The sequence below is a fragment of the Hypomesus nipponensis genome, chromosome 4 (assembly GCF_054491055.1).
Source record: "Hypomesus nipponensis isolate SF chromosome 4, ASM5449105v1, whole genome shotgun sequence".
Lineage (NCBI taxonomy): Eukaryota > Metazoa > Chordata > Actinopteri > Osmeriformes > Osmeridae > Hypomesus > Hypomesus nipponensis.
The window spans coordinates 14685754-14826834 of NC_140364.1; the positions used below are offsets into that span (position 1 = coordinate 14685754).

Below are 141081 nucleotides of genomic sequence, written 5' to 3' on the forward strand. Positions count from 1 at the left end.
GGTTGCCTTGTACTTCTCATCTTGCTAAATTTCTCCACAGTTTCACATTTCTCCAGTGTGTTTCTGTCTTATAACATAGCAAAGCTTTCCTGAAGCAGTTGTGCTGTGCTGTTTGGAACCAAGCCCTCTATAGCTCTGACCATACACATTGACAGAGAGATAACCACAAAACATCAACTAAACCTTGAGGTTTTTCGAAGGTAAAGCTACATATTACTCTAGGATAGTGACAATGTAGGGGTAGTATGCGTCTCTGAAAAATTAAACCAAAATTGTGGTGTTGTATTTTGCTGAACACTAGAGGGCGAAGTGGTTCCATTAGAACAGACCCTGAACACATCTGTAGTCGATGACATCAGAGGCTACTGCATCAATACAGTAGTCTTACCCTCGGTAAACGAGTTGTTTTATCCCCCAGATTACCATTTCCTGTCTCTACCATGCTTCATGTGCATGTCATTTCCTGTTAGGGTCCATTCTCTGGGCTGGTGGTATTGTACGAGTTGGGCTGCTGTAATGAGGTATATTTCCATGACTGAGAGGCGCACTCCCAGCCACTGGCTGCCCAAGCAAACACTGGAGCCATTCCGTGTCCTGGTGAGCCCTGATTGGGTTTTAATGGCACCCTTTGGCAAACTTAGCTTCAGAATGACACACTCAGACTCACACAAACACAAGCCAACGGTGAGAAAGTTGCCCTCTCTCCTCTCTTTCCTTCTTGCTCCAACTAGGTGTTCTCTCCCTCTTTCTCTCTTTACCTCTCTCCCCTCCTCTTTCCCTCCTGTTTCTCTTTCTCTTCTCTTTTTCTTTCCGCTTTTCTCTCTCCCTGTCTCCCTTGCTCTTTATAGCTTTCTAACTCTTTCTCACTCTCTCAAACAGACAAACACTTTTTCTAGCATTACATCACCGCGCAATTTCACCTCCTAACTTATTTTCTTCCAGCTTTCCAAAGTCTGAAGAAGGCCCTAGAAGTTGCTGAAAATATATGCTTGCAACCTTCTCTCACTTATAGTCATCCTCCCAATGAAGGATTCTGTGTCTAACCTGGCTAACTCAGAGAGAGGATTGTAGGCGTGGGCGGACAAAACGAGAGAAAAATATACATGATTGCTTCGGCGAGTTTGTAAATTCCTGCCGGCAACCACAGATTGATGGAGAGAGGACGACGATCTCTTGTCAACGCCGAGACAGGTTGTCACGGCGACGCGTCGTCTTTTGTCCCCTCCTCCACGAGCCACAAACAAAACAGTTTAGCTCGAGGTCTGTGTTGGGGGCAACATCAACAACACGCGCCATGACTGATGGGGCGGCTTTCCATCTCGGTCGATTGTGAGAGATATTCTATAGCACCGTCGCCCCCGTTTGACTGAGTGCCATAATTGATATCAACCAGCGTCTCTAAATGATCCACTTGAACACATGCAACTCTCTCTCTTTTTATGATGGCTTGATATGAGACAAACACCGTAGCATTATTACCAACGCGTGTGCTGGGGTCTGTGGGTGTAATGAGGACTACTGTCAATAAATTACATTATTAATGACTATTATTAGTAGTTATGTATACTATTATCGTAGGGCCTATTCATTTAGCAGACGCTATTATCCCAAGTAATGTACGTAAAGTGCGTGTACAGTAAGTGCAGCACATAATCACGGCCTCGAGGGGAAGGGTTTCTACAGTGCACGCGTGTTAGGGTGTGTGTGTGTGTACACCCTCCATAACCCAGCTGCCCTCCAGTCAGGCTCATGGTCAGCAATGACATCACCCTTAGAAAGCCAACAGGGCTTGGCATGCACCCAGTCACTCTTTCTCTCCTCCCTCCCTCCCCGATCCCTCTCTTCTCTATCCCTCTCTCCCTCCCTCCCCGATCCCTCTCTCCTCCCTCCCTCTATCCCTCTCTCCTCAATCCCTCTATCCCTCTCTCCTCCCTCCCCGATCCCTCTCTCCTCCCTCCCTCTATCCCTCTCTCCTCCCTCCCTCTATCCCTCTCTCCTCCCTCCCCGATCCCTCTTTCCTCCATCCCTATTTCTCTCCTCCATCTCTCCCTCTCCATCCTCCCTCTCTCCCTCTAACCCTCTCAGCTCCATCCATCTTTCTCTCCTTCTATCATCCCTCTCTCTTCCATCTCTCTCTCCTTCTTATCCCTCTCTCCTCCACTCCCTTCTTTCCACTGAGGCAAAATCAGTTCGACTTCGTTTTAGAGGTGTGAATAGTGCTCTACCAGACGAGAGAAGCCGACCCGAGGAGAATGGATTGGTCACGAGCAGAGCCCAGACACACAGTCCTGGCTCGGGGCTGGGGACTGTCCTCTCTCGTTTTATGCATGGTTTTAATATTTGGATACATATATAATTCAGCCAACCAATAGGTTATCTTACGTAATATATATCTGCAGTGGGATGTGACCAAAGGGGATAAAACCGTGCTTCTTTAAGTTATATTCACCTGTCATCTTTCTCATTGTACTGGTGTCATGTGAGAAAGCCCATGAGAGCATAGTAATCAGAAGGTTGCTGGTTTGATTTCCGGCCGTGCCAAATGATGTTGTGTCCTTGGGCAAGGCACTTTACCCTACTTGCCTTGGGGAGAATGTCCCTGTACTTACTGTAAGTCGCACTGGATAAGAGCGTCTGCTAAATCACTACATGTAATAGCTGTAAGCCCTGCGATAAATGGAACCGAGAGAGGGTATACCTGAATGGTTAATGCGTATAACTGCAGATGAAGAAAGCAACGGTTCAATCCCTTCGTCCGATACTGTGGCAATAAGGGTTGTTTCTTGTACGTGGTGCAGCGGTGACATGGAAAGAGCCCTTTTGGTGGCAATGGGCTTTTCCGTCAGTGAGCCAATCGAACGTAAACTTGCAATGCAAGTTTTGAGTTCGAATTCAACAGCGTTCCTTATTTACTACATTGCTGCCAGACATGTAGCTTTGTCTTTCTAGCATCACATAACTCTGTTGCTGCTGGAATGGGAGCCTGGGTCTGTGAGGCCACTCAACAACCTGTGAGGGGAGTCATTTGTCAACTGAGGCAGCTTGGATGCTGGGAGACACACTTTTCAACATCTGAATCCTGTTCCCCCCCCCCCCCCCCCCAAGGGATGACGTCAGGCAAAGTTCTGTTTTTTCTTTTCTTTTTTCTTTCAAATTTCCCATCCCTGAATGGCAGGCTGAAAGACTCAGGATTAAAAGGCTTTGTTGGAGCTTCTACATCTGTAAGACAAGAAAACTGTTGAGGATGCTGACAACTTCCGGAGCAGAGCCTTCTGGCTTTGACATAGGCTAATGCTTAATATTGACGTCTCAATTTCATGCCGTTTGACGTTCATGCTTGCAAGAGCGGTTGTACGTCTGGCGTGAGACTTTGAAAGGGAAGTTTTACTTTGCGCTTCACTGGATTAACGATAAACATTGGAGATGGGTGTCCTTGTGTAGACTACTGTTGCGGTTTGATCCAGTTAGAACCTAGCAATGTTGATTCCGTTGATTATTGAACGATTCTGTCAAACCGGCCTTGTTTTTCCCTCTATGAAAACTCCTGTGTCGTTAGATTAGGTTAGATATAGTTAGTTATTCACAGACATTTTGCTTTATGTACAAGTACATATAAAAAATAAAGAGGGGAAGGGAATGGTACAAATGCACAAATCCTAAGTAGCCTATTATGCACAAGCACAAATGTATTTATGCGACACCATTTATACAATTTTAATAAAACCTACGATTGTCAATAGGAAGAATACAAATAAATATAGAAACGCTAATCCAAAGCCCCATTGTAGAAGAGACTGCCTCGAGGAATCTGCTTCAACTCTTACTGTGTGTTGGGAGTGGAAGTAAACTATTTTCGTATCTTGTAGATTAATTACTACATTAAAGAGTGAGTGTTAGACTGCTGTTTTGAAAGGAAATATTACCAAGGACACAGTATTTATGAAGAATGTTAAAACGTTCACTTCACCTACATTTCCAGTATTTTATTCATGTATTCGCCGGTAATTTGTCAGTACGCAAGGATACAAGCTAATCAGACATCTCATTACAGCAAATCGGGGGTGCAGCAGCCCACAGAGGGTATCTGGAGAAGTTCTACTCCTTGCATGGCAGAAAACAGGAAAATCCTGTCAAACAAACTTATGTTTTAACTGCAAACATGGGGTCAGATGAGCGGTTAGGGAATCGGGCTAATCAGAAGGTTGTCAGTTTGATTCCCGGCTGTGCCAAAAAAATAAAAATAATGACGTTGTGTCCTTGGGCAAGGCACTTCACCTTACTTGCCTCGGGAGGAATGTCCCTTACTGTAAGTCGCTTTGGATACGAGCGTCTGCTAAATGACTAATGTAAATGTGATGTAAACATGGTCCGGAATGTAGGCTACACCATAAACTCAAAATATCGCATCATCGTTTGTATGTAGCCTATATTTTTTTTACTGAAATCTAACTGCGCGGGAGTCAGACAAGCAGGGGACAGACTAACATCCCCAGCCCCCAGGTGTGCGAGGCAGCAGGCAAGGTGTCCCTCACACACCTGGACATGTTCGGTTCGCTGGCCAACAGCAAGGTGAAGTAATGAGGCGTGTTCAAGGTGAAATGGCGCGTCACTGATCAGAGGAAGCAGGTGACCTGCTCTCTGACGGAAGAACCTCGTTGTCATGGGACCCGATATGACTGACAGCTCGATTAGCCTGAAGACAAAACATCTGAAGTTGACAGTGTTATTCATCAAGTTCCCCTTTTTCAGCCTTGACAACCAACTCGGCAGTTCCTACTGGGAGAGCAGGATTGTATAACTGACTAGTTTTCATTCAACTTTTAAATCTATCAACAACAGCAAAAAACCTTTCCTCTAAGAAAGCAGTCTTAGAAAAGCCGTCGACCTTAAAGGTCCCATGACATGCTGTTTTTGGATGCTTTTATATAGGCCTAAGTCTTATAGCCAAAACCCTATCCCTAAGTTTAACCCTAATACAAAAAATGAGGGTTAGGGTTAGACTTAGGGATTGGGTTGTAGCTATAACTATTCCTGATCCTGACTCTGCTACCACACCGGACTGTAACCCTGCTGTTGGTTTAGGGCCCAAGGTCAGCCCTTTCCCTAACCCTAATTCTTTAATTTAGGCTAGGGGAACTCATTAGTGTTAAATAACTTCCTAAAGTGAAATGTCATGGGACCTTTTAATAGTTCTGATCATGTTCAAATAAAGCCTCTCTTGCTTTTCTACTTCCTGGTTCTTCGTGGTTATTCAAATATGCAGGACAAGGCAGGCGTGCCGCTATGAATACAGACACCCACTGTGCCAGCTTTTAACAGCGTCGTTATTGAAAACCCAACCTGAAGCAGATTGTGCCACCAGAGCACTCTCTTCTCTTCAATTCACACACCATCTGCAGAGAAAGGAGGGCGTAGCTCAGAAGCAGTCTGCGTGAAGGGGGAAAGAAAGAAGAGGAACCCAGGATGTTTCCAGAGAGTGTCTGTATGCTAGCTTGGAAAGCTTGCATTGCAAGGAACACAATAGTAGGTGATATCAGTGCAACTCGCTACACATTGCTCAGGTGATTTCAGTGCAACTCAGGGAAATTGTTGAAGCCAATCGATTGTGTTAGACGAGACATCTTTTCAGACCGTATCTTTCAGACCTCTCTGCCTGCACCCTTCACACAGTGTCCTGTTTAAGACTGCTGCAATGGCAACATCAGCTGCCCCTGATTGTGCAAGGACATGACTATGTTTAACAACCCTTTCAATATGTCGAGGTAGAGAACAAGAGCTAGCTGATTTCCCCCCAAACGCACATCCTCCCCTCCTAATTTGTGTTGTTTTCATGACAAACGTTGGTGAAGACACCTGCACACTCCTTAAAATATTCTTTGCCAGCATGCCTCCCTAATAGTTCTCATGAAAGCTGGCAAACAAGCAGTCACAAAAGATAGCAAAGCAAACAAACACTCAGGGCTTTGTCTCTGGAGGAAAGGAGGAAGGCAGAGAGTCTTTGCCCAGCAAGCAGGGAGTCTCTGCCCAGCAACTGGTCTTCTCTCTGTTGGTACTCATGGAGGCCTTGACAATGGAAACAACATTTGGAGCTTGCATTTCCATTTCATTCAAAAGGTCACACTTGCTCACTTTGGGTATGTGTGGCATGCAAGTTTTTGTGTGAGTGTGTTTTTGCCTGGGTATTTGATTGCGTACGTGTGTGTGTGCACCCATTGATGCAAGAGACAATCTTGGTGAATGGAAAGCATTGTTTGTGTGTGACTGGCTGAATCTCTCTCCTTGAAACAGGGATGCAGCACAGCCACGCTTCTGCAGTGCTTTGTCTGGATTACCGGACTAATGTGATTCTGGACCCGCCAGGCAGGCATCTTCACTTCACACACTTTCCTCATATCCTCTCTCTCTCCATGTCTCTCTCTCTCTCTCTCCATGTCTCTCTCCATGTCTCTCTCTCTCTCTCCCTCTCTCTCCATGTCTCTCTCTCTCCATGTCTCTCTCTCTCTCCTGTCTGCATGTCTCTCTCTCCTGTCTGCATGTGTCTCTCTCTCTCTCTCTCCTCTCTGCATGTCTCTCTCTCCTGTCTGCATGTCTCTCTCTCTCCTCTCTGCATGTCTCTCTCTCCTGTCTGCATGTCTCTCTCTCTCCTCTCTGCATGTCTCTCTCTCCTGTCTGCATGTCTCTCTCTCCTGTCTGCATGTCTCTCTCTCCTGTCTGCATGTCTCTCTCTCTCCTCTCTGTATGTCTCTCTCTCCTGTCTGCATGTCTCTCTCTCCTGTCTGCATGTCTCTCTCTCCTGTCTGCATGTCTCTCTCTCTCCTCTCTGCATGTCTCTCTCTCCTGTCTGCATGTCTCTCTCTCCTGTCTGCATGTCTCTCTCTCCTGTCTGCATGTCTCTCTCTCTCCTCTCTGCATGTCTCTCTCTCCTGTCTGCATGTCTCTCTCTCCTGTCTGCATGTCTCTCTCTCCTGTCTGCATGTCTCTCTCTCCTCTCTGCATGTCTCTCTCTCCTGTCTGCATGTCTCTCTCTCCTGTCTGCATGTCTCTCTCTCCTGTCTGCATGTCTCTCTCTCTCCTGTCTGCATGTCTCTCTCTCCTGTCTGCACGTCTCTCTCTGTCCTCTCTATCTCTCTTCCTCTCTCCTATCTATTTCTCTCTTGTTCTTCCACCTGCTCACATCCAAACAATCTGTCTGACAATCACACCTCTCTTTTCCTTCCTACTTTCTCTAATCTGTTTTCTAGTTTAATCCTGTCCTTTTTCTCTTCACCTCCTGCATTCTGATCCCCCTCTTCTCTGTTCTCCATCATCCCTGTCATGCCCGCTGCACTTGCTACGCCGGCCAAAGCTTCCATTACCTACACCTCGTTCCACCATGAATATTCACCCCCTCATCCACTTGCTTCACCTGTCTGTGTAAAGCAGCCTTTCTCAACCCTGGTCCTCGTTCCCCCTTGTCCTGCATGTTTTAGATGTTTCCCTGCTCCAACACACCAGATTGGAATGAATGGATCACTATCAGGCTACTGCTGAGCTGGATAATGACCTGTTCATTTGATTCTGGTGTGTTGGAGCAGGGAAACATCTAAAACATGCAGGGCAGGGGACCCCCAGGACCAGGGGTGAGAACCACTGATGTAAACAGTACTTCCTCCGCAACGCTGGGGCTCACTTTGAGCTTGCAAGTCATGTGTTATTGTTAACACTTCCTTTTCTGTGTACAGATTATTGAACAAAACATGATACATCCTTTTCCTCGTTGATCAAGGACGTGTTGCATGAGTAAATGTTAAAAAGAAGCACTTTGAAAACAAACAAGGATCTGCAGGAGCAGTGTGATACCAGTGCAGTGGTGACATGTTTAACATTTCTATCATCCAAAGTGATGCACAGATAGGGATTTGAACCTTCAAACTCTAGATCTGCAATAAAACGCTCTTATCATTGAGCTATAGCCTACCCATTCCAGTACAAGTTTGTGCAGTGTTGACGATGACACAGCATTCTGATTTCACTCCCCTCACGTCCAAGAACACAGAGGGGCAAAAAAAAACATCACCTTTCACAGCATTTGCAATTCAACACTTTCTAATTGTACTATGATTTTTATACCATCTCTTTGATGCGCCAGTGTGTGCGTTATCCGGTTTACCATCCAGGTGGCTCTCGTTTGTGAAACGTCTTGTTTGAGGGAGACGGCCTGTAAAACCGTTTCGTGTTCCAACAGTAAATATTTTTCAATGAAAAAACGTTAAATAAAAAAAATGTAAAAAAAAGGTTTTTGATGTCCCTTTTTTATTCTCTCTTTCTCGCTCTCGCTCTTTTTTCCTCTGATTCCATTGACTAGAAAATATGTCCATCATTTCGGTTTCACCCAACACCAGCACCAACCAACGGTTCAGCAGTCTTTGCTCCGCCCACTTTATACCTGTCGTTCTGTGAGAGGCTGTCAGAGATGCCTGTCCCGCCTACTCGTTCCCTCCCTACCGGCATTCAATCCGATTGAGTTTTGCAGAGCGTGAGTTTGCATTGAGGATGTAATGGTGGTTATCTACGCAAGCAACTGCAAATAAAGGCCATTAATCGATAGAAAAGGGGGGAGAGAAAAAAGTACTAAAACCAAAGAACTTGTACGCGACGACGAACAAGGCAGAAAGGGGAGCGTGGCAGGAGGGCGCTCGATTAGACCCGCTGATTCCGCAAACCACGCAGAATATGGCGGAGCACCACTCAGCTACCGACGGAAAGCACAAAGCGTCCCCCAATGCCGGGGGCTCGGTGCAGGGCAACAGCCGACCCATCGCCGCGGGTGGAGGAGGGGGGAAAGTAGGCCTGTCTGGCGGTCTCACGCAGCCGGCAGGATGGCAGTCTTTACTCTCGTTCACCATTCTTTTTCTGGCCTGGTTAGCAGGATTCAGCTCTAGACTTTTTGCAGTGATCCGGTTTGAGAGCATCATCCACGAGTTCGATCCATGGTGAGTAACCAGCTAGCTAGCTGTTTTAGCGTGCCGTCTGTGTGTATATGTGTTGTGGATGGTTGGTACAAGTAGTAAGGCGAGCAAGTTGACAGCTCGTCAGAGGATAGTGTCAAGTTTTTCTAAAGTTGCGCAGCCACGATCCAGTCATGCTGCTGTCAAGGGTTGAAATCTTGGCCTCACGTTACCCTGCCAGCTAGCTAGTTGCTCAAGTGTCCTGACCCTCTCCTTAATAATGCCGTTTCATCGTAGTTCGTGCCAACGTCAGCGAGCTAGACATCCAAGCCCTTAAACTTTATATATACTTCTGTGTCGTTCGATTTTCCAAGTAAGTTTTCTTGGGGCTAGACTTAACAGAGCAGTGATAAAGTAGTTGGTTGGCTAGCGGACATAGATAGTTGGCTAGCTACTGTAGCTAGCTCTAGCTAGGCTAGCTAGTATGTGACGCTCCTCGTGGGCGTCCTACTCTGTTAACATTCATTCATTCATTATTCACGGTGAATCGCTAAAAGCTTTCCTGGCATGCCGCTTGCCGGGACGAAAATATAGGTGTTTTTGTCGTTTTGAGTTTGAAAGGTAAAGCTAAATAATTTGCATCCTGTCAATGAATGAAAACTCGATTTGAACGATGGTCACGTTAGCGGTGGTTGTCTCGGAAATTAGCTTGGTCCTGCAATAATTCCGTCCAGTTTTGCTTTTGACGATTTCCTTTCCCGTGAGGACGCCAATCTGGCTCTTTGACCGAGTAGTTGAATAAATGGGACGTCTGTAATGTAGTTTATTGGAGAGGTTAACGTGGCGCTCGGCTATATGAAAGCGTACCCGAAAGACGTCCCTGCGTACTTAGTAATGCCTGTGCGTACTGTGCACTGCAAGGTTTAATGGTCTCCGGAGGTAATCAGTCTCCTAACATTGCTGCGTCCTAATCCGCGGGAGAGTTTAGATCCGTCATCATCATTGTCGGTAACACTTTAATGAGAGGTGGAGGTCGAACAGGTCTTGGCTATCTCAGAGCTTGCTGCTTTTTGTTGAAGTTCATTTTCTTAGTTTGTGCACTTGGTACAGTCTGCTTGTCTAGTTAAATTAGGTTTCGTAGCTTTTAATTTTGTCATTGGCGACATCCCGATGTTTTAGAATCAATAAATCATCCAAGTTGATGTGCTTGACAGTGAAAACAAGTTCCGTTGCGACTAAACTAATTTCACACTGAAATTAGGGAATTGGATGGTTAGTCTGATTGCTCGGGGCCTAGAAAACTATTGATTTGCTCACAGCTGAGCATCGTACTACTTTATAATGCAATACTAAGCATTACGTTGAACAAACCAGAAATTGGGAGAAGCTAGATTGTGTTATCATCAGCAAATATCAAGGAGATTGCCAAACTGCAGATGCTGGTTGGAGTGAAGACTAATTAGTGCAATGGTGATAAATCAATTCAGTTATTTATTTTCTGTTTCACTGGAGTACCACATTATCCTTGTTTTGATTTGACCCAACCTGGAACTGATTGCAATTGGCAAAAATTGCAACCTATCAACCATTTAGTCAAAATCGTATCTTATCTTGAATCCTGCAACCAAAACCAAACAAATTTAAGTAGAGCTGAGTGGACTATTGTCCATCTAGGGGACTTAGGGGAAGAATCATTATATTTCAGCCTTTCTTGCAGCAATATATAACTTCCTTTGTTCAATATTTGAGATGCTCTCGCCTGTGTGTGCAGAGACTTTCAATAGTAGTCTCTTGGTTGATTCCCCCCCCCCCCCAAGTCTGTTGGAACGTTGGCCGTGGTTTATTGATTGGTGCATGTTGAGGAGGTGAGGTTGGGGTGTTCCACCGGTCAATTCCTCTCTGGCCCAGTGGGTCATGGGACACAGAGAGGGGCTGTGTGTCCATGGGGGGGAGAGGGAGGCTGTGTCTATCCAGGGAGGAGAGAGAGGCTGTGTCTATCCAGGGAGGAGAGAGAGGCTGTGTCTATCCAGGGAGGAGAGAGGGGGGCTGTGTCTATCCAGGGAGGAGAGAGAGGCTGTGTCTGTCCAGGGAGGAGAGAGGGGGGCTGTGTCTATCCAGGGAGGAGAGAGGGGGGCTGTGTCTATCCAGGGAGGAGAGAGGGGGGCTGTGTCTATCCAGGGAGGAGAGAGAGGCTGTGTCTGTCCAGGGAGGAGAGAGGGGGGCTGTGTCTGTCCAGGGAGGAGAGAGAGGCTGTGTCTGTCCAGGGAGGAGAGAGGGGGGCTGTGTCCTGGGAGGAGAGGCAGAGACACTGTGTATGAGAGGCTGAACTGGATGTTCATGTAGGGCCTTGCATTCACTCACTCGTTCTCGCACACACACTCTCTCAAGCTCGCTCTCGCAGACTCTCACTCACTTGCACACTATCTCACACACATCTCGCACACAAACTCTTTCTCTCCAGCTCTCTGAGACACACAGACCTGAGAGCTGGACTGAGGGTGGACGTCAGGTGAGCATCTGCTCCTCCAGCCCTCGTCTGCAATCTGAGGCAGGGCAGAGCTGTGGGGCCCAGGCTAGCAGGCTGTCCATCTGACACTCCCAAGCTGGAGTTTGTTAACCTTGGATCGACCAGGACAACCAGACGGCCGACTGCAGCCTGGCCAGTCCGGGAGGGAGCAATCCTTGTTGGGTTTTGGGTGTGGATGGGAAAGTAGAAGAAAAACCGGTGATAAATTCATGTGATGTAGCCCATTCATGTGATGTAGCCCATCCAGAAGCAAGATTTTCTTTTTCCTTAGAGAAACAGAGATGAAAGGGTCCTTTGCTGTAGAGAACTTGCCATGGAGGATACATTCAGCCCTCAAATCTAACAACGATTGTTAATCAAGGTGAATTAGTCAAATGGAAAACGCTTCTGTAAAAGAGGAGACCAAGGTATTGATTGATTTATCTAAGTTCCCAGATTTAATTCCCTGCAGAGACCACAGGATCTCCATCTAATGAAATATTCGGAATAATATCCTTTTTCGTACCTACATTTTAATTAAGGAAGTATTGAATTTGCTGTCCTTCTCACTCCACGATGTAGGAGTCCTGGAAGACAAAGACGCCATCGCTAACGTCTCCATTTGTTGTGATTCCATCCGCTCATCTAAGAAGACAACTTGAAACCCCCAAAACCACAGCGAAGGATCAAACTAACGTTTGATCTGAGCCCGCTTTGTTGATTTATTTTTGCAGAAGGTCTGGTGTAGTGTATAATGAATGACCCAAGGGTCCTAGTTGGCTGTAGATTAACCAATCTTTGAGGAGGTCTGTGAGACCAGATCACCAGCAGCCCAGGGTCTGGACCAGAGACCCTCTCACCTTCTGCCCTGTAACAGGGTAACAGTGTCATCTCTAATGGAGCGCTTGATACTAAGCTCAGGATTAACGTCCATTTTCCCCCCCAGTCCTCCTTGCAAAGAGGATGTATGTAGGGACATGGATATCCAGAGAGAGAGGGATGGATGAAAGGAGAGAGGTGTGAAAGGAGAGAGAAGGATTGTGGATAAGAAGAGAGAAACTCCGGTCGTGGGTAATCCTAAAAACAAAATGCAATTCTAATGTAAATGAAGCTTGTGCATATACAAGTCAATATTAAAAAGGGAGAGAATGATGGAGGAAGAGTAATAGAGTGAGAGAAAGAAGGATGGGAGAGAGGGATGGAAGAAGAATGGATTGGAAGAGGGAGAGAGAGACGGATTCGAGAGAGAGAGAGAGAGAGGGAAGGAGGGAGAGACCGACCGGCAGACGCTGTGGCTGGCGAGGCGGGTGGTGGTGACAGAGCTGTCCCTGGGCGCCAGGCGTTGGAGCTGAGCTGCCCCCCACCCTCTCCCCCCGCCCCCTGGGGAGCCTCCAGGAGAGCCTCCAGGAGAGCCTCCAGGAGAGCCTCCAGGAGAGCCTCCAGGAGAGCCTCCAGGAGAGCCTCCAGGAGAGCCTCCAGGAGAGCCTCCAGGAGAGCCTCCAGGAGAGCCTCCAGGAGAGCCTCCAGGAGAGCACGATAACCAGCCCTGCCTGCACATAAACAGCCTTTTCTGTTTGTTTGTTTGTTTTCTTCAGGATTAGCTGCGCCCAAGTCCGTACACACATCAGAGCTCAGCTAGATACAAACGCACACACACGTCCTCCTGCCCTCTCTCCCCTCTCTCTCTCGCTTACACACACATTCACATCCTTATCCTACCTTGCTTCTCATCTTACTACTAATGCTTTCATTTCATTGATCGCACAGACTAGTGTTGCGTGGAGGGCTGTGTAATGGAAGCGCATGTTTCTATATGAGGTAACCAAGGCTGGTTCCTCTTGTCCAGACGACTCTCACCGTAGCGGGATACGAGTGCTCCCCTGGTGGGGAGGGGTAGAGGGAGCTGGGATGTGGGATCCCAGCACCATTAGCATATTTGCTGATGCCCCTTCACGAATGAATGAATTATGCATGTGCCAGGCCTGTCTGTGTTCACTAGCCCGTCGGAATGCAGCCCTGCTGTCCGCCTGACAGGAAGTAAGACTGCCAAAGCAGGAAGTGATACCGCCCAGCAGGAAGTAAGACTGCAGCTCTGCAGGCAGTGACTCTGCTGCTGCACCTGTACAACTCATACATAAGAGGTGTGTGTCCTCTCTAACAAGGTCAGAGATTGCTCTGTGTCTGTAGCATGAGTGCACACCTGGAAGGCAAGTGTTGGACTCCCTCCCTCCCTCTCTCCCTCCCTCCCTCTCTCCCTCTCTCCCTCTCTCCCTCTCTCCCTCCCTCCTCTCCTCCCCCCCTCCCTCCCTCCCTCCGACCATGCTCCCTCCCTCCCTCCCTCCCTCCCTCCCTCCCTCCCTCCCTCCCTCCCTCCCTCCCTCCCTCCCTCCCTCCCTCCCTCCCTCCCTCCCTCCCTCCCTCCCTCCCTCCCTCCCTCCCTCCCTCCCTCCCTCCCTCCCTCCCTCCAACCATGCTCTCTCCACTCCCGTCCCAGAGAACAGACCTGGAATCTAGGGCATGAATGTTGCTCAGAGTCTAGGGGAGCTGATCTCATGTCAGCCAGCCACAGGGAGGAGAGTAGCCTATCCTTGTTGCCAGGTGATAAGAGCCCTTCCTTACACACACACACACACACACACACACACACACACACCTCAGACAGACAAGGCTGGTATTAGTATTCGTTCACACAGAGATGAATAACGGTGTCGTCTGGCAGCGGGGGGGCGATGGTGGAGAAAACACCAGACCCCCCACCCCCCCCTGCTGCTCTCCTTTCTCTCATCCTCCCAGCCTTTCATCCTGGGGATACAGTCTGTCTACCCTGGATGGAGGAGGAGGGCAGAGGAGAGGGGGAGAGGAGGGCAGAGGAGAGGGAGAGGGGGGAAGGGAGCTCTGAGGCTTTGACAGCCAGCGGTCAGGGTCGAAGGAGACCTTTTGGTTACCTCACATCCTGGCCCCTTCTTGACAGGAGTCGGTGAGCACGCGGTGGGAAAGTGCACCTGGAGGGAGGAGGGAGGGAGGGAGGGAGGGAAGGAAGGACGAGGGAGGAAGGGAGGATGGCGGGAGGGAGGGAAGGAAGGACGAGGGAGGGAGGAAGGGAGGATGGCGCGACGGAGGGAGGGGTAGAGAGGGAGAGATGAGGGTGATGGAGCGACAGAAGGAGGGATTGATGGAAGAAGAAGAGGAGGGGATAAAAGGAGCACACTGCCAAGCATAGGGGAAGCTTGTGTTGGAAGAGGTGGAGGAAAATCAATTGTCCAAAAAAACAACAACCTTGTATTATAAGTGAGTTTTTTTCTCCCTTGCGTAGGTGGGGGGTCATCAGTCTTCAGCCTCAAGTGAAATTGAATTTCTTGGGTGGCTTAAAGAGCACTTGGAGCCTAGTCTGTTTTAATACAATAAACTGCTTAATACATCTCAGCCCGAAAGTTGAAATAGCTTCACGCAACTCATGTGTCTCCCCCCTCCCCTTCCCCCCCATAAACCCACCCAAGCACAAATACAACTTCTTAGAAACTTCTCTCCTAATTCTAACTTTTTGTGTTGTCAGTTTAAGTGGGTTCTACAAACCGCGGCCTGTCTGTCTGCGGTGTCCCAGAGGAAGGCTTGGCTGGTGGATGGTTCCGTGGATTGCTAGCGAGCTGATTAGCTGGCATATTCAGTGCCTGGTGGGACGTTTGCGTGCTGATTGGCTGGCTTGGGCCTGCGCCGAGGTCTGTGATGGCCCAGCTGGCGAGGCAGCGTCCCTGGGGGAGGGGGGAGAGGGGAGCAGGTCTGCAGAGGGGTGGGGGGGTTGTGAGTGGCACTGTAAGAGGTCTCCAACCGTTTCTGGTGCTGTATGTTCAGTGAACATGCACACTGACACACACACACACACATTTGCATACACGCAGGCACATACATTCACACACAGTATTCAATTGGCTGATTTATAGAGGCTCCTTTGCCCATTTTAGCTGTGCCAAAGGGTGTCTGCCTGCACCCTGTGTGTGTGTGTGTGTGTTTCTCTGTGTGTGTGTCTTGAGGCAGTGTGTTTGTTTTCATCCTCAATCTACTTTCCAAAATGGATGACATAATCTCGATCCAGCGACATTGCAGAACACCTCTCTTCTCTCTGGCTCTCTCTTTCTCTGGCTCTCTCTTTCTCTCTCTGGCTCTCTCTCTCTCTCTCTCATTGGGCGGGGGGGGGGGGGACAGCGTCAGAGACAAGCAGACGCAGGGCAGACAAAGGGAGGGGTGAGGATAATGATTGATATGGTGGAGGGGGGGGGGGGGGGGGAGTGTCAAAGATATCCAGATGGATGGGTAAAGGATGAGGATGATTGAGGTGTGTGTGAAAGAGAGGGAGGGGTTGTTATTCAGGGACAGCCAGAGGAAGATGGACCAGTCACATTCCTGGGAGGGGAAGGAGGGAGGTCAGAAAGGTGTGTGTGTGTGTGTGAGAGAGAGAAACCCGTTAAACCATTGATGGAGAGCAAATATGTGTTTTCAGACACAGTGGAGAAACTCGTTCTCGGTTCCTCAGGCAGATTCATGCTTTGGAGGTTATTTCCCATTTTCTGGGTGCGGATACTTTTCTGTTGCAGGCCCTTTGAAGTCTCTTACAGGCATGGCGAGGAATCTTGATTGTAGAATTTGCCTGCGATTCATGGGATTTGTTTTAAAACCGGATTCTCGACATTGCATTTATCAGTGTTGGAATAGATTTGATGTATCCAAGTGGTGTGGTGCATCCACACGTGCAGTGGAGCGGTGTTAGGCTGACGGTCCACTGACAGCGAATCGAGAGGAAATACGCGAGCAATGTTCCGCCTCCCATTCTTTTTCAATTGACGTAATGTGACAGGCCCCGCAGGGCAGTGTGGGATAGCTAGCGACACGAGCCACGCGAATAGGCCGCCTAGCAACGGGAGCGAACCCTGTTCTATGCGTTTATTTTGGGACAAGCAACATCAATATGTGTCCGGTAAAGGCTAAACTTGGCTAGCTATCATAACACAGTTAGCACAACAAGGAAAGCTATTCAAGGACGTATATGCTAATCCCAGCTCTGCTGCTCGGCGCTGGTCATGAGCTCGAACCGGCTGTGTGGGCGTTGACAAAGTTGAAAGGTGGACTACGCGCAGCTCATTAGCTACGATTGTTAGCTAGCTTTAAGAGTCCGTGTTTGAATTCTGTGTTCTATTGTAAACAAATCTGCGTATGTTTAAATCTCGATCAATTATACAAAAATGTATTAAAAAACGAAACGGACAATCGGAGACGGCAAGAATATGAACCTCACCTGTTTAGTTTACATGAAGTCAGTTGATTTGTCAACGCCTCCCAGTGCCACTAAAAAGGGGATCATTTCAGAACTTTTTTTTAATGCTCCACAACGTTCGAATTCTTCGCTCCGCACTGCCCCTCCCCCAATGCGCAGTGGCTCCTCCCTCAAATGCAGAGTGGCTCCTCCTCCTCAGTGACGGTATAGCCTATTGGAACTCTCTGCTGTATGTTTGAAAAAGCCTATTTGCGTAAGATAACACAACCCAAGATAACCTAAGACATAACATAAGACAACAAAGTCTTCTGGCAGTTGAAAACATATTTGAGATGGCAAAAACATTTGTCATCAATTCAATTAAATCCAATTTGTTTTAACACTTAAGATGTGACCCTCAAATCCATAAGGGGCTTTTTATCATCCAGATTGAACGTTTGGTTTGAATTAAACCCCCTCAAGGATACAGCCTAATTTGAGCCTAGTCAGTTTAATCTCCTTTACAATAGGCTGGCTCATAGACCCTTGCTGACTCGTTATCCCTGCCTCACTTTCAACTGGCCTGTTGAGGAAATCCACCTGCTGGGGCTTAATCAGTAGCCTGCTATTTCACAAGCCGATGAGCTTTACTTCCACCTCAGGGTCCAGCTGGAAAAATTACACTAGAAGTTAATGTTTGCGTGGTGGTATGGGGTCACGTGATGGGGCGAGATGGGAGTCAAGCTAAAGGTCATTTTGGGGATGGGGGGGTGGGGGGAGGAGGGGGTAGAGAAAAGTCTGCCTTGTTTTGTTTGGTGCCTGTTTGGCTGCTTGAAAATAGCTTGAACCATGCCTGTTGCCAGTTCTTTCAGATGCTAGGGTGTGGTTTCTGGCTATCTGATGCTGGGCTTATGGGCTGGACTGAGCTAGGCTATTGGGCAGAGCTAGCCTGCTATTTACCTGGGCTAGGCTATCAGCCAGTGCCCTTGAAAGTGCTGTCGGCAAAACGCTTCGGGGTGGTCAATGCGGATTGGCATGGCTTGGATTGGTTGCTAGCTAAGGGGGTTATGACTGAACAGTAAAACAGGCGTTAGCTTGTCTGTTCGCTCGAGGCTTCAGGGCGTTGCTCAGACCATTATCTCAGCAGGTTGTTCCGGTCTAAGAGTAGGGCCTTTAGCCATCCCTCAGGTACAACTAGTGAGGCTCCGTGAGAGAAAACAGCTTACTACACTAATTTGCTGAAGACTGAACCTTACCCCAGAAGGCTCACCTTAGGCTTCTCCTGTAGAGAACTGCCTCTCAGTGTTTTCCTGCTGAATGCCAACAACGTTCTGCGAAACACCTTGGGTTTTTCTCTGCTCCCAGAGTCCAGATGTGATCCAACAAACCACTTCATCCCCATGCTCCCGTCTGTCGTCCAGACCAAATACATTTCCCCGAAATTAATAAATAAATCATTATTTATTTATTTTTTTCTTTTAGTCCAGCCAGCTCTTCAATTTAATTTGTCCTTGAGGCGTGGAGCTGGCCGAGCCAGGAAGTCATTTGCCTTACAAATGCTAATCAATGTCCTAAGTTTCATAATCCCCCCAGTCTGCTGATCCCCCTACTGTCTCAGCACCACGACACGGTCTGAACCCTGTGTGTTTGCGCGCGTGTGTCTGAGGGGTTGTGTTTTGAGGACAAGATGTTCGTGAGGGCTAGCTTTGTGTGTGTCGGAAGTCGGTTGTTCTCCCTGACCTTGAACATCCATCAGGTTCCTCATCAATGTTCTCTCCCGGTACACTGGCCTGAACAAGCGGGCCAGATCTAACATTTCAATCATTTAGCAGACGCATTGATCCACAGCAACACCCAAATGGTGTAAGTAGGAGGAAGATCAAGGATGAAAAGCTCGTAGTTCTAACAGTGTTTTGATGGTCAGAGCCGAGGAACGGGTCTGTTTTTGCAAACCCAAGTAGCAACATGGGTTGACTATTGTTTGCTTTGTCCTCCGCTTGAACATTGATAAGTCAATTACCGAGTTAGGATAAGAATAAAGGGATCTGACACCTGTTAAATTCACTATAGAAATACAAGGTAAAAACCCTGGTTTGGTATGTGTGAACCAAGTGAAAGACTGCGATCTGTTTGTTTAACGAGAAAGTTGGCGTAGATGTTACAGAACACTGCAGGCGATACGGAACCGTGCCAGCTAAACTACCAACCATCCTCCTTCTGCTGAAGTACACCAGATAACCGCAGAACAATTACCTTTTCTAGATTACTCGCCACTATCAACAATCTGCTTTCTTTTCTATTTTAGTTGTTGTCCTCAAACTATTTTCTTATTCAATCATCAGCAGCTGGAAATGAGAATGCATACTAGAAGCTGTGTAAGTTTGGTCGTTGTGAAGAACTGAAAATTAGTTGGCATCTGTTTGCCTGCAGCGACAGAGGTAGAAATATTATGTTGTAATTTACTGTTTATTTTTCTTCTCAGTGTCTGTATATCTGTTTCTCTTTCTCTGTCTCACTCTCACAAACACACCTTGCTCAGAATCACAACGTTAGCTTGGCCATAGCTAATGCTACACTTACCCCCCCCCCCCCCGCACCCTTCCCCCCCAAAAAAGCCACCATCTGAACAGTCTATGGATGGGCATTGCTCTGAGCCACACGACTGACTGGTTGACTGACTAACTGGCTGACTGTCTGACTGACTAACTGGCTGGCTGAGTGGCTGGGCACCCTGGAGACCAGGCCTGCGTCAGGCTTCAAATATCCAGACAGACTGTTCTTCGGTGGGCCTCCACTGCTTGGAGTGTGCTCTCTTTCAGCCGAGTCGATTATAAAACCTGCCACCGAGGTTCTCCAGAGAGCCAATTTCTCAACTGTCCTTTCGGTCAGGGCTTGTCCAGACGCCAGCTGGGAGACTTGGCTCTCCTTTAGTTGAGCTTTGTTACTTGAGAGGCCTGCGCTGTTGTGCAGCTGGGCGTGGGGTAAAAGGCATCGCAACGATGGCCTTTTCATCTGAGCAAGCCGTTAAGGCGACACTCGGAAAAACAATGTGTCCCGGAATGAGGAACCTGCTTGACCCGTACACCAGAGGACGATTGATTCCTCCTTTCTTGTATCAAGCGAATCACGCCTTTTTGTTTGCCAACATATTTCCTTGGCCCCGTTCTCTGGATTGTTCTTGTGTTCTCTGTTTTGTTTGTTCCCCACCCTCCTCTTCCTCCTCCTCTTCCTCCCACAGGTGCCGCTACAAGGCTGGGGGATTCAAAGGCGTAGAAGCCTTGGTTCTCGGAAGCTTTTAAATCATGTCCTTGTAGAGGGAGAACGAGAGTTCACATTCCGTTTTATTTCATCGGATGGTAGAAAAGCCCGTCCAGGCCTCGTTGTGACCCGTGCTCGGCACACGCACAGGCTACTGATGCAACAGAGCATGGCGCACGCAGAAACATCAAACCAAGACTTGCATCGAGCAACTCGACTCCTCTAGCTTAGACGTTCAACAGCCCGGGTCCCTATAGCATCCTCCAGCAGAAGCTGCAGCCTTCAGGCCTGGTTCCCTTGTGACTGGTGGGTTATCAGGATCAAGGGAGATGTTGCACACATTTCAGGCCAATCCCCCCCCCCCCCCAAAGCCCAACACCCTGCCACTAAACCCAACACACCACTCCACCCCCATATCCCATTAGGAGAGTCTGTAGAAGAAATAGATCATTAGACACTATATTCCTGTTCCCTGCCTGGATAAATGACTGAAGATTTGGACTCCTCCCTGTCGATCTGGAGGGGGCAGGCTGGTAATGACTACCGTCATTAGGCTGCCATTGACCATGACTGCTTATCTTGACCTTCAATGTGCTCTTGCAGCATGGTCATTGTTCTACAGTTCTCTCTCTCTCTCCCTCCCTTTCTCTCACTCCCCCCCCCCCCCACACCTGTCTTTCTTCCTTTCTGTCTCTGTACCTTCACATATGTAGATTTAGGGACCCCTTGCTCTCATTACCTACGTTCTTTCTCTTCTACCTTCCCTGGTTCCTTTTCTTTCTTCCTCCTTTCTCTTCCCCCCCCCTCTCTTTCTCCTTTCTCTTCCCCCCCCCCCTCTCTTTCTCCTCCTGTCTCAGTTGTGTCGGATGTTAAGTTGCAGACCTTTGAACAGAGTTGCCGAGAAACCCGGGAATGCAACATCCTGATTTCTCACATTTGTGAGAGCATGTTTTGTGTGGACGAGGCATTTTACTAAGCTAGTAAGTGGCGGGCATCTGTTCCCCTCTCTGATTAGAATTTGGTCACTGTGCAGGATGGGCTATTTGTTTCTATGTCCTTTTAACTCACTTTGGGTCCTATCCTAGTTTTTCCTTAGTCATTTCCCACCTCGTTACAGACATTTTCCATCCTCTTTCCCCTCTGAAACCAGGCTTGCGCTATTTCAGCATTTTTCCACAGATCTGTCTCCACAGGGTGGGCGTGTTCCAAATTGCGGTGCAGCCTACCGATAGGCTACTGTGCCGGAGTCGTGTAACATCTGTGCTCTGATTGGCCATATGCACTCAGAAGTTGGGCGGCCATTTTGAATATTTACGGAGTAAAACGCTCTTGTACATAAGGAATCGGATTGGTACGCAGGGCGCAGTCTGTAGCGATACACCAGAGAGGAGGCTGAGCTGGGACACACACACACTGGACAGTACACCCCACCCTCCCAGCACACACACACACACACACAGGGGATCACCAGAGTGAGACAGGGACGGCTCTCTCCATGGCTGCTTGCTGTCACTACCGGCTATTCTCCTTTTGTTGAGCTACAAAGACCCCCACCACATAATTCCAGTTCAACAGGCAGATTAGGATTGTTTCTCTGCCTCTCCTCCTGGCCTCACCGCCTCACCGGGGGCCGTGAGAGAGAAATAGATCCTTACCTCTCTGGTTTTAATCAGCCTTCCCTCTCCAGGGTTTAATCCCCTCACTTGCTCTCGGTTTCTTCTGGTGAAAGTTTGAAAGGATGTTATCCACAGGGATCCAGAATAAGGAGGTTTTTAACAGTCCGGTTAATATCCAGCCCTCGGTGGGAAAGGCGTTTCTGTTCAATGTCTCGTTGCTCGACCCCCTGAGGGAAATCTCAACCCGGTGAGAAAGTGGATGTAGCCCCTGCTAAGGAAGAGCATTATTTCAGGATTATACAGTTGAATTCCTGCCCTGATTCATGCAGGAGAGAGAGCCTGTGACCCGTGGAAAGCAAACCCTTGATGATTTCAGTATGTTTGAGGTTCCTTGCAGTTTTATATGAAGAGGGCTCATGGAGATGGCCGGCTAAATCAGTGTTGACATTTGCTGTCCACCGGCCAGGGAAATCAGAAAATAAATTCACCCCTTTGGTTTTTTAATGTTTTTGTTCAATGCAGAAAGTTTCCATTCCCTCTTGGATCTCTTCTCCAATTCCACCATCTCTCTCTCTCCCTCTCTCTCTGTCTCTCTCTCCCTCTCTCTCTGTCTCTCTGTCTCTCTGTCTCCCTGTCTCCCTGTCTCTCCCTCTCCCTGTCTCTCTCGCTGTCTCCCTCACTTTCTCTCTCAGCATTTGCCACAGCTTAGAGAGCTGGCAGAATGTCATGATGAAGCTGCCAGCCAATCATCCAGTAGCTAGACAACCACCCAGACAATCAGCCAGCAACTAGACAACCACCCAGCCAATCAGCCAGCAACTAGACAACCACCCAGCCAATCACCCAGATAACTAACCAATCACCTAACTAGCTGACAAGACAACAATCTAGCGAGCCAATAACCTAACCAGTTAACCATTCAGCCAGCCAATCAGATGTCTTGATGCGGGAGAGAGGGTAGTGTGGCTTGTGTACTGAACTTCATAGATCCTCACCTCCGAGTCCCACCTTCTCTGCCTGGGATTGACATCATTTCACCCATAGAGGCCGAGAAGACTGTTTACTCGTTTACCATCCCTGATCTGTTCCATGCGGGGGAGAGAGAAGGAGGGGGGAGGTAGAAAACAGAGTAAGAAAGGGAAAAAGAGTGAGGGAGGGAGACAGATGGATGAAGCGGCAGATTTTCAGTCTTCCAGGATGAAATTCTTGTAGCCTTTCATGTAGTCTCATTGCTCGCAGCGCTGTTCCTCTCTACGATGATATCTCTCCTTAACTGATCTCTTATCTGGGCTGCTCGCTAGCTCCGCTCGCTAGCTTCGCTCGCTAGCTCTGCTTGGTGCTAGACCCATTGCAGTAGCAGGGCCAAGTAAGGACAGGTTTGTATGTTTCGCTGTTAAGTGGCAACTGGCTGGGTTTACACAGTCTGAAACCACTGTGACAGTTGGGATGTTATGCAGTATTGATGAGTACACATTAAGCTTCGGCCTGGGATTCTATCCTATGGGTGTCGTTGATATGACATGTTCGGGTATTAGTTCTGCATACCAAATAGATGTGAGATGTGAATAGGGGTTTGGAATTCCCTCTTATTGGTCATCTGGCGTGTCAATCAAGCTGGGTGGTCCCGATTGGTCCGTTTTGCCCTCTGGTCTGGTGCCGGTGACAACACAAGGTCTTGTGTTGATGATGTCATGATACAGATAATAGGTGCGTTCGACATGGACTGTCTTCATGCAGCGCTGCAGGTGGCTGACTTGGAACAGTGAATTCTGGTTAGACTTTTTGTCTGACTTGAGACGGCGCTGAGGCTAGGTCACTGTGACGTAGCCATCAAAGTACCATGAGATCGATCCGAGAACTGCCGGCTGTGTAGCCGAGCGCATTTTCTCAAGAGCAACTGCACGGGTTCTGATGACGACACAACCGGTCGCGAGCAGATTTGCGTCCGTCACTTCCGCCAAGTGTTTAACGCAAGCATTTGAGACATCACTTATTAGCGACGGAGTGCACTGAATATGTAAGTGCACTGTGTTGCAGTGTACTTCGTAAAGTGCGCGGTAGTAGACACAGCCATGATAATACGGGTATGTCGGAAGAGGGGGGTGGGAGTTGTTTGAAGTCATGTTTACATAAGGGATGCACAATATAAAATAGAAGATCGATCATTGTCTTTACTCTCTCGGAAAACTAGAGCAGCAATTCCGCTCCACCAACCGTGTTCCGCCAGCTCTAATTACGCATGCAGAGACACATCCACTATTAAGACCGGCAGTTTTTTTTTCTGTTTTACAAAGTCTTCCGTCCCCTGCGGTTCCCTTGCTATCCTGCATGGTTACTCATTAAACTGCGTGCTTCATTAAGCGCCGCTACATCAAACAAGCGCCCCTACCCGCCACGGAGCAGGGGCACAAGCCGTGCCGTGACTGAGGCAAGCCGGTATCCAGCCCCTATCTCTCTCCTTCAGCTTGTACAGCGAGAGGGCCCTGCAAATGGCTGCCGTTAACACAGAGGTCTTTCTCAACATTAAAAAGAAAAGTTATTACCCCCCTCCCCCAAAGATGGAAACCGGAGGGTTTAAACTGCTAATGAAGAGGTGAAATCAAATGCGGGAATTAGCATGGCGAGTGCGCCTCGAATGATTAAACTCCCGGCCTATTATTTGAATACAGAGTTATGCCATATGTGGGCTTTTTGTTCCTAATGGCCCTTAAACGGCTTTTAATTGCGGTGAAATTGTTTACATTCAGTCATTTGTACAGATAAATTTGTGCGAGGAACTTTAAAGAGGTTTGTTTAAAGGAATTCAAATTCTATCGGGGAGCTCTCCGTTAGATTAAGTGAATGTAGTAGTTAATCGCTCAGTATTCGTAGTGCGTTGGGTTCAGTCTAACAGTTATATTACCTCAGTCTGTCAGGGCTTATTGTGTTAAGAACTGAATATTTACCCCAAGTATCTCTAACAAATTCCAAGGTCGGTTAGTTCTTAATGATGCACCGGCTGTTATTGAGATTGTTGAAGATGTTTTCCAAGTCTGCTTATCAGAAAGTCTCTGACACGGTATGTTTCATTCAAAAGGGAAACTTGTACCGCAACACACTGCCACCGTACTCGTAAAAACGTTTTATCAGGTACCACTGGAAAATGTCTGAGATGAACATGGCACAAACACGTAATCGCCTCTTGTGTGGTAGTAGTATTGAAATTGGGTGTCATGCCTCATAATTAATTCATCGCCCACACTTGATTAATTCAGCGTTAGCGTGATTTAATTGTACCCGTACATTTAATTGGCTGTGTTATTCCTAGCCCATTCCCGGCTAAATCTCAACGACATCGTTACGTGTAGCTTAAAGGGTCTGGTTTCCCCAACCTCGGTAGAGATATTCTAAGCCCCGAATCTCCCCCCTGTCCTCTCAAAGTTGAATCCAAGTGGTTAAGCTAAAAATGGATCCAACATTTGAAGTTCACTCCGGCTCCCCGTTGGTTTCCTGAGAAGAGTAGGCTCAGATTAGTTACATTACTGGATCCTCCTGGATCCCTCTAGACTTCATAGCCCTGGTACCTGGAGCCTCCTTGGCCTCCTTACTGCCAGGAACAGCAGAGGGGAGGGAGGGAAGGGGGAGTAAAGTAAAAAGAGGGTTGCAGGGGGAGGATGGGAGGGAAGGAATAGAGAGGTGTGGAAGGAAGGAGGGTGTTTGAAGACAGAGGGGGGGGGAGAGAGAGGTAAGGAAGGAAGGAGGGTGTTTGAGGACAGAGAGAAGGGGGAGAGAGGTAAGGAAGGAAGGAAGGAGGGTGTTTGAGGACAGAGATAGGGGGAGAGAGAGGTCAGGAAGGAGGGTGTTTGAGGAGAGAGAGGTATGGAAGGAAGGAGGGTGTTTGAGGACAGAGAGAGGGGGAGAGAGGTGAGGGAAGAGGAGGACTGAAACAGAATGAGGCTGAGCGGAGGCCTTCTCCCAGTCCCCCGTTGGAGTGGCCAGACTAGACCAAGCGAAGCATGGGATTTATGCCACCTAGTTCTCCCTGTGGGAAAATGATTCATTCCTCTATCTCTCGCCATCTATCTCCCTCCTTTCCTCTCCATCTCTCCCTCTCTCTCCATCCCTCTCTCTCCATCTCTCCCTCTCTCTCTCCATCTCTCCCTCTCACTCTCCATCTCTCTCTCCATCCCTCTCTGTCTATCCCTTCTCTCCCTCTCTCTCTCCATCTCTCTCCATCCCTCTCTCTCCATCTCTCCCTCTCTCCATCTCTCCCTCTCTCTCCATCTCTCTTTCTCTCTCTCCATCCCTCTCTGTCTATCCCTTCTCTCCCTCTCTCTCTCCCTCTCTCTCTCCTTCTCTCTCCATCCCTCTCTCTCCCTCTCTCTCTCCATCTCTCCCTCTCTCCCTCTCTCTCCATCCCTCCTTCTCTCTCCCTCTCTCTCTCCATCTCTCCCTCTCTCTCTCTCTCTCTCTCTCTCTCTCTCTCTCTCTCTCTCTCTCTCTCTCTCTCTCTCTCTCTCTCTCTCTCTCTCTCTCTCTCTCTCTCTCTCTCTCTCTCTCTCTCTCTCTCTCTCTCTCTCTCTCTCTCTCTCTCTCTCTCCCTCTCTCTCTCCATCCCTCCCTCTCTCTCTCCATCCCTCCCTCTCTCTCCATCCCTCCTTCTCTCTCCCTCTCTCTCTCCATCTCTCCCTCTCTCTCTCTCTCTCTCTATCTCTCCATCTCTCCCTCTCTCTCTCCCTCTCTCCATCCCTCCCTCTCTCTCCATCCCTCTCTGTCTATCCCTTCTCTCCATGTCTTCCTCTCTCCATCTACACCCTCTCAGCTGTAGAATGTGCGGTGGCGACCGTGTGCTAAGAGCTCATGATGAAGCGACGCCTGACTAGAGAGCAGACAGTGTCTAATTACTGCTGCTCTGCTGTAAGTCGTGTGACCCTGGGAACTGTGGGACTGGGGCTCCACATCTGGCCTCTTGCCTCCCCGATACGGACGCTCCCAGGCTGGGCTAGTGTGTGGGGATGTTGGGCACCTCCACTCTTTACTCTGTTTATTAGGGGAGAGAGAGAGGGGGGGGGGGGGTTGCTGTGTAGTCAGCCAGTATGCCAGGCTGCAGTCGACTGGAACGGCTGTATTGTACACCTAGATCGAGTGGAGCAATTAGGGTTGCATGTCTTAGTTTCTTTTTTTCTCCAGTTTGTCTGGGGTGTGTTGGGGTGGGAGTATTAACTATTAAATTAGTCTAGACCATTGTGCACAGCTGTGGTATTAAGACTCAATTTTATGCTTTCACCATTAGTAAAAAAAAAAAGAAGAAAAAAAAAGCATTTTATGGGTGGTGGTCTTTAGTGTCAGTATTTGGTATCCGTTTCTTTGGCATCTCTCCGGAGGGAGGGAGGAAGGTGAAAGATATATCTGATTTGATGCGTTATAAGAAGGCAGAGAGAGCACGTCGACTCACCCTCATTGCAGGAGGTTTAGCCTCCTGATGCTGCCGAGAAGGAGATTGCATGTTTGTGTGTTCCTGTGTGTGTGTTCCTGAGTTGTGTTAGAGACAGACGGTTGGAGTGTGTGTGCGTGTGTTGCGTAGAGATTGGTAGCTTTCAGATCTGCAGAGCTTTCAAAGCTCAGGGCCTTTTCAGCTCCTAGGCGCCATCAGACTCCAGATAGGTACAGCCTTCACACCCCAGTGGTCTTCACCCCCCCCCCCCCCAAGCCCGCTCCACTGCAGCAGGGCTGCCACGACAGGCCAGGAGGGCTTCCAGTCGTGTAATTGGGTTCAGGGGAACACTTCTTTGCAGTCCTGTGGACGTGCGTATCGTGGATTTATATAGTAGATTGTAGGACTTTGCATGTTTTGTATTTTGTTGCTGCCTCAGTGTTAACGCAAGAGCGCAATGTCTCCTTGGAGATTGTTAAGGGTGCTGTGCTCTGCTCTATGGAGTCATGGGGGCCAGAGTCATGGAGGCCAGAGTCATGGAGGCCAGAGTCATGGAGGCCAGAGTCATGGAGGCCAGAGTCATGGAGGCCAGAGTCATGGAGGCCAGAGTCATGGAGGCCAGAGTCATGGAGGCCAGAGTCATGGAGGCCAGAGTCATGGAGGCCAGAGTCATGGAGGCCAGAGTCATGGAGGCCAGAGTCATGGAGGCCAGAGTCATGGAGGCCAGAGTCATGGAGGCCAGAGTCATGGAGGCCAGAGTCATGGAGGCCAGAGTCATGGAGGCCAGAGTCATGGAGGCCAGAGTCATGGAGGCCAGAGTCATGGAGGCCAGAGTCATGGAGGCCAGAGTCATGGAGGCCAGAGTCATGGAGGCCAGAGTCATGGAGGCCAGAGTCATGGAGGCCAGAGTCATGGAGGCCAGAGTCATGGAGGCCAGAGTCATGGAGGCCAGAGTCATGGAGGCCAGAGTCATGGAGGCCAGAGTCATGGAGGCCAGAGTCATGGAGGCCAGAGTCATGGAGGCCAGAGTCATGGAGGCCAGAGTCATGGAGGCCAGAGTCATGGAGGCCAGAGTCATGGAGGCCAGAGTCATGGAGGCCAGAGTCATGGAGGCCAGAGTCATGGAGGCCAGAGTCATGGAGGCCAGAGTCATGGAGGCCAGAGTCATGGAGGCCAGAGTCATGGAGGCCAGAGTCATGGAGGCCAGAGTCATGGAGGCCAGAGTCATGGAGGCCAGAGTCATGGAGGCCAGAGTCATGGAGGCCAGAGTCATGGAGGCCAGAGTCATGGAGGCCAGAGTCATGGAGGCCAGAGTCATGGAGGCCAGAGTCATGGAGGCCAGAGTCATGGAGGCCAGAGTCATGGAGGCCAGAGTCATGGAGGCCAGAGTCATGGAGGCCAGAGTCATGGAGGCCAGAGTCATGGAGGCCAGAGTCATGGAGGCCAGAGTCATGGAGGCCAGAGTCATGGAGGCCAGAGCAAGACACACTATGCAACATAACATGCATTAGTTTTATCGATGAACAAATAATGTCATCGACGCAATTCTTAATGATCGATAATTGATCGTCAGTTAATTATGCCCATCCCTACTACGATTGGTTTGGTCCAGAACCAGAACGAGCCCTCATTCATCTCCTGGTCGCCCTCGATTAAGGTCTCGACGTGCAACTTAAGATGGTTGTTAATACGGAGCTACTGTCTGTGTGATACCACGTTCATTAGCGCTTCAATACTAGACGGGGCTTCTTGTCAGAAGGTAATTACAGAGTGTCTGTGTATTCGCTGGAGCCTGTTGGCCCCGGCTGCATGCGCGCTGGCCCTAATCACGGCCCACGGTCACGCAGGGCTCTGGCAGAGAAGCCTCGGGGCTCCTGGGCTCCATGTTGGATCAGCACGGCTTTTATCCTCCCGATTTGACTCACGCACGGCAGTTTGAACCGAGGTAGCGCACGGCCTTCTGGGAACTGTTGGGTAGTTTTTTGTTTTTTTTTTCTGAACTCCTCACCGTGATGCGAGCTTGTTTTGTGTGAACATGAATTGTTGTTTGGGGGTGGTTTGTGTGTCGAATGTGTACCGTCCAATTACAAAACATGTGATACATGTCCATGCTTTATCCCCTCAGTAGAAGGCAACAGCCACTAATAAAATGTAACAACAATTAATACATCCTCCTATAGATATATTAAACACATCCCCCTATAAGTATTAAATACCATCCTCCTATAGATATATTAAACACATCCCCCTATAAGTATTAAATACCATCCTCCTATAGATATATTAAACACATCCCCCTATAAGTATTAAATACCATCCTCCTATAGATATATTAAACACATCCCCCTATAAGTATTAAATACCATCCTCCTATAGATATATTAAACACATCCCCCTATAAGTATTAAATACCATCCTCCTATAGATATATTAAACACATCCCCCTATAAGTATTAAATACCATCCTCCTATAGATATATTAAACACATCCCCCTATAAGTATTAAATACCATCCTCCTATAGATATATTAAACACATCCCCCTATAAGTATTAAATACCATCCTCCTATAGATATATTAAACACATCCCCCTATAAGTATTAAATACCATCCTCCTATAGAAAGTTGTATTGCACCTTCAAGTTTCCACGCACGGTTACGCTGCTACTGTCCTGCCCTGTACCTGCTAGTTATAAGCACTGCAACACCTCACGACCTCTCGCAGTCCGGTTGACGACAGTATGAACCCCGTTGTGGCCTGTGTAGTCTCACTTCAGGCTTGTGTCATTGATATTCTGTGTAGGCTTTCACCAGATAAACCTGCCGTCTACTTCTCTCCATTTGAGCTCAATTTGGGCATTATGGCCTCAGCGATTCGTTTTTCAAGAGCGGTATTGCGGCCGACAGGGTGTTTTGTGCCGTCGTTCCGAGTTACGATTTTTTCATCTGAGGCGCCATTAGCCTAAAATTGTTAATCCCAGAATCCAAGGCGAGGTGTTGAATCTCAGACCAAACGAGACGCCGCCTGGATGCACCCCCCCAACCCTCCCTCTCCTCTCGCACATCTATCCCATAATAAACACCCTTAAACACCGTTTCCCGGTCCTCCTCTGAAGCTGTGGTCCCTGGAGGCCTGGATCAGTGGCAGAACCCCCTTGTTACGGCCAAGCCAGGTACAGTGAGGCCGCATCTGGAATGGCCTTGATGTTATGTGGATAATGGGGGGGGGGGAGGGGGGGTGCTTTAAAGGGTTGGTTGTGTTCGCTTGCTGGTTTTCCAGCAGTGTTGAACTGTTGGTTTGGGATTCTTGTTTGATTTGTTGGCCGTCTCCCGGGATGACGGCTAAGGTGCGTGGGGAACAGGGAGGATGTCCTCGCTCTCTCGCTCTCTCTCTCTCGTTCTCTCTCTTTCGTTCTCTCTCTCTTTCCCTCTCTGATTTGTTTACCCTCTTCTTTGTTCAAATATCACGTCTGCTCAGTCTTTGGCTCTCCGGGGACAAGGGGGTCTACACTCCTCCAGCCCCCCACAGTCACCACATTTACATTGTCATTTAGCAGATGCTCTTATCCAGAGCCGACCTACAGTAAGTACAGGGACATTCCCCCGAGGCAAGTTGGCTGAAGTGCCTTGCCCAAGGACACAACGTCATTTTGCACGGCAGGTAATCGAACCGGCAACCTTCTGATTAATAGCCCGATTCCCTAACCGCTCAGCCACCTGACTAACCAGCCACCCTCAGGTACCAGCCCCCTGGACACCAGTCTGGTCGTCTCGATGAAAGTCCTTCTCAAGATGCTCTGGAATCATCTGGGAGGATTTAATATCAGCGTTGACATTTCACGTTTGACAGACTACTGGGATTAGTGTTGCTATTTTTAGTTATTGGTATTTGTTGGGATTGTGACGAACTCACTCCCTCTCATTACAATACCCTGTTTGTAAAGGGTCTGTTTTTAAAGGTCTTGTGTAAAATTCAACAGGTCTGATCAGACATAGATAATTGGTATCTGTGGATTAAGGCTTTTGGAGACCAATAAGTAGGTATGAAAAACATTTTCTCGTCCGTTTTGATAAGACTTTCAAGGTTGCGAATGAGAAGCTGAATTAATCAACATTTTTTTTCCCCTCTCCCCAAGCCCATTCTTCTTGAAGGTGTTTCTTTCATCTCCATCAGATTCATCTAATTTCTGGTTGTAATTTCCGATCCATCTCTCACCTTGTCCTCATTCCAGTGTTGCTCCTTGAGGGCGAATGCTAAGATTTGCCAAGAAGGCTTATTGATAGTCCCTTTATGCCTATTTCTCTGTGCCTGGCTGCGGTTTGCTCCAGTGAGGGGTTGGAAGCAGAGCAAAGGAGGTACTTTATAGATCCAAACAATGGAAATCAACAATTGCGAGCTGCTTATTGACCCTGTGGTAAACTTCTGTCGGTTTCCTACGCTTCTCAGGGATTTGAATCCTGAAAGTCTGCGATATTAAACTGCATTATTCAATCTGACAATGAGTTGTTTGTAGAACATACAATTTTAATTGGAGGCAGAGTGTTGAGAGCAACCCCTTAGGTCACCCATTTTAATAACCAAAATGGCGAGCGCTAAAGAAGCTTTTATCACGTAGCCGGCCTCTGGCTGCTTTAGCCCTGATACTGTTGCTACTGTAATAAAAATACCTCAGCGAAAGTGAAAAATCTTCATTATTTATTTACCACAAGCCTGGCTGTCTCATTTGCCGATTCTGTGGAATGCAGAAGCTACCTCGGCTGGCTTTTCTGTTGAAGTGAAGGCCTACCTAGGCGGCTCTCTGGGGAAGGTGTTGAGATCAAGAGGCTTTGGAATAGCCTCCTAAATCTCCTCTGGGTTTGCAAGACCAGCTGGAAAGGGTCTGGCCCGAGCCTCTCTTTCACATCCCTCTGCCTGTTTCCCGCCTGTAACACCGTGGCGTCGTCCTGGCTGCGGGTCAGGTTGGGCTGTACAGAACTGGTTGTTACGCAAGTTGTGGTTTCAAGGAGATGTGGAGGGTTTCTCCATGTTCCTGTGAGACTCTGCTGATGAGCTGCTGACAGATAGCTGTGGGGCGCTGTACTGTTGGGGTTTGGTGAGGAGTTGGACGAGAGTCCTGATTGGTCGACCTTGCGAGTCCATCCATGTTTTCTCTTCGTCGGCCTGAAGTGAGCTAACAACGTTGAGCTTCTGTGTCGTTCTGAGTCACGTCTTTTTTTTTTATCGTTCTATTCTGACTCGGGGAAACTGCAGAGTGTGAAATGGACTTGTGCACCGAATGCCCTTTTATAAAGTTTTTAATAGAGTTCCACGCCAATGCCTGTGCATTCGCTGTGCACAGCCACCGAAGCTTGTGTAACGAGAGGTTAAACACTCGCTGTTTCTGTCTGTCAGAAGCTGTGTACACATTTGTTTAAAGTTTGCTCATGCACCGTCGAGACTTGTAAAACAACACTGCAGTCTTTTAACGCCGTCCGACCTAGCGCATCCAATGTGGACGGAGCTCGCGATAGTCTGGGCATGGTGCCCCCCCCCCCCCCCCCCTTGCTGGGCCAGATTGCAGCTGATGCTGCATTGGTCAGAGGCCAGCGACTGAGTATGTTCTGGCCATGCGAGCGAAACCGTCCGAGCACGCAGCAAACAGGATGACTATTGCGACGCATATCGCAACAGATGGCGAACGGCCACGTCAGATGTCTGCATCAGACCTGACTGAGCTCCAGAAAGAGGGGGCCCCGTCCACGTTGTGAGTCCGAGTCATGCTCAGATTGCGGCCCGAAAGGAGTGCTGGATAATTGGCCCCATCCCTAACAGGAGCTTCTGTGAAGTGGACGTTGTTTTGGACTTCGTCTGTGTCGGTGACTCGACTTGGAGGCGCGGGAGAGACGGAGTCCGTGTCTTCATAACGAAGGGCTTATTTTAAGATTGGTGTTCTCAGCCCATCTTCTGCTTTATGTGCACTTGTTTGTCTTCGCTCTCGTCAAAATGTGGAGCTGTGTTGAGCAAATAAACTGGCCCGTTTTATTGCCTGCTCTTTCCTCCTGGCTAGGCCCAAGCCGCGGACAGCAATGCAGTATCACGCCTCATTGAACTCCCACTGTCAATCGCTTGTTCAACATTTTGAAATGTGCGTATTTTGTCTTGCCTTCTGAGAAAGTGGTTTCCTTGTCGGACAACATTGTCTTTGTTTTCTCTTGGGCAGATGCCCTGCCTCGGCTAGTATTCTCTGGTGCCCTGATTTGAATTGACAGTGGCCTATGACACTTGCTTATTGACACGATGGCTGTATGCTTCACCTGGGAAGCAAAGCGACAACTATCTGGTCATGGTTTCCAAACAACCACTGCCAGCTGGCTTGTTTTGAAAAGTTTAAAATTGTGACATTTGAGTTTAGGCCTAATGCGATGAAATTAATGAGCCTTGTGGCTAATTTGACAGTGGGGATTTTTCTTCCATTGGCATGGAGTGCTTTAACTGCTTTCCCCCTGGATGCTCATGAAGCATGCAATGTCGGCGAGGCTTCCGAGTTTTTAGCTTTTGTTTACGTTCTGAAATTAAGCCACTTCTCATTGGCTGCTCCCTAATCCCTGAAATGGTTGATTTGGCAGAATCATTAACATTATCGTTTTAGTCATCATCAACACACGCAGACTTTAGGCTCGGTGGTCCAGTTTCTCCATCCTGTTCTGACTCACACAAACTCCACTACATCAGCAGCGACAGAATCTATCTAACCACCCCACTGATGAGAAAGTGATCACAGCAAACATTTAAATCCAGAATAATTAACTAATTTCCTGTAGCATCTGTACGAGATTGCCTTCGTGCTACGAAGAGAAACCAATTTACAAGTTGCCGGGGCATTGAGCATAAATCTCTAATATCATCCTGTCGCATGTCGCCGGACAGGCCGCAACCCTCACCTTGGTCGCAAGCGATCAGCCCTTCTTCTTCTTGCCACTGCTGGATGTTGGGTAGTCAGTCAGCTGTATGATAGTACAAGACTGGGTGCCCTGGCAGACTCAGTCCTCCAGAGTCACCCTGTGTCTCGCCCTCTTGGCCCCAAATTAGCATTTGGTCTTCTAAGAGAGATGGAGAAACCTTAGCTAGCCAGCTAGTTGAGGAGGGGGAAACCTTAGCTAGCCAGCTAGTTGAGGAGGGGGAAACCTTAGCTAGCCAGCTAGTTGAGGAGGGGGAAACCTTAGCTAGCCAGCTAGTTGAGGAGGGGGAAACCTTAGCTAGCCAGCTAGTTGAGGAGGGGGAAACCTTAGCTAGCCAGCTAGTTGAGGAGGGGGAAACCTTAGCTAGCCAGCTAGTTGAGGAGGGGGAAACCTTAGCTAGCCAGCTAGTTAGAGAGGGAGGAGGAGGGGGTTTGTCTTAGTGCCACATAAGTGGTTGGAGAGTAGCCAAACTTGGATGCAGTGGGGGAATACATTATTGCACCTGTCGTCCCTTATTCTCCTTCCATTGGTCTTTCTGGTAGTTCACTGTGTTGGATAATCTAACTGGTGCTAATCCAACTGGTGCTAATCCAAGCAGAACATCCAGTAAGTGGTTGTTAGCTAGGCGTTTCCAGGCTGTTGTAATCCTGTTATTCAAGGAATAGAAGGGGGTTCTAGACCCCTGGCGATGGCAGATTGAGGCAGTGAGATTAATGAATCAGCCGTAAACGGCAGTGTCGTGGGTTATCCACTCCTGAAGGCCCCTTTACTGAGGGATAAAAGTAGCTGGTTGCCGGGTCATCCCTCGAGACCTCATCATGAGACGTTCGATATCCGCTGCCCGAGAATGTTTTCGTTCCCCCCCCCCCCCCCCTCCAGAAGTTTGATGGAACAGCTTATGTGGGTTTAAGGCAGCGAGCTGGAGCAAACAAGACCAAGGTAGAACAACATGCAGACGTTCAGACACTGATACCCTGGGGGGGGCTGTTTGCTCCGATAACCCCCCACCCTGGCTGCCCTGTTGAATTGTTTTTTTTCGCTGAGTTTGAAACATCGACCCCCGCCTAAGTAAGGCGTGGTGATGCAAACTGCCGCCGGTAACGTCTTCCCGGTCACGTTAACAGCCGGCGTCTTGTGACTAGCCGGCACATAACGGTCTGAACGAAAGGACAGATAGGAAAAGCGTTTCCTTTTTGTACCCGGTGAGCCTACGGGTTTGTTTAGAACCTTGTCACCCTTGAGTGGCTTTCCAGTTCCCCTTTTCCCACTGTCACCGGGCCAGCGTGACTGTGGTCAGACATGGTTTTTCCCCGGCGGTGAAGGAGCTTCTGCGGTATAGCTCTAGCCGCTGTTGTCATGGCGCTTGAGCTGGGATGGGGTTGTCATGGCACCTGAACTGTGATGGGGGGTTTAACTGGTCCGTCTGCCTGGGTAATCCTGGGTAAGTCTCTGACCTTCTGACCCTGCCAGGTAATGGATACTCAGCGCAGTAAATCAGTCAACGTTGCTGAGTCATCTAGGAACACAATCCAGCTGGACCACTCTAGTGGACTGAGTTTGGGAGATGAAAGAACGGGAGAGATGGAGTGAGGAGGGAGGGAGAGGATGAGAATGAGAGGGAGGGAGAGAATGACAAGAGGCAGGAACGTAAGTGCTCTAGGAAATGTGGTGAGGAGCAATCGTCCTTCCTGGAAAGGAGAGATGCAGCTCTAGCAGTACCAGATATCAGCGGCCATTTGTCAAGTGAGCCCAGGACCACCACACATGCCGATTTACAAATGTAGCAATGATGGACTGGAGTGACCAGCGACGCGTTCGATCCCCTCCCCTCATGCTGCTTAGGACCGCTCTGTCCGGTTGGAGCTTTCAGCAGCCTCGCGTTGAGCTGCTAAAGCATCTGGCAGGCCCACCTTATCCACGCCATCACTGTGACTGAAGCAGGAAGGAAACACTTCACTCTGCTGTCCGTGACATCACTGCTAAATGGGTTGAGGCAAGGGAACATTTATTTATTTATTTGTCAAATAAATGTAACTTGAAATAAATTTCATTTATTCAGAGTGCTTTCTGTGGTTTTTGGTTATTTCCGCCGCTGTGGTCTGACTGGATGAACAATGGGCGGGGGGGGGGGGTGTTGGGGGGGCCTGGGGGGAGCTTGGTAGCTCCCTCTCAGACGTGTTAGTTGCTGAATTAGACATGAACTGTGACAGGAACAGGTCTAGACTCTTCTGGAAAGTGAGATGGCAACAGTGAGTGTTCCAGCTCTCTACGGTGCACACGCACGCCCACACACGCACACACACGCCCCTCCGACTAAAGGCTCTCTTCCTCAGAGCCATTTGTTATCCGTGTTCAAAAGCCAGTTTTCAAGATAGCAGATGTCTCTTCGCTGTGTGCTGAGACAGTCTGAGAAGGAACACATCCCGTCTGTTTTGAAAAGTTTTCATTTGGGAGGTTTTTCCAGTCTGGGATGAGTTTTGGCCACCAGGCGTTTTTGTAAAGAGCCTTTGGTCTGTATGGAGTCTTTGAGTTGATGGTGTGACGGAACAGGCACACACACACACATGCCTACACACACATGCCTACACACACACACACACACACATGCCTACACACACACACACACACACATGCCTACACACACACACACACACACATGCCTACACACACACACACACACATGCCTACACACACACACACACTCGCCCATCATCAGACGTGTTTAGGAGAGCAGGGAGGCAGGGAGGCAGCGACTGCTTTAAGTATTTCTAGAAAAACCCAATGTGACACAAGGCCTTGAAGCACTCATTCAAACTATTATAGTGGTATAATTATACAGAGACGGTGCATGTTGTAAGTGGCAGTATTTTATATGGATGGCTGTTATTATCGGGTCATTGTAATCTAGACAATGACACGCGTAGAATCGATCATCTGGAGTACCACTTTGCCCCGCGGCCCTCAACAAGCAAACAGAGGTTAAACCTGTCATGTTTCCACAACAGTCATTTCATATTTTTAAATATATTTTAGAGCTGCTCGGAAACTGATTCGGTTCCACTTGACAAAGAATTTACCTGTACTTGTTACGATTGGTGGATGTAACGTGATTTTTTGTTAAACGGCCTCTCCCTTCTCCTCCGCCAGGTTCAACTACAGATCCACGCATCACCTCACCACCAACGGCTTCTACGAGTTCCTCAACTGGTTCGACGAGCGGTCGTGGTACCCGCTGGGGAGGATCGTGGGCGGGACGGTACGTCGAGAACCACCGCTTGGTTTTTTCGTTTTGTTGTTTTAAGATATATTTGGGGGGGCAGTCTCCATGTTTTAATGTACAGTTTTGAAGTGAGAGAGAGAAAGACAGGGAGAGGGAAGAAGGGAGTTAGAGAGGGGGAGGGAGAGGGAGGAAGGGAGTGAGGGGGGGGGGGGTAGAAAAGGGGTAGACATGCAGCAAAGGGGCCAGGGCCGGATTTGAACTCAGGCAGCTGCAGTAAAGCCCCAGACTCCATGGTACGTACTCTCACACGGTAAGCTACAGGGGGCCTTGGGGAGAATCTTGCTACTATGGGTTTGAAAGGAAAAGTTCCCCAAACAAAGAAATGCATGGTAATAATAGGAATCTGTCTACACACAGCCCTTGAGTTGCAACCTACGAGTAGCATAGTATTTTCCTGACAGCTGTGTGGCTTCTGGAGGCAGAGAAAACGCCTGTGGTCCAGAGGAAATCGTGTCAGGTTTTCGGGCCTCACCTGTGTGTTGACCATCAGTCTTACCTGACCTGTTCAGTCGGTGTAGCTGTGGGGGCAAGATAAGCCGGCAGCAGTGACTGCTCCTCCTCTCGTCTAGCCCCCCCGTCCTCCCTCCCTCCCCCCCCGTCCTTCTCTGTCCTCCCCTCAGCACCTTCCCCTCTCCCCTCAGCACTCCTGCAGAACACAGTAACACAAGTGGCAAGGTCTCTCTCGCTTCTTCTCTCTCCCTCTCTCTGTCTGTCACTCTGTCTCCCTCCTCTCCTTCCCTCTCTCACTAGCATCCCTGCTGTGTTCACCAGCCATCTGCTACATTTCTCTCTGCAATGAGCATCCTAGCTGCTGGCCGGTGAACAGCCCGAGGTTTACGGTACTTCAGTGTTAAAAAAAATAAAATAAATGTTCTGTTCTGTTCTGTTGGGCGGGAGGGAGTGGGGGTGGGGTGAGGGATGACAGGGTGGGGCAGGGGGAGAGGGGGGTCACAGGGTGGGGCAGGGGAGAGGGGGGTCACAGGGTGGGGCAGGGGAGAGGGGGGTCACAGGGTGGGGCAGGGGAGAGGGGGGTCACAGGGTGGGGCAGTGGAGAGGGGGGTCACAGGGTGGGGCAGGGGAGAGGGGGGTCACAGGGTGGAGGAGGGCAGGGGAGAGGGGGGTCACAGGGTGGGGCAGGGGAGAGGGGGGTCACAGGGTGGGGCAGTGGAGAGGGGGGTCACAGGGTGGAGGAGGCCAGTCTCCAGCAGGTGTTGGAGGCAGCCTGCAGCAGAGGGCTCAGGTGTTGGAGGCAGCCTGCAGCAGAGGGCTCAGGTGTTGGAGGCAGCCTGCAGCAGAGGGCTCAGGTGTTGGAGCAGCTCTCTGGAGGAGCAGACCCCTGTCTCGGGTAATGCACCTCCACACCTATAACCCGGAGTGGCAGCGTGTCACTTCCTCTCTAAGTGGCGTGTCACTTCCCCTGAACTCCCGAGGAGAAGTTACTCAAACTGAGGCTGTTCTCACTTCGTCCCTCTATCCTCCCTCTCTCTGCAGGTCTATACCTCCGTCCTTTCCTCCCCCCTGTCCCCCACCTGTCCCCCACCTCTCCTCCCCTCTCTCCCTCTCTCCTCCCCTCTCTCGTCCCCTCTCTCCTCCACCTGTCCCCCACCTCTTCTCTCCTCCCTCTCTCCTCCCTCTCTCCCTCTCTCCTCCCCTCTCCCCCCCTCTCTCCTCCCTCTCTCCCTCTCTCCTCCCCTCTCCCCCCTCTCTCCTCCCTCTCTCCCCAGCCCTCTAGTGAGCTCCCTGTCCCCACACCTGCCCCTTCTTATTCTAGATGTGTCTGATAAACTGGCAGGCCTCATTAATTGTATATGATAACCTGAGTCTCTTAGCACAAGATGGGCTCAGCATTTTAAAGATGGACGAGCAGATAGCAGTTAATGTGACTTTGAGTGCTGCCCGCTCCCCTCTCCCTCCCCCGCTCTCAGGAGGAGGTAGGTGACACGTTCTCTACCTCTCCCTCTTGCTCTCCCTCTCTATCTCTCTCTCCCTCTCTCTCTTGCTGTTTGTCCCTTGTTCTGTCTCCTTCTCCCTCCCAAGCCATCGATAAAAAAAGAGCTGAATTAATGTGACACCCCGTAACAATAGCTCCCTGTGGAGCCAGTAACCCAGCTTAGTGATGGAGTGCAGAGGGCCCAGGCTGCAAAGCCACCAGGAGGGCCGTGACATCACAGCCCCTGCTGCTCTGGGGCTGGCCTGGGGGTCGGAGTTCAGACTCCCAGGATTGTGGTTCTTGTAGTTCTTGAGGTTCCTTTGGCTCGCCAGGCAAACACAGACCTTGGGACTGGTCGTCCTGCGGTCTGTGGGAGCAGAGAGGGACCCTGGTGGAGGGTGTTCCATCCCTGAGAGGGGAGGAGAGGTGAGGGGGGGAGGGGAAGGGAGGAGAGGGCGAGGGAGAGGAGCCAATGTGAAGTGGACTCCTTGTATGTAGGTTATCCGGGAGTGAGGCTGTATGGAAGTGACGCTGTGAATGTTGAATGCATTCACAGCATGAAGAGGGATGTCATCGCAATTGGCGTTATCTGTGTATGCAAAATGTCATGTATGCAAATCTATATGTTCCATGCAAATATGTATGTGCCACTAATTTCACAAAGTTCTGTTCCTCTCTTTTGCTCTTTTTCTCCCTCTCTTTCTTTGCTCTCCCTCCCCGGTTTCTCATTATTTTCTTTCTTCTCTCTCTCTCCCCCCTACTCTCCCCTTTTCTCTCTCTCCCCCTTTCTCTCTCACCCTTTCTCTGTCCCCCCCTCACTCTCTCCCCCCCTCACTCTCTCTCTCTCCCCCCTCTCTCTCTCTTTCCCCTCACTCTCTCTCTCTCCCCCTCTCTCTCCCCCCCCCTCTCCCCCTCACTCTCTCTCTCCCCCTCACTCTCTCTCTCTCTCTCTTTCCCCTCACTCTCTCTCTCTCCCCCCCCCCCCTCACTCTCTCACTCTATCCCTCCCTCACTCCCCCCCCCCTCTCCCCCAGGTGTATCCAGGGTTGATGGTGACTGCGGGGCTCATCCACTACATCCTGAACCTGCTCCACATCACGGTTCACATCCGGGACGTGTGTGTGTTCCTGGCTCCCGTGTTCAGCGGCCTCACCTCCATCTCCACCTTCCTGCTCACCCGCGAGCTCTGGAACCAGGGGGCGGGGCTTCTGGCTGCCTGCTTCATCGCCATCGTCCCCGGTTACATCTCCCGCTCTGTGGCGGGCTCCTTCGACAACGAGGGCATCGCCATCTTCGCCCTGCAGTTCACCTACTACCTCTGGGTGAGAAGGGGGGGGCAGAGACGCACACAGAGACACACACAGAGAGACGTACAGACGCACGGAGACGTACAGGCGCACGGAGACGTACAGGCGCACAGAGAGACGTACAGGCGCACAGAGAGACGTACAGGCGCACAGAGAGACGTACAGACGCACAGAGAGACGTACAGACGCACAGAGAGACGTACAGGCGCACAGAGAGACGTACAGGCGCACAGAGAGACGTACAGGCGCACAGAGAGACGTACAGGCGCACAGAGAGACGTACAGGCGCACAGAGAGACGTACAGGCGCACAGAGAGACGTACAGACGCACAGAGAGACGTACAGACGCACGGAGACGTACAGACGCACGGAGACGTACAGACGCACGGAGACGTACAGACGCACGGAGACGTACAGACGCACGGAGACGTACAGACGCACAGAGAGACGTACAGACGCACAGAGAGACGTACAGGCGCACAGAGAGACGTACAGGCGCACAGAGAGACGTACAGGCGCACAGAGAGACGTACAGGCGCACAGAGAGACGTACAGGCGCACAGAGAGACGTACAGGCGCACAGAGAGACGTACAGGCGCACAGAGAGACGTACAGGCGCACAGAGAGACGTACAGGCGCACAGAGAGACGTACAGGCGCACAGAGAGACGTACAGACGCACAGAGAGACGTACAGACGCACAGAGAGACGTACAGACGCACAGAGACGTACAGAGACTTACAGACACACAGAGACTTACAGACACACAGAGACTTACAGACACACACAGAGGCTGGCTGGTCATCACCCGGACCTCAAGACTCCTAGTAAACTATAAACTCCAGCTCTGACAGGACAATGACCTTCAGCTACTCTCCTACTGCTTTCTTTATACTCTCTCTCTTCTGTCTCTCTCTTCTGTCTCTTTCCCTGCTTCTCTCTCTCCTTCCCTCCCTTCAAACACTCTCTCCTGCCTTCTCTCTCTCTACCTCCCTCCATGGCCTCCTGTTCACCCTGGGCCCAAGGACAGTGTGGAGTTGTTCTATCTAGGCAGGTGTTCATGCATCCCTGCCTGGCTGGTCCTGTGTGTGTCTCCCCCGGTGAGCTTGGCAGAACACAACAACCTTCTGTCTTGCTCTGCCTGGACGACACTAACACGTGTGTGTGTGTGTGTGTGTCGGGTGTGTGTGTGTGTCGTGTGTGTTTGTGTGTGTGTTTGTCACTCAGCTCCAGCATGACTCAGTAGCCAGACTGTAAGCAATGCTTCAGACACCTCTCTCCGAGCACACTCATCCTCCCTGCGAAGGTCCCCACTTGTGTGTGTGTGTGTGTGTGTGTGTGTGTGTGTGTGTGTGTGTGTGAGTCATGGAGGTTCAGTAGACTAGGACTGAGCTGCACCACAGTACAGCAACACTAAAGGGTCTGCAGTCTCCACAGCCAGTCTCACACACCCACAGCTAGTGTCTGTGTGTGCGTGTGTGTGTGTGTGTTTTTACTCTTTCATCATCTTTTCTATGTGTGATTCTCATGACACCATTATATTTTCAGGTGTTTCCCGTAGGCGGTTATCAACACAAACACACACCTACATTTACACACAGCATGTGTCAGTGCACGCACACTTTTAGTCGCACCCGGCCTTCCATTTGGCAAGGGCCTCAAAAACAATCATAGCTCCCATGCATCACTGGCTTCCATTATCAGTCTCATTTACCTACATTTGTTTCCCTCTCTAACTCTTTCTCTCTGGCCCTCTCCCTCCCCCCCTCTCCATCTTCTCTGCATGGTAACTGGTGGTGGTTTCTCCCCTCTCTTCATTATCCTGCTCCTACATGTTATCTACTAATAACCCATTCAGTCCTAGTCTCCACATCTCCCCATGTAAAGCCACCCCCCTACCCCCCTAATCTATAATTAAATCCCCCTCACAACCCAGAGAGATGGCCTTAACACTGGCACTTGACACAGACCCACACAGAGAAAGAGACACACACACAGACCCACACAGAGAAAGAGACACACACAACGCACCCTGGTTACACTGTCGCACCTCTAATTCCGCAGTTTCTCAAGGCTGGCGTTTAATTAGCCCTGGCTTATCCTGACCAACTTTTCTTTGTGTGTGTGTATTTGTGTGTGCGCGCGGCGCCTGCATGTTTTCGTGAAGGGCCTCAAGGTGGGAAATATTTCAACTTTCAAATTAAAACATCACAAACACAAAAAATCAGGCTGCTGAATGCCAAGCGTTTAGCGCTTGCTAATTGTGTGTTTGATCTAGGACAGCGGTTCTCAAACTGTGGTCCGCAAGGGTAATGCAGGTGGGCCGCCAAACCAATGAAACCTAAAATATAAAAAAATGAATACATATCGAAATATGTATATATGTACGATGTACATGGAATTCTATATGGCTGTCCTTCAAGCAAGATGGGAAATGGGTTCAAATTGTGTGTTTTCGAGCTAGTACATCGACAATTACGAAGGTTAGATTTTTCTAACTCGCACAGTAAAAGTAGCTAGTGTTAGCTAGGCCAGCGCTAGCTATCTAGGATTTGAGCAATGTCGTGTTAGCTAAGATAGCTAGTGAACAAGTTTTTGCGACAAATACAAATCATCTATGGCTAGATCATGACATTAGCAATAGCTAGCGGTGCATTAGCGCAGGCTAATCGTCTATGGCTGTAACAGTAAGTTAGCACTAGGTTTTTCCTGCAGCTGCCTGCATCTCCAGTCGCCCTCCGCGGCGTACAGCACCAGAGAACAGAAGCATGTTTTTATATGTGTGAAGGAAGAGGAAGAATCCTGCGATGAGAGGCTGACAGGATGTTGGAGAGCAGAATGAAAGTGTGGGTGTTTGTTGAGGCGTCTTGTTGAGAGGTGTTTGTGCAGGGGGAAGAAATCGATCGACGCTAGACAGAAGGTTGCGCTGTGGGGCTGAGATAGTGCTGTGTTTGTGAGTACCTGCTACATTGGACCAGTAATCGATCAATCCATCCTTCATTTAAAAAGGGAGAGCGGTTCAGGAGAAGTCGGTTTTGTCTCTCAGACTGTTTGATAACGTGTTGTTGTCATTCGTACTGCAGCCCTGTCCACAGTGGCATTGTGACAAGTTGAGTCACCTGTCAATCACACTCAATTGCCCAAGGAAAGGGAGTCAGGGAGTCAGGTGGCTGAGCGGTTAGGGAATCGGGCTAGTAATCAGAAGGTTGCAAGTTTGATTTCCAGCTGTGCCAAATGACGTTGTCCTTGGGCAATACACTTCACCCTACTTGCTTCGGGGGGGAATGTCCCTGTACTTACTGTAAGTCGCTCTGGATAAGAGCGTCTGCTAAATGACTAAATGTAAAGTCAGTTTCTTGCTCGGGGGCGGGGCTGGGTAGCTCAGACGAGCGTCTGCTCAAACACACACAGCTGGCTGGTTAGAGGATGCAATTAAAGTGCTCGAACAGACAATTTATGGAACAACTGTTGGGCTTAGCTCAGGGCAAGAGTCCCAGCAACAGCCTCAGCTCTGTTCTTCCTCTTCCCCTGGTGCTCTGAGAACTTCAGCTCAGAGCCAGGCAGGGCGTGTCTTAACTTTGATGTGTTTTTGATCCCGTTTGAGATTAACACTTTGTCTCTTTCCCTTTGTTCTCCTGTTTCCTCTCTCTCTTTCTCTCTACCTTTACCTTCCCCTTTCTCTCTCTCCCCCTTTCTCTCTCCCCCCCCCCCTCTCTCTCCCCCCTCTCTCTCCCCCCCCCCCCTCTCCCGTTCTCTCTCAGGTGAAGTCTGTGAAGACTGGTTCAGTGTTTTGGGCCATCGGGTGCTGCCTCTCCTACTTCTACATGGTGAGTCACACTGCGATACACACACACACACACACACACACACACACACACATATATATATATATATATAGACCAACAGACACACAGACACACAGGCTAACAGACACACAGACCAACAGACCAACAGACCAACAGACCAACAGACCAACAGACACACAGACACACAGACACACAGACACACAGACACACAGACACACAGACACACAGACACACAGACTAACAGACACACAGACTAACAGACACACAGACACACAGACACACAGACTAACAGACTAACAGACCAACAGACTAACAGACACACACAGCACAGCCTTGGTTTCCTCCCCCCAGCAGCAGCATCTGGATGGGGAACTGGATGATTACATTAAGATGGCCGGCAGATACCATTGTGATCTACCACGCAAGTGGAGGAGTATTAGGAGGGGGAAGGGGCTGTGAGAGGGGGTGGGGCTAGGGCTATCTGGTGTGTTAAACCTTATATTGTAACCCCTTCCCCACCCTCCAACCAGTCAGGGAATTGATAGAGAGATGAAAGAAATGATGAATGTAGCTGACTGCCTCTGGGAGCACTCGTGTGTGTGTGTGTGTGTGTGTGTGTGTGTGTAAGCATGCATGTGCATAGAGGGGGGAGAGAGACATTCCTGAAGATCTCTCAGCTCATTCAGACTTAAATCTCGACTTCCATGAGACGGATGTCAAATCAAATGTGAAAACTCCAGCCCCATCCATCATGCCGGGCACAGCATCTGAGGGGAGGGAGAGGAGGGGAGGAGAGGGGGGGGAGGGGAGGGAGACGAAGAGAGGGGAGGGAGGGAGGAGAGGGAGAGGAGGAGGGAGACGAGGAGGGGAGGGGGGGGAGACGAGGGCAGGGAGACGAGGGGGGGGGAGAGGAGGGGAGGGAGGGAGAGGAGGGGAGAGGTACATTTGATGTAGCAGAGGGAGGGATTCTCTGCCCAGGGAAACAAGTGATTAATAAGCCCATCATCTCTATCTACATTTCCTCTGTGGCAAGACTTGTGACAATCTTTTCTCTCACCCCCCATCTCTCTGTCTCTCTATTCTCCTCCATTTCTCCTCTCTCTCTCCCTCCATCCTCGTCCATTTCTCACATCTCTGTGTTCTTTCCCTCCCACCTTCCCTCCCTCCAGCCCACTCATATGTAAGACTCCCTGCTGTTGCTTGTAGTTAGCGAGCAGAACATCTCAATCACCTCTCTCACCCACCTTCCCCCGCTGTTTCTCTCACCCTGCCTGTCTCTCTCTCTCACCCCCCCCCCATCTCTCCCTGTCTCTGTCTATCCGTCTCTCTCTCACCCCCCCCCATCTCTCCCTGTCTCTATCTATCCCTCTCTCTCTCTCACCCCCCCCCCCCATCTCTCCCTGTCTCTGTCTATCCCTCTCTCTCTCTCACCCCCCCCCCATCTCTCCCTGTCTCTGTCTATCCCTGTCTCTCTCTCACCCCCCCCATCTCTCCCTGTCTCTCTCTCTCCCTGTCTCTCTCTCACCCCCCCCCCCATCTCTCCCTGTCTCTATCTATCCCTCTCTCTCTCTCACCCCCCCCCCCATCTCTCCCTGTCTCTGTCTATCCCTCTCTCTCTCTCACCCCCCCCCATCTCTCCCTGTCTCTATCTATCCCTCTCTCTCTCTCACCCCCCCCCCCCCCATCTCTCCCTGTCTCTGTCTATCCCTCTCTCTCTCTCACCCCCCCCCCCCATCTCTCCCTGTCTCTGTCTATCCCTCTCTCTCTCTCACCCCCCCCCCCATCTCTCCCTGTCTCTGTCTATCCCTGTCTCTCTCTCACCCCCCCCCCATCTCTCCCTGTCTCTATCTATCCCCCTCTCTCTCTCACCCCCCCCATCTCTCCCTGTCTCTGTCTATCCCTCTCTCTCTCTCACCCCCCCCCCATCTCTCCCTGTCTCTGTCTATCCCTCTCTCTCTCTCACCCCCCCCCATCTCTCCCTGTCTCTGTCTATCCCTCTCTCTCTCTCACCCCCCCCCCCATCTCTCCCTGTCTCTGTCTATCCCTCTCTCTCTCTCACCCCCCCCCCATCTCTCCCTGTCTCTGTCTATCCCTCTCTCTCTCTCACCCCCCCCCCCATCTCTCCCTGTCTCTGTCTATCCCTCTCTCTCTCTCACCCCCCCCCCCCATCTCTCCCTGTCTCTGTCTATCCCTCTCTCTCTCTCACCCCCCCCCCATCTCTCCCTGTCTCTGTCTATCCCTCTCTCTCTCTCACCCCCCCCCATCTCTCCCTCTCTCTCTTTCACCCCCCCCCCATCTCTCCCTGTCTCTGTCTATCCCTCTCTCTCTCTCACCCCCCCCCCCATCTCTCCCTGTCTCTCTCTCTCCCCCCCCCATCTCTCCCTCTCTCTCTCACCCCCCCTGTTTCCCCCTCTCTCTCCTGCCCTCTAGTGGGCTGTGTGGGCCCTGCTTCGTGAACCCAGCCACCTAGTGGCCGACAGCAGGTCTAGTAGGCTCCACAAGAGAGAGAGCAGGAGGGAGAGAGAGATAATCCCTGGGTGAATGTTGGCAGAATCAGGCTAGGAGAGGGAGCCAGGGAGAAAAGGTGAGGGAGGGGCTGGAGGGAGGGAGGTCCTGATGGAAGGGTACTGTAAAAGCTCCCCTCTCCACCTCCCTTCCCCCAGCATCTAGGGGGCTCTTGAGAAGTAACTCCCTCATAAAGAATGGATGATGTGTTCTCTGCAGAGCCCAGCTCCTCAGGTGATTGTTTGGAAGGCGCTCTGCGCTGGTTATTATTAGAAGCCGAGAGATAAAATCACACCTCTTAAGACGCTCCCACCTTCACCACCATCATCATCCTCTTTTTTAACACCGTCTGGGAACCAATCACTGAGAGACAAGGCTGCCGTCGGTGTCCACAGCCAGACTCCCTCCCCAAACCCCCTGTCCTCTCCCTCCTCTCGTCTCCTTTTCTTCTCCTATTGTCTCTTCCCCCTCCTCCTATTCTCAGTTTACAGTACAGATTATCATTTACCACAGAGGTAATAGTTTACATTAGAGCTGGTAAGAGTTTAGATTGGCATTAGCTCCAAGGTGCGAGGCCTTCAGTAAATTGCATTTCAACTCGTGCGGCTTTAAGAATGGCGATGGGGGGGGGGTTGAGAATATCTGGCTAATCCTTCCCCTTCTTCCACACACGCTTATACACACACTTAAACACACACACTTATTTACACTAAAAAAACATAATGTGGGGTCACAGTAGGCGTGAGGTCAACCTGATGCAGGGACACGGACTGTACAGACTACACACACACACACCTCTCTCCCCCCTCCACCCTTCCCTGCCTCTCTCCCCTCTCTCCTCCCTCTCTCCATCCTTCCTTCTAGTGGAGTACCTGCTCCTGACTGTGTAAACAGTGTAAGACACAGCAGCGAATGGGAGAGCTGTCGTTTGCATTCATTTATGTTCTGGTTGAGGTGGTTAATTAGCAGGCATCTGATGCTCTCATCCAAACAGCTATGAAGAGATAATTACCTCCCATCACTCCGCAAAGGAGCAAGTTCTCCTTCCTGTGTTAATGAACTGCATCTCCCGGATTTAAAAGTATTTCTAGCAAGTCGACAGAATCCACCAACAACTATATTTTAAAAGCAAAATGACTGATGCTCTTTTGCGGTGCTAAGCAGGTGTGTGTGTTTGTGTGTGTGGGGGGGGGGGGGGGGGGGGGTAGGTGTGTGTGGGCGTAGGTGTGTGTGGGCGTGCGTGTGTGGGGGTAGGTGTATGTATGTGAACGTGGATGGAGGGATGGGCACAGTGGTTTTGCTGTTGATTCTGCAGTGACTGATGTTTGAAAGACTCCAGATCTCAGAAAGACTCACATCCACACGGCTAAGCTACTGATACCTTTACTGTTTCCATCACGAGGCGGGAAATGGGATTGGTTTTAGCCCCTGTGTTTCTGTTGCAGGTCAGCAGGTTTGATGTACTGGACTAATTTGTGTGTGTTTGTACGTGCCTGTGCATGTGTTTTATGTGCCTGTATGTGTGCTTGTCTGTGTGTGTGTCTGTGTGTGTGTGTGTGTGTTCCAGGTGTCGGCGTGGGGAGGCTATGTGTTCATCATCAACCTGATCCCGCTCCACGTGTTTGTTCTGATGCTGATGCAGCGCTACAGCAAGAGAGTTTACATAGGTGAGAGCACACACACACACACACACACACATGCACTTGGCCCAGCCTAGACTCTGGTAGCCTAGCCTGGCCTACAGTAGCCTAGCATAGAGTAGCCTAGCCTAGCCTCTGGTAGCCTAGCCGGGCCTACAGTAGCCTAGCATGAAGTAGCCTAGCCTAGCCTCTGGTAGCCTAGCCTGGCCTACAGAAACCTAGCATAAAGTAGCCTAGCCTAGCTCGGCCGCAAGTAGATGTCTGGCTTCTGGTGAATCGTCGTTGGGGCTGCTGATACATCACAGCCACAATGCCTGCCCTGGACGTGATGTACGACTTCCTGTTTTAAACGATTCCTTCTATGTGGTCTTTGACACATTCCACCTCCCCCCCAGCCTCTACAGCAGCCACCCTGACTTCCACAGAGGAAGCTATCCTTTACGGAGGGCCCTCTACTCCCACCTCTGTTGTTAGGTGGCGTATACACGTTCATGTGCAGCTTCTTGCCCTCCAAGTGACTTTTAACAGATGATGGTAAGTTAGCGGCGAGCTAGGGACAGGAAGTTAGCGGCTAGCTAGGGACAGGAAGTTAGCGGCAAGCTAGCCCTGCTATGCAGCCAGTGTTTTGGGGTTTTGCAGTTGGCGGTTGGATCCAGACCACCACAACTGCAAAACTGAGTCCAAAAACCAACTGCCAGCTAGCTAATCAGCTTAACGGAACACCTGTGTCACCCTCCATTGCGCTCTCTCTCTCTCTGGTTCTCTCTCTCTCTCTCTGGTTCTCTCTCTCTGGTTCTCTCTCTCTGGTTCTCTCTCTCTCTCTGGTTCTCTCTCTCTGGTTCGCTCTCTCTCTCTGGTTCTCTCTCTCTGGTTCTCTCTCTCTGGTTCTCTCTCTCTCTCTGGTTCTCTCTCTCGTTCTCTCTCTCGTTCTCTCTCTCTCTCGTTCTCTCTCTCATGTTCCTTCTGTCTCTCTGGTCGTTTTGACCCCTCCACACACACACACACGTTCCGCTGCAGCACAGCCTGGGACAAGACCCCCCACTCCAGATCCTGGCTCCTGGTTCTTCTATTAATGACTGGAGATAAGATCTGGATCTGGAGAAATCAATAGGCATTAAGTACCTTAGAGAGAGGCTTATTTTCCTCCACAGCCGAGGGGGGTAGGGAGGGATGGATGGAGGAGGTTATACAGCAAAGGGCATCTGGGATTTACATTCTCTGTAAACTTCTCTCATTCGCTCTCAAGCACAGTCTCCCGCTCTCATTCTTATGCTCAGTGACACTTTATATATCATTCTTGCTCCCTGCAGCTTTTGCACTCTGCCTCCTTCTCATTCACTCTCACCTCCTTCCATCCCTCATCTTTTCTCTCTCACCTGCTCACTCTCTCTCTCTCTCCGCCTCCTCTTTGACCTTTGACCTCTGTCCCCAGCCTACAGCACCTTCTACATCGTGGGCCTGGTCCTGTCTATGCAGATCCCCTTCGTCGGCTTCCAGCCAATCAGGACCAGCGAGCACATGGCAGCAGCAGGTAAGCCCTGCCCCCTCTGCATCTTGATTGGCTCACAACTGACAGTGTGTGCCTGCGCTTGATTGAAGCAGCGGCTCCTTGCAGGGTTGTGCTTAGTTACGGTGTTGTTGACTGGAGTACTGGTGGAGTGTGTGTGTGTGTGTGCGTTTCTGTTGAAAATGCAAACTAAGTGTCGTCTCCTGTGACGACGGCCATCTGCTGCCAGCGCTGCGTTTGTTAGATCCGAGCAGCAGCTAGCACTGCCTCTGGGTTCGCTTGTTTCGGCAGCACGGCTGGAGAGGAGCAGGGGCTCTCTGGAGGGCAGGAAGGAGACGGATGAGGGCAGGAAGGAGACGGAGGAGGGCAGGAAGGAGACGGAGGAGGGCAGGAAGGAGACGGAGGAGGGCAGGAAGGAGACGGAGGAGGGCAGGAAGGAGACGGAGGAGGGCAGGAAGGAGACGGAGGAGGGCAGGAAGGAGACGGAGGAGGGCAGGAAGGAGACGGAGGAGGGCAGGAAGTGTGCCATGATGAGTTTAGATCTGCTGGGGAGCGACAGGCGTGTTGGAGCGAGAAGTCGTGAAGGCTGTTAGAGATACGACCTTGAAGAACAGGGAGGGAGGGAGGGAGGTATGGGGGGATAGAGGCTGGTGAGGGGACAGGTAGAAGGGGGGGACAATCTCTCTCTCTTCCCCTCTGTCTCACGGTGTGTGTGTGTGTGTGTGTGTGTGTGTGTGTGTGTGTGTGTGTGTGTGTGTGTGTGTGTGTGTGTGTGTGTGTGTGTGTGTGTGTGTGTGTGTGTGTGTGTGTGTGTGTGTGTGTGTGTGTGTGTGTGTTCTCCCAGGTGTGTTTGCGCTGCTCCAGGCCTATGCCTTCCTGCAGTACCTGAAGGATCGTCTGACCAGGCAGGAGTTCCAGACTCTCTTCCTGCTGGGCGTGTCTCTGGCTGCTGGCGTGGTCTTCCTCACTGTCATCTACCTCACCTATACAGGTCTCTCACACACACACACACACACACACACACACTTACACAGTGACTCTTGGTGTGGCTTGATGTGTATTGACTGTGGTTGTTCCTTCAGGTTATATCGCTCCCTGGAGTGGACGCTTCTATTCCCTCTGGGACACAGGGTAAGCTCTGGTGCCCTTCACACACACACACACACACACACACAGCCCAACACACAGACACACACTCATGCACACGCCGAGAGCAGGCAATGTGTCTGATTTCTGCATTACGAGACCGATCAACGCTGTGTGCTGACTGCAGCAGTTTAATTTTATTTTTTACTCCTTCTATGTCACGTTTCTTACTCTTCTCATCACCCCCTCCTCTCCTCCCCCCTCCCTCCTCTCTCCACACCCCTCCCTCCTCTCTTTCCCTCCCCGCTCTCCCTCCTCTTTCCTCCTCCCCCCTCCCTCCTCACCCCTCTCTCCTCCTCCCCCCTCCCTCCTCTCCCCTCACCCCTCTCTCGTCCTCTCCCCTCACCCCTCTCTCCCCCTCCCTCCTCTCCCCTCTCTCCTCCTCCCTCCTCTCCCCTCACCCCTCTCTCCTCCCCTCTCCTCCCCCCAGCTATGCTAAGATCCACATCCCCATCATAGCGTCGGTGTCGGAGCACCAGCCCACCACCTGGGTGTCCTTCTTCTTTGACCTCCACATCCTGGTGTGCACCTTCCCTGCAGGCCTCTGGTTCTGCATCAAGAACATCAACGATGAGAGGGTCTTCGGTAAGGAGCGGGGGGGGGGGGGGGGACAGGAAGTTGATCTGCTAGTGTTAAGTTGTAGGCAGTTACTTGGTCTGCTAGTTGGTAGTTCTCAGTCACCAGGTCTCACGGAGTTCTGCTGCTGCTGATAGAAGTCAGAGAGACTGACCCAGCCCGCCCGCCCCCCCCTACCCCTGCCACCCAGTGCTGTCTGACACTTAACGAGCCAATTAATGTTATTATTGATCGCTCAGAGAGCTTACACCTGTTACTGGTCTGCTGGCGTTTGGGGGCGGAGCCATGAGCCCTGGGGGACAGAGAGGAGGAGCGCTACTCACCCTCTCTGTCTCTCTCATTCCCCCTCTCTCTCTGTCTCTCTCCCTCTCTCTCTCTGTCTCCCTCTCTCTGTCTCTCTCCCTGTTTCTCTCCTTCCCCCTCTCTCTCTGTCTCTCTCCCTCTCTCTGTATCTCTCCCTCTCTCTCTCCTTCCCCCTCTCTCTGTCTCTCTCCCTCTTTCTCTCCTTCCCCCTCTCTCTCTCTGTCTCTCTCCCTCTCTCTGTCTCTCTCCGTCTCTCTCTCCTTCCCCCTCTCTCTGTCTCTCTCCCTGTTTCTCTCCTTCCCCCTCTCTCTCTCTGTCTCTCTCCCTCTCTCTGTCTCTCTCCCTCTCTCTCTCCTTCCCCCTCTCTCTCTCTGTCTCCCTCTCTCTGTCTCTCTGTCTCTCTCTCTCCTTCCCCCTCTCTCTCTCTGTCTCTCTCCCTCTCTCCCCCTCTCTCCCTCTCCTTCCCTCTCCCTCTCTCTGTCTCTCTGCTGCCCCCCAGTGGCCCTGTATGCCATCAGCGCTGTGTACTTTGCGGGGGTGATGGTGCGTCTGATGCTGACTCTGACCCCGGTGGTGTGCATGCTGTCGGCCGTGGCCTTCTCCAGCGTGTTTGAGCACTACCTGGGAGACGACCTGAAGAGGGAGAGCCCCCCTGCCGACGACAGCAGCGACGAGGATGACCGCAGACCAGGAAACCTCTACGACAAGGTCAGGGGTCACGGGGTCACAGCATGCAGTGTGTGTGTGTGTGTTGTTCCCAGTGTTGTGTGTTGTATCCAGGATACGTCTGTTCAGTGTGTGCTGTAACCATGGTGTGTGTGCTGTAACCATGGTGTGGGTGTGTGTCCGCCCGCAGGCTGGGAAGGTGCGGAAGCACGTGTCGGAGCAGGAGAAGGCGGAGGAGGGGCTGGGCCCCAACATCAAGAGCATCGTCACCATGCTGATGCTCATGCTGCTCATGATGTTTGCTGTCCACTGCACCTGGGTCACCAGCAACGCTTACTCCAGCCCCAGTGTGGTGCTGGCCTCCTACAACCACGACGGGTACACACACACACACACACACACATATATACATATATGTATACACACGCACACGCTCCTGGCTGGCTTTCTCTCTCACAGCCACACACACACCTACATACACACTCTCTCACTCTAAAACAATGGGGGATCCACATATTCTGAAGCTGTGGTGGTTTCACCTGGGTGAGGTTGTGATGGCTCCTAGGCCTCCAGCCTTCAGATCTGCCCCAGCACTTCAGCTGTTTCTTCACTGTTTTGAAGGGTGACATTTTGAACTATTCAGGAGTGACTCGTGACTGGAGTCCACACTGCAGCCCTTTACACTGCAGCCCTTTACACTGCAGCCCTTTACACTGCAGCCCTTTACACTGCAGCCCTTCACACTGCAGCCCTTCACACTGCAGCCCTTCACACTGCAGCCCTTTACACTGCAGCCCTTTACACTGCAGCCCTTCACACTGCAGCCCTTCACACTGCAGCCCTTCACTCTGCAGCCCTTTACACTGCAGCCCTTTACTCTGCAGCCCTTTACTCTGCAGCCCTTCACTCTGCAGCCCTTCACTCTGCAGCCTTCATTCTGAGGAAGGCAGCTGCTCTGCCAATACTGTACGGCTGTTGCAGAGACTTGCATCAGACCTGTCACTCAGTCGGTCAAGAACACACAAAACACACACACGCACAAACATCTCCGCGGCTACAGCCCAAATGTCCCTCCCAAAACATACGCACGCACACACACACACACACACACACACACACACACAAACATCCCTTTTCTACCCTCCAACTCTCTTACTCCATTTATCTCTCTCCCACCATCCCTTCTCTATACCCTGCCACTCCCTCCCTCTTCCCCCTCGCCAGGACCAGGAACATTCTGGATGACTTCAGGGAGGCCTACTATTGGCTGCGTCAAAACACAGAGGAGCATGCTCGAGTCATGTCCTGGTGGGACTACGGCTACCAGATAGCAGGCATGGCTAACCGGACCACGCTGGTAGACAACAACACCTGGAACAACAGTCACATAGCGCTGGTGAGACACACACACACACAGACTCTAGTGCACACACCCAGACACCAGTTTCAGCTTTTGATACATACATAAATATCTCCTCAAAACATATCTGCGCTGGATTCTGGGAGGTTGAGTTCTTATGGGATCCACATTCCAGCACAGCGGTGCTTCAAACGCTGCAGCTAATCTCCCAGCCTCTGACTGTGCTCTCATGCTGCCCTAATGCCGGGGGGATTCCACAACCGTAATAGATTATTTTTTTATTTTTTTTCAAAGCTCCTGAAAAAGGAGAATTATTGTGTTCTCCTCGAGTCTGATTCAGTGTTAATCTAATCCTCCTCCACCTCATCTATCAGTGACTTTGTCAAAGTTTCTTAACTTTTTCTTTCTTGTTTGTTGTCATACTGTCTGTCTCCTCCTCTTGCCTCTTCTCTCTCCCCTCCCCTCCCAGGTGGGTAAAGCCATGTCGTCCAATGAGAGTGCAGCGTACGAGATTATGCGGAGTCTGGATGTGGACTATGTCCTCATCATCTTCGGTGGCGTGATTGGCTACTCGGGCGATGACATCAACAAGTTCTTGTGGATGGTCCGGATAGCAGAGGGGGAACATCCAAAGGATATTAGGGTGTGTGTATGCCACTGAGAGTGTGTGTGTGTGTGTGCGCCAAAGGGAGTGTGTGTGTGTGTAAAAGGGGGGGGTGGGGGGGGGTTAATACAAATGTTAAAAATCCACCAATCAGATGGCTCATTGAAAGTCAACAGGCCCAGTTCCAAACCTGACTGGCCTCTCCTCCTCCCTGTGTCCTTGTGTTCTTTAGGAGAGTGACTACTTCACCCCCCAGGGGGAGTTCAGAGTGGACAAGGCCGGCTCGCCCACCCTGCTCAACTGCCTCATGTACAAGATGTCTTACTACCGCTTTGGAGAGATGCAGGTGAGAGGAGGAGATGGGGAGGAGGGGGGAGATTGGGGGGGAGGGGAATTGGGGGAGGGGAATTGGGGGAGGGGATGGGGGAGGAGCTGGTGGTAAACAATTACAACCTAGCGTTTTGATGCTAGCTTCTGTTTAATAAACAATTACAGCCTAGCGTTGTTGTGATGGCTTCGGTGTAGTAAACAATTACAGCCTAGCGTTGTGACGCTAGTTTCTGTATAGTAAACAATTACAGCCTAGTGTGTGTAAAGCTAGGTTTGTATAGTAAACAATTACAACCTAGCGTGAGCAAAGCTAGCTATCACACAGTAAACAAACATGACCTAGCGTTGTTTTGGGTGTTTAGTGCCTAGATTTAGAACAACCTAGCATTTTGAAGCTGTTGTCAACAACCGTGACCTTAGTGTGTGTGGAGCTAGCTGCTAGTCAGCAGTGCTAACGGGCTGGAAGGCAGATGTGCCAGGCTGAAGGACACGCTAGGGAGCAGCTCTCCAGAGAGGTGCTCGGCCTGGCAGTGGGCAGCGAGAGGAGGAGGGGAGGAGCTGAAGGGAGGAGAGAGGGGGGTCTGAAATGGGAAGGGGGAGAGGAGCTGAGAGGAGGAGAGGAGCTGGCAGCCAGGTTCTTGTATCCACACAGCCTCTGCTGCCAAACCACTCTCGAGGGAGCAGGATCAAAGTGAAGCGATGGGGACAGTGTCTCGTGGAGACTTGAGTTTTTCTCGGAAGTGTTAGTAGGGTTTAAAGACAGGGAGTAGATCTGCTAGTGTTAAGTTGTAGGCAGTTACTTGGTCTCAGAGTTGGTAGTTCTCAAAGTCACCATGTCTTGTCGAGTCCTGCTGCTGTCGGCTCCTCAAACGGCCATCAGCCACTGCACACCACAGCTGACTGAACCAGCCACTGCACACCACAGCTGACTGAACCAGCCACTGCACACCACAGCTGACTGAACCAGCCACTGCACACCACAGCTGACTGAACCAGCCACTGCACACCACAGCTGACTGAACCAGCCACTGCACACCACAGCTGACTGAACCAGCCACTGCACACCACAGCTGACTGAACCAGTGAAGGGGAGAGAAAGAGGTAGATAAAGAGAGGGAGATAGAGATAGAGAGGTAGATAAAGAGAGAGAGACAGGTAGGTAGATCGATAGAGGTAGAGAGAGGTAGGTAGATAAAGAGAGAGAGGGAGGTAGATAAAGGGAGAGGTAGGTCGATAAAGAGGTTGAGAGAGGTATGTTGATAAAGAGAGAGAGGGAGGTAGATAAAGAGGGAGAGGTAGGTAGATAAAGAGAGAGGGGTAGGTAGATAAAGAGAGATAGGTAGGTAGAGAGAGAGAGAGAGAGGTAGGTAGACAGGTAGATAGAGAGAGAGAGAGAGAGAGAGAGAGAGAGAGAGAGAGAGAGAGAGAGAGAGAGAGAGAGAGAGAGAGAGAGAGAGAGAGAGAGAGAGAGAGAGGTAGGTAGATAGAGGTAGAGAGAGGTAGGTAGATAAAGAGAGAAAGGTAGGTAGATAAAGATAGGTAGGTAGAGAGAGAGGTAGGTAGACAGATAAAGGTAAAGAGAGAGAGGTAGGTAGATAGAGGTAGAGAGAGGTAGGTAGATAAAGAGAGAAAGGTAGGTAGATAAAGAGAGATAGGTAGGTAGAGAGAGAGAGGTAGGTAGACAGATAAAGGTAGAGAGAGAGAGGGGTAGGTAGATAGATAGAGGTAGAGAGAGGTAGGTAGATAGAGGTAGAGAGACGTAGGTAGATAGAGAGAGAGGGGAAAGGGACGTGTTGTGTCCTTGTCACGTTCCACATCCGCGGTCGGAGAAACTGGAAGGATGAAAGAGAGATAAAGGGATTGAGGGATGTTTAAAAGGGGATTACCAGAGAGATAATTAAAGTGCAGTGCTTCCAGGTGGAATCAAAGAACAGTACACCTCATCTTGTTCTACTGGGGCCTTGTGGGCTGGTACACACAGCCTTCTCTCTGTTGTCCTCATAAATAGCTTGGAGGGCTTGAAACAAGGCCAACCCCCCCCCTCTCTCTTTCACTCCAATCCCCTGTTTTCTTAAAGAGCTTCCCGCCTCCACCCAACCCTCTCTCTGTCTCTCTCCACTTCTCTCTCTCTGTCTCTCTCTCCTTACGTCACAAACACTGACCACCTCCTCTCTCTCCTTCCTCAGCTGGACTTCCGGACGCCTCCTGGGTTCGACCGGACGCGTAACGCGGAGATCGGCAACAAGGACATCAAGTTCCAGCACCTGGAGGAGGCGTTCACCTCGGAGCACTGGCTGGTGCGCATCTACAAGGTGAAGAAGCTGGACAACAGAGAGCCGCTGGACCGCAAGCTGCGCAGCATCTCCCCCAAGCAGAAGTACATCTCCAAAAAGGTACCGGAGGAGGGAGCCCTGGGGCCGTCGTGATGGCGACGGTAGTTATGGTGATGGTGGTAGTTATGGTGATGATGATGGTGGTGGTGATGATGATGGTGGTGACTGTGGTTATGGTGATGATGGTGGTTATGGTGATGGTGATGGTGGTTATGGTGATGATAATGGTTATGATAGTAATGACTGTAATGATGGTGGTTATGATGGCTTTGCTGATGATGATGGTGATGGTGATATTTTTTACTGTGATGGTGGTGGTGGTTATGATGATGGTTATCATTATGATGCTAGAGATGGTGTTTAAGTATGGTCATTTCTTCTTAAATTTTTTTAGCCGTCAAATGGAAATGTTCATAAAATGTGAGCCAACTGACTTCATTTCCTACAGTTAATAGTGTGCCCACATTTTTATTCTGATATAAATATAGGAGCACTTTTTAAAACAAGGTTTGATTAGTAAGTGCATTTTTTATTTTTTGTCTTTGTTTTTTCTGCTGGCAGACTTCTAAGAGGAAGAGGGGACACATCAAAAACAAGCTGGCTGTAAAGAAGGGCAAGAAACTGACCAAGAAATAACAAATCTGGACTCGACGAAACTTCACACACACACAAAATCAAAAAATGCAACTGGCAAAGAAAACTCTACCAATGAAGAAGAACACGACGGCCATTGTCTGGAACGTTAGTTGGCGCTTATCCTCGAGCGCAAGTCCTCACAGCGCCCCCGTGTGGTGGGAGGCAGGTGATTCATCTGGTTTAGCTCCAGAAGTCTTAGTGCATTTTATCCAGAGGACATTTGTCTTGTTCTTTTTTCTCTCTATTTCTCTTCTTTTTTTCCCCATTTCTATTTTTTGTACTTGAATGTGTGTCAAGACACAGACCTGCTTGATCGGGGTCAGCATCGATTACTGAATTAATTTTTGTGGTACATTTAGCTCTGTTGTCAACGAGGGGGGGGGGGGCAGGGGGAGGGAGAGGGAGAGGAGGGGGGGTAACTTGAAGAGTGGTGAGTAGAGGTTGGGAGCAACTGCACCAAAGAGCCCTCGATCCTGCTTCCTGGCAGTAAACTAGTTTCCTGGGTGAGGTGGGGAGCGCTGGAGTACGAGAGCGTTCCTGACGCGTGTACAGAAGGGCGTATGCGGAATGGAGGAACTTCAATATCTGGGCAAGAAGATCTCTCAATGGTGATTGTTTGTTTGTTTTTGCCTCTTTATTATTTGTATTATTTGTATGTTTTTTTTTTTTTTTTTTTTTTTTTTTTTGCTTAGCTCAAATTTGTCATTTCCAAGAAAAAAATCGTTAGAAAAAAAGGCCTAATGTGTAAATATGTGATGTAAAGAAATGTCTAAAAGGGTTATAATATATTGGTTTTTGTGGTGATTTTTAAACATGCAGATCTTTTCTCTTTACTTTGTTGTGATGTTTTTTGTAAAACAGATAGAACAGTGAATGCAATAATACTCACTGAGAAGGAACTTGAGATTTTGTCAAAAGAATGTGAATTTATTTTCTTTTTTTTTGTTGTTTTTGTTTGTTTTTATAATTCCCCTGTCAGAAATTGCTTAGATTGTATGTTCTGCTGCTAGGGTTGAAATAAATTAAAGCAATTCTATGTAAAAAGTAGTTATTATGAATTAGACCTCCCCTCCTTAGGGGGCGCTCTCTCATCAGGCGTTTGAGCTAGTGCTTCACTAGCTGGTCTCTTCAGCACCACGTCGTTTTGGTCATCCAGCATCTGCTAGAAACTTCTTTCTGTAAATGCGTGTCGTCGTGTGAATGGCTGGCTGAGACCAGAATTTTTTTTTTTTTTTTTTGTCTTCAAGGTTTCACCTTCAAGACCTGCGTAGGGAAGCACTCCATCCTAGACCAGCCCTCTCCACACCTGTTGGTTTCCTCACAGGTGTCATTGATGGAAGGGCTCATGGACTTTTGCACACGCATGAAACTGATGAGAATACCCCCCCCCCCCCATCACAATAATTAGGATTTGACAGTAATAGAAAATAGTCATGAAAAGTGTAATTCAATGTGTTTTTTGAGAAGATAATTGACAATACTCCAGGTTTTCCTTCTCCTTGGGAGGTAACACAGTGAACAGTCTGCCTCCTAGTGGACTGGCAGAGTACTTGCCCCGACATTTGCTATTAGTACCCCGCTCTCTTGGGGGAATTCCTGTGTGTGTGCGCGTAAGTTTGGAAAACTTCAGGTGTGAATTTTCTTTCTTAGATTTCTTTCCGAACGCTAATATGATTGTGTGGGTGTGGTGCCTGCAGAGGAAGTGACACATCAAAGACCGAAGTCAAAGTAAACACATCACTTTGTGCAGTCGCTCAACCGTTTTTCTGAACACACAGAATGTTGTTGTTTATAAACTCTCTCTCAGCGACCAGTCCCTTTGTTCGCCGTCCTCCTTGATCTTCTTGTGAGAAAGATTTCAAACGTCACTACTTTGAATTTGTAGCCCTCGGTTGAGCGGTATGCCCTTGCTCAAACGCAGATTCAATCACACGATCCATGTAGACTCATGATATAGGTTTTTTTTCTCTCTCTCTCTTTTTCTTCATCTTGGGAGGAAACTGAGAATCAGCATCACAAAGCCTTTGCATAAAGTACGTTTGCAAATGATTTATTTTCATGCTTTAATCCTTTTTCTTTTTCTTGTTTTAATACTATAAATACAATTAAAACAGACTGTCCTAATATACCCCTCTTAACAATAACCTTTGATTTGATTGTTTTGATATGTGTTTATTTCTGCAGTAGGAGACATGGGCACCAGCAGCTTTGTACTTGATGCAGATATCCAGTGGGTTTGACCCCACAGGTTTTTGGATTAAGCCTTAATGTGATATAGTACGTGTACAGATCGTTTGATCTCCATGTTTCTTTCATTTGTTTCATTTTTTATTTAAGTTGTTTTTTCCCCTCCGTTTTTTCCATTCCTCATATGTCCTCCCCCCACTACTATCCTTCCTCCCTCCCTTCCTTGCTAGCCCCCCTTCCCCTGCCAAGTTTACATTGACGTTCATTTCGGTCATGTTTAAGTGTTGACAAAATAAAAAGGTTCAAATTTGTGTAAGACGTTGTCATGTTATTCCCGTCTCATCGACTGATGTCGCTAATAATAGTAAAGAGCACCCTACACCAGAGTGCGAATTATACAATCACAATCGGGGGGGTCAATTTCTTCTCCAGGATATAAAGTAATATTTACGATTACCTCGGCTTTGCCGTATCGATAAGTTCCAGCCTCAGTTTGATATTTCCCGGCATGACCTCACTCTCGATTATTAAGTAGTTAGTATCGACCCCCCTTTTTGGGGGGGGGTCCATTGCTCTACACCGCTTAGTGATAAAAAAAAGTTTTGTGAAAACCAAAACACGGTTTAGAAAACACCACCTACGATGGTAAGTATCTTAGGCTACTTGCTTCACAGAATTAGCACTACCTAGGATTGCTGAGATAATAAAAGTACATCCTTCACTCAAGTAGAAGTTACCTACAGATCATGTTTAAAAAAAACTGGTAGAGGTTTAACTGCACTTTTTCACTCGAGTTAAAGAAGTATGGGCTTGACATATAGCCTACTGAAGAAGTAGCCATTATCACTACCCAACATCATATTAATCAGAATCGGCTTTATTCTCAAAGTTGACAATGAGTTGTAGGCTATTCACCTTATTCCGCCCCGCCCACTTCTTTCATCGTTTCGCACTTCCGTTGTATTTGCACTTCCGCCTTACCGGGGATATCATTCAATTCAATGGACAACTGTTGAGAAGTCCCGCTGCTAAAATATTAAATCATTTGGTGGATTTGTGCAAGATGTGCTATGTTCGTGTGCTACAACAAGTCAACACATACACCCTTTCACTGGATGGCTTGAAAACGACTTTTTGTTGATATAATTCGTTTGCCGGTCAGATCGCTGCCCGATATGCAGGCATCACATTAGCCACTAACAGAAGATATTCTAACGATTTCACTGCAGGGCATATGCATTTGCTATACTTTGTTTGAAAGCTTAGGTCCTCTAAAATTACATTACATTTACTGTCAGTACATGTATTTGAGACTTCCCCTCAAAACCGACCAGCTAGCACTGTGAGCCGAACGTTAGCTAGCTTCTTGTTTATCTACTTGAAGCTCTAGTTTTTACATCAGGTCTCTGCTATTAGCCATAAACTGCAAATTTATGAGTGACAAATTGTGCTGTAATAATAAATAGTGACAACTTTTTCATCGAGGGGCTTTGGTACAAGCGATATGCATACATTGGCCTACATTAATACAAAAATACACTAGGCCTATATAGACACGCAGCGCATTCGCCAGGAATCCTTGGCACGACATTTTCATAAATGGCCATGGATGATCAGGAATGTCTCTATTCTCAGTCATGTCGACATCTAGCCTGGCTGCCAGCCCAACTTCTCCCCGCCCACAAAAAAATTTGGTCGGGAAGTTGGTTATTATTGGGAACAACCAGAGCCATAGAAAAAGAGAGTTGCGACACGCTCTGATCTCGCCGATATGTGATCACGTGGTTCATGTAGCTCGCTGTAGTTCCAAAAAGCCCCACTGTTGTCAACTTTTTTTGAATGGTTTTCAATGGAGCTGGCCAACGGAAGTCGCTTTCTCAGGCAAATTACGAATGAAACAGGCTCGCATGAAGAAATCCGGTATTCTGGCTATCTTCAACTGACTCGTATCTACATAACGCAGTCCTCTCTGACGTTTTTGGTGTAAAATGGAGTGAACTACAACATTGTGAAAACTCACTGCCAGTGAAACGCAGGAAAAAAGCCAGAGCTTTTTTGTGACGTGATTCCGGTAGCTCGCTGTTGTTAAAAAAACCCCCACTGCTGTCAACCTGTTTGAATGGTTTTCGGCGGGACAGACAGCAGCACCATCTCATTTCACGGATATTTTCGGTATATTAACACAATGTCAATTGGTTACTGGTGTGTTGTATCATGTATGTCTGCTACTTTATTAACATGTATGTATAACATTAATTTATAATACATAACGCAATATTGTGAAGCAGAGCTAGAAATGGCTATGCTAGCTACCATACTTTACGAACTGTACATACCAAACAGTAGCCTAATGAGGACTAAATTGTTCCACTTAACGTTTAACATTCGACTGTTGAAGTAACTGGTATTTTTAAATTCATCATTCCACTTACAATTTACCACATTAACAACACTTATATCTGTAGTACTTGATGCAAGTTGAATCAAACCATGATCACCAGCAACTGTTCAATAGATAAAAATAGAACAGAATATACCAAGCAACCAACTGCAATTCAATAAAACATTTTATTGTTTACTGTACAAAATGTCCAGTGTTCTTCCACTCCGTTTGTTTGTAGTGATCCAGTGATCTAAATGTCTGCTGTTCACAAACCTCAGCCTAGGCACACACACAATTATTATAGTGGTTGAAGTGCAGTATAAAATGTCCAATGATTGAGCTCCTGCACTTCATTTGATCCTAGAAGACAAGGAGATTATGGTTGGCTGTGCAGCATTTGGATGCTCCAATCGGTCTGAGAAAGGGATCGGGATGTATGGTTTTCCAAAAGACACAAACAAGAGAAAAAAATGGATGGCCCAAGTTGGCAGAAGGCACCTGACTGTCACAAGGAAATTCAATAATAGAAAACTGTGTGGTGTGAGTTTAAGTTGTCTTTATACATTTCACTTTGGATCAAGGACCAATGTGTTTACTGTAATATGTATATAATGAAATTGGGATTGACTATTATGAGTTTGTAATGCATGTGGAAATTAAACTCACGCCATTGTGCCAATATCATCGCAGGCACATTTTGAGGGAGACCAATTCACAAAAACAAAAAAAGGCCAACTGAAATTGAAGGCTGATGCTGTTCCCAGCATATTTCTGCATCGTCCTGAGCCCAAGAGGAGGAAGGGTCCTAGTGAGAGAACAACCAAAAAGCTTCCAGTACATGTGTATTCAGTGGCCAGTGACCACACCCACTGTCACATGATGAACTTTGGTATGAACAATGTGAACTTAGAATGAATCTAACATTTATAATTGCACACCCTCCCCACCCCATAACACTAACAATGCCATGTCATCATTTCAGATACTGAGGGAAGTCAGAGAAGGGAAAGTGAGGGAAGAGAGGCTATTGAAGATTTAGACTGTGAGGAAATTGAGAGGGGCATACCAGCAGCCAGTGAGCCAGTCCAGTGCCCCAGTGAGCCAGTAGCCAGTGCCCAGTGAGCCAGGATCCTGTGCCCAGTGAGCCAGTGTCCAAGTGAGCCAGGTTCCAGTGCCCAGTGAGCCAGGATCCTGTGCCCAGTGTCCAAGTGAGCCAGGGTACAGTGATAAAGACTTGAGGGAGGAGTTAACAAAACAAATAGATCAAACAATAAGGTTACAGGCAGCCCTAAATTGTCAAAAAAGAATGAATGTGGTCCTGCGGAAAAAAATAATAATAATGGAAAATAAATTTGGAACAATGTTATCGAAAGATCAGATCAAAGCGAGCGGTCTGAAGAGTAAGAGAAGCATACGATGGGGAAATGACATCCTTAAAAAGACTTGACTTTTGCGCCAACAAATGTCCCACAACCTACCTTGACTTCCGCTTCTATAGGTATGTAGATCCCCAGGACTAAGGTCAACATATCTGCTTCATCTACTTCAGAAATGCAAAATTATGTTTGTTTGTGGTAACTGTCAATTTACATACTAATATCAGATGTCATTCTTTCCTAATCTTACAGCCTCACCATTAATAGCCCCACTAACCAGCTCCGTCATCACTCCGCCGCTTACAGGAATGGCAAGCACCACCAGCCTCTCCTTTGCTCCACCAGCTGCATCACTCCACTAGCCTCACCATCACTCCTACACAAACAGTAAGTTTATATTATGTGTTTAATGTAAAAGAAATGGCACTAACCGGTGCTACATAACTCAAACTATTTATAAAAAAATCTGTAATTTGGGAGAATTGACATTCCATATAATTGTTTATTACAGCCTCTCCAACTCTCCACCGGTCTCTACACACTTACCAGCCGTGTCAAGGCAACATCAACCTGGTCATCTCTCCACCAGCCTGACAATACCTTGATGCTGTTTCGATAATAATCATTAAAGTTATCGTCTCCATGCAGTTATACTTTCTTTTTACTCTCGACATCCACACTAGTGCTGATGATCTAATCACAAGGTCATTTATTCTTTTGATTGATGCAGTAGTAGATGCATCTATTTGAGCTAACTAGCTAGTGAGTGGACTTGAAATTCCTGCCGAGCGTTGAGAGCTAACTGGACGATAGGGGACCCCTTAATCTGCAATTCATTGTTGCTATCTCTAATCAGATGTACTAACGAGGCTAATAAGAGAAGACTTACTTTGTACGCCAACGAACACCAATAACTAGAACTAATTTGACAGAATATAAACCAACGGACTTCTGGTTATGATACACGTGCTCTCTAGCTATAGCTACAATAAAAGTGTTGCTTAGCTCTACATTAGATACTAGCCCTAGTCTAGCTCTAACTGCATTTAGAATCTAACACGCTATAATCTTACGATAAATTTGATCTAAAGCTGGTTATATGAAATACTACTAATAACAATGGATATGTGGTGGTTGAAATATAAAAAAATGCAGGATTTTCATCAATTTACCAGCAAACTTGCTTCGGAGATACTGAAAATGAATGGGGTTCAACGGTGGAAAATACAATGTTTGGAACTATACTAGGTCGCGTGAGACACGCTTTACTTCCGCATTCCTCAATAACAATGGGAGTCTATGGAAGTGTCGCAACTCTCTTTTTCTATGGCTCTGGGAACAACTACCTAAAACCAGGATCGGGACGGACCAATGAAATTGCCAGGGCGGGCTTTATATGATGATGGACAGATGATCAACAGTAACGTAATCAACAACGTCACGAATGAGCCCTTGGGTTGAATTTGTTTTCAACAAACAACATATTACGTTGCTCTGATTGGTTGTAGGTCTATCCAATTGAGCAAAGAGGCATTTGTTTTACAAGTTCGGTTGACACACGCCCCGTAGTCACAGCCCAACGGAGAGTTTTCAGACTCTCCGTTTCAGACAACGTCAGGCTAGTCGACATCGCTAACTTGACGGAACTTAACCTTACCCATTCTTCTTGCCTTCGCCTTGCTGATTGGTTGTCAACATTTTGTGGCAGTCTGGTTAAGATTGACTATTCCGTAGACCAACTAGTAAAATACTGTGAGAAATATTCTGGTCCTTGATTATCTGCTGTACTTACTAGATGCATTGTTTTGTCGCTTTGGATGACAGCTAAAATAGCGATTGAAATGTTTCAAAACCAAGTGTCTGCAATGGAGATTTGCGCCACAAGAGGGCAGCATTAGTCAGGAAGTCAGAGCACATCTCGACCCTTGAATGAGACTCGTGACCCTGTTTGAAGAAAAGCTATTTCATACTGGAGATGACATTGGTTGTGTAGGCCTACCTGAGGCGTAAGGTTAATTATACTTTCGCTTTTTGAAAACGGAAAATGGCTCCCCACAGACGCACAATTTATTAAGAAAATATTTAACGGCTCCTCAGTTAAAAGTGTGAAAAATATTTGTCATGTTTATATCAAACAGCTGAACTTCAGGGCATTCGTAAAAAAAAAAAAAAAGACAAGGACGATAGCTTGATTGCCGTGGCAAATTTATTAGAAGACCACAATTATGTTACCCCCCCCACCCAACTCTCTAAATGTGATGACAAATGAGGTGTTGCATAGGTTGGTTACCTACAGGATTGATCACGGAGTTTGGTTCAAGCTTTGGATACATGACAGGACACTGAAACAGAACTTCAACTCAGCTGTAAAACACATTCAGGATATCTCAGGTGGACATGTTTCATAATAATAATAATTTTAAAAAGCATCCATGTTGCTTGACAGTTCTCTATAGGCTCCGCTTTGAAACATAAGTTAACGCGACTATTATGAAAGTGCGTTCTACAAATAAGGCCAGGCCAACACTGAATACTAAGTGGTTTCAAACGTAGTGATTACAGGTTGTTTTCTTGGGAAGTGTTAGTGACGTTAGCAGCGAGACAGGAGATTTCGGTACTAATGAGTGAAACACAAGCTCGGTAAAAGAGCTTCGACGGGGCTTTCTTGACACGTTCAACCATTCCACAGAGGCCTAAATTCAAATCCAGCCTGGGCACTCTACTGCATGTCCCCGCCCTCTCTCTTTCTCTGCCTCCCTGTCTACCTTGAAACTGACTATCCAATAAAGCCTCAAAATGGCCCAAATATTTTTTTTGAATCTTTTACATGTAATTACACAAATGTAATGTAAAACATACAGATACGTAGCAGCAGTAATACTCTCTGTGCCTTCTGAACCCTGCCCTCGACCTTCAGAGTCTCGGCTGAGGGGGGGGGGGGGGGTGTAAACCTTGCCCCTTGCCCAGGGCACCCAATGTGCTCGGACCGCCACTGGGAGGCGCTGTATTGGGAAAAGTGAAGCAGGAAGTCGAGGGGATGTTAAGGTGTTTGAGATAGACAGAGTTTGGGTATCTGTGTGTTTATTGCAAAGCAATCATACAGTCAGTCGTTCATGTTCTACGATGGACCAGATGACTTGCGCAGTTCTGGATAGGTCAAACTGGCTGGAATCAAGCCAGTCGTGAACACGTCTTCAAGCATGTTTCAGTGATGCTACATTGAAGTCCAACAGGGTCACCAATTACTGTTTTTCCATACTGGGATAGCTACAGCTGAGTGGTTAGTGCTTTTGACTGATCCAGAGAGCTCAGGTTCAAATCTATCCTTGTACATCGCTATGAATAAAAGCGTCTTCTAAATGAACAACATGACACCAGGCTCTGATACATACATGACCTAGAAAGCATCCATCAAAAGCTGTCACGGTTCTCTAAGATGGTCCCTCCAAATAGGTGACACAAAGGATTAATAAGGTAGTGAGATACTGAAGGCCGTCACTGCTACTGTTGCGTTGTGATGCTGTGTTTACAAACCAAGGCTTGGGGAATCGGAAAAAAAACGTGTTTGTCTGTGCGGAACAAGAGAAGAAGAAATTGTAGAAGAATAACTAACACACCAGAGGTAAACGTCCTACTGGGCATGTGCAAAAAAGGCCTTGGCAATGTGAAAAATAGAAAGACTCTCTACATTGTGGAATACTGTATAAAAAAAACTATATATATATATATATATATATTTATATACTTCATCACAACCGCATCCCTGTAGGTTCATATGAAGACCACTTTGGCACCTTGCTCCAGTGTGTGTGTGTTTTGTTCCGGTCTCCATAGCAACCCTGCTACTCAGCATCTGTGTGTGGGGATCCAGAGGAGGGAGGGAGGAGTCAGGATGGCACTGCGTCCTCTGATGGCTGTTCCGTACACCCCCCCCCCCCCGCGCGCCACCAGAGGAGAGGCTGAGTGTCTGTAGAGCCCTGGCTCCTCTGCTCCTCAGTCAGTGAGACTTCCACAGAGGGTTGTTGTAGATCCAACCATCTCCCTGCAGACAGACAGACAGACAGACAGACAGACAGACAGACAGACAGACAGACAGACAGACAGACAGACAGACAGACAGAGACAGACAGACAGACAGACAGACAGACAGACAGAGACAGACAGATAGACAGACAGAGACAGACAGACAGACAGACAGACAGAGACAGACCGACAGAGACAGACAGACAGAGGCAGACAGACAGACAGACAGAGGCAGACAGACAGACAGAGGCAGACAGACAGAGACAGACAGACAGACAGATCAGCCATAATACATCACACAATTGAATCCCCAATGTATCCCAAAGCAGGTGTCCAACTCTCGGTAATGCAGTGGGGGCAGCAGCAGTGGTGATGGTGAAGGTAGACTGAACTGCACCTCTTTGCTGAAGTACGTGGGTGTCCAGGGCGTGTTGCTGGCAGAGCGCTGCCGCTCCTGCGCCCGCTGCCGTTCCTCCAGGACATGCTTGTGTTCCGTCGCCTCGTCCATGTTGCCCTCCTTCAGAGACCTGGTGACGTGCTGCCACAGCTGCCTGCACAGACACACACACACACACACACACACACACACACACACACACCGTCTCTTACTCCTGGGTCACACTGTCAATCTCTGCGTTTGCAATCTCTAAACATGTTGACTCCAAAACATTTTCAAAACGGACCCGTACGACCAATCAGAACACAGATGTTTCGCAAAAAAAACTGGTCCGTAAAGACACGCCCCAGCGTGACCTCTGACCTCTCTGTGACCCCTACCTGGACTCGGTCCGCCCCTGTTTCTCCACAGGTCGCAGCTTCTTCTTGATGATTGGCAGCTTGGTGGTGTCAATCACCTTGGTCTCGCCGCTGCTGTAGGTGAACTCCAAGGTGCCGTTCCACTCACCCTGGGCCTTGCACACGATGGTATTGGTCTGGACCTGTTTCACCTCAGCCGTCACTCTGACAGGGAGGCAGGAGGGCATGTTAGAGGCAGGAGGGCATGTTGGAGGCAGGAGGGCATGTTAGAGGCAGGAGGGCATGTTGGAGGCAGGAAGGCATGTTAGAGGCAGGAGGGCATGTTGGAGGCAGGAGGGCATGTTGGAGGCAGGAGGGCATGTTAGAGGCAGGAGGGCATGTTAGAGGCAGGAGGGCATGTTAGAGGCAGGAGAGAGAGAGAGAGAGAGAGAGAGAGAGAGAAAAGAAAGCACTAGAAAGTGAAGGCGACTCACCTGTGTACCTTGCCCCCGTAGAAGGGCTTGGTGTGGAAGGTGACTGTGGCGGCGTAGCCACTCTTGGCACAGCTGATGGTCACCTTGCCCCCCAGCTCCACCCAGGGCACGGTGAGGATGGAGCGGGCGTAGGCACACGGCAGGGTGAACACGTACTCTTCATCATGTTCCAGCAGACACAGGACCCCTGGTGAGGGAGGGGGGAGAGAGGGAGGGGGAGAGAGGGAGGGGGAGAGAGGGAGGGGGAGAGAGGGAGGGGGAGAGAGGGAAGGGGAGAGGGAGGGGGGGAGGGGGGAGAGAGGGGGGGGTGGAGAAAGGGGGGAGAGAGGGGGGGAGGGGGGAGAGAGAGGGGGAAAGAGAGAGAGAGAAAGAGAGAGAGAGAGAGAGTACGGGGGAGAGAGGGGGGGGAGTGGGGGGAGAGAGAGAGTAGGGGGGACAGAGTGGAGGGAGAGAGAGAGAGAGAGGGGGGAGAGAGATAGAGAGAAGGAGGGGAGAGAGAGAATAAATAAAGATCAGATATCACTTTGGACAGGTGGGTTAGGGTGTTTCGTAAAACGACACAGAAATCCACATAATGTGAAGTACATAATGTGAGTCGACGTCGGATGCTCAGGTTCCTGCACATGGAGTCATCGTGAGTCGCAGGCTGTAATTACACGTCTGAGTCTCGATCAGTAACTCAATTACTCGATCGGCTCGGTATGCCTCTCACGCTGTTTCCCGGTAACTTGGTTACGTCCCTAATGCACGAGAGAGTTCCACTCATTCATCCAATCCCCTTGTAATACTGGAGCGCTCGGCTTTTAGAGAAGACTGGAGGAAGCATATCTCTGTATGCTATAAATACTCTCAAAGATAAAGATGAATGTGAGAAGTTGTTATTTGTTTAAATAAATAAAAAAGATCGTAATTGCAGCGGCAGCTGCCTTCAATCTTAATTAGCACGGTACTAACAGATAAACAAGCACACAGATCTAGTTCGCCTGCATGACCAGAGTGATTTAAACCTCATTAACTAAATTAATGGTGAGAATCATCAGCTCGTGAATAAGTGGATACTATCTCATATTGCATTAAGGAAACTCACTGGACACCTGCTGTGAAGAACCCAGTTAGCCCATAGATGTCTGTCCCTTTGTGCCTGTAAGGGTTGTAGCCGGAGATGGAAATCTGACAGTAGAATGTTACTACTACAGTACAGTGACACAGCACAGCGTCCCTGTTGCACTAATGGTGATACATGCAAGCAACTTCTCATCTTTGTGGATGTCTTCTGTCTCTCTCTCTCTCTCTCTCGCTCTCACACACACATACACAAACCACTTAGGCTAAACATAGAAAACATCACACAAGCCTTAAGGGCGTAGCATACTGCATTGTGAGCAGAACTGAACTGAATGAAGCAGAGCTGAATAGAAGTGTTTTTTTACCCAACCATCTGCTCTCTCGTGAAGGAACACCTGACTTGAGACCACACAGTGCCCGTGACCACATCTCATTACTCCTCGTTATTTCAACTAGATCAGGGAGTGGGGGGGGGGGGGGGGGGGGTGGTCATGAGGGAGTCACGTGACTAGCGTGATGCTGGTCAGGCTGTAACAGCTGAGAGAGAAAGCTCCAAGCGTTTCTCTTGCGTTCATCTGGACTGTGTTTGGTTAGAAGTTGCTCGTTCGTCGATCGCGTCTTAACGTGCGACGAGAACGTGACAATGAGACCACAAAAAAGGAGGTTATTTCTGGCTTGTCTTCACAATCTCAATCTCACCTGTTCCCATTTCTAGCAACAGAAACAACATCCTGAGTGATTCAGTGTCGATGACGCATGGAGAAATCAACCCAGGGTTATATTTCACCTGAAATACAACTGTCTCTTAACCTTAATTCGCTTGCTGCCTTTTATCTCTACTGCACTTTTAGACAGGTTTTGATGACAATTGGTGATGCGTCAATCATGGCCCTTTCAAAACTTCCCAGACCTCATTAGCACACCGTTAGTCGCTAAGACTGCAAAACTACACTGTCTAGACGTCAGCTAGCCAGGGTTAGGCCAACCGTTTGCTACAACAAGCAATCACACTCAAAATGTAGGTTATAATCGCTACAGCATGACTCATTCCTTAGCATTTCAGCTAAACGTAGGCTACGGTTTGGAAAATTGGCCGGCATGTGAATTAGATCGTGTTTGCCGGCAATGAGACTGGGTTCAAGCACTTTCCGTCTCGTTCCAGTATGATTGGAAATCCTTTGTAGTGTAACCATGATGACTGAGTTTCTCTCTCTCTGTCTCTAACTGTCTCTGTCTCTCTCTCTCTGTCTCTGTCTCTCTTTGTCTCTCTCGGTCTCTCTCTCGGTCTCTCTCGGTCTCTCTCTGTCTCGGTCTCTCTCTGTCTCTCTCTGTCTCTCTCCTAGAACTTCTTGAATTTTTTTAATCAAAGTGTCCTAAGCGCCCTCACCTTCCCCCACCATGGAGACTCCAATGGACATCCCCATGAACTTGCTCCTGGTCCACACGTGAGTGTTCACGCACATCCTCCTCTCCCGGCACTCGCAGTAGAACCCGGACACGGGAGGGTGGTGGGACACCTGCTCGGCCACGAAGCGGACCCTGTAGCAGCCCCCCGAGGGCTCCTGGTCCTGGGGTTGGGCGCTGGCATTGCCCCCCTTCCCAGGCTCCGCCCTGGGGGTGTGCTGGCAGCGTAGCGGCCGCACGCGGTCCCTGGGAACCTCCCAGGAACAGTGGAAGGTCTCCCCCAGGATGGGGTTGTAGGGCTTCTTGGCCACGGCGCCCTTGCGGCCCTCGTGGAACGCCGTCAGGTAGTACTCGACGAAGCGGACGATGCGGTCCTCGGGCGAGGTGCCCGCCGTGATGAACAGAAACATGTCGGGGTGAGCCATGAAGTTGGCGTACATTTCCAGCAGCGAGCGCTTCTCCAGGATGAAGGTGGGGAGGACGACCTGGGCGGAGACGCAGAGAGGGGAGAGACACATCTTCAAGACTCGTTTGCACAAATCTAATCTAACTGTGTTGTTGCTCCACTGTGTCTAGTTACATAAACCGTTCCTGGATGCTGAACTGCTGAAACGCTGTTTGGATTGAGCACCTGGGAGAAGCTATGACAAAGGAACGGGTTAGAGACTCGACTCGCATGTTTTGGATATGAAACATGTGATATGGTACGTTGTGTTGTTGCTGCACTGTGTCTAGTTAACTGAACAGCAGACTGTTCCTGGACTCTCACCGCAGAAGCTCTGTTAGAACTGAGCACATCTGGTCCCGGATTATCTGCTCCACTTACTACAGAATGGGCTCTGTTTGAATGCCGCCTTCGATAAGAGTTGCCTGCTACATGAATCACATGTAAAAATGTTTTTAAATTCAACTAGAAACTTCCATGGTGAATAGGGGTTGAGCCCCAACATAATAAAAACTATTTTAAGACGCTATACTGAATAATATGCTTTTCTTTGTTGGACATTATAGTGATATAAATCAAATGAAAAATAAAGGAAAAAGCGGAAAACATCCTTTAGGATGTTTCCCTTCAGGATGTTCCCTTCAGGATGTTCCCTTCAGGAGGTGTCCTTCAGGATGTTCTCCTTCAGGATGTTCCCTTCAGGATGTTCCCTTCAGGAGGTGTCCTTCAGGATGTTCCCTTCAGGATGTTCTCCTTCAGGATGTTCTCCTTCAGGATGTTCTCCAGCAGAGGACAGTTACCCTGGTGAGGTCCATGCCCAGCTTGAGCTGAGACAGCAGGTGGAGGATGATGCTGCGCTGGTCATCCAGGACTCCCAGGTCCTCCTCCTCATTATCCTCCAGGTCTGTCCCCTCCTCACTGGGGCTGACGTCCTCCAGGCCTGGGGGCTGCTGGAGACACACACACATGTACACACACACACACACACACACATGTACACACACACACACACACATGTACACACACACACAGGTTAGCTATGGTATAATTGAATATTAGATCATTCAAAAGTGAATGCGCTGGCATATATTTGTTGGCACAACCTACATGCAACAAAAAGGATCATCACACACCACACGTCACACCAGGAAGTAAAACGACGGTTAGGATGGGAAGCCATTTTGATTGGTGGGTCCCTGGCAACCCAAATACGCCAACAGTTTGTTTTAGAGGAAGTTGTTTTTTAAGCGAACAGAGTGAAGAAGAATCCTCCTTCATGGTTCCCTCCATTCACAAGCTCTTCCTCTGCTCTGTTCATTCATGCTCTCCAGAGCCCCGCTGCTTCCCGACTCCACATGCTGCACTCTGACGTGATGCTGCAGCGCTCAGGGGAAGCTGGCAAAACTTGAGAGAGACAATGGCCGCCTCCCCCACCACCCTGAGTCGATTCTCTCAGAACGCTTACTGAGGGATATCACAATACATTGACAGTGCTTTGGGACGACACATCAGAGAGGGAGAAGAGGGAGGGAGGGAGGGAGGGAGGGAGGGAGGGAGGGAGGGAGGGAGGGAGGGAGGGAGGGAGGGAGGGAGGGAGGGAGGGAGGGAGGGAGGGAGGGAGGGAGGGAGGGAGGGAGGGAGGGAGGGAGGGAGGGAGGGAGGGGGAGACAAAGGGAGAGAGAGGGAGTGAGGAAGATTGAGAGGGAGGAGGAGGGATATAGAAAGGCAGAGAGAAGGAAAGAGTGAGGGCATGAGAGTAAATGACAGGCAGAGTGAAAGAGAGAGAGGAAGAAAGAGAGGAGAGAGAGAGAGAGAGAGAGAGAGAGAGAGAGAGAGAGAGAGAGAGAGAGAGAGAGAGAGAGAGAGAGAGAGAGAGAGAGAGAGAGAGAGAGAGAGAAAGAGAGAGAGAGAGAGAGAGAGAGATAGAGAGAGAGAGAGAGAGAGAGAGAGAGAAAGGAAGTGGAAAGTGTTGATCTGAGCTGAGTTTGCTTCTGTTCCAGCATTCATTTGCAAGGAGCTCCAATCTAGGTTAAACTAGACCTGATGCTGTTGATACGCCTTGCAAAAACTCTGGGCGGGGAGAAAAGAGCCTGATATATAATGCAGGAATGTGTCATCCACTGCCTATGGGCAGCAAAACTGTCCTCCTCTTTCCTCCCCTGTTCCTTCCCTCTCTCTTTCTTTCGCTGTCACTTCAATCCCTTCCTCCATATCTTCCTTCATGCTTGTGTGTGTGTGTCCAGATATGCCTCCTATGAGGTATGAATGTACCCCAACCACTGAGACATGATGGAAGAGAACCGGGGAACCGTGGAACTAGCATGAACGACTGACTCAGATAACCATTCCTGAGCTTCCCATTTCCTGTCCTGTAGATAAGAGGAGAGAAGGAGTGAAATCAGAGGGGAAGGAGAGGAGAAGGAGGGAAAGGTGTGTTCCCAGAGTGATACGGAACAGAAAACAGAGGGAAGAAAGAAAGAGAAGGAGATGTTTCCAAGAGGAGTCTACCATCCTGTCACCTGAATATTTCATTCCATGCATGCCACAAGCCAAGCTCTGCCCATTTCTGCTCACACACACACTTATACACTCACACACACACATACATTTACACACACACACACACGTAGCAGTCCCAAGAGCAAAAGGGAGCTGGTGATATAAATAGCCAGTGAGAGGGAAAAGAGGGAGGGTTGTTTTGAATCAAGCACACAAAACAATTAAAACCCAGGAGATGACAACAGCTTGGGAGGTCAAATCAGAGATCAGCATTTCCGAGTCCAACACAGAACAGCAAGCACAGACTCATCTGTAGCACAGGAGAAGAAAGAAACATTTATTTTATTCCTTTGGATGAAATAATCTGCTAATTGCATATATTATCGTAGCATGGCGCATTAACAGACTTTACAGTTTAAGGTGTTTACCACTGAATCAAGGTAATGTCATTTAAACCCAACGAAAGCTTCAAATCTCGAGCTTTAAACTGTAGATGTTTGTCACAGATAATCCATTTGACATTTGATCAGGATACTGGTAAATTGTGACAACAGCCATAAGATTTAAACGTCTGATTGACAGAGGGAGCGATTCTGGAGGATTTGAAGGCCAGTTACTGTGACTGGATTTGGCAGTTGGTCAAACCACCTAGTTATGTGACCTCATTAGGAACACAGCTATCTGGGTCACCTCGACACAGACGGGCAACAGCCAATCAACTTCTGTCCATCAAATTGATTTGGCCTCAGCAAACAAAAAAAACTAGAACGTACAGTAAAGGAAGAGCGCCCACGCCCACACACAGTGCATCGATATTTACTGTATAAACATAGTAGTGTCTATGTATATAGACACTCTGTATATAGACACTCTGTATATAGACACTCTGTAAATAGACACTATGTATATAGACACTATGTATATAGACACTATGTAAATAGACACTCTGTATATAGACACTCTGTATATAGACACTATGTATATAGACACTCTGTATATAGACACTCTGTATATAGACACTATGTATATAGACACTCTGTATATAGACACTCTGTATATAGACACTCTGTAAATAGACACTATGTATATAGACACTATGTATATAGACACTCTGTATATAGATACTATGTATATAGACACTATGTATATAGACACTCTGTATATAGACACTATGTATATAGACACTATGTATATAGACACTATGTATATAGACACTCTGTATATAGACACTATGTATATAGACACTCTGTATATAGACACTCTGTATATAGACACTATGTATATAGACACTCTGTATATAGACACTATGTATATAGACACTCTGTATATAGACACTATGTATATAGACACTCTGTATATAGACACTCTGTATATAGACACTCTGTATATAGACACTATGTATATAGACACTCTGTATATAGACACTATGTATATAGACACTCTGTATATAGACACTATGTATATAGACACTCTGTATATAGACACTATGTATATAGACACTATGTATATAGACACTCTGTATATAGACACTATGTATATAGACACTCTGTATATAGACACTATGTATATAGACACTCTGTATATAGACACTATGTATATAGACACTCTGTATATAGACAGTATGTATATAGACACTATGTATATAGACACTCTGTATATAGACACTATGTATATAGACACTATGTATATAGACACTATGTATATAGACACTATGTATATAGACACTCTGTATATAGACACTATGTATATAGACACTATGTATACAGACACTATGTATATAGAGTATATAGACACCATGATACATACACCAAGATGTAGAATGTCTATCCAGTTCATGCCGTTTTGACCAGAGAGGCTGAATGACAACGTTTTCACACCAGTAGAGACCCAAAGAAAACCCTCTCTCTCTCCCTCCACTCAGTAAACATCAATACCCAGTTCACCTAGAGTACTACAAAATGTGCCAACTCTGCATATTTTTAGTTTACCACTAAAACCCAGAGTTATTTCATTGTATTATTTATGTGGTCAACAGAACCTAAGCTTAGAGTCTCTACATCCACTGGGCTCCAGCTGAATATCCAAGCTACGGAGGCACTTCAAGATCAATGTTATTGCTATGGCCCACTTTCTGTTCCTCATAACATCCATAATCCCCATAGGCACACACAAACATGTAAACGCACACACACTCACATGTAAGCACACACACACACACACACACACACACAAACATGTACTCACAGGCACATGCACACACTCACACACATCTTTTACAAACACACACACACACACAAACCATCTATGCTACAAACACTTACATTGTTAGGCTGAGAAGCTGCATGCTTGCCCTGAGTACAGCTGGATCTCATCTCCAGTTTGGTGGCTGTGTGTGTGTGTGTGCACCTGATATACACACTCACAAGCACACACTCTGGCTGCGACAGAGAAGAATTTCTAAAAGTCCCACTTGAGCTACAACATCCACAGGATGATCTGCTCTGTTACAGTCCCTCACGCTGAGAAGAAAAATCTGGGAAAACTCCTGGAAAAGGTATATTTTGTAGGAGCAAAATATCCGACCACAGAACTTTAGCACAGAAAGCTGAACGTGCTCTGCTGTGTTCCAGCTCAGAGGAAGGCCTGTCGCTCCTCACAACCGCTCCTTCTGCTGACAAAACCACTTTGTCTTCTTCAGACGAGGAGAGAGGAGAGAGGAGTAGTTTGGTTCTAGTGGAGAAGCACAAGCTGGCTGAGGTAAGACCCAGTGACGGAGCGAGTGTGGGCGAGAGAGAGAAAACGAGGAAAGGAGAGAGAGAGAGGGAGAGAGAGAGGGGGAGAGCGAGAGAGAGAGAGAGAGAGGGGGAGAGAGAGAGACACAGGACTGTAGAACTGAGAAAGCTCCTCCCTCCCTCCATCCACCCACTCCACTCTGAGGAGGAGAGTCCCAGTGACGTAGACGATGATTCCCTCCCTCCCTCCATCGTGTCTCCCTAACCCCTCCTCCTCCTGCCCTCCTTTCCCTCCCTCCCTCCATCGTGTCTCCCTAACCCCTCCTCCTCCTGCCCTCCTTTCCCTCCCTCTCTCCCCATCACATGATCCAGAGGATAAGCTGGCATAATTACCAGCAGTCTGGCAGCGCTGAAGACCCCATCAACCTTTTTCTGGAATAGTGGGAGGCTTACCAACTCTCTCTATTTCACTCTCTCTCACAAACTCTGTCTTTCACTCTCTCTATATATATATATGTATTGCCATTACAAATTCTACTAGCATTGATTCTTTAAAAAAATCGTATTCATTTTCTGTTTCTCTCCTCCTCTCTCTCCATCCTGTCCTCCCTCGGTTTCATCAGCACATTCTCACTCTCCCCAAATCCCTCTACCTCTCTCCCTCTCTACCACTCCCTCCCTCTACCTCTCTCCCACTCCCTCCCTCTTTACCACTCCCTCCCTCTGCCTCTCTCCTTCGCTCCCTCCTTTTACCTCTCTCCCTCTCTACCACTCCCTCTCACTATCCCTCCTTCCCGTTACCATCTCTCCCCCCCTCTAGCTCCCTCCTCCCTCTCTCTCAGGCATCAGGGGATTGTGTGGGTGGAAGGCAGATAGGGAGAACTCTTGCCTTCACTTCAAAGGCTAACCCTTCCTTCCCCTGACTTCAGCAGGATAACCTTTTAGGTCTTTTCAGCCCCCACGCACCCTCTCAGCACCCACCACCCACCCTCTCCCTCTTTGTCTGCTCTCCTCTTCCTCGTCCTTTCCCCTGCCTGCCAAATGTCAGCCCCTTTCAGAAACATACACACACACTCAGGACATTGACGACACGCACACACGACACACCTCCTTGCTCCCATTCTCTGGCCCCAGATGGAAGCTGGATGGAGGAGAGGGAAGGTGAGTGTGGCACACCACAGCTTCACTGACCTTTAGATAATAGGAGCTTTATTCATAATAGACCTGTCATTTCTAACCTCTCCCCTTTCTCAACAGCTTCTCTCCTCCTCTGCACCGACATTTTTTTTTTACAACTTTGGCTGCATTCAAAGAATCTGGTTTCACAGATGGGCGTATGCCAGAATGGTGGTTCAAATTAGACCAATGTTTTGTCGCCAGTGGGCTGAAACACTGTCTTAATTAGGTCCCTGCCACTTCCTCTTCTCTTCTCACTTCCTCTTCTGTTGTCACTTCCTACCAAACAGATGCCGCAAGTCGCTGCTCTCCCAACACAAACCAGAAGATGTCATGTGTTCAGGGACTCTACATTCCGATGCGGCTCAAAGTCAGAAATGTTTCTTCACATCCGTATCATGTTAACGTCCACACTGTACACCTTTTCAGTCTGTTTATTGCCGCGTTGTCGGGCCCTACCTGAATAGTTAGTTCACCGTGATTAAACGTCACCCTTCGTTCAGGCAGGAAGCCATTAGGAGACCGCGGTCTCAATGCCAGGTCAACCGTACATTACGCAAACCACAAGACACACATCAAGCCACCTAAAGCATTTCAGCTTCGGCCGTCGTTGGACTGAGAGTGGGGCTGAGTAGAACTCATGGAGAGATAGAGAGATAGAGAGTGGGAGAGGGAGAGAGTGGGAGAGAGAGAGAGAGAGAGAGAGAGAGAGAGAGAGAGAGAGAGAGAGAGAGAGAGAGAGAGAGAGAGAGAGAGAGAGAGAGAGAGGAGAGATGTGATGGCACTGAGAAGCCCCCCTAAATACAACACGGGCATCAGGCATCATTCACATTTCCACTCTCGTCAGCGCCAGAAGGTAAGCTAGTTTTAGAGCAGAAACTAAGACAAGATGTGTCCCTGAGGCTGACGTTACTGGGAAACATCAGAAAAGAACAGGAAAGCTTTAAAAACTCTCTCCGTCTCACGCGCTATTCTTTTTCGGTACGAGGGAACACACAGATCTACTCTGGTTAGCAATTAACGCCACAGCGCTGACAAACACTTCAACAACGGTCATAACTTCACCAAAAATAAGTGAAGTGGGTCCGAAAGACGCTTCCAAAGGGACTTATTATGTGCAGCTTGTATTTGCGCATATGCAGCAGGCCAGCAGCGCACCATTTGACGGTCTGTCTTCACGGTGATCCTGAGATCGCCCGGGAGAGCACTATAGCCGGGCAGTCGGTCTGCATGGCCTGGTGAGCAGTCTTACACTCATCGGCCCCCTGGAGGAGAGCGGGAACCAGTTCTAGACACATTTTACTGGGGGGGCCAGGGGGGGGGGGGCAGTGCTTAATCAGAAGGGCACATAAAAAACTGAATTATTATTATATTTAATCATTAAATATTTTTATTTTGCTTTATATTAAAATCATACAAATGTCTCTGGCTCTCCCTCTTCCAGCTCCTCAGCTCTCTCAATACCTTGATATGTTTCTCTAACTTTTTATTTACTGGGGCAAAAAAGGCTGCAATGTCCCTTCCTCGGTTCATGATGACTACTAGAAGAAGAAAAACGTGAAAACAGAAGGGAACGGAAGGACCATTTTACAGGGGGCACTGGCCCCTGTAGGCCCCCATGTAGAACCGCCACTGGCGGGAACAACAGCTAGGGGCGTGCGAGTTCCCATCTGGGAACGCTCAACTCAGGAGATGGTTGGATGTGGACACACACACACACACACACTGTGTGGTTAGATTTTTGGAGAAGAGATCAGGTGAGGAGAGAGTATATAGTCCTGAGAGAAAGTCCTGGATGAGAAGCTAATCTTTCAGCAGACATAAACAGGACATGGTCACCAGACGGGTACCAGGGGAAATGTCTTAAGATGTACACTGCTTGGCCTTCTGTGGACAGTGAACAGTGAACGTGATTGTTCAGTGAACAATCCAGTTTTTTGAGAATCTAGACGTGAAGGTAGCCAGTCTCCTGCCTGAAGGAAATTAAGAGGGTTTTGAAGTTCTATTTACTGTTAAAGGTTGCTGTTCAAACTTCTATCTTGAGTGCAGATTGGATTCAAACATCATCATCACACACACTTACATACAGTACACACACATGGACGCACACACACAAGCAGGACTAAGTGTCAGCACAACTCTAGATGAAATCCTGTTCCTAAAATTCATTTGACTCAACCTGAATGAAGTCACACAATAATTGTTAAAGAGAGAGAAAGAGAGAGAGGAGGAAAGAATGAGAGAGAGAGGGAAAAGAGAGTCAGAGAAAGACAGCGAGCGAGAAATGAAAGCGTTGTCATCATCTAACTTCAGCCTGAAAAGCTGAAAGAGCAGAGCTGCAAAACAATCTCTCTTCCAGAACTTTCCTCGGAGAACAGAGCCCTGTCAGGACGCACCTCCACCAGGCGGGGGGGGGAACCTCCGACACCCTGAGAGAACACAGGCCGCACAGCCCCAGAGGGGGTAACAAGCCTCAGAACCTGGCGAGGGCCACATCTCTCAGCTTTGTTGTGGGAGGAAGTTGGAGGAGGAAGTGGAGCCTAATTGGCAGGTGTCGTCCTGAGGTCGACCAACCGGAGAAGAGATCGGCGGAGAGAGGGGGCGAGGATGAGGATGAAGGTGAGACGCGGGGCTTGATCAGAACACGCCCACACATCTGTCAGGTTCACAGTTTATCTTCTAAATAGTTTGTGTGTTCAGGGCTGTGGAGGTGCCTTGCAAACAGCAGGCAGACTCTTAACGATAGGCTTTGTACAACAGGAAACTCTGACTTGGGAAAACAACTATCTCAGATAGAGGGAGTCACAACTTAATTCAAGCTGATGTTTTTCTAGTTAGTGTTGAGGGATAATCTTTAACCCTTTTCCAAGTCCCATGTTAAGGAATAGCAGGCCTTTTCTCTTCTGTTTGGGTGTGGGATGTGTGAGGCAGTGAACCTCTCACCTACCACTGCCTTTTACAGGTCGAAGGAGTCCAATCTTCATGGATAGAACCTAAATAGAAATAGAAAAGTAGTTCATGTCTCCAAACCCCCCCTGGCGCCATGGTGTGGTTGTTATTTATCCATCTCTGAGAAATGTTCGACTGAAGCTGTCTTTTGGCAGACAACTGACGTCACACCATTGCTGTGGGGACTTCTCTAGGATAGCACTGTGGTCCAGCGCCACACCATCCTTCCACCATCCTGCCCCCTGCTGGAACGTGGAGGAATTACCACTAATGTGTGTGTGTTCTGGCCTTTCCAGACTGATACAGGCAGCAGAGAAGAAAGTGGAACAAAAAAAGGGAGAACAAATGCCTCCAGGCTTAGACTAAGATCCAAGCAGACTAATCCCTAACCCTAAGCCACGCTAGCTGTCCCTTGATGTGAAGGTGTTGACGTGGAGGCCGTTCATCAACTCAGCCACCAGATTTCTCACAAACCGATCCAGCAATGTCCACAACCTGGCTGCGAGGACATGGATATGGATATGCATAAATTACCCTGGCAGGATTTCTGCCAACTCAAGCACTTCCACGGCCCAATCTCCCTCCATCCCCTCCACCTCCCCCACCCTCCCACACCTCCCGACACACACACTGGCGCCTTGCCAGTGAGCGATAAGGCCTGTGGCCTTTCTGTCGCAGACTGCTTGAAGAGGGTGATGCCTCCCAGCCAGGAGACGCGTCTCTGAGCTCCACGACTCAGCCCTCCACCCAGAGCTGCTGCGCCCAGACACTGGCAGGATGGGAGCTCTCCTGGTCGTTCACCTGGCCTCACCACAGCTGTGTCTGAGGCACTGGGACTCTGAAACAGCTCATATCTGCTGACAGAGAACAGGTTTCGCACAGTAGGGGTGCAGGTATGTTTTCAAACGTTGGTTGGTCAGCTTTTTGTTTCTATAACTGAGGATGCGGGCGTCAGATGTAGTGAGGACGTAATGTAAGTGTGGGGACCGGACAGATTTGTCGGTTTCAAATCGCACTTAAGTGTGGAGCACTGATTTGTATCATAAACCTATTTTGATATTTCCCGTTGCGTGGTGCCTTCCTGCAGGTTGGAGCTGCAGTTTAGTCTGCAGCCACTAGATGGCAGTCTGACCAGCAGCTCCTTCATGCTCCCCAGACACAGATCATCTTAACTGATGTAAACACTCACGATCTGGTCCAGCCACCAGCAAATAAATAAAACAAGACCACTTCCACACCACTTCAGATAAATCTCTCCACCTTCTCCTCCCCCTTTCCTTTCAGCTCTTCTTCGTTCTGAGAGAAGACGATAATGATCTCGTTAAAGGAGAGTAATCAGAGAAGAAAGGATGAGGGTGAGTGTCTGTGTCGAGCCTGAATAATGAGCCAGGGTGGTTAGCTATGTCTCTCTCTCTCTCTCTCTCTCTCTCTCTCTCTCTGTCTCCCTCCCTCCCTCCCTCCCTCCCTCCCTCTCTCTCTCTCTCTCTCTCCCTCCCTCCCTCCCTCCCTCCCTCCCTCCCTCCCTCCCTCTCTCTCTCTCTCTCTCTCTCTCTCCCTCTCTCTCTCTCTCCTCTCCCTTCCTCTCACTCTGCTCCCTCCATCACTGATACCACTCAGTATCTGAAAGTGAAACCATGGTTTTGAGTTTAGTACAGCTTGGGCTAACACTGGAGCCCGGGTTCGATTCCAGCCCAGGCCATTTCCTGCATGTCTCTCCCCCTCTCTCTCCCTCTGCCTTTCCTGTCACTCTCTGTCTCAGAGATATAGAGGAAACAAAGAGATAGTATCGTCACACAACCGATGAATAACAAAGATTATTATGAGAATTACGGCATCAGTGAAAATGTTCTGGTAGCGACAGTCAACACATTAATCTTTACCTGCTTATTCATGACTGACAGAGAAGCCCTATTAAACTCTAATGAGAGTTGTCAGATGCAACACACACACACACACACACACACACACACACACACACACACACACCCTCCTCTCTAACCTGGCCTCTGTCAGTGCTCCAGGCCAGACTAGACGTAGGCAGGCCACACCGAGGATTCTGTGTGCTTCACAGAAGTCTTCTCCAGGGAGAAGAGCTAAACCTCCTCACTGTGTGACCTACTTACTGTTCAAACTTTCAAAGGCCCAGATTGGCTGCCTGCATGGCCCCCCTCTCTCCCATAAACACAAGATAACCACATCAAGCTAGTCAGACTGTCATCAGCGTCATTCTCACCACAGTCCCACTCTCACAGTCGTGGGTGGCTGCTGCACTTACACTGGAATGAGACTGGCGTCGAGGTATGAAATGGTATCATTCCAGCCAGGTAATAACACTGTTAGAGAGAAAAGGAATACGTAGAAAGGAAAAGAGAGAGAGAGATATTAGAGCGAGGTAAAGACAGAGAGGTAGAGAAAGGTAGACGTAGAGAAAGAAGTAGAGAGAAAAAAATAAGAACAGAGAGAGAGCGAGAGAGGGAGAGAGATAGAGAGAGGACTAGAAAGATTGAGAGGGGTCAGAGGGTAAGGGCTCCTACCTCAGCACCATGGGACAGACTCTGGTTCCTGAGGGAGGGGGAGGGGTCGCTGGAGTGCAGTGGAGTTAGCCCTCCGTTCTTCAGGGGCTCCCCCGTCTGGGACTTTGGTACAGTCCACACAGGAGCAGCATCTGCAGGAGGGAACAGGGAGCACGGTCACAACCAAGTGACTACTGGAAGGATTTTGGGGGGGGGGGCTAGAGGTTGAGAGGCAGTCTGTTTGTACAATGTACTGTAATCTTACGGCAGGGGTCATTGGAGGGATTGAGAGTGATTGAACGGTATTGATGTCCTTCCATTGATCGTTCTTCTAGAAAGGGAAGTTGTCTGAGAACCGAGGGGATGCAGAGGAGAGAGGGGGGGGGGGTGGCAACAGACCCTACAGCATCACCTCCGTGTAAGAAAGGATGTGATTGGATTAAAATAAACAGATCTAGGTAAACTGTTCAGTCAAACTGAGCTGTGTGTGTAACTGTGTGAATGTGTGTAACTGTGTGTACGAGTGTAACTGTGCGAGTATGTCTGTGTGTGTGTCCAACTCCACAGGATGCTCCAGATATTGACGTAACCTCAAACGTTGATAAGCACCACTGAATAAGCTCACAAAGCTGGAGTTTTTTAAGTGGCTCGCAGTGGAACAAGTGAGAGGCGCAAGCGAGTCGTGACCGTTTGAAGTCTGTCTAATTATGATCACAGCCCTCTGCATATCCTTCCTCCTGTTCAACAGGCCCCCTCCTCCTCCTCCTCCTCAAAGCCTTCACTGAAAGCTTTTGTCCGAGGTGTGTGGACTTGATTGGAAGGATGCCTGGGGCCTGTCTACCTTGATAGAGTGCTTTAATACTTTGACACTAAACAGTGTTGGTTCCTCCGGGCCCTACACACCAAACACTAGTGGTCAAACGCTGACTCTGACGTTATGGAAGACCTGACCTCAGAGTGGGAAGGGGACTGTCTTCAGGTAAACTATTTCTGTGTTGTTTTGTTTTGATCATATTTTAACTATTTCTTATGAATCAGACAGACACCATTTTTTTTTGGAGAGGTTTCAGTCAACCAATGGAGATGAGACACAAAGCACCAGAAAGAGAAGCCGTGATTGGAGGAGAGACATGCGGAGGGAGGGAGGGGGGGGGGGGGGGTGCAGGAAAACACTCATGCAGTATGTCGTCCCACTGGGATACACTTCCATTTCTGGGCTGTCATCTGTCTCAGAAAAGTTGCTTTACAACATCAAAACACCCACCCCCACACACACACACACACACACACACTCCCTGAGTGACATGCCGTTCTCCCGTCAGTGGCAGATGCCATCCTGGCCGCTCTGTGGCGGCGGAGGAAGGCAGGCTGGGAGGTGTACAGGCCTCCTGCCTGGACGATCCTGGACCCCCTCAAAGGAAAACACCCTGCAGTCACAGCAGGCTGAGGGAGGGAGGGAGGGAGGGAGGGAGGGAGGGAGGGAGGGAGGGAGGGAGGGAGGGAGGGAGGGAGGGAGGGAGGGAGGGAGGGAGGGAGGGAGGGAGGGAGGGAGGGAGGGAGGGAGGGAGGGAGGGAGGGAGGGAGGGAGGGAGGGAGGGAGGGAAAAGGATAAGGAGAGAGAAAGATAGAGAGAAAGATAAAGAGATGGGAGAGAGAGAGAGGAGAGGCAGAAAGAGAGAGGGGTAAAGAGAGAGAGATGGCCTCCTCCAGTCCATCCTAGGTCAGGACACCAGACATCCCCCATGAACCCTCCATGCTCCAGCAGCCATACTGGTCCCTCCTCCCAGAGCCCAACGGGGGCTCACCATTGGCCGGCAGCCTCAGGAGAGCTCAGAGTGACCACCATGCCAGCCAATCAAGCTCCCACCTCATGCTAGGCGCACTGTCGGCTCCGTGCAGCCAGGACGTGAGGTATTTTTGCCCATGCAGCAGAGGGAAGGGGGGGGTGGGGGGCTGAGTTGCCAATAGCAACGAGGGGGGAGGGGGAGTAGCGTAGTCGCTAGGCGATGCCCGTGTGTAAACTGCCACGGCGAAGCGCAGAACCTGTTTGTGATGGCGCCGGGCGCCCGGACGAAGGGAACCCGTGGGTTCTACCCTGGGGAACCGAGGTCTAGTCTGGGGGCGTGAGGGGGGGCGGGCGGGGGGGTACATGCCGTAGCCGGGGGGCAGAGGGGCCCCCACATGACTGGTCGGCCAGGCAGCGGAAGAAGAGGGCTGAGTCCTTGCGGCCGGGGGCATCTGCTCCACACCAGCCCCCATCAGAGCACCGAGGTGGGGTGACTGTGGGCACAAACACAACAACACCAGGGGCATGAGGACCTGGAGGCCGCCCACACCCCCATCCCATAATACTGCCTCACCCACACCTCCATCCATCACACTCAGCCCCTGTCCCCACCACCCATCCCAGAATAATAATAATCACAAGACACTGACTCTGGACCAGCATTTCAACACAACCTCCATCGATTTTTATCGTACAAACCAACCTTCGGAGTTAAAACGCTGTAGTTTGAATTTCAATGAATACAAGACTTCATTCGCTCCCTATAATGTGGGGGTGACATCATTGGAATTCAACGAAGCACCTCAATCCTCAAAGGACTGGGCAGTGGGCACATACAAGCATCATGTCATGGATCAAGACTGGACCTGTAGATCTTTATGTGGTATCTTTTGTTCATCATACATTAAAATACGTAGCAACCAGGGCTCGAAATTAACTTTTTGGCTTACCAGCCAAGATGGCTGGTAGATGAGAACAATTATCAGGCAGCAATATTTTTTACTGGCCAAAATTAATCCTGGCCTTTCAGATGTACTCTGAAATTAGTTGACATAAACAACCTTTATCTATGATTTTAATATCATTGTAAATCACTCTTAGAATGGATTAAACAAAATCAACCACTTTTACTTTTTGAAATACTGTATTAACTCAGGGGGTTCCAGGGGCCTACTACTGCTCCTGCTCAATGTGAGATGGGTTGTCCTTGTCCATGAGGTTTGGTCTTCACATCAGACCAGCTGCCTAAAAGCAGAAATGCCCTGCTTGACTTTTTTGGTGTATAAAACTTTTGTTGTAGAATTGATCAAACTGTAAAATGATGAACTTTGTGACGCGACCAAGAAAGAGACATGGCTGACTTTCGTGACGCAAATTAAAATTCTGATGTGACAGATCAAGGGGGAATTGCTTTCTCTCTTAAATGCTGTCATCCTCGACCTTTTTTGTCTTTTTAAATCTAACTTTGTATTATCCGTGTCATTCTCTAGCTGTTATAAAGATATCTACCCGGTTTTCTGCCACCTAGATGCGCGCACAACTGTTCGTGTTGGCGTTGCAAGCTTTTTAAAACCATGACGGGCGCGGTAGTCGGGAGCTGTACTCCGCAACTTCACTCTCCACATGGCGGAGCATCGGACACTTTTTAGTCACCAGCACAAAAACCCACTTGGCGGGTGCCTATTTCCAGCCCTGGTAACTGTAACCGAGGTGTCGCTGTGGTATTCTTTCTCTAATGCCTGGTAGCTGAGATGTCGTGACTTTGCAATGCGAGTGAATACAGACCGTTCCTCCACCATGGAAATACAGTAGAATACTGTGCTGCTCCTTGTCCTGATGCACTTCCTATAAGACCTACATGTGTACATGCAGCACAGGCAGATGGAAGCAGCCTTGAGGCCGGAACAGGTTTGCTTTGAAAGGTCTTTATTGGATCTGTTTGGTGTGGCAGAGAAGGAGACACAGGGCAGAGGTTTGTAGGCACCGGTGTGGATTTGCTTTGGCATAGATCCTCTCCACTGAGGACAGACGATGTGCATAGTTGTATCTGAGTCTGTACACACATACAATCCTGGCAGACTTCATTATGTTTGTCACATGCACAGGGCATCATCACAGACTAAAATGACTTCCATATGTCTTTGTAAACAACAGCGACTATAAATACACTTTGGGACTCCCCCACTCCTTTGGCACTGGCAGAGTAACTGTTCTGAGAAGGAATTATTAATGTGATTAATGCAACTATGCAATTGAGGTCAAGGCAAATGCAAAGAACAGTGAATGAGGGGGGGGGGGGGGGGGCGATGGCATCAACAATAACAACAAACAAGACAACACTGCAAACTACAAAAACAAGAAACAAACAAACAAGAAGAAAAAAACAAAATAAAAAAAACACACAAAAATAAATAAAGATACAACACTAAATGCACATTCAGCAGTATTTATTGCACACGCTCAAGTTCAAAGCTCCGGTCAGGTAGGGACAAGGGCCACAGTCCAGGTCCGCAGGGTCCAGCCCCGCCGTGTGGCCCTTGTCCTGGTCGGCCCCGGGGCCTGCCAAGGGGGGCGGGGGGGACGGGGGACGGCCCAGCGCCAAGAGAGAGGGCCCCAGGGGGGACTCACCGGAGGGGGGGCAGCGGGCGAGGCTGGCCTGGGGCTGGGCTTGGGGCTGGGCCTGGGGCTGGCTCTGCTGGAGGATATTCAGGCACTCCCCCAGGCAGCCCAGCGTGGCGGCGGAGGTGGCCTTGAGGAGCAGCAGGTCCTGGTCCAGGCAGGACAGCGGGCCCCTGGACGGCAGAGACTCGATGGTCTGGACCAGGCTCTTCTGCTGGCCCTCCACCTGGCTCATCACCTGGGGACGACAGGAGGGACATGGGTCAGAGGGTCAGGGGGTCAGGATAACATCCATAATCTCTTGTTTTTTCGATAATGTTATACTGGATAGAGACAGAGAGGGAGGGGAGACACAGCAGAGCTCCAGGGGGAATTCGAACCCAGGAAGTGGTGTACCCAGCAGGGGGGCCCACATCCATGACCTTTGAAGGTACGAGGATAAATAGTTTTGATTTGTACTGGGGTTCATGATGTCACCAGACAGTGTTACTGCTGGGTCCTGCTGCAGCTGTCTAAACTCCCTGAACCCATAATCGGCTGACTTCTCCATGGCCCCAGGAAGGAGCAAACAGCAGTTACAAGTCACAACCCTCTCTCCTCCTCCCTCGTCTCTCTAACCCGCTCCTCTCCTTCTCCTCTGTCTCTATCACCATCTCCCTCAGTCCTTCTCTGGAAATAAGCAGCCCCCACACCTATTTCTCTCCAAGCCTCTCTCTCCCCTCCACTTTCTCTCTCTCTTCGTTTAGAAAAGAAAGTCTGCAGTCGACAAATTAAATACGTCAATTAAGCTCCATTCATTCAGCTGATGACATATTTAAGGTAGTCGTGCTTCCTGCAGATCATAGAGCCACTTCCTCTCTAAGTCGTTCCTAGCAGGACGGTTGGAGGTTCTTCCTGTTTGATTCAGCAGGATGTGATTGGGCCAGATGAGGGTATCCAGCTAGCAGTTACACTCAGAATAATGAGTGATCCGCTAGGCTCATTAATACCATACTGCTTTGCTGAAAGGACGGGGGAACAGGACAGGGTTACTGTCAACCCAGCCAAGAGAATCCACCTCAGAAAAACATTAGAGATCATTCTTTATCCAAAGTGACGTACATTAATAGTATATCAAGTATAGAAACTCAGTCTTGTGTGGGTCTGAGCTGGGTCTGGATGGTGCTGGTGGTAAAGCATTTTCAAGACTGGTTGAGAGACCGTTTTGTTTTCACACACACACACACACACACACACTTCCTTCCCACTCATCACCACATGAAAACAGAATCTGTTGGTAAATCTGGTCGGTTTTGCCCCATGAAGGCAGTCAATGATGGTGTGGCAGTGGATACTGGCTCTCATCTTTCTTCCACTTTCTCCCTCCTTTACCTCGCTCTCCTCCTCTCCTCCTGCCCTCCGCCCCCCTCCCTTCATGATGATGATGATGGGTCCAGAAATAGCCCAGCTGACAGATCCAGGAGTCTGGCCCATCTAGCTGCTGTCTCTGTCCCCAGTCAGGGCTAGATGGGTTCACCTGACAGACCCAGTCAGGGCTAGATGGGTTCACCTGACAGACCCAGTCAGGGCTAGATGGGTTCACCTGAAACTGCTGTGATAGAGACAGATAGACAGATAGACTGTCTATACAGATAGACAGATAGACTGTCTATACAGATAGACAGATAGACAGTCTATACAGATAGACAGATAGACAGTCTATACAGATAGACAGATAGACAGTCTATACAGATAGACAGATAGACAGTCTATACAGATAGACAGATAGACAGTCTATACAGATAGACAGTCTATACAGATAGACAGATAGACTGTCTATACAGATAGACAGATAGACTGTCTATACAGATAGACAGATAGACAGTCTATACAGATAGACAGATAGACTGTCTATACAGATAGACAGATAGACAGTCTATACAGATATACAGATAGACAGTCTATACAGATAGACAGATAAACAGACAGACAAACACAGTGCTCCAGCTACACGACAGAGACTAAGATCTACCAGAGCTGAGATCTACCAGAGCTGAGATCTACCAGAGCTGAGATCTACTAGAGCTGAGATCTACCAGAGCTGAGATCTACCAGAGCTGAGATCTACCAGAGCTGAGATCTACCAGAGCTGAGATCTACCAGAGCTGAGATCTACCAGAGCTGAGATCTACCAGATCTGAGATCTACCAGAGCTGAGATCTACCAGAGCTGAGATCTACCAGAGCTGAGATCTACCAGAGCTGAGATCTACCAGAGCTGAGATCTACCAGAGCTGAGATCTACCAGAGCTGAGATCTACCAGAGCTGAGATCTACCAGAGCTAAGATCTACCAGAGCTAAGATCTACCAGAGCTAAGATCTACCAGAGCTGGCTCCACACCTGCTAGAACTTTCCATCTGCACCGGTTACACACCCCAGTAGTAGGACACCCCCCCCACCAGCATCATCATCATCTCTGGTAGCAGCACGTAGATGCTGGCTTAGTGACCCCCAGGATTCCTGCCCCCCCTCCTCCACCTGCTCGTGTATCTGTCAGAGAGTGGAGAGGACGGTGGAGCCTGGACCCTCCTAAAGCCCACAGAACAGCACTGTGTCAATCAGCCTCAGGGCAAGCTGTATTCCTCCTTTACCTCCTCTGCTCCCTCTTGTTCTCTCCTTTATCTTTCCCTTTCTCTAGAGCTCACTCGATTTCTCTCCTTCTGTCTCCATCTTTCTTTCTCTCCTTCCTTTCTCTTTTCCTCTCTTGCTCCTTCGCATATTTTTCTCTCCTTCCTCCTCTCTCTTTCCTTCTCTCTCTCTCCCCCCTCTCTCCCTCTCTCCCCCCCGTCTCTCCCTCTCCCTCTCTCCCTCTTCCTCCCCCCACCCTCTCTCTGTCTCTCTCTCTCTCTCTCCTTTCCTCTCCTCTCCCCCCCCCCTCTCTCTATCTGGCCCAGGGCCAGTCGTGTCTTCAGGATTCATAAGCCTTTATGGCCACCATCAACATGGAGGTAGTATAACACAGGCAGGGCCAGGGGAGGGAGAGATAAAGAGAGAGCGGGAGGTAGAAAGGTGAACAGAGAGATAGTATAAAACCCCCCTGATAGGGAGAAAGGAAAGAGAGAGAAGAAGGTGAGATAAAGAACAAGATAAAAGGAGGGAAGGATCTTAAACTAGGATCATGATGGCTGGATGTAGGCCAGGCAAGGAATCAAGAGCTATCCTTCTCTTCTCCTCCTCCAGTCTGTTCCTCCTGTCTGTTCCTGTCTGTCTCCTCCTGTCTGTCTCTTCCTGTCTGTCTCTTCCTGTCTGTCTCTTCCTGTCTGTCTCCTCCTGTCTGTCTCCTCCTGTCTGTCTCCTCCTGTCTGTCTCCTCCTGTCTGTCTCCTCCTGTCTGTCTCCTCCTGTCTGTCTCCTCCTGTCTGTTCCTCCTGTCTGTCTCTTCCTGTCTGTCTCCTCCTGTCTGTCTCCTCCTGTCTGTCTCCTCCTGTCTGTTCCTCCTGTCTGTTCCTGTCTGTCTGTTCCTGTCTGTCTCTTCCTGTCTGTCTCTTCCTGTCTGTCTCTTCCTGTCTGTCTCTTCCTGTCTGTCTCCTCCTGTCTGTCTCCTCCTGTCTGTCTCCTCCTGTCTGTCTCCTCCTGTCTGTCTCCTCCTGTCTGTTCCTCCTGTCTGTCTCCTCCTGTCTGTCTCCTCCTGTCTGTCTCCTCCTGTCTGTCTCCTCCTGTCTGTTCCTCCTGTCTGTTCCTCCTGTCTGTCTCCTCCTGTCTGTCTCCTCCTGTCTGTCTCCTCCTGTCTGTTCCTCCTGTCTGTTCCTCCTGTCTGTCTCCTCCTGTCTGTCTCCTCCTGTCTGTCTCCTCCTGTCTGTCTGTTCCTCCTGTCTGTTCCTCCTGTCTGTTCCTCCTGTCTGTTCCTCCTGTCTGTTCCTCCTGTCTGTTCCTCCTGTCTGTTCCTCCTGTCTGTCTCCTCCTGTCTGTCTCCTCCTGTCTGTCTCCTCCTGTCTGTCTCCTCCTGTCTGTCTCCTCCTGTCTGTCTCCTCCTGTCTCCTCCTGTCTGTCTCCTCCTGTCTGTCTCCTCCTGTCTGTCTCCTCCTGTCTGTCTCCTCCTGTCTGTCTCCTCCTGTCTGTCTCCTCCTGTCTGTCTCCTCCTGTCTGTCTCCTCCTGTCTGTCTCCTCCTGTCTGTCTCCTCCTGTCTGTCTCCTCCTGTCTGTCTCCTCCTGTCTGTCTCCTCCTGTCTGTCTCCTCCTGTCTGTCTCCTCCTGTCTGTCTCCTCCTGTCTGTTCCTCCTGTCTGTTCCTCCTGTCTGTTCCTCCTCTGCTCCCACGTGTGCATGTGGATGTGTCATATCTGCGTCTCCATGAGAAGATACTCAGGTCACACTGACCCTGCGTTCTGGGGCGCGTGGCAACAGTAACCACCGACCGGCCGCGTGTTTGACTTTGTGACGCCACCATCTGCTCTGTGTTTTCGCGACGTGCTCTGAGCGAGGTCACCTCAGGGGACACACGCAGTCCTCACAGCCAGGAAACAAGAGTTTGTTTTTAAAAAGCCTGCCTCCTCACGAGTAGTGACAGAAAAAGGACACGAACAAAACGAAAAATTCATATTCCTCCTCAAAGCTCCGCTAAAACGACAACGTCATTTGAATATCAAGCAGGAGACTCCCTCCCAACCGCCCGTTGTGAACGCTGCCAAATCGTAATGCTGTTCTTTCCAAGGGCAGCCGTTCCAACATGTCCTCTCTGTTCATCCCCCAGTGTGAGTGGACTTCATCACCCCTCTCCTCTGCAAGGCATCATGTGATCATCTGATCAGATACCTTCTATCCAAAGCGACGCGAGGGTTGAATTACACCCGCAGCAGTGATGGCTGCTGGTCTTTCAAAGAGGGGAAGCTCATTTTCGGCCTACATCCTAAAAACGTTTATTTGGCTAGTTTACTGGCTAGTTCACCCCTACGAAACTAGCATAACCTACCTACTGAATGAATTAATGAATGAACAATCTAACAAAACAATATCAATCTCGAAGGAGGAAATGTGAAAATGAGGTTAAACTGAAACAAGGAATGTGGTGTATAATTGTATGATGAAAATTGGTTAGCAATTTCACCAAGCAAATACCAAGAAATACATTGCTGCAGTTTGTCTTTCAACTACAGTTGCAAAATCTGCAATGGGCCTGAGCTGGAATAGCTTCGATGACTTTTTATAGTCCAAAATTACTGTCAATCAAAAGGAGATGCAGTCTTTCGACATTTCGACAGACCCTCCAATCCCCATACGGAAGCCCAGCGTCCAGACCAGCAATCGCAGCATTTATCCAATGACCGTATAGTTTCAAAGCACTGAAAAAAACTGTTCAAAGCAGCCCCATTGAAGTCCATGGAATCTGAGCTACAACAGGGAAATGCACTGTGGCGCTTCGGGAATGTGTGAGAAAGAAATTATTCAGTCGACCTGCTGATATATGTAGCTGATTCTGAAAGAACTCGTCTTCGATATGAACGTGTTCTAACGCATTTCAAATGTTAACACAATAGTAAATATTTGACCAAACATTTTTTGAAATGTTAGGGGAAGCTGAGCTTCCCTTGCAGTCTTTAAGAAATCATCACTGCCTCCTGCTCTACAGTCATATACTCTAACCACTGAGCTAAACCTATTCCATCAAGGTGTGGATTACACCAGGTATTGGCTAAACCGTGGGCCATTCATCACATCCTAATCTGAGCACACTCTGCCAGCGTCTCTGTAAAGACTCTTTGTCCAAGAGGACAGAGTCCAGTCTTTGTTCCTGGCTTTCCTACCTGGGCAGTGCTGACTGTGTCAGGTAGCTTCAGGTGAATGATGACCTTTGACCTTTGTGTCCCTGACTCAGAACCCAGGCCGTTAGTCTAAGAGAGAGGGGGAGTCATGCTGGGGGGATAAAGGGCTACTGTGCTGTTCTACAGAGTAGAATTGTTTGTCTATACTATTTCAAACTGTAATGCTATACAGTAGGCCTATGTAGTTTAATGTGATATAGTTAAGTATGTACTATGATAGTAGTATTAAATTAGCATAAGTTATGTCCTTGAAAAATATCAAACTTTTTTTACTCCAGGTCTTGTGAGTCCAAGTCAGGATCTATTTCTGATGACACGGCGGAAATGTCAGGAGAACATTCCTTGCCAAGAAGATGTGAATAACAGTAGCAACATTTTTCCAAGATGACAGTGTTTGAACAATTCCTCTCTCTCTCTCTCTGTCTCTCTCTGTCTCTCTCTGTCTCTCTCTGTCTCTCTCTGTCTCTCTCTGTCTCTCTCTGTCTCTCTCTGTCTCTCTCTGTCTCTCTCTCTCTCTACAGTCTTAGTTCTGCAAAGCAGGAGGAACCTGAAAACTCCCCCTGACAGGGTGAATGAGCTCAGTCATCATTCTGTAAGAAGTCCTTCCATCAGCTAAGTGTGTTCGAGCCATCTTATCTCCATCTTATCTCCATCTTATCTCCATCTTATCTCCATCTTATATCCATAATTCAGCAGCACCAGCACACTGACAGCAGCAACAAGAGTGTTCAGAAACTCTTTCGGCAAAAAAGCGGTAAGCAGCATGTTGACAATCTACAACTTTTCTTATTGAGTCTGTCCCATATAATATTAATAATACTAATAACAATGTCTTCAATTGGCAGACACTTATCCAAAGCATTTTTCAGAGGGGGACTTGAACCAGCTGCCTCCTCATCTGCAGTCATCTGCCCTAACCACTGAGCAACACCCACCCAGCCATCCCTCCTCATATTCCCATGAGCCTACCCTAAAGGCCCCCACCCCGTCCTGTGGCATGTTGAGCAGTATGGATGTATGCAGGAAAAACGCCTCTCCAGCTAAACGCACAGTACAGCCTCCCAGCTTACAGCAGAACAGCGTAGTCAGGTCAGGAGCCAGGGACTAGAATATGTGCTGAACTCACAGCACCAGCAGCCAGGCCAAACCACCAGCACCACACAGCTCAAAGGCAGGCTGCACACTCCCCAGCAGGGCCTGTCCCGTCTGTGTAGATATGATCAACAACAACAAGACAATCACCCCGGGCCCACGTCTGGATAATCCTTTAAGCGTCGGACACCTTGAACGGACTTTCAATTGGTTTTCAGACAGAAACTATTTATTTTTTTCTTTTGTTAAACTGTTCTATGATGTCATCTTAAAGGGACGTCTATGCCCCACCCACCTCTTTGACCTCGGCCAGGTGTCCGGGGTGCTGGTTCTGGGCGCGGCGGCCGGCGGCGGGAGACTTGTGGTGGGTGATGGTGACGATGTTGCTGGGGGGGCCCGGGGTGGCCGGGGGGCCCAAGTGCCTCTGGGTGACGGGGGAGGAGGACGGGGGGAGGTGGGGGAGGACGGAGAAACTACGGGTCCAACTGGACGATGAGGAGGCCTGAGGGGGAGGGAGAGAGAGAGATGAAGAGAGAGAAAGAGAGAGAGATGAAGAGAGAGAGAGAGAGAGAGAGAGAGAGAGAGAGAGAGATGAAGAGAGAGAGATGAAGAGAGAGAGAGAGAGAGAGAGAGATGAAGAGAGAGAGATGAAGAGAGAGAGAGAGAGAGAGAGAGAGAGAGAGAGAGAGAGAGAGAGAGAGAGAGAGAGAGAGAGAGAGAGAAAGAGAGAGAGAGATGAAGAGAGATGAAGAGAGATGAAGAGAGATGAAGAGAGATGAAGAGAGATGAAGAGAGAGAGAGAGATGAAGAGAGAGAGAGAGAGATGAAGAGAGAGAGAGAGAGAGAGAGAGAGAGAGACAGAGAAAGAGAGAGAGAAAGAGAGAGAGAAAGAGAGAGAGATGAATAGAGAGACAGAGAGAGAGAGGAAGAGAGACAGAGAGAGAAAGAGAGAGAGAGAGAGAGCGAGAGAGAGCGATAGAGAGAGAGAGAGGGGGGGGGGAGAGAGAGAGGCTTAAAGTCTAGGAAACTACGTTCATTTTCTTTCTTCAATAACTGTTAAAAAATACGAACCTGCACAGAAACTCAACTAAACAAAGCCCTCGGATCATGTAGGCAGTACGTGATCCTGGAAACCTAAAACACAGACTGACCCCTGTCCTGGACTGAGGCATCTGAAGCGCAAAAGCAAACAACTCCAAAGATCCACTCTGGGAACACGTGGAGGTTAGACTTCACCAGCAGTTAAGGAGATTTAAGAAGCTATCAATCTTCAACAGGAAATTCCTACCTTTTGTTTTTTAGCACTATAATCTGCAGCTCAGATACTTTTTATTTTATCCCTCATCCCTTACCTTTTATCCTTCCATTCTACCACTCTCCTTCTCCCTCCCTCCCTCCCTCCCCCACCCTCCATCCCTGCAGAGCACATTGTAGCAGAGAAAATATATAAATAAATCAGACAAAACCACCCTCCCTAAACACAGCTGTTCACTGACGCAGAAACAACCAGGCTTCCCTTTTCAAACAAACTACTTTCTCTTTCTCTTATACATAAATATATATTCTAGCTCTCTGTCTCTATCTGTATCTCTCTCTTTCTCCCTGTGTATCTCTCTCTAGCTCTCTCTCTCTGTTTGTATCTATCTCCTTCTCCCAAGGCCTTACTAGACCCACAAACCAGTAAGATCAACTGGGACAAAAACAAACAAACAGAAATGAGAACCGCAGATCAAGATGAAGGTGATTTACGGCTCCTTTACGTCTGCAATCTAATCTAATGCATACGCAGTACCCTGGACTGGGAGATGACTGTGCTGAACTACGGTCGCAGCTGACATCCTACACCCCCAGCACAGGTCATGATTTACAGTGAATAAGGAGCAGGTTTCCGGGACTGGGGTATCCTTGGTGTCATCAAATGAACAGGGAGAGAGAAGAGAAGGAGAGGTGGTTGTGGGAGCAGGGCAGTGAACAGGGCCTAACGCTGACAGCCAAGCAGAGGAGCGTTCAGAGGAGCAGGGCCCAGGTCTGTCTGTCTATAACTGGCTCAGACCTGCAGGCTCCCAGCTGAGCTTCACAACACTGGACGAGACAGGAAGAGACTGACAGAGACGGGGGGGAGAGAGAGGGAGGGAGGGAGGGAGACAGAGAGAAAGAGAGAAGGAGGGTGAGAGAGAGAGGAGGGTGAGAGGGGCGGAGGGAGGGAGAGAGAGGGAGGGAGGAGGAAGAGAGAGTGGGTGGGTGGGGGGGTTGGGGGCGTAGGTTGAAAGGCATGCTGGGAGTTGGGCAGGGAACGATGGAGGGAGATGGAAGAAGAAAGGTAATGAAGGAAAGAGAAAGAGAGAAAAAGAATAGCAACAAAAAAAAAGTGAGGGATGGAGAGGTGGAGGGTATGATGAATTGTCTGGATCCAGAGAGTGAAGCGTTGTATAAGTGCAAGTGGAAAGAAGTTACTTTGTCAAGCATGCTTGCAGTATTCAGACAGCAAGATGATTCAGAGTGAAACAACTACTCTGCTCATCCGTAGCTACAGCAAAATATTCCTCTTTTCCAAAAGAATGGTTCTACAAGTGTTCAACATTTAATTCGACATTCTGTTGGAGATTTATACAATTAAAATGCACTTCCCAAACAGGAAGATAGACACTATCTTCCTGCAACACCAGCAGTATTTCAACAAGCACACCTCCTTAACACACACACACACAAACAAGCACGCTTCCAACACATACATTCAAGCCCACCTCCAGCACACACACACCACACACACCACACACACCACACACACCCCCCAGCAGGTGTCTGTACTGTGTGGGAGTACTTGGCCACAGACTACAGCAGGCGGGAGGCAGAGAGGAGGACAGCACTGCAGCCGAACACTGAACAGTGGCAGCCAAATACACCTTGACAGAGCCTTACGTAGCATCCACGCAGCCTCGACAAACACCTGCAGAGAGTTAACACAGGGGGCACTGTTAAAGTGCACCTGCCATAGAGTAATGGGTACAGTAACGGGTATAGATCAGGGGTTGAGCATTTGAATGCAGATGTAGAGTGTGCAGGTTCAAATCCCCCTCCGTGGGCCACTCGGATTAAAGCTTCTGCTAAATTAGCACACTATTATTAAGATACGTTGTCCACGACGAGCATGGGAACATCCGTCCGATCTCAGCAGAACCCTCTTGCTCTCAGTGACTGAGGCAGAACAGGCACCGTGACACAGCCTGAATCCCCATCAGACAAAAAGCATGCTGATAGAGAGAAGCAGTAAACAAGCAAGATCAAAGGTCGAACACAGACGCAGGTCCTGCTGGGTCGCCCCCTGGGGGGGGGATGACCACCGCCATCCATCACGCCTGGTTGGTAGGTGGTGCTACATTCAAAGCTGGTATGATGAGCTGTACTGCCTTCACACGTTGAAGCCTGACTGAGGCGTGAAGCCTGACTCTGAGGAGTGAAGCCTGACTCTGAGGAGTGGAGCCTGACTCTGAGGAGTGGAGCCTAACTCTGAGGAGTGGAGCCTGACTGAGGCGTGAAGCCTGACTCTGAGGCATGAAGCCTGACTCTGAGGCGTGAAGCCTGACTCTGAGGCGTGAAGCCTGACTCTGAGGCGTGAAGCCTGACTCTGAGGCGTGAAGCCTGACTCTGAGGCGTGAAGCCTGACTCTGAGGCGTGAAGCCTGACTCTGAGGCGTGAAGCCTGACTCTGAGGCGTGAAGCCTGACTCTGAGGAGTGAAGCCTGACTCTGAGGAGTGAAGCCTGACTCTGAGGCGTGGAGCCTGACTCTGAGGAGTGAAGCCTGACTCTGAGGAGTGAAGCCTGACTGAGGCGCGAAGCCTGACTCTGAGGAGCGAAGCCTGACTCTGAGGAGTGAAGCCTGACTCTGAGGAGTGAAGCCTGACTCTGAGGCGTGAAGCCTGACTCTGAGGCGTGAAGCCTGACTCTGAGGCGTGGAGCCTGACTCTGAGGAGTGAAGCCTGACTCTGAGGAGTGAAGCCTGACTCTGAGGAGTGAAGCCTGACTCTGAGGCGTGAAGCCTGACTCTGAGGCGAGGCTAAGTCAGGATAGGTTAGCCATGATAGTCAACTCTACAGACAAGAATCTGAGGCTTAGGAGGAATTAGACTACAAGTGTATTGTCATGACAACTGTGCCCCCCCCCCCCGCCCTCCACCTACACCCTCCTGGTCACGACATGAGAACATATCTTCTGCCTGTTGTTATGACAAGTGAAAATGAAAAAGGAAATCTCCCCCCTCCTCCGTCGGATCCTCTCTATCTATTTTCCTTTACCTCTCTCTATTTCTCTTACTCTCTCCCACCCTTTTTCTCTCTCGCTTCCTTCCTCCCTCCCTCGCTCGCTCTTCCATTCCTCCTTCACTCTCTACCTCTCTCCCTCCCTCTCTCTTTCTCTACTTCCCCTCCTCCCTCCTTCTGTATCTCTCTTCCTCCTCCATCTCTCCCTCCACTTCTGGGAGCTTGGACTGATCAAGGTTAGGCACTATAATTGGACTCTCCCACCAACTCAACTGAGCGGTGTTTTCTAGAGGAGAATTGCTACATTTGGAAAGAGAAAATGGCCACAGGGTCTGTATGTATTAGAGTCTGTTTGAAGAGCCTTTATCAGTTATCAGTGTTCGCAAAAGATGTTTGCCAACCAGACTGACGTGACAAGCCAAACCATTACAGACAGTTAAGAGGGGAGTGGGCGTGTGTGTGTGTTTGTGTGCATGTACAGGACTATCTGCTTTGGAAAATCCCAGAAAGAGAGTGTGAGTGTGTTTGATATGACTCACCAGTCCCTCCTGGCTGCCCCCTGTCCTCTCCACGCTCAGGTGCTCGTCTGAACCCTTCAGCTTCCTGCCCTGAGGACAAAACAAGCATGACTCAGAACAAACACACTTTAACAGCAACCCACATTTTTTTTCCTATCAATTCCACCACCCCCCCAAAAAACACATTGTCACGCTTCACCCTGCTAGCTCTCTACATTGTCCCCTTCACAAGCCAGTGCCTTCCCAGCTGGGAAGTTCCTCCACAGGGATAGGAAGGGGCCAGCTCTGTAATGAGCTCAGTACTTCACTGGACCAGTGGTCCCACACGGTAGGGACACGTTACCCTGCAGGGCGATGGTTTCAAACAGGGCTGAAGAAACAGCCTCCTTCCATGCGATCATTCCTCTGACGCACTACACCACCACAAAAAGATACTGGATTCTTTTTATTTGACCTTTGTTTTGCCTGTTGTGCCGATTAAGAACAGGTTCTTATTTACAATAACGGCCTGGCAAGAGTCAATGGGCTTCTTGTAGGAACAGAAATAAGCAACAACATACATATATATATAAATATATATATATATATAAATATATATATATATACACACACATTAATTAAATGGAAGACTGAACAAATGGAAGACTAAATAAACACCCAGAAGACTAACAGACACAGCTACACAGAAAGCCTAATCCAAGCCTAGGCCGCACCACGATAAGGAAGCGATGCACAAGACAGCAGGTCTGGGACTTAGTTGAAGGAAGATCGAGTCACAATAACAGGCTGCGCTAAGGAGCAACATTTATGGGAGTTAGTGTGGCAGACAGCAGGGGAGGAACTGTTGTGCTGCATGGATGGATGGATGGATGGAGGGAGGGATGGAGGGAGGGAGGGAGGGAGGGAGGGAGGGAGGGAGGGAGGGAGGGAGGGAGGGAGGGAGGGAGGGAGGGAGGGAGGGAGGGAGGGAGGGAGGGAGGGAGGGAGGGAGGGAGGGAGGGAGGGAGGGAGGGAGGGAGGGAGGGAGGGAGGGAGGGAGGGAGGGAGGGAGGGAGGGAGGGAGGGAGGGAGGGAGGGAGGGAGGGAGGGAGGGAGGGAGGGAGGGAGGTCAGAGCTAACACTGATTGTATCAGACAGCCAAGAAAGAGAGAGAGACAGAGAAAGAGACAAAGAGAGGGAGGCAGAGTGAGAGAGAGATAGGCAGAGACACAAAAAAGAGAAAGAGAGGCAGAGAGAGAGAGGCAGAGAGAGGGGGGACAGAGAGAGGGGGGACAAAGAGAGGGAGAGAGGGAGGGACAGAGGCAGAGAGAGGCAGAGAGAGAGGCAGAGACACAGAGAGGCAGAGAGAGAGGGAGAGAGACAGAGAGAGGGACAGAGGCATAGAGGCAGAGAGAGAGACAGAGAGAGAGACAGAGAGAGGGAGAGAGTGAGGGACAGAGGCAGAGAGAGGCAGAGAGAGGCAGAGAGAGAGGCAGAGTCACAGAGAGACAGAGAGGGGCAGAGAGAGGGAGAGAGTGAGGGACAGAGGCAGAGACACAGAGAGAGGCAGAGAGGTATGGTTTAATAACACTTAAAAAAAATATGGGTTTTACTGATGTAGGCTACTAGTTAATCTGGTGTCTTATCGTCTTGATTTCCCCTACTAGATTGTGTCAGCTTTCTATACACCTCGGAACAGGATATGAGGTACTGAGCTGACCCACAGAGGAATCACAATGGATGAGACTGCTCTGCTTGTACGGCATAGGTCATATTCATAGACATAGTCAAATCTAGAAATTCAAGGTCCGGAAATCAGGTTGCTCAAATTCGAATGGTGTCTTGTAAGACTGTATTAAACACAACCAATCATTAAGCCGTACCCTGACTAATTATTGGACGGGATACTTGTCTGCCTGTCTACCTACCTACGCACGCACTCTGCCCGTGCACTCACTGCACATTACTAGTTTTGTGGGAGTGGCTTTGAAGGGAGGGGGTGGTATTTTGGTTTGAATCGTGTCAAACAGAAGCTAAAATAACTTTCCTAACCCAGCTTTAAATTGAAAAAACTGAAACCATATAGTGAATGTCGACATGCGCTCAATGTGTTCGCATATTTTGTTAATTTTAAAATAATAGCTATAGACAAATAGCTATCGTTAGCTTTTAGCTAGTTTGGGTTCTGTTGCTATAGGTGACGACTTACCGCTGGTTCCATAAAACTTCCGCGTTGAAATTAAGTTGTTAGGTGCGTCACTTAGGCTATATTAGATATGTTCGACTTTATGCAGCGACGGCGGCGCCGACAGACGGCTGCAGCCGGCTGCGTTGAAGCTGAGAACGCCATTGGCTACTTCAAGTCAGCCGGGCTGCAGGTGGCTGCAGGCGACGCCGGCGCTGCATGAAGTCGAATACACCCATTGACAAGAAGTGAAAGCCAATAGAACGCTCCATTGCAACTCCAGCGCCCAGTAGCAGCGCTACGCATCCGCCATTTTGGGGTGAAAGCGACTCGTCAGTCTTCAAGCTTGCTGTCCGTTTGGCAATATCAGCTGCTTTGTTTAAAAAAAACAACTGAATGATGACAACACAGTATAACGTAATCACTAGACTGGTGCTCATCAAATCCCTTTAAACAGTTTATTTCACAGACAAGTCTTCCACTTTTTTTTTTCCACAAAAAAAGTTTGGTTTGAAATTCTTTACAGGGCATTTTCTATTGCGCTGATTTGGCTGTGAGATTCGCTCATTTGGGGTGTCCAAGATAGGATGGATTCTGATCTGAATCTAGAGTCTAGCCATGTACAGGGCTCGACATTAAGGCTTGTCCGGGACAAGTGGATTTTTTCGTAGGGTAAGTCTGGAAGAGTAATGTACTTGCCCCACTTAATGTGCCACTCATTACGTCTATTTGACCGATTTTATTTGACCAAATTCTGCATTACCAAAACACAAAAAAGTGGCTTTGTCCCAAGATCTCAGACCGTGCAGCTAATTTAATACTCAATACTTCAACGGGGGCTTATTGCTTGAAAGAGGAATTATTTAATGTATCGTGTCAGTCAAAGGCGTAACCACGCATTCGTTGAGGGTTCGTGCCACCCCCAATATTGAGAAAATACCAATCTGCCCCCCCAATATGAAGCAGAAAATATGTAGCCTAAAATACATTTTCTCCTTTTATGAACCCTGTAAAAGGATCGGTCTCTTGTTATGTCTTATTTATTTTCAATGTATTTCCGTTTGTAAAGAAAAACATTTGTGTGTGAATCCCCCCTCCTAATTGTACACTTGTGTGATTTTGTTTTAATCCACCTTGTGCCGTTCTGCGTTGTCATGGTTACCTAACACTTTTTTGTTCCGTCAGTTTTGTCAGTTGAGCGCAAAGAAAGTAATGTAAGCTAACTTGTTGGAGAGGAGGTAGAGTAATGGAGGATTTGAGGTTACTTAAAAAGCGCAGAAAACTGGACCAGCAGCCGAGCATAGCATTTTTTTTTTCATACAGTAAGTAACTTGATACCGAGTTAAATGTGTAGCCTAAGCAAATAAAGTGAGTAGCCTCATGAAAGCATGAGTTGCTGTTTTTCTGATAAAATGAGGTGGTCACAATGCAGGCAGTCACTGTCTCAGAGAAATTACAATATTCCTTTAGATGTGAATTCATATGGTCAATGTAGTCCTCCAAATTATGTTCTATATGTGCGAATTTTCATGAATAAATATAGAATTGTAGGCAATGCACTTAACAAAAAAAACTATGAGGAAGGGTATTCATTTGGACCCCCCCCCCCCCCCCCCCAATGTCTAAACTATGGTTACGTCCTAGGTCTCAGTTACACTATTAGGGGATACTGTGACTTGCTAAAGTAGGCAAATGGCTAGTACATAACATTTCATAATAATTTCAGTAAATCAAGCAACATTGCAAGACCCAGTTAAATGTAGAGCTAAACGTTAGTTAGCATCGACATTGGCTAACTCAACTTCCGTAGGCTATCCTCAGTATTTGCAAGCTAGCTAAACTTATACCACATCTAAAATAATTTGTAGAAATAACAATGGATTTTGCCACTAAATATTGATGTTAACTAGCTAGTTTATAGCTAACTATCTGTGCTGTAACTCCAGTTGGAATTTTCACCCCACAATGGCGGCGCTACCGAAGCGTCCCCTAGTGACTGTTACCAAAATAGCATCAGAGTGTCGCCTCTTGTGCTTCAGTACTCTTTGACTTCATGCAGCACCGGCGTCGCCTGCAGCCACCTGCAGCCCGGCTGACTAGAAGCAGCCAATGGCATTCTCAGCTTCAAGGCAGCCGGCTGTCGACGCCGCCGGCACTGCTGCAAGTTGAACACACCTGTTGTCTCAGCACAGTGTTTCCAATTTTGCGCAATTTGTTTTAGATTTACGTCATCACGTAATCTTGGGTCTTTTCAGTTTCAGTACGTAATCTTTCACCTTTCAGCATCTTTCATAAATGAGAAGCCTAGCTCAAAAAGAGCGGCTAGCTAGCAATAGGGTTGCCACCCGTTCTTAAAATACGGAATCGTCCTGTATTTGATAATTTTAAAAAGCGCGTGCCGTTTTAAATCAATACGGAACAGGTTTTGTCCCGTATTTTCAGAGTTGTCTTCAACGCAGCATCCCTTGCAAATCATCCCACCCGCATTCTGTGAAGGCTCGTCCTATTTTATCCCTGACTGGGTAATACTCGCTGCCATCGTTGGTTTGATCAGTTTGTTTCAGGGTCATGGCCAATCAGAGTAAGAGGAGGGCGGGTCTCTTGGCGGAGAGTATCGGGAGCTTCAGATTTCTTTTAATAATGTCCATGTATCAATCACCACCCCTCCGCCGGCTGAGGTAAGCATCCCTTATTTTTCTGTTTTGAAGGTGGCAACCCTAGCTAGCAACCTATAAGCAACGTGAGAACATTATCACTGGAATATTCAAAACACTCCTAGATGTCTATTCCAGCAGCACCACAATGAATAACTAGATGTATTAGGATACTTTCTGTACGTGAATGTAAAGTATTTACCTGGGCAGTGCCTTCAGAAGTGAGAAATCACCACTGTACTGTAAATAGCAGGTCGTGCGTGGAAGCTAAAAGAAGTAGACTATGAATCTGGAGAGAGCATTTTCTCTCACTGCTTATCTGCTCATCCGTGAAAACATGGTGTAGGAGCTTGCCTGTGGCTACATCTGTAGTCGTGACCGTGTGTGTGTGTGTGTGTGTGTGAGACTGTGTGTGTGTGTATGCGTGTGTGTGACTGTGTGTGTGTGTGTGTGTGTGTGACTGTGTGTGTGTGTGTGAGACTGTGTGTGTGTGTATGCGTGTGTGTGACTGTGTGTGTGTGTGTGTGTGTGTGTGTGACTGTGTGTGTGTGCGCACGTGTGTGTGCGTGCGTGTGTGTGTGTGTGTGTGTGCGTGTGTGTGACTGTGTGTGTGTGTGTGTGTGTGTGACTGTGTGTGTGTGCGCACGTGTGTGTGTGTGTGTGTGCGTGTGTAACCATACACACCTTGGCACTACTGTCTGAGTGGCGTCTGGCACAGGCTTGAAGCTGGTTCATCCAGAACTGCTGCTCTTTGGCGTCGGCCGCTGGAAAAATAAAATGAAACGGTAAATTCCCCCAAACGTCATCTTCGAAAACGGAAACATAACATTCAGAATCATCAGTGCATTTCTTTCACACTTGGATTAGAGGCAAGTCATTAAGCAACGTTCACTGTATGTGTGCCCCTTATGCGCTAATGACACCTGTGAAAAACAATTACATTTAGATCAAAACTGTAGCATTAACCATTAGATAAAACACTATGTAAACATAATGAGCCTAGCTTTATCATCTGTCTGACAGATGTACACAGGAATAAATGTCTGCTATCAAAACATGCATATACAGTGTAGGAACACTGACAGCAACACCAGTCTGTTGTAAGACAGTTATTTTCTGACTGCCTACTTCAAGACATGTATTTTTATTATGTTACTTATCGTCTGAATGAGAGCTTTGTCAAATACAACTTGATGTCAATTAGGCTACTACTAAAAGTGCTACTACAGCTACTCTATTGGTCGAAGACTCTGGTCACCAATCATGTTGACCTGTCTGGTCATGGAGGCTATTAGATGTAGTTCGTTTGACGTCCCCATCAATCCCGAAACAATTGTGACAGCCACTGTTATACGATGCAGGCTTCAAGATACAACGACGTAGTAGACAATTCAGAAGCTTAAGTCTCAGAAGACTAGCTTCCCAGAGGCCCGACTGCGATAAAATAATTGCATCTCCATGGTAACAATTCATGAGATAGCAAACGAAATACTTCATTAGCTGAAGTATTGTCCGCATGTACCGCGATTGTCTGGAGTTTCTGGAAGTGATTAGCCGAGACAATAGATTAATGTTTAAATCTACTGAAGTGGATTTTAAGGAAATGAGTGGTTGTTTCCTGGAAGGCTGGAAGGAATTAATTTGGCTTGTGTCAATCACTCTTAGTATCTGAACATCTTTATTGAGACAAGCCTTTCTCTTCTCTCTCTTTCTCTCTCGTTCTCTCTCTCCCTCTTAGACTGAAGGATGGCATTCACAGTGAACACCTAACAAGCTAGCATGACCCCTGCCTCCTCTCTCTTAGACCTTTACAAAAATCTCACACACAATCATCTCTCTCTTCAGAAACATGTCAATTTCCTAATGATGAGTGTGCATTCAGATCAGCTGCTCTCCCCCTTGCGCTTTATACAAGCTTCTCCGTGATTAAACATATTCAGCTGACTAGAAGGAACAGAGGTGAATTTGGCAGCGCTGTGCGGCTATGCTAATTCGCACCTGTTTGTGTGCTGAAAACACCGCTGATGCGAACCACACTCGCTAGCTAGTCATTAGTTCACCGGATTGTCCGCATGCTCCGGTCTGAAACGTACTTAAGTGGGAAGAGGCGCCAGGTTCCGATGTTTTCCTTTTGTCGTCTCCGTTTCACCTGTCGAATGAACTCAACACCTGCGCTCCTACAGCGTAGTAAGGTCGCTATGGATCATATCCTGCCCGGCTCTGTCTCATTCACAACAAATAGCAACAGCCGTGTTGTCGTCAACACATCTGAATGACAATATGTGCTTTGCTCTGAGGTGATTCAACGCAGTGCCGTTTCCAGCACATGGTGCCCTGGGCAAGCTTCACCCCTACATTAGAGGGGTGAAGTACATTAGAGGGGGGGCTGCATATTGGCAGTGATCGCAGCGTTCGTTTGGTTAAACACGCAATTTCAGGCTTGGGAAACTGGCGCTCCCCTCTTCATGGCGCCCTAGGCGTCTGTTTATCTTACTTCTCCACCAATGACCGGCTCTGATTCAACGAGAAAAACCAGGCCCATAGCCTAGTCACGGAGCTAATATCGCCTCATTCCCAGTCAAGCGTTGCAGCACCATGCCTATGTAATTACACTGATGCTAATTGCAGTGATCAAGTGGATGTTGTTAGTCATGATGATAGTCCGAAACAGTCATCTGCTGGGGAATCTGATTAAGGTGAACGGGGGCTAATGTGGCTGGGTTCAGTTTTTTTCAATAAGTAACCCTTCTTTCAGATCATACAATACATCATTTTCATAATACGCCTCACACTGTGTTCGATGTGTGCTTAAAAAATAAATAAATCCTAATACATTTTCGAAAAAAGTGATATAATTAATGTTTTTATGTGCACCGTCAAATATCCGTACCATTAAGATTCTCAAATGCTTGTAATATGCTATTAGGTGGCCTTCCAATCGTCCATTTGTACACGTTGAAAAGGCCTGTAACCTTGTAAATGTCTCGAACTGGACGTCATGTGGTCAAGCGTTTTATTTGCCATCTGATCACTGAAACATGATTAAAACCTGCTGCTTTTCTTTATCCTTAAGTACTCCAAGGCATTTAAAACACACACACACACACATTCCTCAAGGCTGTGCTCTGAACATGAATTGTTCTCCGTGTTATATTCCCCTCCATATAATGACCCTCTGCTGCCAGGTTTCAATACCGGCAAAGTCCTGATCCTGGTTTACAGCTTCTATCAGATCTGAGAACTCCCCACGGCTCAAATACACATTCTTGAATTCACAGAGAAGTTATTAGAAGTTGAGATCAATTGAGGCCCTCCAGAGAGAGAATTAGAGAGAGTAGCTAGTCCTACCCGTTTCCAATAGCTGGGGGGAGGGTGTGGAAACCTCCATGAGAGGGGTTATCACAGGATATCAGCCCGGGAACAAAGGTTACATTCACGGCCCGGGCTGGTGTTAAATCCGGGTGGGGGGGGGGGTGTAAGAGCTACGATACAACTTTCTTGTCCACAAAGGGAAATTTGTCTCCAGGACTCCATGCTGAAGTTTATCCCCGTCAAAAACATCAACACCAGTCAGACAAAAATAATTGCATCAGGTGATTTTAACTGAGGTATGTTCGGGGGGGTGAGGTTGGTGGTTTCCAACTCACTCAAGGCTGTCGAAAAGTAAACATCTCCTGGTTGAACCTTGAACCTTGAACAGAGAGAGAGTCCCAAACAATGTTTCCATGGAATCCATGCCGAGTTCTATGTCTCACAGACTAATCTTTATGAACTGCCTTTTAATAAACAACCAGCAATGCAGACTTTCCACCTATTTAGAGAAAGACCGTCTCCAACTTAAGTTCCTGATATTTAATGAAATTGAGCCTATAAAGAAACTATATATTCCAACGAAACAAGTGTATTATGTGTATTTTATGTATTCTTCCTCCCTCACTGACTCACTACTGTACAGCCTTGTTTCACTGTGGGAATATTCCTTTAGACTCCACCACAGGGATCACTGCGCCATTCTTAGGAATATAGGGCAAGTTATTCCGATACCTCCCTCTGGGAAGGGGACATTCCAGGGGCTGGAGTTTGAAGAGAGTGTCTCTCTCGGGGATGAATGGTGCTCTGACATGGCAGAGGAACCAGTAGGACAGTCACCAGGATACGGAGCTCACAACAGCTCACAGGCAGTGGCCGTGACCAGAGAAGATCTCTACTGACAAGAGGTGGGTGGGGGGATGGGGCTTGGGGTTCTTGGGGAGGGGGTTTAATGGGTGAGGTTGAGGTGTGTTGGTTCTTGACAGGGGATCTCTTTTGACAGGGGTTGGGGGTAGGGTAGGGGGTTAGTGAAGGGAATAGCATTTAGCATAGGATAGCTTTCACCCTGTCCTGGTCCATATGAAAGTGTGTGTCGGTGTGGCCTGAACACGTAAGATGCTTTAGTGTTGTTTATGAGCGTTGTGTTTCCATGCAACCACACACGACTACTCATCCACCTCCCAGCCTCCTCCCATTCACATTCCCCTCCAGGCCAGACCAAAGGTCTTACCTCGAAGTTTGTACAGCTCTCCGTTGACCGAGTTGACGATGAACATGTGTGGTGCCTCGTCGCTCGGGGTTACAGACGCACCAATCATTGGCAAAGACCCTCTTGGCTTCTGGCTCCTCCCCTGCTCGTTGACGAAGTACTGGAGCTGGCCCAGCTCTGGGTCCAAAACAAAGTACCTGCAGGGGAGGGAGGGGAAGAGAGAGGGGGAGGGAAAACAGGAAAAGTGAGGAGGGAGAGGTGTGGAGGACAGGAATAGAGAGGATGGAGGGGAGGGGGAACAGGCGAGGAAGTAGAGAGGGGATGGGAGGAAGAGGGAGAACAGGGTATAGTGAGAAGGAAAGGAATACAGAGGATGGGAGGGAGGGAGGAGAGAGGGAGAAGACAGAGTGAGGGGATTATGGAACAGAAGAGTACAAATATATATGTATTAGATTATTGTTCTAAACATTTTGAGTTGCACTGTTTGTACGTTACTGCAAGTCCGAGTTCTAATAAAGAGGTGAACTTTTTCCCATTACTGGTATGTCAATGTCAGGGAAAGTGAAAGAGGTGAAGATGCTTATTGTATAAGTCTCCGACAGAGAGAGAGAGAGAGAGAGCACGCGACAGAATGGGATACATCATGAAAATAAATAGTGCGATATCGAGCGATCCGAGATATTCCTTGTGCATTTATTGTTGTTCATTCTCGTGCTATGACAGCCAGTGGGTGTAATCGCATATAAACTCCTCATCTAAACCGTCCCTGACGTTTGCCAAGGCATTGTCATCAACACCTACCCACCAGCCAAACCCCAAATTACCACAGAAACCAATAGGCTGAGCATCTTAAGCGAAGCTCTCAGTATCTGATTAATGAATATCTCACCGGTACACTTCATTGAAACTTTCTCCGCCGGCAAGGCTGCTAAAAATAAAACACACACACACACACAGAAGGAACTATGTTGAGGAGAAAACTTTGGCATTCGCATCAGTATCCTAGGGCCAACCAAACTATCTGTGGCATATGGACAAGTAGGCCTAACACTACTAGACTATCCTGGCGTGTCAACACTGTTGGTTGACCCCATGTACAGCCATGTTAGCCTAGGGCAAGTTGTTGTTAACCAGAGGTTCTCTCCCTGGTGATCAATGGCGTCTTTCCATGCACGATTAGAGGAGCGGCGGTATTGACCAGACTCTGGAACAAGCCGAGCAAGTGCTCAACGGTCAATACCACCCACCCACGGCACAAACAACACAATCCTACATTAACAGGCTAGGCTTCGCAGTCGATCCTTGACTATATGCGACCGCCGAAATACATAAGAACTGTGCATATATGAACCTTCAGTTCTGTACTTTATGCACTGTTTGTACTACATTAATTCAATGTAATGTTTGGCTAGCGCTATGCAGTAATGTAGTTAATTTGGCTGCAAATTTCCTGCAGAGTATGCTGTAGTTCCCCACACGTAATAAGTCTGGAAAATGTAACCAAGTGGTTACGGCTTTCTCTGCAGTATTGCAGCAGCGTCTCGTGGGCTTAACGAGTTCCCCCCTTCGCTAGCTTCCTAACCATTACATTGTACATCAAATATAAACATACTTTAAATTAACTACAGCGCATGCTAACAGGCTAAGGCGATGGACACAGCTTTTGCAGACAGAAGCTCGTCATTAAAACTTCGCTACATTGTGACCACAATGTACGAACGTTCAAATTCTCTCTTCCTCACAAAACTTGATTTTATGACTTTTCTGTGAAATAATCCTCAATCTTCAACCTTTTTGGTAAGTGATCCCAAAACCTCAACTAAGTCTCCTCCTACTCCTACACACACACACACAGACACAGGCCGACTTGCCGAGATAAATTTGCGGGACAGCGAACTTTGTGCCTGCGTCAGTTCCTCTCCGGCCCAGTCAGCAGAGCTGAGGATTTAGCGTTGACCTCTGGGCCGGGTAGCCCTGTATCTGAAGTGAAACACGACGCGGCTCCTAAAGGTGATGGATGGGACTGAGACGGAAACTCTCTGGTGGTTCGATCTCCGGACAATAGCAAAAACACACACACTTACTCACTTGATTGTGTAAAAAACAGATCTTGTATTACTTTAATAATCACCACAAAATAATAATAACCACTAAAAGCTTAAATTATAGGTAACTTGCTAGTTACATAAGCCTTGTTGCTATGCTATGAGGCTGAAACGGAGTCAATGTGTCGAGCCACTCAAGGCTGCTTCAAACATCTTCACTGGGTGGAAAATTATAAAGGTAGAAATGGCCCAAAACACATATCTTAAAAAAATAACTATGACCTATTCAGGTCTCTCTGTGGGACGTTTTCCATCCATAACTGTATGAAATTCCCAGCTCTGAGGAGTAACTTGAATCCTGACGCCCCTGTTTCAGAGTCCTTGAATAAAGCTTTCTGAGTGAGCGCAGATGGGTCTTGATTGGACGACAACGTTACTAAGGGGCCATGATTTCCAGGCTGCTTCTCCAGGGCAGGCAGGTCACACGTGGGCCAGAACAGACTAGCTTAGCACCAAGACACTCACACAGCTTTGATCAATGGAGCCCTGCGCAGGAAAACCAGCCTTTCCCTCTCCTCTTCCCCACCTCTCCATCTGCCTCTCCCCCCTCCTCTCCCTTTCCTCTCCTTCTCTCCCCCTGCTCTCCTCTTCCCCGCATCTCCCTCTCCCCCCTCCTCTCCCCCTGCTATAGATCTCTTCCTCACCCCTGCTCTCCCTTTCCTCCCCTTCTCTCCCTCTCCCACCCCTCCTCTCCCCCTCCTCTCCCCCTGCTATAGATCTCTTCCTCACCCCTGCTCTCCCTTTCCTCTCCTTTTCTCCCTCTCCCTCTCCCACCCCTCCTCTCCCTTTCCTCTCCTTCTCTCCCCCTGCTCTCCTCTTCCCTGCATCTCCCTCTCCCCCTCCTCTCCCCCTGCTATAGATCTCTTCCTCACCCCTGCTCTCCCTTTCCTCTCCTTCTCTCCCCCTCTCCCACCCCTCCTCTCCAGAAGGCACATCTGCAGAGAAATGATTCATCCCTTGCTCCCTCTCTCCCACTTCTCTCTGCATGGGGAGAGACTTAAATAGAAGCTACAACCAAGATCGTTGCGATCCGTTCTTGGAGCGACACTGGGTACGCTCTGTGGCTCAGAGAGAAGCACACAGTGACGACAGGATCGGTCTGCTGCGGCTGCCTGTGAGGACGTATAATCTTACAGATAACACACACTCTAGTGTGAATGCTTTTTTTACAGTCTAAGAAACGGCATTTCAACAAAAAGATATTTGTCTTCATTCAATAGTAAGTCTCTTAATGATCATTAAGATAGTGAAGAAAACAAGAGCTGAAAACAGGATTAGAGAGAGCATCTGGAAATATTGTCCAATTATTATCTTCGTAAACACGTCAGTGCTGTTTCTGTGGTCACCTTGGAAACCAGACCTTAACCACGAAGCATGTTCAGAACTTCCAGTTCAAACAAGCAACGTTTGAGGAGGAGTGACAGAGAAAAATAAAAAAAAATAATGAACTATTGTACATTTGTACGCTGCTTAAGATGAAAGCGCTATATGAATGAATCCCGCAGAGACTGTCTTCACATCAAACCACACGTTGATCGGATCACAGTGGCTGAACTGTATCAAAGCCAGGCAAAAATGAGTCTGGCCCTGCAACATTGACACGGCTGTATATGATGAAGAGTCGTGGTGTTCTGAGGAACATCTGTTGAGGAACAACAGGCTGCATCTCCTGTTGGTGTTTTCAGTCTTTGCACTGAAAAGCATTCGGTGTTGGCGCAGAGCAGATGCCCTGTGTGACACAGTACACACATTAATCTGGCCCATAATGAGAACAGTGGGCTGCAGCATGGGGTAGTTTACATGTGTGTGTGTGTGTGTGTGTGTGTACAGTAATTGTAAGTCACCCTCCCATGGATCCTGAAGGAAATCTGATGTGAAAATTAGAGTAGCATTCACACCGTGTGTGTGTGTGTGTGTGTGTGTGAGTGCTATGTCCTCAAAAACCACATGCCATTGTAAGCGTACACATGCCAAAACCCGTTCACAATGAAACAATCCCCATCGTTTGCAGAATTAAACCCTGTTCATGAGTGCAGCCACATACAGACAGGACGCATGTTCCTTCACCACACATGATGTGATGGACAGGTCTTGTAATTACTCGAGCACCGTTTCCCACTCAGTGTCCTGGCTATTTTGAAACACTTTCTACACAGCAGAAGGTACCAAGCTGTTGTTACGAGGCAAAAAAACAAGAACGGAGAGAAAGATCTTCGTGTGAAATGTTCCAGTCATCAGTATCCATCCAGTACAATGACATTCCTGCTAGGTTACTTTTTTTTCCCCCTCAGTGAAAGCATTCTATTCCTGGGCACTAGGCAACAATTGTCTTGACACTGAGGAAATGTTATTCCTCACAAAATACCAGAAATTGCAGAAATACCTAACAAAATACCAGCAAAATAGCTACTACACTGGTACATTATTGGAAGCCCCCCCCCCCCCCCCCCCCCCTTCCCTGTGTGAAACAGAATCTTCATCTTTCCTTTCAAGCCTAAACATAGCAACACACAGAAGCTTTAAGTTGCTTATTGTATCTCATCACACAATGTCAAGAGGGAGCTGGAAGTGCTGTTGATGAAGAGAGTGACTTTCAAGAGCCGGGGGCCACTCTCTGTGGAAAGCAAAGTGGCCTAACAGTAACATTAGTCAAATGACCCCCCAGGCCTTTCATCTCCCTGACTCTCATTTCTCCTGCTCACTCGATTACAGACTCCTTTGATTTCGTCGAAAGAGCTGCGTTATTTTCCTTCATAAAAAAAAATATATATATATATATATAAAAAAGGGGACACGTATGTTGTAATCCTGACATGTTAAGATCGTGTTTTTCCTCACCGGTTGCTGTACCTGTCTGGTTCTGCCTTGCTACACGGTTAACTCAGGCTGTCAATCATGACGGCGGCCCGGTTTGTTGAACCAAAAAGTAGTTTCTTGGTGAAAGCCAAGCCTGCCAGCCCTAAGCACTTTGAAACTGAATAAGGATAGGTACCATCAACCCCAGGAACAAACACCGCCAGTACAGAGTACAGAAGCAGCAGATGTCTACTTGTGCTTGGATGGTGAACTGCACAGCTTTAAAAACAAATCATAATTTAAAAAGCTATATTTGACATCCACAAACAACAGCTGGATATGCAGTAAATGTTGGCGAGATGTCTCTCTCACACACACACACACACACACACACATCTGTGTGTGTGCTGTCAAATGTGCCTACTCCTCTTCCTCCCCATACACACTAGCCACCAGCCACACAACCTTCACACCAACATCCACTTTAGCAGCCTACTGTTTCTCTTTCTCTCTCACCTCCACAACGCAGCGTTGCAATAACAAGGCACCACTAGCAGAGGCATTTAGCAAATAAAATGACGATCCTGACACAACATTGTTGTGTGTTCACAGCCACAGACGCCATTAAGGGAACTGTGGATTCATCTTGATCTGGGTCACTGTGTAAACTTCCACCCTAGGATTTCACAACTCCGACAAGCCAGATACTACAATGTGAGGGTTCTTATACTGGTGTGATGTCTTACATTAGTTGGAGTAGTCGGACTCCATGACAATAATTAGGTATTTACGGACAAACGGATAATCGCAGAATTTCGTTACAGGCCCACTCCAAACAGTTGTTAACAGTGGTTGCAACCCAACTACCAAGATCCTACAACGTCACATTGCTTTAACATCTTTGACAATACTTTGGGATACCAGTGTCCAGTGATATACGTGGATGACAGCAAAATCCTTAACATTTAGCCTATCCATATAGCCTATACTGTACTGTTGATGCGGTGTCAATTAATTAAATCATTGCTCCCTATATGCTTACCTGTTCTGCCAACCTTGAATCAGGTTAGTGTATTTGCACAGCACTCCTTCAAACTGCCGTTTTTTCGCTAGTTGCAAATTCATGCTGTTTCCCAACACAACTCCCCGACCCCCTCCTCCAACGGCCGAGCTACCGAGTGAAGCAGACCCGGGGCTGTGAGATCCAGTTCGTCCGATCTTTTTTGAAGAATTGCCCCTGTCCGAGGGCAGGGAACCGGAGTTCGTTTTATTTGTCCCAGGATGCGGACCGCAGATAGTCTTCTCCATACTGGCGACGGGACGGACGGTACAGGACGATTTCGCTAGAACATAAGTGATAAACAATGCAAAGTACGTCTTCTGACCTACACGAAAAGAGTAAAATATGCTATATCCATGTTTAGCAGGTGTTTAGACCGTCCCCGTTTGCGCGAAACATTCATATTATTCGCGGATGAACCGAGGACTCCAGTACTGCAGTTGTGAAGCACCGTGACTCTCCTCCACGTAGGCTACGTTTTCCTGTTGCGAATCAGACACTCCCTCCCAACCTCCCGGACCAACCCCCGGATATTAGAAATCCGGCAGTATTCCACATCATCACAATCAAGAACATGCTGCAATACTGAGAGCGTTACAGTCACACATATTTTTTTATCAATTTGCAACTGACTGGGCTGAGTTGAGACTTTATAAAACCATATTAAACTATACAAATATATATAAAGGCCTACGTCGAACATATAGGCCTAGATGAGCAGTAAACAAGGTATAAATAGTTGTCATTTCGTAAGTTAGTGTAGTGTGTATAGATATTTCATTTAAAAAAATTTGGGGACAGACTTGCGTTTAAGCATGCATCTTTCAATACAAATAGGCCTACATATAAATTGGTTGTCACGAACTCATTTACAGAGGTGAAGACAACGATTAAATCTGATAAGATCTTAACCTATTTTGAATGATACCACCATAAACAAATTACAGGGCAGAGATGTCAAATCGCACATGGAGAGCCAACTTACTCCACAAGACATTTAAGAAAACCCAAGAATCCTGGATGGTCTGTTGAGGCAGAGAAAACAGAGATCAATAAAGAGAGAGAGGGGGGGGGGGGAGAGAGAGAGGGGGAGAGAGAGAAAGATAAAGAAGGGGGGAGGGTGGTCTTAAGGCTAGAGTCAATAGTTTGTTAAAAGCATACTCTGTAGGTCAGACCCAGGTCAACTGCATTTTACTTTGGAAGAGAGACTATGACAGCTGTTCCCAGTAGTGTGAAACCGACTTGGTTATTTCAGATGAATTAAATTGGTTTTTATATATTTCATGTATTTCCCTCCTTTCGGCTCAGTTGGAAGTCATCGTCGTCGTGGATACAGCAGGTTGCCATTAGTGAGAGCTCGAACTCACTCATCCCTAGCGCAACACATAGCACATTTTTTGTTTTATTAATTTGTAACGAGTGCAGGTACATTGGATTCATTTGTACTGCTCCTCTTGACAATCACTAGCACCATATCAACCCCTATAACAATAATTGAAACCCCTCAAAATACTATTGGTCCTAACCTATATACAACAATATGCATAACAAAGGTAAGAATTAGAAAAATGTAGCTAATCAGTTGGAACAATTCACTGACAACTGAGAATAAGAAGCATTACAACTAAGAATGGCAGGAAGAACAAGCACCACAACTATCCATGTCAACCAGTAGGTTTGTCTGTCAACGTTCTCACTGGTCTCCCTCGGGGCGTCATGGTAACCCAGGCCTCACTGACACGTCTCCCGCCTCAATCCCAGCCCTGTGTCTGTGTGTCTGTTCAGGTGCACCCCGGCTCAAGGCTAGAACCTGTCAGAGGCACATCCGTCCACAGAACGCATGTATCACCGCAGAGGAGGTCAAATGCTGGCGTCTCTTAAATCTCCCTCCTAAAGTCTGTGTTTATGGGCCAGAGAGAGAGAGGGGGAGAGAGAGAGAGAGAGAGAGGGGGAGAGAGAGAGAGAGAGAGGGGGGGGGGAGAAAGAGAGAGAGGGGGGAAACCAAAAGACTGTGAGCTTCAAAGGAGCATTGCTGGTTTACTGAAGAAAATGTTTTGGGGAAAATGTGGACAGGTTGAAAGGTAGGATCAATGTGACTTATAGTGTAGCTGTTAGACAAGGCTCCATATTCCTGCATATGCCCTCGGCAGTATTTAATTGTTTATTGTTTTTCATCAACACACTTCATCACTTTGCGATGTGGCTTATTCTGAATTTTCTACACACACTATTTGAATGCCACTTTGGATGAAAGCATCTGTTAAATTAGTAAAATGTTTCAAACGTATACAGTGTAATGCTTCAGTGTCAGCCAGTTGCAGGAATGCATCCCATATCCTTAAAACCAGATCAACTTTTACATCAGAAATCCAGAACTGAACTTCTAAACAGACTAATGCTCCATCAATCACAAGAGAGAACTATGTCACAGAAAGTGTCTGTGTAAACTATCAAAACAGCAGTTTGTATTCTGCTTCACTGACCCCTCCCACCCCCCCCCCCCCCCCCCCCCAAATGCTCCCTGTCCATTTCTGGAAATTTCCAGAATAACCAAAACAAGAATCTACGTGTGTCATAATACCTTGGCATGACAAAACTCTCTCAAAAACTGTTGCAAACAGGAAGCTGTCTGGCTTAAAGACAGCACAGCTGCAACTAATTGGTGTACACCGTTGTACAATGTACTGTATGTATACACTAAAACAGGACTTAAAACAAATTGTACAGAAACACATTCTGCCTAAAATAACAAACAACAAACAACTCTTTTTTTTTTTTACTAAATAAATACATTTATAATACATGACTATGACATTTACTGAATAAATGAGTCAAGAATAAATGAAGAAAACCTGAACTAAAACTAGCCTGCCGACCACATCCTGAAAACACAACTGAAATAGCGTGTGGTATTGAAACTGGAGTAGATATAAGAAATAAAAGGCAACACCACTGTGACCCTGGTGTAATACAGCCCATTCGGTCAGTTACTCTGGAGGTGAGCTCCTGGGTTCTGCAGCAACGTCAGGTCGTCACTGTAAGCAGAGAGACAGAACGACCTTCTGCCTGAACCTGCATTCCCAGGGAACAGACGGATCCGATTAGCATCACACCTGATCTTCTTGTCCCTGTCGACAAGGACATGAACCAAGACAATCTCCCAGTTTGTTAGTTTTGTTTTGTAGTTATCTGCCGTATTTGCCGCATCTGCCACGTGCCAAAATAGCTTTAATTTGTCTAATGCCTCCAAGGCGAAAGCTTTCTGCTCTGAATGTTTGGTTCATGAATGAAACACAAAACAAAACTCATTTTAGAAAAGTGGTTGCTGTTCCAGTCTGATGAAGGAATGTTATATTTTATAATAGCAAGGTCAGGTCTCGTGATGTGTGCTAGATCTGGCAGAGGTTTGCACGATCCACTCTTCTTCTTTTTTACAAAGACAGGCAAATTCAATTTGTTTGAACGTGTGTGTGTGTGTACAGGCGTGTGTACATTGGTGTGTGTGTGTGTGTGTGTTGGTGCATGAGTGTGTGTAGTTCCTCTGAATCTGAGTGCGCTCGGCTGGCTTTTCTGCAGGCATGTACCATGCCTATAGACTCGATCGCTAGAACCTGCATATTCATCAAGGTAGGCAGCAAAAAAAGCAGAAACACTAGTTTTATGGTGACAACGGATGGGCTGGGAGACTAGGTATTTCATGTGCCTGCTCACTGTGTCAGGAAATCCTGGTAAATCACCCATGCTGAAGGGACTATAGCCACTGTAATCTCCACCCAGGAGGAGGTTTCGCCTGACCTGTAAATCAAGTACACACCACTTAGTAGATATCTATTCGTGAGATCACTCACCCGCGATGGCCACACTATACCGTCTGCCCTACCTGCTAGGATCTGACAAAGTGGACTTTTTGTTATTTATTAAATTGAGTCTTTCTGCCTGCCTCTTTTGCAGACTCTATCAGTGTTCTTTGTTTGCGATAATAATTTGATAAGGAATAGCACAAGTATATTTCCAAAAGGTGTTCTTAGCAACCCCCTGACGCACCACTGTTTGGTCATTTAAAGCTCTTTTTGTTCCCTCAAGTTCATCAAAAGAGTATTTGCCAACACTCGATATGTAAGATGGCATTTGACGTGGGAGTTATAATGTCAACTTGTGGGAGTTGTAATGTCAACTTGTGACATTATCTTTAGCCATTGCCCTTCGAGGACAGTCTGTTTTTCTACAAAGGCAGGAGGATTAATAAGCGCAAGGTCAGTTTATGACAGCCACTCCACTCATTAGTTCTCCTAGACTCTGTTATCTCTCAGTGAACACAAAATGTTATCTCTCAGTGAACACAAAAAGGACCCCAATTACAGTTGGGATTTGACACTTTTGCTGTCTATACACCTCCAAGGCCAGGCATCTCAAAATGGGACAATTAAAGTTAATTGGAGCCCCATTCGTGTTAAAGTTATTATTCTTTTGAGATTGTGCCGATGACGACAGCCTAATAAACCTGGAGGAGATGTTGAAAGCTCTTTGGCCGTAAGTGGCCTGTTGATTGACTGCAGTAAGACACATTAGCTGATTCAGAATGTGAATTTGAGAAAAGTTCAGAAAGATAAATATTGTTGTTGAAGACTGTTGAGTTATTTCTGTTTCATGCTATTTATAGTTTTGGACAGTTAAATGTAATTTCCTTCCTTAATTGACTGAAAGAAAAGTGGGTTAATCTTGAGTCTGCTAAATTAGGTATGTCACCAGCGACATCTCTACAAAGGTTTTAGGTTATTCAGAAACCTCTTGTTATCCCAACTGGTAGTTGATTATTATGTTATATGTTTGCAGTTATGTTGTTCCTAGTTTAGGTTGCGGTTGATAGAGGCCTACGCCATACATCTGGTCAGGATCTCCAAACCAATCAGCTGTTGCCTCATTTTTAAAGGGCGGTTGCTAGGAAGAACTTTAGAGCCATCTACTGGTGAGTCACAGCAGCTAAAGGAAGCCGAGGAAAATACCTTGACGACTGAATCGAAGCATCCCCACAATCAGGACTCGAGTCAGTGGAATTTCAAAGCTTTGACAATGACTAGAAGACTCTCAGTACCAAGCGACTGACGGCGTCATTGTGAGGAAGTGAGTTACAGCTGAGATGAAACTGTATCTGTCCGCTTGTGGGAATGTGATCCACAACAGTGACGCCACAATTGATTTACTGGCATTTATTCTTAATCTAGTTAATTAACACCTTAAAATATCATTTGACAAAAATCTAAATATGTATGAAACAACTGCAGTACCCTTCTTCATGTGTTTTGGAGTTAGACGTAAGTAGTCTGTCTTATTTTCTGAGAGCTCCATCAATCTGAAGGGCAGAGATAGGGTCTGGACTGAGTGCTCCTCCACTTGTTGCTGTGATGGGATGTTTTTAGGGAATTAACCTTCATGGTCCAGATCATCAGTATGCTGTAGGGACACAGGGACTTCCAGTCAGAAAGACTCCATAAAAGAGAGAGAGAAGAGGGGGAAAGAGAGGAGGGGGGGGGGGAGAGACAGAGAGACAGAGAGAGGGAAGGAGAAGGGAAGGGGAAAGATAAAGACAGAGAGAGAGAGAGAGAGAGAGAGAGAGAGAGAGAGAGAGAGAGAGAGGAGGAGGAGTCGGAGACAAAGAGAAGGGGAGCGTGGAGTGGGAGAGGGGGGGGGGAGAGACAGAGAGACAGAGAGAGGGAAGGATAAGGGAAGGGGAAAGATAAAGACAGAGAGAGAGAGAGAGAGAGAGAGAGAGAGAGAGGAGGAGGAGGAGTCGGAGACAAAGAGAAGGGGAGCGTGGAGTGGGAGAGAGGGGGGGGGGAGAGACAGAGAGACAGAGAGAGGGAAGGATAAGGGAAGGGGAAAGATAAAGACAGAGAGAGAGAGACAGAGAGACAGAGAGAGAGAGAGAGAGGAGGAGGAGGGGGAGACAAAGAGAAGGGGAGCATTGAGTGGGGAGGGGGAGAGAGGGGGGGGGAGACAGAGGGAGGAGAGAGAGGGAAGGAGAAGGAAAGGGGAAAGATAAAGACAGAGGGGGAGGGGGGGGGGGGTAGAGACAGTCTGGATCAGAGTGATACTGGACCTGATATATAGCTTTGCCCCATTTCATTAGAATGGATCTAGCCACTCCACCCAGCATTAATGAAGCCAAGAAGAAAATGTATTATCCAAAATCTCGTCTGGTTAAATTACTGTTTGATGATGAGAATGAAGGGACATCTGGCTTTTCATTTAATTGTGTATAAATTATATAAAAGCCATTGTATTAGCTTGGCAAATTTAGGGTAATTATCGTATTTCATCAATTACACTAATTGATTGGGTAAAGCCATTGTGAGCCACTTAAGCCACAAATCAATGTAATGGGCGGTTCGAAACAATCCATTCACGAAAACGTATTTCTGAACGAATGGAATTCCTGTTTAGAAACTACTTATCCCACAATGCCACACAAACGCTGTTGTCCAACCGTTGCACACCTAGCCGCCAACTGTGTGTTTTGATTGGTGTGGCTGCCACCGGACGGTTGTTAGTAGCAATTGCAGCAGATCTTCACCAGCAAGACACCGCTCATGCTTGTAGCTATAGAAATGTGATGGATTAGAAAATTATGTGCCTCGGTTGTCATCATGTTTCCCGGCGTTTTCTATGCATTGCTTGCGGGTTTTCTAGGCGCCGTCGCGTCGTCGTCGGCGAAGCTGTCTCTAGGAGCCGATTACCTAAAAGGTGTATGTGAAACCGGACTGAGGACGTGGGGAGAGCAGCGGAAATTTAGACAAGCGGACGAAACTACCGCTTGTGACTGGGTGAGGCATAGCCACAGTTTAAGCGCTTGAATTATTCATACAATGAGATTCGGGTGTCTTTGAATAATGTATGGATCACTGTGCCCGCCGAGTAATTTCTCAACGAAGCGGGAAGTTGGGAGGTTTCCAGTGTTGAGTTTAGCGCCTTTGGTTCCAGCTCGCGTGTTGAGCAGCATCACCGTCCGCGTCCCTCCCGGGACAGACGCAGCATTTCGTGCTCGTGCGGTACCCGCGTGCCAGGACGACATTGCAGCCTAACCTAGTGTTTTGGCATGTGTCAGATATTTGTGTTATAAACTCACACCATAACCAGAGACTGTTTAATTAGTCAAATCTGTCACGTGAATATCTCGTTTAAATACGCCACTTGCCCGCTTTGACTATATGACCTTCAAGGCGGTCGGCACATATTTTTTAACTGCCATAGTTTCACGTTTGACTAATAATTGAAATATTCAATAGCTACAGCAGATTTTGACAAACGATACCGACTGCAAAAAGGCCCTAACATCTCAAATACAGCCGTTAAACCGGCAGCGGCCAGTTCGATCTACACCAATGGAGTGCATCCCATGACTGTTAAAACCTACAGTTCATACAGTAGCAGACATGCTCCACGGATGTGGATCTCCGTGACCGTTCCAGCCCACATTAATCTGTTAACCCCCGGCTCTCGTCTTGTTCCAGCTGCACATCCCATTGCGTCTTCTGTGTGGTGGCATGCTGTTCACCTGCAACGCGGTGATGTGGACGTTTCTGGCTAAGGCCCTCAGGTACTCATCCTCCTCCACCCGAACTACTGTGACCACCACAGCCTCCAACTTCATCTCCTCCGTGAGTATCTCTTTAATACCTTCACCTAGTAACAATATGTCACTTTAGTACTATACTACTCTATAGTATAGCGCTGTATGGTGTTAGTTATACTCAAGTAACACAGTGCTGTAGCTCAATGTCTGTGAGTATATGAATACCTATTAACAACATAAGTATACTATATTATAGCACACTATATTATAGCACACTATATTATAGCACACTATAGTATAGCACACTATAGTGCTACTTATACAATCCACTGTGAGTATGTACTACCTTTAACAATGTGCTGTATTGTAAAGTGCAGTATAGTGCTACTTAGACTCTATTAATGAGGCACTGTAGCATCAAGTTCTCTGTTCCCACACACTTACAACCTCACATTCCTTCCTGGTATAGTCAATATTTCATAACAGCTATAAATAGCAGCCCCATAGAGAGTGGTGAGCAACCTTAACTAAGAAACTTTGTGTCCATGGCACTCTCTGGCCTCTGTGGAGGGGAACTTACTGGACTTAATAATTTAGTCTTGGAATGTACCATTTTAAGTATATAATATAAACCAAAATTAAATGTATTTAATAGAATCCAGAAATGGGGATTCCAAACAACACATTTAGCAGTTGATTCCAGAAGATGTAAAAAAAAAAAAAAAAGAAGTCTAATCACAGTCACAAGTATGCACACACACACACAAACAAACCCAAAACATGAATGACATTTTACCATTTCAACTGAAATGTTTCTGACTAATGGCCATTGATAATTAAGTACATTTATTTTTACTCAGGCATTTCTTGGCCAGCTAATCTTCGGGGAGACCCACATTACGTTGTGGTGGGTGGGGGTCTCTCTCACTTTCTCTGGCCTCCTGGTCCTGCAGAGGGCGACTCCTCACGACGGGCAGAGAGTTGTCGCTAAGAAGAACGAGTAAACTGACTCTCTTTACCAACCACACAACTCACCGGGACAATTCGCTGGTGAAGAAGAAAGATAGGGAAGAAATTATGAAAAATAATAATAGTAATGCAGTCTTTCTGATGATGTATCAAGCATTCCTTTTTCTTGGGTGAGTGGATGTGTAGACCTTTGGGTAAAGATCTACACATGTCAGTTAGCCACTGTCAGATATCTCCCATTGAGGATAGTATTTTGAGTTTGAAGGCAGTTGTAAGAGTCATCTGCCTGGCATGCCCTCATTCGTTCCCCATTGAAATGCTGAGCGACGTATTTTACAAAGCTTTATTTTCTATCAACATGTATTTCGTAAGATAACGACACTCACTGTAAAGTCTCTCACCACCGCGTTGATGCATGATCAAGGTGACGTTTGAGCTGAGTCTGTGATCCAACCAAAATAAGCCGTAGCTTGTTCATTTACCTATTCAAGGTTCTCAAAGATGATGACACACAGCTATGGCCGTACCGTGTCCCGTCAAGGATGTAACCTATCAAAGGGCGCCACTAGTTTGGTGGATTGTGTCGACATTTGTCCTTGCCTCGATGACTGATGTGTGCAATTTCCCTGAACCCAGATAAATCACACCAAAGTCTCCCAAAACGGCGATCAACTACTAGGATCCAGACGCCATCTATGATGGTCATGATATTGACTAATTCCTTGTGACCTGACCTTTTTGGACATATAAATAAGAAGATTGCAACTGAACCTAAATTAAACAGTCTTTGCCATTATCAGGGTTGGAACTAAATTGCCTTCCTGATGAACCTTTGCCAGCAGCTTATTCCTCTGTAATCTCCTTAGTTTTTACAGTGAAAACCTGATAAGAACGAATCTTGCTCCTGGGGAAGGCAAATGGAATCTTGTCGCACAATCCTTCCTTCAGTGTCTCTTGAGAGGTGAAGAGGTTCCTGAACACTGAGAGGCTACTGTCCCTGAGACGCTTGGTTCTCTGCATGCTTGTCCTCCAACAATGATCTCCAATACTCCATAACACTGTGACGTGAAATATCGGGAGGGCTCTTGGAGTCAGAACAGCAACACTACAGCAAGAACGACGACAGTTGCAGCTGTGGAAGGGAGTTTGGTGTTCCCCAACAGCGATCACACTTTGCTGTTGTTTCTGATACATATCAATCCTCATATGCATGCAACATTAAATGGTAGCTATAACAACTGTAGCTATGAGGACTCCGTATCCAGCTGAAGATCGCACACTATGAAATCATTAGTCTTTCCAGCTGCAGCCTAGTCTGCAAGTTTCGTATTGTGTGATTGAAATACAATAGAGTACTTCCCTGGAAATGTGATTATATCTATGCTATCGAGCTATCTGTTCAGGAGACACTTGTGTTGATGTTTCTCCAGTTAATCAAATCTGCGACAAATACTATTTAAATCCTCATAAATACTCTGTGATCGTTTGCTTGTCCCTGCTTGGAGTCTAAGATGAGTAGTCATGGGGCCTGAGGTCCATGTCGTTGGAACAGGCAAGTTCAATCAAGCACAGATGGAAGTATTTGATAGAAATTTAAATACTATCAGTCTGCTGTTTCATCTGAGGTTTATACCTGTGAAATCCACCTTTAGTTAAGAGGAGAAATCACTGGATTGAAGTAGTATCATTTCATGAATATTCTCTTTATTCACACTTCATGCAAGAGTTGATTGTTTATCTATATGTAACCATATACTGTGTGGATATAAACTATTAAGAATAGACAAGGAAGCTTATATAATACATATAGTGACCTTTAAAGCTGTGTGTTTTCAAGATAATTCCAGCACAAGCAATCAAAGTAAAGCAAATGCTGTACATATACAGTTTACAGTACCAAGAGCCAGAAATCAGTTAAACCTCAAATGGTTACTTAAAAAAATAAAATAAACACTCAATTGTTACAAAATGCCTCAGTTATAGTGTTTGTTAAGGAGTCAATTATCAGTAAATGTAAGGCAGATATTAACACTTGTAACATCCACGTGTGTGCACACACTACCAGAGATTGGGAAAACCAAGGTGGTGATGTGTATGCACTGATGGTCTGTCGTATCTTATGTACAATGTTGAAAATTAACATTTGTAAGAGTGTAAATATTTTGTATCAACAGAAAGAACAAAAAAAAAAAGAAAAGTTTTATGGACATGTAATAAGTTGTCTCATACAAGTTTGAGATGCACAATGTTTGAATAATGATTGAATAAACACCTCATCAAGACTATTGTCACAGCCGGTGCTTTATTGCTGTGAGTTCAACAGCGTATTCACCACGGACAGATGAATTTAAACAGTATTTAAACACCAAGGCCACAAATCTGACAGTTATTTCTGATGAGCAGCTGGCAAAATATTGCTCTTAACAAACTGTCAAAACATTGCGCAATCACAACCCGGAAAAAGACAATAAACGATTTGAGAAGACCTTTACATTTTATTCCATTTCCGTACGAAAGTAAACGAAACAGATATACTTTGCATTCAGAATAATGTATTTCTTTAAATAGAAGCACATGGTGAATAGCTTCTTTTTTTTTTTACAGCAAATATTTGTATGTGCGTACACAAACAGAGGGAGACATCAGTATGAAGAATGTGTTCAATAGGATTAGCTCAGGCAGATCAATAGATCTCATGTTCAAATCCCCCACTCACCCACCAACCCACACCGCTGTACTGAAAGTCACCTCAGAGAAAAGCATCTGCTAAATGTACATATCATAATCATTTCCCTTCTGTATGAGTGTCTTAAACCACCCCCAACATCTACCAGCTGCCTCAACAACAGGAATCCCCAGCTTGTCTCCAGCATCACTCAACACAAAGATGGCAGCTAGCTAGCTGTCTTATCTGTATATGGTGAAGAGAAATGCCCCGGACAGGAGAAGAGGTATTAAAGTACTTGGTTATGAAGGGAAAATCACATGGGTCTGTTCAATAATGCAGGGTTTTACAAGTTAGAGGGTCATCTGTCCCATCAGATTGTAGCGTTAATTAGTGTGCAGACAGTACGCCAGGGAGTGTCATGTCAGATTCGGACACAGAAACAGCATTTCGTATTGGAGTGCCCGTGTGATCATGGAAATTGACCTTTATTTGTGGCACTTGAACTCAATTTAAGATCCGTACGTTTTACAGAAATATCTACACTTCCCTCTTTAAAGCAGCCCGACACTTGATTTTACTTTCACTCATCTTAGGAACATGGAAAGCAATTGTTTTCATTTTAAAATCAACAGATTTGGTCGAAACACATACAGAACACAGGAGCAGGCATGCCTTGGCTCAGCATGATCAACATTTTCTTCCCAGACCTGTGGCAATGAATGATAGTCAGTTATTTCTTCAAAGAAAGTCAAGTCTTCCAGGCAGCCACACAGAACCCCTTGACAATCAACATGGTATGCCCCATCCTAAACAGAGCCGAACCATTCACGACATACCCGGGGGGGGTAAAAGTTAGGAATAGATATCCCTCTGTAAACCATAAATTTGGCAACATAAATTATCTCACGTTGACAAGAATGAAGTCCTTCTATTTCTTTGTCAAAAACACATCACTCTCCTTCTGTCCATAGTAAGGCTGGTGAACACACAGGGTTTACTGTGGGGTCATCCTCCCGGAAAAAATGCCCGGACATAAATGCTTCTGTGATCAGTCCCATTTGTGCCATAACAGCTCTGTGCCCGTCTTCGAAACCTGGCTGCTTACGACTGGAGTGTTGCTCCCCACATTGACATCCTCTTCTGGCTTACCCTTTCCAGGCCTCGATGCTCATATTTCACCGGGCTGAGTCAGTTCTACAAGCCGCCCAGCCCCTTGATACAGAACCAAAAGCAAGCCTCAGCTATCGATCATTCACAGATATACCAGCCAGACTCGCATCACACAGTGTGCTGCAGAGCTCACAGTTAGAACCATGTTGAGCTCAATTGTCAGGCTGGCTACTGACAAGCTGGCTTGTGGACAGGTTCCGGCCAAGCCTGGCTGGGTTCTCAACTCCTGAACAAATTCTGGTCGGGCCTGTTTGGGATTGGGCTATCAGATCGGACAGGATAATGCTTTTACCTCAAATGGTAGCGTTAAGGCAGAGCTGCAAAACTACTTATTTACTAACTGTAACCAACAGACTACTTTACTGAAGCAAATCAACTGCAGTATGTTGGCTAAATACTCTGCTATCGCTCAAATCTAACTTTGGGCATTTACTACAGACAGCAAGATGTTACACAATTTACATGACGAAAAACTGATCATGTGCTGGTTGCTTCCTCGAAAGGCAAAATCTTTAGTTTCCGAGCTTGGCTTTTAACTGGAGAACGACGTTGATTTCTGCCCCTGTGATGATGTTGTAGAGTCCTCGAAACAGGAAGTGACTATGTACAGGAAATACTTTCAGTTAAGTGTGTCTCCATAGAGCAGGATCCTGGCTGCAAGTGCTTTCAGTCATACCTCCTGAACGTGAGAAAGTTGTGAGAAAAATGGTTGTAAACAGAAAACAGTTATAATTCCACATGGCCATCGCGAGTCATCCTCAATCCAAAAGAGAGGAAGAAGGCAACAAAAAAAAGTGACAAGATTGTTGTTTTTTTACGTTTTCTTTTCTTTAAACAAGCAAAAATAATGAACCAGACAGTTCAATCAAGAGCACCCTGGAAATTTAAAATGATCCAAATCACAAAAAAGTAGAAAATGGAGTTGTCAGATAAAGAGTTAATGCTTAGTGAAATCCAGGAAGACTTGTACGCATCATCAGTTCGCACCACCCAAGCAGCTGTGGGTACAGTACACACACACGCGCCGAGTTTAGCTCCCGAACCTCAGACGATGTACTGCGAGGGGTCTGACTTCCCGTGGTCCGGGGTAGCGAAGGGACTGAGCCACGCTATAGAGAAAGGATGACCAAACACCACCTTCAGATTCATCCACTTGGTCTTTTTAGCCCATTTCCTCTCCTCCTTTTTCAGCTGCTCAATGCCCTGTACGGAAAACAACAGTTATGAGCTGAGAGGGGTAACTAACGATAACGAGCACATCTTGTGTTGTGTGTGCGTGTATGTGTGTGTGGTTGAGTGTGAATGTGTGTGTGTTAGTGCATGCGTGTGTGGCTGAGTGTGAATGTGTGTGTGTGGTTGAGTGGTTGCTGAGGCGAGGAGCCGTAGTCCACTCACCGTCTCGTCGGTGCAGATGGAGTGGACCTGAGTTCCGAACATGACGGAGGTGAAGATGAGGAAGAGGAGGCCCTCAAAGCACAGGAGGATGAGGAGGATAACGGTCGCTGGAGGAGAGAAGGAGCTACACTCTGGAGACGGAGAGGAGAGAGGAGAAGGGGAGTGGAGGAGAACGGTAGGGAAGGAGAAGGGGATAAGAGGGGAGGCGAATGGATAGGAGGAGAAGGGTTGGGGGGGAAGAGAAGGGATCGGACAAGAGGAGAAGGGGATGGCAAGGAACAAGCTTTAGACGGGAGGGGTGGGATGATCCAACCTAAAATGCCACAGATTCAAGCAAACAGCACGCGTCCACACTCCACTGATGCCGAGCCCAGTTGGACCACCGTCAGCCTGCCACTTACTCGTCCAGTCCTCCTCAAAGCAGAAGATGAAATGGAAGGCCACCATGACGAGGGAGTGGAGGGATATCAGCGCTATGTACATCTGAGAGGGCGAGAGAGAAATCATTTAGTGAAAGAAGTCATTTGAGTCGGCGTTAAAATGCGTTACGGACACCTGAATAGTAAATAAGAAAAAAAGGACGTCTGCTAAATTATTTAAACTCATCAAGCAGTGATGTTGAGACAGGAGTGAGAATTTGTGTCTGCTGGAGGATGCTGGGAAATCTATGAACTCAGCCACTCACAGTGAAGAGTACAAAATATTTCTGGTTGCTCTCCCCAACGCAGTTGTTCACCCAGGGGCAGTGGTGGTCCATCTTCTTGATGCAGCGTTTACATACACTGAGAAGGGAACACAAACACACACACATATTACTATGCATGAAAAGAGCACATGAAAGCAGAGAGCCACAGATGGCGGAGGCCTGACAGATATAGGTCACAGCGTGACCTACACACTGCTTCCTCTGGGAGAAGAAAGATTAGGCAGAATGCATACCTAATTAACAGTGAATTAAAGCACGCCCACACACACACCAAAAAAAACCATCCACACACACCCACCTCCAAACACACACGCATCCGCTTCAAAACACACATTCACCCCCAAAACACACGGTTGTACAACACACCCTAAATGAACTCACTGCAAAATATTTTATTTTAGTTAATCGTATTTTTTCTTTTTACTCTTATGGTTCTTCCCTTTGGCACTTAATTTTTGGTTGTTCACAATATGTGCTTCATGTTTTGGCTACCCGCAATGCTTTGGGGCTATCTTGTTGTTATTCAGTGACCTATGCACTTTGTAAAGCTCTCTCTTGGAAGTCGCTTTAGATAAAAGCGTCTGCTAAATGAATAAATGTTAATGTAAATGCAGCTGTAGAAACAGTGACCGATGACAGATCTGACATTGATGGATGGTGATGGTGAGAGATAGCAAGAACCCACTGATCAGCCTGGTTCTATTGGACAGACTCACAAGGAAGATGTACACACCGTTTGACTGAGCTAGCGAGCAGAATGATAACCCAACCTCTACCCCCCCTCACCTTAAATCATCCAGCAATCAATACTGGAGTCAAACACAGTACTGTCCTAATACCAGACTGTCATAGAAGTTGAAAACAAATCAATAATACTTATGCCTGGGAGCCTGTATTTGATCAGATTGGGACACAGTACCACCCAAAATGTATATATACACCCAGTATAATACACAGGCTTGTTAGATGTTGTTGTCGTCGTCAGTTACTGCCATTCGTCCTGAAGGCAAATCCCTTTTCAATTCATCATTTGTGTTCGTTCTTTTCACCTGTCCAAGTGCCACTGAAAGTGCCCAGCTGGGAGGGCTTGTTAGCTAGCTGGTGTCCAGAGGGGCCTCCAACTGAGAGGCAGCCAGAGTGAGAAACACGTCACAGAGAACAAAACAGTAATATTCCCAGAGGCACTGCCTCTGCCTCTCCTAGGCTCTGCCTCCACTAGACTAGACTCTGCCTCTGTCTGTCCTAGACTCTTCCTCTCCTAGGTTCTGCCTCCACTAGATTCTGCCTCCACCCTGCAGTAGCACGGATGTTTACTTGCAGTGGAGGGCTGTGTCTGGGTGTTTACCTGCAGAGATGTGCTGTGTCTGGGTGTTTACCTGCAGTGATGTGCTGTGTATGGGTGTTTACCTGCAGTGATGTGCTGTGTATGGGTGTTTACCTGCAGTGGAGGGCTGTGTCTGGGTGTTTACCTGCAGTGGAGGGCTGTGTCTGGGTGTTTACCTGCAGTGGAGGGCTGTGTCTGGGTGTTTACCTGCAGTGATGTGCTGTGTCTGGGTGTTTACCTGCAGTGGAGGGCTGTGTCTGGGTGTTTACCTGCAGTGGAGGGCTGTGTCTGGGTGTTTACCTGCAGTGAAGGGCTGTGTCTGGGTGTTTACCTGCAGTGATGGGCTCTGTCAGGTTTGATGCTGCAGCACTTGGGACACTTGTAGACCACCTGACCCGGTTTCAGCTGCAGACTTTCAATAAACTCCTTGGTGGCGTTGCCCTTAGGAACGGCTCCCTGTGGAGAGGGGGGGCGGGCGGGGTCAGAATAGAACGCCTTAAGTCACTCAAACTACCCCCCCTCCCCCCAAAAAAGAAGATTTTCTGATATTGAAGTAACATCAATAATTCATATTCCTATGAGAGTGCATGCTCTTGCTGCTGAGAGAGCTTTTCGGGGGGGGGGGTTTATTAAGAACGAAGTGACAGACATTCTCCACAGACTGACAAACCAACAGTGGAGCGGGGAGAGACGGGACCGAAGAGGCTCACCGGGTCGGTGCACATGGCCCGGGCGTGGGAGGCGAGGGCGAGGAAGGCCAGAGTGTTGAACAGCGCCCCGTTGAACAGGCTGTACAGCACGCTCTTAGCAGGAAGCAGCATGACAAACACCACCACGAACTCCGCGTAGAAGACGAGCATCCAGGTAATGATGCCGCACACCATGCCGCAGCCGTCGCGGATGAACCACATGGCGTTGGAGCGGGCCCGCAGGGGGGGAGGGGAGCAGTGCTCGGGCCTCAGGTAACCGGCTTGCCTCTCGATGTCCCTGCTGCGATGGCCGGGACTCTTCATCCTACCACCACAACCCCACCCTCATGCTGGGGGGAGAGATGGGGGGAGGAAAAGAGGCAGGGAGAGAGGTGGGGAGAGGGAGAGGAGGGAGATGTGGGGATGAGAAAGAGGTGGGGAAGTAATTTATTTCTCTTTTTCAGCCATTATTTATCCAAAACGTACAACAACAACAAACAAATGTGCTGGTTGCAGCTGTTGTGAATCCCAAAAAACACAGAAATGTTCCTTTAAATTAAGTTAAGATAAGAGGTCAGAATTTACTCCACTAATGTGGCCAATTTCATAGGATCTGCAGTATAATCTCCCATGTATATCCGCTAATGAGGATTAACCTACTATTGTAGCCCAGACCAGGGGAGCCGTATCATCACAGTACACACAACCAAATCTGGAGCTTATCGACCAACACATTCCTATAAATCTGCCAACCCACCGTGAGTAAATCTGAGCTGGCCATATCTGAACACAGTGTGTTAGTCATCCTAAAGATCTCCCCCAACTCCATACACTCTGGTGAGAAACACTGAGTCAATAGACGTCAGCTATTATCTACTCCATCAATGACCTTCTGTGGTGGACAACTGGCAAGGTGCATTGAGACTGAAAGATTCCTGTACGACTCAATGGAACTGATTGACTATAGTAAAGTCTCACTGCCTTACAGAACAGGCTTTATCTGTCCAATCTCTCAAAACAGAGAAGCGTAGATGACAATCCTAAGAAAATACTTGGATCTCCAGCAGTACAGTATCTGCAGTAGACAAGTAGAACTTGACAAACAGACTTGTTAGAGATTAACGACCAGCTAAAGGAATTGCATCACACTTACCTAATCACACGTTATATCTAACTTTAGCAATACAACTTAAAATTAAGCTTCTGACCACAGTATAACAAAGCTGTTTGATAAATGACTCGTGCGTCCATGAGTTATTATTTAATATGGAGAGATAACATCAATCCATGAGAATGCAGGAGAAATTAATCTAAACATACGGACTACACAACAACAGCACAGGCAATTAACAGACCGGCGAGAAATCGGTTCATAACATTAGCTGTCATTTCTCAACGTCTAGCCCTTCTCCTGGATGTTTTTACCCCACAAGCTCCATCAGAAATACATTATGAGTGACGCACTCTCTCTACACTTATGATGGACTTCGGTACAAGGAAGTAGGCAGGTGTAGAATACACTTGAAGTGTCAAGGAAGGATTGGTGGGTGTAATGTGTTAGCAAGATAGCCCAATTTGACAGGGAAACTATGGTCTACGGTGTCAAACATCTGTCCAGAATAGCCCCCCCTTAAACCCTTTTCAATCAGACTGTATTAACTATCCTCGTGTAATAAACGTCTTAAACAGATGTTTAAACGAGAAAGAAAAAAGATTTAACGCCCAGGAATTAGCTGGTTGACACTTCTTGACAGCGATACTGCCAAAACGACCAGTTTAGCTGGCTAACTAGCTAGCTAGACCATGTCTACCGCAGGATCTGACCACGGTCTTTTGGCCAATGTCTATTTTGCTAATACAGTAGTACTATGGGTGCTACTTCCTAGCTAGTAGTGGTGGTGGTAATATTAGCCAACTCAGCTAGCTAGCCCTCTACTCTAGTCATCAATGGCTAGTACCACACGATGTGGATAAACTTACCTCTCCTTCTTCACCTGACCGAACGATCGATTGAAAGTCCTTTCTGAATGTCAAACAATCGTGGGAGGAAAAAAAACGCAACCTTGTGTATTAAAACGTAAAGACGCTACAGACCGATACTAGTTGGCTGCACACCCTACCTCTGCCTCTCCTACTTAGGACGAGGCACGCGTGTTTTCTTGCCGTGAAGTGACCAGGTTTCGATCGATTAAGTAGTTTATTTATAGGGAAATCACCGCTGGTGTTACGGGTTATGCGGGACTATCAATCGTTACTGCTCGATCACCCGCTTTGAGAGCTCTAGATATCAGAGGGGTGACAAACCAACCAGGAAGTGTCCAGCTTTCAACGCAAAGCAATGCGCAAGTTTATTCGCCAATTGAGCCCAAGCCAATTGGTGAATGCAAGTCTTCACCTGCAGCACAAGGATCAGCGTCTCCACCTTTGGCCAATTAAATAAATAATTTAAATGTCTATCGCCGATCCTGGATCTGCGTTCACAGCATTTTTTTTTTTTCTCCCTCGCCCACTGTTCAATGAAATATAATAGCCTGCAGTTCTTGATTGATATAGCTCTAGATACAGGTTGAGTAGATCTGAAAATGACTAACTATATTTTAACAGGCTATCTTGGCGAGTTATAAACGTTAAGCACTAACACATTTACGATGATCCACAGCTAATTAACCTTTTTACACACAATCTGTGGAATTTCATGTGTGCAAAAAGCTGATAATTAAACCATCTGGATTGACATGAGCGCATGTTGATGATGTAGGCTGCTGGGACGCACGTGATACCGGTAGTGTTTGGCAGCACCAGCATGGCAACTGTTCAAGTCAGTGAAGCCGAAAAGGTGTACATTTTGCATGGCATACGGGTAGGTTTAATTTGTAATATGTATTGCTTGATTATGGCATTCAAAGGAAGTACTAAACCGGATTTAATGAAGATATATAACCTGTTAACTCTGCTGCATTGTGCTGTATTGAGGCAGCCCAGTTAGCCAGCAGGCTAACCTGTAGCACGCTTAAGTTGGCTAGCGCTAGCAATGTTGTGTTTTTGTTTATGTGTTTTTCTCCAGGATGACTTGCGAGTGGATGGACGAGGCTGCGAGGACTACCGACACATGGAGATAGAGACGGACGTGGTGTCAAACACAGATGGCTCAGCCAAAGTCACACTGGTAAACACAGCCAGCCGAGATGGCTCACTATCATGAACCAGCACTTTGGATAACAGTGACAGCGGCTGCTAAAAGACTACTATGTCAAATAAATACGAACAACTTTTTTTTTTGTGTGCAAACATCTGTACCCTGTCCCACCACCTATCATTCAACTGCGTTGACTGGGGGGATTCTCTACAGTGGATTTATTGCACACATGACGAACTAAACCCGGCGTGTGTCTTACAGGGTCACACCGCCGTACTAGTCGGAGTCAAAGCTGAAATAGGAAAACCAAGGTCGACGGTACCAGACGAGGGTTACCTGGAGTTCTTTGTTGACTGGTAAGCACTACGTCTGCATCATGGACTTAAGTTAGTCCGATGAAACACTCTTTCCAGAACATTCGATCAAAACAGTAAATATGGATACAACTTATCTCATGGCTTCAAAGTTAATTTTCATGTTTTTGTCCCCCCCAGCTCTGCGAATGCCACCCCAGAGTTTGAAGGTCGAGGCGGAGAGGAGCTGGGTACTGAACTGAGTAACACCCTGTACAAGGTGTTCAACAACAGACGCAGCGTGGACCTGAAGAAGCTGTGCATCAGTGCAGGAGAGCACTGCTGGGTGCTCTACGTGGACGTACTGGTAGGTCAGTCTGCGTTTGGGTGAGAATGTTTCATCACCCTGGGTGGCCCAGATGGGAGGTTCCTCATCAAATCATTTTTTCTGTTTGTATAGCCTGTATTGCATTTACGAGGAATGTCACAGAGCGCTTTACACATGCCCGTAGAGCTTTCCCTCAACCAACCTTAACCTTCAGAAGACAAGGAAAAACTCCCAGTAAAACTAATTGAGAATTTCAAATGTTATAAACCTTGGGAGGAGCAGTTCAGTGAGGACAGAGACGGTTGGTGACAGAGAGGTGCAGGCAGTTAGAAATAGAAATGTGCAAATGGATGTTGATATACAGAGTTCCAACTCGGTGCTCTGGACCATCTATGGACCCCCAACCTCAACCTGATATACTAATGGCAAGCTTTTTTTTCCCCCCGCCTAGCTCCTTCAGTGTGATGGAAACTTATTTGATGGCATTTCTGTGGCTATTAAGGCAGCTCTGTTTAACACAAGGTAAGGTTCTAGCACTGGTTACCCTACGAACACTAAGTAGTTAACGTAACACATTTCGTAGTTGGAAAAAAAATGTAATAGGTAAACCTTCTTTAAGTAACTTTACCCAACAAGTGAATTACTTTAAGTTTGAGTTTAGTTCTTTACGTAACCCAACTTTTAACTTCTGTACCCTAACTTTCTTTACGTAAAACGACATGCAACGATGACTTCCCTTTTACAAGACTCTCGACACCCATGTTTACGTTACATCTTCTAACATATTCGAGCAAACATGCTGAGGACGCTTTATCGTAAACAACCTGGCTCAGGTTTGTTTATGACCTGCTCGCTCAGCAGAACAGGGGCAGACACCCGAGTCAGCCAATCGCTGATCTCTCCCTCTTGTCCCTCCCAACAGACTTGCCAGAGTGCACCTGTCAGAGGACGAGGAAGGGGGGAAGGAGATCGAGCTGTCGGACGACCCGTACGACTGCGTGAGGCTGGACGTGGAGAACGTGCCGTGCATCGTGACCTTGTGCAAGGTGAGGCAGCTCTTTGTGCACAGTGAGGCAGCTCTTTGTGCAGCTTGAGGCAGCTGGTGCTGACACAGAGGACACGAGAGCAGCTGTCACAGTAACCCGCTGACGTGTGTGTGTGTGGCGTAGGTTTGTTTGTCATTTGTCATATGTACTCCTGTTTTTTCACACATTTGTGTTATGGTGCATGCGATTGTGTGTGTGTGTTTGCGTGTGCTCGTCTTCCTAGGTGGGCCACAGGCATGTGGTGGACCCCACTCTGCAGGAGAAGGCCTGCTCTGTCGCCAGCCTCATCATCTCCGTCACGCACAGGGGAACAGTCACCTGCGTCCGCAAGCTGGGGGGGGGGAGCCTGGACCCTGAGAGCATATTTGAGATGACTGAGGTGAGCAGAGAGTTATACTTGACTCTTAAGTACGTGTACTTTGTTCACGTCTCCTCTGGGATTGAGTGTGCGAGAATTTGCAACGTGTTACACCAGCAGGAACTGTGGGCCAGTAAAGCAAAGATCCTCTAAAGTAAGCAGTGGAGTATGTGAGCAATGCTGCTCAAGTACGAACAATCGCACACGTACATTGAGGCCTCTGGGGGGTTTCAACATGCTTCTCCTACACTCTCTAAAGTCTCACCAACTTAGAAAGGCATGCAGCACAGGAACAAACCTTGTTTCTTCTACAGTCGAGGGAATTCGAAGAAAATGTAGTTTGCCTCCCCTTTGTAAAACAAACTCCATTTAGTACGTGTGTGTTATGTTTTGTGTGTAGATACTTTTAACCCGTCTGGATGTGTGTTTTCTGCAGACGGGCAAGCGGGTGGGGAAGGCCCTCCACACGCCCCTGATGGAGCTGCTGAGCAGCGAGGAGAGACTGGGAAGCAGGAGACAGAAGGTCGGCTTCCTCGGCTGAAACCGGATGTTTGCATTTTTCTAATAAAACACCTTTTGTACAGTCTGTTTGGTCTTCGGTGTAAGGGTGTGGTTATTGCTGTCGTCTGAAATGGGGGGGGGGGGAATACAGGTTTGCACAAAGTGGCTTCAAGATGACCAAGGGGCGTATACCCGGTGTTGTGTATCTTGTTGGGACAGTGAGAGGCCTGTGCTTGGCCCTGTGACAGGAGGTCCAGGGAGCAGATGTGGGGTGGAGTTGTGTCTTCTCTGGCTGTGGATACAAACAGGCCCAACACGAGCCCTCCCTGCACAAACCCTGCTCCCTCCCTCCTAATCCCTCGCTCTGAGTCAAAGCTCAAGACAACCTGAGCCAAGTCTTGAGATTGAAAGACGCGATACGTGAATGGTTTGAATTGCGCTCTACATGGTGTTACGTGATGCATGATTTCAACAATAGTTTGCAAGATTCTCTATAAGACGTTTACAAACAAAACAAAATTTTATAAAGGTAACCTCATGAATGCCAGTGGGAGTGTAGTTAAGTAGAAATATAAATGGTTATATGTCTGTCTTCTGAGTGAATGGCTGTGTGTGGAGTAAAATAAGACAACTCAACGCTCTTACAACAGCAGTTTAGGATCACAGTCTTATTTCCTTTTGTGGATGAAGGAAGAGGAGGGAGAGGTGGGAAGGAGGAGGGAGAGGAGGAAGTTTAAATGCTAGGCTCAGCGTTTGAGGAGTCAGTCGGCAGTTGGTACCATGGAGTTCCGAGGAGTGTTTGTGTGTGTTCTGCTACTGCTGGTTCACGGTTCATTCCAACAAGGTGTTTCAAAGAAGAAAACAGTGAAAAAAGGTAGGTAAGATGTTAAATTAGCAGATTTTACACAGGCAACAAAAAAGTACACAGGGCGGTTTGAACTTCCGACCTCTTCTGCAAGTTAAGGTGAGGAGATATCGACTCTTTAGTCATGAGTGGTCTATTGTATTATCTTCAATATCCAAGTGTGTCCCCACACACATATACTTGTGGCTTTGTTTTAAAAGCACCTGATAAATTAATTTTGCATAAGGGACGGATGACTCCAAGCTAGAGAAACACAACACAGGAAGGACGTCTTCAAGGGGTGTTTATATATATTATTAAATGTATAATTTGTATGTTTCTGCCCACACAACCCGTTTCTGCTAGACGTGGACCCCGCCATAGCGGGGCTGCAGAAGCAGATTGATGACATCGTCCAGCAGTTGAATCTGCTGAAGGAGAACCAGGCGCTGCAGACAGGTAAGAATCACATTCAGTCTAAATAAGGACACGTTTCCTAGACGACAGACGATATTAAGGAAAAAGTCTAAATAAATCAATAGGCCTATTGTCACACCCAAAACACAAAAGGCTAACTGTAGCCTTCATACACTATGTGCACCGTCTACATTTAAGTTGGGAACGCTATGATTGTGATAGGGCCTAGTCAATGCGCCTCAAGTCAAATCCAACCATATGTTACGAAATGTGGTCGGCTTCCCTTATAAACACAACCCAGATGGGCAGAATTTTTCTATTTTTTATCTGTAAAGCATATGAAAAATATCCAAATGACAATGTAACTGAATACCTACATGGACAGGAGTTACTGTAGCCTATAAAAAGATCAAGGGTGTCCAAAATATTAGCCTTAGAATTGGATAGGCTTTCTTCAACCCCACATTTAGCTACAACCTAAACTTGTAGGTATGTTTGACGTGTCTTTAAACCTAATCATCTACCCATCCATTCTGCATCTCCTCAGTCTGTTTGAAAGGAGTCAAGGTTCACGGGAAGTGTTACTTGTCCGACCCCGTTAAGAAGCGTTACCACCAGGCTAATGAAGACTGCATCGGCCTGGGCGGCATCCTCAGTTCGCCTACGTCCGCCAACTACAACGACCAGCTGAGCGTCTACGTCCGCGAAAGCATCGGACAAAACGAGCAGATCTGGTTAGGTATCAACGACATGGTGAAGGAGGGAGACTGGAAGGACCAGACAGGCCTCAGCATTCTGTTCAAGAACTGGGATAACACCGATTACCGGTCCCCACAACCAAACGGTGGCCAGTCCGAGAACTGCGCGGTGCTCGAGGCCAAGGGCGGGAAATGGTCCGATGAAAACTGTAGCGAGGAAAAGGCTTCTGTCTGCGAGTTTAACATTGTCTGAGGAGAACAGATGATATTGCCGTCTTATCTTGGGCTTTAACTGGTTCTTTGTCCTGCTTTTTATACCTTTCTGCACTCTCAGCTATAATTGTCCCTGATGAGGGGGTAGATCAAAGTAGGTATACCTTAATTTTGTTTTTGAGGAGATCTCAGCACATGGCACTTTTCCAAAGCTGACACCAACATAAAAGGTGACAATAGCCTAGTCTTCTAAAAGATAGCCTATCACACGTTGATATAAACAGATTCAAGAGACATTTCCTCTAGACCTGTACAAAACATGAGAAAAAAATGAATATTTCACATGAAACTGAATCCTGGTAGACTTCTGCTAGCCTATCCTTTTCTTTCTCTAAACGAAGTTTAATTCAGCGCTAGCCTTTTCAAGTGTTTTTTCACAAAGTAATGTCTAGCCTGTTGTAAACTGAAAGAAGTAGCCTATAATGTAATAAAGATATATAAAACGACTAAATGAAGTGTTGGTTACAGACATTGAGAAATTAAGTGAGAGGAAGGGTTAGGGTTTGTGAAAGACACTTGGCCTAAGGACTGCATCGTTTATGATGGACTTGGCATCTGCTTTGACCATTTCCCATAACAATAGCCTAGTGGCCATTGGATTGAAAGTCTTCCACACCATCGTTGTACGGTTCAAGTTCCTGTGGTTCAAGTCTCAAACCTGCCAGCTAGGATTTTAAATTCAACCGTTCAATCAGAGTGAAAAACACAGCCTACATGAGATAATCCATTCGAATTCATATGGAATTTATTCTAAAATCTGTCATGGCAAATACAGTTCAGTTTCACAAACAGAGAAAACATTTGCAGATACCAAAAAGAGCACAAGACAAAACACTCCCATTAAAAATCACTTGGTGTCAATAAAAAGTACTCTGCTACAGCACAATACATCCATTTCAAGGAAATACAAACAAAATCACTCCAGGAAAACAATCACTAACATGAAGTAGGTAGGCTAGTTAAGTGAACTATACAAAACATACCATTGTACATAAAAAAAATAAAAATAGACCAGGCATCTAAAAACAGAAATGTGGCAGTGTTTACTAAAAACTGCAGTTAAACGTCCTGATGCAGTAGGTGTGTCCCTGAGTCACCATAAGGCACTGCAGCCTCTCCTCTACACCACACACCGCTTGACACTCTTGAAAACATGTCATCAGTGCTGGACTGAGGTTGCCTTGCATAACAAAACCAGTGGAAATGTTCCCCAAAAATGCCTAATCCCACCCACTCGACCCTCCAGTCCTTCATCCTTTCAAATACAAACAGAGTATTTAAAGGATACCAACTGCTGTTTGGCTCTGATCCGCAGTGAGCCAGTGGGAGGTGAATGAGTAACAGCGTTCCATTCCCCCCCCCCCCCCCAAACTGTCACGCTACATCGAGTCTTCCCAGTCCGAGTCCTGGCCGTCCACCGCTGGTTCTGGTTGCAATTCCGCCGACAGACGGATCTTGTTTATATCCCCGGTGTTCTTGAATGTGTACAGCTCATTGTCCACCATCCTGCGATCCTC

At 47.8% G+C, this 141081-nt stretch overlaps 7 protein-coding genes and 2 long non-coding RNA genes across 17 annotated transcripts in view; 4 read left to right on the forward strand and 5 right to left on the reverse strand.

The window, feature by feature from the left end:
* The first annotated feature begins 8488 nt into the window (after positions 1–8488).
* Positions 8489–60335, forward strand: stt3b (STT3 oligosaccharyltransferase complex catalytic subunit B). The gene is made up of 16 exons (XM_084696898.1): positions 8489–8972; positions 37052–37160; positions 40149–40436; positions 44182–44247; positions 48299–48398; positions 49804–49902; positions 50723–50869; positions 50961–51009; positions 51455–51609; positions 52403–52611; positions 52760–52947; positions 53794–53965; positions 54399–54572; positions 54766–54879; positions 57050–57256; positions 57758–60335. The coding sequence occupies exons 1-16, from the start codon at positions 8713–8715 to the stop codon at positions 57830–57832; spliced, it is 2412 nt and encodes an 803-aa protein (XP_084553024.1). The 5' UTR covers positions 8489–8712; the 3' UTR covers positions 57833–60335.
* LOC146295762 (uncharacterized) lies at positions 10438–16857 on the reverse strand. Its single transcript, XR_014753328.1, has 4 exons — positions 16721–16857; positions 15007–15210; positions 11964–12020; positions 10438–11720 (listed from the first exon to the last, which is right to left on the reverse strand). It is a non-coding gene; the product is annotated as an uncharacterized LOC146295762 (long non-coding RNA).
* A 2233-nt stretch (positions 60336–62568) lies between the features above and the next one.
* On the reverse strand, positions 62569–65569 carry LOC146295763 (uncharacterized). Of its 8 annotated transcripts, none has more exons than XR_014753372.1 (4): positions 64037–64867; positions 63881–63942; positions 63469–63635; positions 62569–63207 (listed from the first exon to the last, which is right to left on the reverse strand). It is a non-coding gene; the product is annotated as an uncharacterized LOC146295763 (long non-coding RNA). The 8 variants fall into 8 exon arrangements; XR_014753369.1 differs by having other exon boundaries at positions 63881–63945; positions 64037–64866; XR_014753373.1 differs by adding an exon at positions 64951–65569 and having other exon boundaries at positions 63469–64385.
* Positions 65570–65966: 397 nt separating this feature from the next.
* Positions 65967–115661, reverse strand: osbpl10a (oxysterol binding protein-like 10a). The gene is made up of 13 exons (XM_084696901.1): positions 115162–115661; positions 109240–109415; positions 105384–105463; positions 99903–99971; positions 95403–95609; positions 88228–88456; positions 83835–83965; positions 72745–72894; positions 71483–71984; positions 69031–69217; positions 68579–68761; positions 68199–68352; positions 65967–67820 (listed from the first exon to the last, which is right to left on the reverse strand). The coding sequence occupies exons 1-13, from the start codon at positions 115425–115427 to the stop codon at positions 67776–67778; spliced, it is 2379 nt and encodes a 792-aa protein (XP_084553027.1). The 5' UTR covers positions 115428–115661; the 3' UTR covers positions 65967–67775.
* Positions 115662–121691: 6030 nt separating this feature from the next.
* On the forward strand, positions 121692–125437 carry tmem42b (transmembrane protein 42b). 2 transcript variants are annotated; one of them, XR_014753330.1, is made up of 4 exons: positions 121692–122000; positions 122688–122834; positions 123610–123888; positions 124585–125437. XR_014753330.1 is itself a non-coding variant. In XM_084696904.1 (3 exons), the coding sequence occupies exons 1-3, from the start codon at positions 121824–121826 to the stop codon at positions 123751–123753; spliced, it is 468 nt and encodes a 155-aa protein (XP_084553030.1). In that variant the 5' UTR covers positions 121692–121823; the 3' UTR covers positions 123754–125437. The 2 variants fall into 2 exon arrangements, 1 of the variants encoding a protein (XP_084553030.1); XM_084696904.1 differs by having other exon boundaries at positions 123610–125437.
* On the reverse strand, positions 125401–134288 carry LOC146295766 (palmitoyltransferase ZDHHC3-like). Its single transcript, XM_084696902.1, has 8 exons — positions 133791–134288; positions 133651–133693; positions 131692–132020; positions 131313–131437; positions 129637–129733; positions 129353–129434; positions 128952–129082; positions 125401–128759 (listed from the first exon to the last, which is right to left on the reverse strand). The coding sequence occupies exons 3-8, from the start codon at positions 131992–131994 to the stop codon at positions 128601–128603; spliced, it is 897 nt and encodes a 298-aa protein (XP_084553028.1). The 5' UTR covers positions 131995–132020; positions 133651–133693; positions 133791–134288; the 3' UTR covers positions 125401–128600.
* A 131-nt stretch (positions 134289–134419) lies between these two features.
* exosc7 (exosome component 7) lies at positions 134420–137417 on the forward strand. Its single transcript, XM_084696903.1, has 8 exons — positions 134420–134530; positions 134735–134836; positions 135068–135162; positions 135301–135466; positions 135879–135949; positions 136350–136473; positions 136697–136852; positions 137268–137417. The coding sequence occupies exons 1-8, from the start codon at positions 134474–134476 to the stop codon at positions 137370–137372; spliced, it is 876 nt and encodes a 291-aa protein (XP_084553029.1). The 5' UTR covers positions 134420–134473; the 3' UTR covers positions 137373–137417.
* Positions 137418–138109: 692 nt separating this feature from the next.
* LOC146295768 (tetranectin-like) lies at positions 138110–139982 on the forward strand. Its single transcript, XM_084695801.1, has 3 exons — positions 138110–138206; positions 138543–138635; positions 139141–139982. Exons 1-3 carry the CDS (start codon positions 138113–138115, stop codon positions 139542–139544), a joined length of 591 nt encoding a protein of 196 aa, XP_084551927.1. The 5' UTR covers positions 138110–138112; the 3' UTR covers positions 139545–139982.
* Positions 139983–140934: 952 nt separating this feature from the next.
* The window catches only part of cdcp1b (CUB domain containing protein 1b), an 8693-nt gene continuing 8546 nt past the window's right edge, over positions 140935–141081 (reverse strand). The window contains exon 13 of the mRNA XM_084695392.1: positions 140935–141081. This exon is cut by the window's right edge and continues 391 nt beyond it. Coding sequence (XP_084551518.1) covers positions 140944–141081 — 138 coding nt within the window. The 3' untranslated portion in view covers positions 140935–140943.

Coding starts and splice junctions, on each gene's coding strand:
- stt3b (XM_084696898.1), top strand. CDS start 8,713: ATGGCGGAGCACCACTCAGCTACCGACGGAAAGCACAAAGCGTCCCCC. Junction 48,399..49,803: donor CAGCAAGAGAGTTTACATAG/GTGAGAGCACAC, acceptor CTCTGTCCCCAG/CCTACAGCACCTTCTACATC. Junction 51,010..51,454: donor TATTCCCTCTGGGACACAGG/GTAAGCTCTGGT, acceptor TCCTCCCCCCAG/CTATGCTAAGATCCACATCC.
- osbpl10a (XM_084696901.1), bottom strand. CDS start 115,427: ATGGAGAAGACTATCTGCGGTCCGCATCCTGGGACAAATAAAACGAAC. Junction 83,966..88,227: donor CGCCCGCTGCCCCCCCTCCG/GTGAGTCCCCCC, acceptor TCCCTCCTGCAG/ATGCTGCTCCTGTGTGGACT. Junction 69,218..71,482: donor AGTCTCCATGGTGGGGGAAG/GTGAGGGCGCTT, acceptor CTCCCTCACCAG/GGGTCCTGTGTCTGCTGGAA.
- tmem42b (XM_084696904.1), top strand. CDS start 121,824: ATGTTTCCCGGCGTTTTCTATGCATTGCTTGCGGGTTTTCTAGGCGCC. Junction 122,001..122,687: donor AAACTACCGCTTGTGACTGG/GTGAGGCATAGC, acceptor GTCTTGTTCCAG/CTGCACATCCCATTGCGTCT. Junction 122,835..123,609: donor CCTCCAACTTCATCTCCTCC/GTGAGTATCTCT, acceptor ATTTTTACTCAG/GCATTTCTTGGCCAGCTAAT.
- LOC146295766 (XM_084696902.1), bottom strand. CDS start 131,994: ATGAAGAGTCCCGGCCATCGCAGCAGGGACATCGAGAGGCAAGCCGGT. Junction 131,438..131,691: donor GGGCCATGTGCACCGACCCG/GTGAGCCTCTTC, acceptor CCCTCTCCACAG/GGAGCCGTTCCTAAGGGCAA. Junction 129,734..131,312: donor GACAGAGCCCATCACTGCAG/GTAAACACCCAG, acceptor TTCCCTTCTCAG/TGTATGTAAACGCTGCATCA.
- exosc7 (XM_084696903.1), top strand. CDS start 134,474: ATGGCAACTGTTCAAGTCAGTGAAGCCGAAAAGGTGTACATTTTGCAT. Junction 134,837..135,067: donor GCTCAGCCAAAGTCACACTG/GTAAACACAGCC, acceptor TGTGTCTTACAG/GGTCACACCGCCGTACTAGT. Junction 136,853..137,267: donor GCATATTTGAGATGACTGAG/GTGAGCAGAGAG, acceptor TGTTTTCTGCAG/ACGGGCAAGCGGGTGGGGAA.
- LOC146295768 (XM_084695801.1), top strand. CDS start 138,113: ATGGAGTTCCGAGGAGTGTTTGTGTGTGTTCTGCTACTGCTGGTTCAC. Junction 138,207..138,542: donor GAAGAAAACAGTGAAAAAAG/GTAGGTAAGATG, acceptor CGTTTCTGCTAG/ACGTGGACCCCGCCATAGCG. Junction 138,636..139,140: donor GAACCAGGCGCTGCAGACAG/GTAAGAATCACA, acceptor GCATCTCCTCAG/TCTGTTTGAAAGGAGTCAAG.